The 144,179-nt window shown below is 34.6% G+C and overlaps 9 protein-coding genes and 1 long non-coding RNA gene across 12 annotated transcripts; 5 read left to right on the plus strand and 5 right to left on the minus strand.

Moving 5' to 3' along the window:
- The first annotated feature begins 4,020 nt into the window (after nucleotides 1-4,020).
- On the plus strand, nucleotides 4,021-4,434 carry LOC139431616 (uncharacterized). The gene has a single exon (XM_071199615.1). The coding sequence runs from the start codon at nucleotides 4,021-4,023 to the stop codon at nucleotides 4,432-4,434; it is 414 nt and encodes a 137-aa protein (XP_071055716.1).
- An 11,788-nt stretch (nucleotides 4,435-16,222) lies between these two features.
- LOC111415544 (APOBEC1 complementation factor-like) lies at nucleotides 16,223-52,331 on the plus strand. Its single transcript, XM_071199494.1, has 6 exons — nucleotides 16,223-16,635; nucleotides 43,881-44,175; nucleotides 44,284-44,464; nucleotides 44,541-44,604; nucleotides 44,664-44,745; nucleotides 52,184-52,331. The coding sequence occupies exons 1-6, from the start codon at nucleotides 16,280-16,282 to the stop codon at nucleotides 52,253-52,255; spliced, it is 1,050 nt and encodes a 349-aa protein (XP_071055595.1). The 5' UTR covers nucleotides 16,223-16,279; the 3' UTR covers nucleotides 52,256-52,331.
- A 769-nt stretch (nucleotides 52,332-53,100) lies between these two features.
- LOC111418813 (uncharacterized) lies at nucleotides 53,101-55,051 on the plus strand. 3 transcript variants are annotated; one of them, XR_011641602.1, is made up of 3 exons: nucleotides 53,116-53,924; nucleotides 54,068-54,792; nucleotides 54,899-55,051. It is a non-coding gene; the product is annotated as an uncharacterized lncRNA (long non-coding RNA). The 3 variants fall into 3 exon arrangements; XR_011641601.1 differs by having other exon boundaries at nucleotides 53,197-53,924; nucleotides 54,533-54,792; XR_002706865.2 differs by having other exon boundaries at nucleotides 53,101-54,792.
- Nucleotides 55,052-66,210: 11,159 nt separating this feature from the next.
- Nucleotides 66,211-67,149, minus strand: LOC139431617 (uncharacterized). Its single transcript, XM_071199616.1, has one exon. The coding sequence runs from the start codon at nucleotides 67,147-67,149 to the stop codon at nucleotides 66,211-66,213; it is 939 nt and encodes a 312-aa protein (XP_071055717.1).
- Nucleotides 67,150-70,103: 2,954 nt separating this feature from the next.
- LOC111422230 (uncharacterized) lies at nucleotides 70,104-70,508 on the plus strand. The gene has a single exon (XM_071199617.1). It carries the CDS (start codon nucleotides 70,104-70,106, stop codon nucleotides 70,506-70,508), a length of 405 nt encoding a protein of 134 aa, XP_071055718.1.
- Nucleotides 70,509-86,932: 16,424 nt separating this feature from the next.
- LOC139431618 (uncharacterized) lies at nucleotides 86,933-88,048 on the minus strand. Its single transcript, XM_071199618.1, has one exon. The coding sequence runs from the start codon at nucleotides 88,046-88,048 to the stop codon at nucleotides 86,933-86,935; it is 1,116 nt and encodes a 371-aa protein (XP_071055719.1).
- Nucleotides 88,049-96,784: 8,736 nt separating this feature from the next.
- LOC139431619 (uncharacterized) lies at nucleotides 96,785-98,202 on the minus strand. The gene is made up of 4 exons (XM_071199619.1): nucleotides 97,799-98,202; nucleotides 97,232-97,751; nucleotides 96,857-96,992; nucleotides 96,785-96,801 (listed from the first exon to the last, which is right to left on the minus strand). Exons 1-4 carry the CDS (start codon nucleotides 97,894-97,896, stop codon nucleotides 96,785-96,787), a joined length of 771 nt encoding a protein of 256 aa, XP_071055720.1. The 5' UTR covers nucleotides 97,897-98,202.
- A 2,514-nt stretch (nucleotides 98,203-100,716) lies between these two features.
- On the minus strand, nucleotides 100,717-101,784 carry LOC139431620 (histone-lysine N-methyltransferase SETMAR-like). Its single transcript, XM_071199620.1, has one exon. The coding sequence runs from the start codon at nucleotides 101,782-101,784 to the stop codon at nucleotides 100,717-100,719; it is 1,068 nt and encodes a 355-aa protein (XP_071055721.1).
- A 6,573-nt stretch (nucleotides 101,785-108,357) lies between these two features.
- Nucleotides 108,358-110,870, plus strand: LOC139431622 (uncharacterized). Its single transcript, XM_071199621.1, has 2 exons — nucleotides 108,358-109,799; nucleotides 109,865-110,870. Exons 1-2 carry the CDS (start codon nucleotides 108,358-108,360, stop codon nucleotides 110,868-110,870), a joined length of 2,448 nt encoding a protein of 815 aa, XP_071055722.1.
- A 29,035-nt stretch (nucleotides 110,871-139,905) lies between these two features.
- Nucleotides 139,906-141,108, minus strand: LOC139431623 (uncharacterized). The gene has a single exon (XM_071199622.1). It carries the CDS (start codon nucleotides 141,106-141,108, stop codon nucleotides 139,906-139,908), a length of 1,203 nt encoding a protein of 400 aa, XP_071055723.1.
- Nucleotides 141,109-144,179: the final 3,071 nt, after the last annotated feature.

The raw sequence follows: 144,179 nt of genomic DNA on the forward strand, positions 1-144,179 counted from the left end.
CGGAGTGTGTGATATGTTTTCCCGTCTTTTAATACCATATATAAACCTCAGACATGAGTTCTGCACTCTTTGGATACGCACTTTGGTTACAGAGTCTAAGCATGGATGATATAAAGCATCTCCGTAATTGAATATGGACAGAACAAGAGCTTCACATAATTGGATTTTCAAACGTTGGTTAAATAAGCTCCTGTTACTGTACAATAATTTAAGCGTCACGTAGGCTCTACGAATTAGTGAAGAAACATGTCCACGGAATCAGTATGCGGTATCAAGACGTATACCCAAATTACAGCACTCGTCCGTAAAATCAATTTGACACCACCCACTCCGACACTCAGAGACCCCTTGACCCTGTTCACCACACCACCACTCCCAAATACCATAACTGCTGATTTAGAAGGATTAATAATCAAACAATGATTTGAAGCTTCGTGGGCCAATTTGTCTAAATCAGAATTGATAGCTCTTTCAGCCTTGTCAATGTTATTCTCATTGAATGAGTAATAGACCTGAGTATCGTCAGCATACATGTGAGCAGTGCAATAGTCTAGTACTTTTGGTAAAGCAGCCGTATATATTAGATAGAGCAGAGGGCCAAGAATTGAACCCTGCGACACGCCTGAGGACACCACTGCTGCTGAAGATTCCTTTCCATGAAGCTTAACAGTTTGTGACCGATTCAGGAGGTAACTATTAAAAACCTTTATGGCACCCTCCGAAAGGCCAATATGGTGGAGTATTGCTAAGAGAGTGGGGTGGTGAATGGTATCAAAGGCCTTAGAGAAGTCCAAGAGAATCAGGATCGTGGCGCTTTTTTGGTCAATTGCATGGAAAATATCATCCGTGACATCGAGAAGGGCTGTCGTACAACTGTGTCTTGAACGAAAACCAGACTGACGGACTGGTAGAATATTAAATTTGTTTAGATGCTGGGTAAGTCTAGTAGCAACCACTTTTTCCAGAATCTTGGACAATATAGGCAAAATACTTATGGGGCGGAGATCTTTAAGTTCCCGAGGGTTGGATGTTTTTGGAATTGGCGTGACTTGAGCAATCTTCCAAAGGTCAGGAAACACAAACAATTCAAGGCAATAGTTCACAATATGACATATATACGGTATAATTGTTGGACAACACATATTCAACATTTTAACACTAATACCGTCAACTCCAACTGTAGTTGTCTTAATGTTACAAAGAATATCCAATATTTCCTCTTCCGAAGCGAGAGAAAAGGACAGTGATTCGATGACACCAGGGAAGATATTAGATTGATAATGCCGAATTAAATTGGCGTCACCCAACACACTGATCTGTGCATCGAGGAAAAATTCATTAACTTGATCGGCGTTGCCTATAGATTCAGGAATTGTCCGTTGCCTGACACTAACAATACCCATCGACCGGAAACTCTGCCAAAGTTCACGAGAATTTTTACTATCTAACATATGTGACAGATACGCCCTCTTCTCTTTTTGAATAGAAGAATTAGTAAAATTTCGCAACTCCTTGTAGTATTTGAAATTTTCCGGATTTCTTGTTTTCTTAAATTTAGTGTACGCATCATTCCTAAGTTTCATCAACAGTTTTATATTGTCGGTGATCCAAGGGCGAAAAGTTTTTCTAGTTGTAATAATGCGTGTTGGAGCGTGGACATCAAAGAGAGTCAATATAAAAAAGTTTAAGAAATTTACCTTATCGTTAATATTGTTAAGTTTGACAATATTTTGCCAGGGTATTGCTACTAAATCTCTTGAAAACAATTCTAAACTGAAACTATTAAAATCCCTGTAGTGTAATATTTTAGGCAATGCCTTCACACCTGATAAATTTAAGTTCACGTAAACTAAGGAATGGTCAGCTATGTCATGCACCGGAATAACCCCCGAATCGTTTACGGGTGCATCTGCATCGACAATAACATAATCAATGAGTGTAGCTGACGTATCTGTAACTCGAGTTGCTGATGAGATAATTTGAGTCCCTGTAATATAATATACCTGTAATTCTGATTATGGATATATTTTAGATGTAGATATTGAATACCCTGAAGCTTTACACGATTTACACAACGATCTCCCGTTTTTAGCTGAGAATTTAATTACCCCCAATAATCGATGTGAAAGTCAAAGGAGATTAATTCCGAATTTATTTGATAAGAAAAATTATATGATCCATTATAGAAATTTGTGTATTAATTAATTCTGTTGATATATATAGAGATGTGAAATTAAATATAAATAAATTTGACACATCTAACTACAGTCCCGATAATCGGTTTGACATCCCCCTGCATAACAAAGCAGTTTTAGGCAAAATGAAAGATGAGAATTGTGGAAACATAATGGTCGAATTCGTTGGTTTGAGGTCGAAGGTGTACGCCAATAGGGTTGCTGATGGGCGGATTACCAACAAATCCAAAGGCGTTAAGAAGGCTGTTGTTAAACATCACATCTCTTTTCAAAATTATTTAGATTGTTTAAATTCCAAATCGGTTTTATTTAAAAAACAAACATTATTTAGAAGTTTTAATCACAACATATTTACCGTATTACAAAATAAATTGGTTCTTTCACCAAATGACTCCAAGCGATATATTTGTGATAATGGGATTAATACATTAGCTTGGGGTCATTATAGTATAACGTGTTAAGTAATGTTAATATAATTTTAAGTATATAATTATTACGTTTGATAGTTTTATTGTACAATTTTAATTACTCTATATAATGTAACCATTTTATATAACTTTTTAAAGAAATAAAAAAACCTTTTCTTTAGTTTACCTACATTTTATTCTTTTTTAAATCGCAAAGTTAATTTATATGTGTATTTATATGTTAATAAAATATAATAGTTTTTTGGAACTATTCATTGCACACGCGTACTTAGAAAAAAACTAATAAAAATTATTATCTCGAATTTGATTTGAATACGTCTCTGGTAACCTACTTGACTTTGAGAACGCATCCTCAGCACATTTCTGGTGACTTTGTATTTACCGTGAAACTCCGCCGCGCCGCGCCTCACATTCAAGGTTTTTCTCGATGTTATATAAACGGTTAAAATTTTCATACGGAACTCAGTTCTTCTACTACTACTACTCGTATCGCTCGCTCACGTTATAAAAGCTATAAGTGTGTCACGGTTAAGCCAATTAGGACAGTATCAATTTTCCCCGAAGAAGAACATATCCGAATTAGAGATGGATAAATTGTATGCGATTAAGTCTGCGAAGCGGATTACATCATGTGCATGGCCATCGGTTGTCGTTGATTTGGAGGATGGATTCACCGTATTTTTACCGAAACGTATCGCTGAGGTGATTGCAGATGGTGAAATTACTGAACTAGGAGGAGGAGATATGAGCTTAATATTCAAAGGATCAAAAGATGTCAGAAAAGGGAATCCAGCGCATCTCGTCGACTTCGTCAAAAACGTTAAAAAGTAAATAAATGTAAAAATGTTCTTATCGACTTTGTAAAATGTTAATAAAATGTGCTACTGTCTTTTTGCCTGATGAGCGATAGATGGCGCCCCGATGGGTGTCGTTCATCAGGTAAGGCCCCCCCACCTAACTGCCCCCCGCTAGGTGATGCCACTCTCGGCGACCGCCGGCACCAACCGCTAGGTGGCGCAGGTAAACTACGCCATCTATCGCTCATCAGCTAATCCGCTCCTTTTTTAATTTCACCACACACCACCAGATGGCGCCTTTTTAGTTTCACCACCAGGTGGCACCCTCTTTAGTTTCACTACACACCACCAGATGGCACCTATTCCAGCGTCCCACCACCAGATGCCGCCTTTTTTAGTACCGCCACAAACCACCAGATGGCGCCTTCCACCACCAGATGGCGCCACATGCATTTTGAATTTCAAATTTCCCGCGCGTGACGTCACTTCCTGCGCGCGCATGCGCAGGAGGAGGGGGATTAGGGATTCACTTCCGGTCCAGAACTCTCATTAATACACTACTAACAATGAAAAATGGCGAAATGATTGTTATTAATCTTTATGGGTAAACTAAGAGCGAAAGCCCGAGAAGCCGTTGATGCCAACAAAACGCCCACCTCATGGCCAGAGTTGAAGAACATCTTAATCCACGCATTCGGGGGTAAAAGATCGGAAGATGTCCTAATTTACGATCTTAATAGCCAGACCCCTAGAAAAAAAGATACGACAGCCAGTTACGCAAATAAAATAAAGGTAACACTCTACACCCTTCTGTCGAAAATCAATTTAGAAGAAGCAAATGTCGCGATAAGACAAATTAAGCAAGACCAATATAACCAGATTGCCCTCAGAACCTATTTATTCGGACTAGATTTAATAAATCCGAATATTGGGATGGAAGTAAAATTACGTCGCCCACCAGATTTAGAAACAGCAGAAGCTTATGCACTTGAAGTTGTTAATTACAACACTTAAAAGCAAAGATTTCTTGCCACCCGAACACAACCGATACACCATCAGAATAGGATATTAATGCCACCACCAAATAATAGACCAAAACCGTTGTCTCATTGGAATCCAACACAACCTATTCAACAAAACAGATTTATTCCTCCCGCACAACTACCACAACCTTCAAGACCAAATTTTCCGCAAAATCAGCCACAGCCTTCACAACCCCTAAATCAGTATTTCGCTAGAAGCCCAGGTCAAATGCAACAACGATCATATAGGCCGACGCCTATGGATGTAGATCGAAGCGCAATAAAAAGACAAGTTTCATCGATACAAAAACCACCAGCAAAGAAGCATTGGATTTCTAATAACATGGAAATGACCGGCGAAATATACGAAACAGAAGAATACGATTTATACGAACCCCAACCGAGCGAGGAAATATATGAATACCCAAATCCTGTAGAAATCGAAGAAGAAATAATAAATGAACATCAGGATTTTCATGAGGTCGTGCCAACGGATCCACCTACTTGACAATTTCAAACAAAGCCTATTCCCAGACTCCGATACTACCATACGTGGAGTTTGAGAGATTAAAATTTTTGGTAGATACAGGCGCAGAATGCTCATTAATTAACACCCAGCTCTTCGAGGAAGCACAACGTCATAATTATCCATGTCAAAATCGTCAGTTAAATATAAAAACGCCACACGGTGTTGAAGAAGTAACGAAATCAACAATAATACCGTTACCCGAAATTTTTAATTCAACGGAACATCATTTGTTTGTGTGTTTCGACTTTTCGTCTTCATTTGATGGTTTATTTGGATTTGATTTATTAAACAAATTAGGAGCATCTTTAGATACTAAAAATAAAGTGATAATAACTGAGACAACAGAAATTCCATACGAGGTCGACAACTCAACTCGTACCATCAGTCCGCACACGTGTACAACAATGACTTACCACGTTACGAATATCTGCAACGGATTCGCAGTATTTCCAAGGACATGCGATAAAAGAAATAATATCGTCATACTGGAATCTCTTGTAGAGGTCAAAAACAGTGAGGCATGTGTAATGGTAAACAATGGTAACTTACATCCACTTAAGATAAAGCAAACACCATTAAGATTAGAACCAATTGACGAAGCAGAATGGAATATTAATATCTGTTATAACACGATAAATTCGAAGAAACTAGATGAACTACAACGAAATAATATCAATAAACATTTTAAAGGAGATCATTTAAATCCAGAAGAATACGGAGCAATAAAAATACTTCTAACAAAATACAAACATCTTTTTTACGTAGAAGGTCAAAAATTAACGTTCACACATAAAATTAAACACGAACTAAACATGAAAAACGACACACCCGTCTATGTAAGAAATTATCGACAACCAATGGAAACAAGAAGAGAAATAAAGAAAGCTCTTACTAAAACAAGACATCATAAAAGAAAGCGTTTCTCCTTGGAATGCCCCTGTACAGATAGTTACAACCAACAAAAACGGCACAACCAAACATAGAATGGTTGTAAACTTCCGAAGACTTAATGAAAACATGGTAGAAGATAAATATACCCAATACCAAATATCACCGATATTCTTGATAAACTGGGACGAGCTAATTATTTTACATCTTTAGATTTGGCCTCTGGTTATCATCAAATTGAAATGACAGAGAAGGACATACAGAAAACAGCCTTCAGTACAGAGCAGGGCCACTTTGAATTTAAACGCATACCATTCCGTCTGAAAAACGCCCCTGCCACTTTTCAAAGAATAATGGATGACGTATTGCGAGGATTATTGGCAGATACATGCCTTGTATATCTAGACGATATAATCATTTATTCCTCATCTTTACAAAAACATTTACAAAATTTAATTAAAGTATTTCAACGATTGGAAACAGCAAATTTTAAAATGAAACTTGAAGAATGATAATTTTTGAAGAAAGAAATAAATTATTTAGGACATGTTGTCTTTGAAAGAACCTAATTCTAAACTCATGCGTTGGAAGATCAAATTAGAAGAATATGATTTCGAGGTCGTGTATAAAAAAGGCAAATATAACACCAATGCCGATGCACTTTCACGAATCCGATTAAATGAAATCAACGTAATTACGCAACGAGATTTGGACAGTATCATTCCGAACATCGACGACGACGAATTAATGGAGCTTTCCAGCGAATTAGCGATAGAAATTATTCCTGATATACAAAAGCCATCAACAAGCAAGCAAATACAAGGAAGAGGTATAAGTCGTAAAGAAATTAAGATAACAGATGAACCAATAACAGAACCCATGGAAGACGATGATGAATCAGATAGCAATACCATTCATACAACAGCGACTCAAGAACCAACAAGAAGTATCGAGATTCAGGATACCATCATAAACAATAAAAAGAGACAATTCTTTTTGATAGAATGTTTGGCAAACGAACTCGAAATTAACATAAAAACAAGGGGTAAACACGATTCACGAAGTAAGAATCCCGAAAGATAATTACAAAGAAGCTATCATAAAATTATTTAAAGAATACATGAACGAGAGTACAACTTCATATCTATACACAGACAGTGAAGAACTATACAAAAGAATATGTACAGTTGTAACGAAGTTACATTTTTTTTTTTTCCGAAAAATTTATAACATCCGAATATACTTCCCACATTACCCCGACCTCCTACAGTTTTCGCCCGATTTAGAAAAATCCAAAAAATTGATACCCTATCACCACCCACTTATGTAACTTTATTCGCATTTTCCTTAATTCCTTAATTTCCTTAATTAAACTTCAAATTTTCATGTTAATTCATTTAAAACCGTTAAACCTTTTTCCAAAAACGTTTCCTGACCGAATTTCAAATAAACAAAAGCAATTAGTGGAAATCGACGAACGACGTAATTACCGAAAGCACATGGTTTCTGAAAATTATTATTTAAAATAATTAAATAACACCGCAACGAAGTAAAATACGAAGAAGTATCAGTAATCAGTGTGTTACTGTAAACAAGGCCGACCGTCCCGAGTGAGTTTCAGCAGCCAGCGAGCTACCGTTCAGCTACCGTACAGCGACTATTTTTTATGATGCGGAATTAGAAATCGTAGAACAATCAAACCGATTTCAAACAATTACTAGTATCATGAAATAACCGTTGAATGATTCTAAAGACAATCCGATTATGATTAACATGATTATTAACCAAAATCATCCCGCATCTTAATTAATTAATTTACTTCATTCCTGATGGTCATCCATGGAAAATACTACCCGTATAGGATTGCCCCGGACACCGCCCAACCGCTGAAGTTACTTTGTGTTGAAGTGCGCGTTAATTAATACTGATTAATCGAAGTTAACGTGAAACACGCGGTCGGGAAAATGTTTATGTATGTAAGTGCCGTAAATGCTAACCGATTTTGGTAATTATATTTTTGTAATTTTCCACATAAATAAGGGTATCTTTTGAATTATGTTATAAATTTTTCCGATAATTATTTTTAATTAATTGTTAATTACTCCGCTATTCCTTAATCAATTTAAGCCGCTCAAAAAAGGGATTTAGTTAATTTTGTACCCCGCATCCGATAGCGCCGTTAAAATTTTGCTATTGTCATTAATTAGCCCCCCACATTATAATTTAGTTTTGATAACTTGTTTTAATACGACCCCCCACTCGGAAAAATCCAGTTTTCACCCCGAACAAGTATAAATAGCCGGTCAAAATTTCATTTTAAGTCAGTCTTCAACTGTCTCGAGGAGTCTTCAACTGTCTTGATCAGTCTTCGACCGTTCTGGATTAGTCTTCGACAATCTTCAAGAGTCTTCAGCCGTCATCAACCGTCTTCAAGAAGTTCGCCAGACTTCACCGAAAAATCTCCGAGTTTTGGAAATAACCGAGTTTCATCGTAAGTTTGTTTTTGGTGGTGCAATTGTGGGACTTTGATTTTATTTTGCGAAATAAATTTTTATCCAATCTCCCGACCGGGTGTTGCTGCGAGTTTTCCGCAACACTCTCCCGACCTGGTATTGCTGCGAGTTTTCCGCAATACTTTCCCCAACCGGGTGTTGCTGCGAGTTTTCCGCAACACTCTCCCGACCTGGTATTGCTGCGAGTTTTCCGCAATACTTTTCCCCGACCTGGTGTTGCTGCGAGTTTTCCGCAACACTCTCCCGACCTGGTATTGCTGCGAGTTTTCCGCAATACTTTCCCCGACCTGGTGTTGCTGCGAGTTTTCCGCAACATCTTCCCGACCTGGTGCTATCGCGAGTTTTCAGTAGCACTTCATCCAGACCAATTATTCCCTTATGAATAATCATATCAATTACATCCGAAGTACGAGTCCCACAAGATTGCACTAGGCCAGACATTTACCAATTATATATTTAAATAAAGATTTTTTTTTCTCCGTAAACCCCTATGTTGATTTTTTTTTGTTATTATTAATAAACTTTGATTTTATTTCTTAAATTTACGAATCGCATGTTTTTATTTTTTTTTACCCTCTCTCAAACACCCTGAATCTCCGACTGTAACCCCCAAAAGCTACTTGGAGGCGAAAGAGTTCCTTAACTCTCTAAACATAAGGTGGCGCCCGAGACCGATAACATCCCGAACATAAAAAAAGAGGCACCAAGACCCCTTTCCTAGGACCGAACCAGGAAAGGACGTCGCACAGTATACACCAAAATAAGTACCGACAAAGGAGCGAAAATAATAAGATGTTTCAAAAAGGTTAAAGTAATTGAAGAAAAGGATTTACAAATCGAATTAGTTACTAAATATCATAAAGGAATAACAAACCATAGAGGAATATCCGAAACATTAGAACATCTAAAAAGAAAATATTGGTGGAATAAAATGGACAAATTGGTAACAGAAATTATAAAAGCATGTGACACCTGCAACCGATCAAAGTACAACAGACATCCAGAAGTACCGCCTTTACCAATTACGGAAACACCCGACGCTCCATTCGAAAAGATATTTGTAGACATCTTTTCTTGTAGCAACGAAAAATATCTCACCATAATCGATGCATTGACTCGAGTGGGTCATGCAATTAAAATTCCCAGCAAAAACCCCACGGACATATTTGATGCCTTCTTAACCTATTTTAGTTACTATGGCATACCACAAGAAATACGTTCAGATAGAGGTAGAGAATTCGATAATAAACTTATTAAAGAATTAGCATCTCTTCATAGAATCACTCTACATTTCGGAAGCGCAAAGAACCCCGAAAGTGTAGCAAACATTGAAAGATTTCATTCGACACTCTTAGAACATCTTAGATGTCTAGAAGACGATCCACAAGTATCAAGCGAAAAGAGAGTTCGTATGGCAGTAATAGCGTACAACAATGCCACGCACAGTGCTTTGAGTATGACAGCTTTTGAAGCTCTGTATGGTCATACGAAAACCAGAAACCCAATGGACCTATTTTACGGAACAACAACCTACCAACAATTAGTTTCTTTTACATAAGGAGAAAATGGCCCTCTTATACAAAAACATACAGCAAAAGGACCAAAATCGGAAGGAAAAGACACAAGAAAAACAAAAAGAAAATGTCAAAACCACAACATGGAAAATAGGAGAACGAGTTTACGTCGAAAATATCACGAAAAGTAATAAAATGTTTAAACCTTATTTCGGACCATACAAAATCATTAAAATAAATGACAACTGTACTGTTGATGTTGAAACCTCTAGAGGTATCCAAACTTATCATACAAGACGTCTAAAACACGGCATTGTTCCAGATGCTGTTACGTCAGCGCAAACGTCCGAATAACACCCCTGGATGGACCATTATTCCCACTACATCTAGGAATCGCTAAAAATCAAATAAGTCACTGGACAACAGTAATACGTTGCGATTTACAACCACTCACCGACCAAATTAACTAATTGGAATTACAACTAAACCAACTACAGGATACTATCAACAATATAACAAATAATGACACCAAACACTCATTACAAATATTAGTCGGAGAACTTCAAGGATTATTTAACCAAATTATCGACGAAGAACATCAACTATATCCCAACGGTACGAAGAACTAGAGGAGCACTAAATTTTGCCGGATCAATAATAAAAGCAATAACGGGAAACATGGATGCGGAGGATGCTGCATGATACGATTCTTTAATAGAAGAATTACGATACAATCAAAAAGAAATCATCGCCAATGTTCAATCACAAATACATCTAGCCGAAGGAACACTATGAACGTATGAAGATAACATTAAGACATTAGAAGAAAATCAAAATATAACGGCCCAATACCTAAATTCAGTTATCAAACAATTACATCAACAAGAGCAGAAACAAAATTCTTTTCAAACGATATTGAAGGCCCATGCTTCTTTATCAAATTCGATTACAACTATTTTGACAATTACTAATAGATTGTTAACAGCAAAAACATTTACGAAATTAGAGGCTTTTCACCCAACAATTATCACTGCAGAGGAACTCTTATATAAGCTACAACTCATCCAATCATCTGTAGTAAATCAACATCTGGTTCTACCGTCTGTTGCAGAAAATCTATACGCAATAGAAAAGGTGATAACCGTAAAAGCGTACGTCAAAGAATACGTACTCACGTTCCTTCTAGAAATTCCATTAATTGAACCAATTATCTATCAATACCACCAATTGATCCCTTTACCTATCGTACAAAATTCATCTTATCTTGTTTTGAACATCCCGAAACCTTTGCTAGCGGAAAATAAAGATGTACATTGCCCTGTCAAAAAAATGTAGACAGTTACAGTATCAAGAATACTTGTGTAAAGCTTTTAGTTTAGATGCTTCTACACATACCACATGTGGATATCAACTTCTAAGGCATTTACCAATCACCACCTGTACTTACACCCGATGGCCACAAATTGATGTTGACATGATCCACATCACCAACTTCGATTGGATCCTGATTCAAAAGAATCAAACAGCCGAGGTACAGTGTGATCTCCGACAAGACGTCCGACACCTACAAGGAAATCTTCTCATTCAATTAACATCTGAATGTTACGTTAATTTAAAAACCGATATTCTACGTACAACTGCAACCCATTACCTGGACCGAAAAATCCATATCAACCCAATTGAAATATCACAACTACCAGTTCAACAACCTCACTGGCAATTGGAAGATGTCCAGCTCAAGAAAATCAACGTAGAAACCTTCAACGAAACGAAAACCAGACTTGCAACACTCGATAATAAACTGAATGAACTTTCCAATAATCATAAAATTAATAATTATAGTTCGTCAGTTTTAGTCACAGCAATCCTTATAATTTTGGCGCTCATCGGTGGAGGAGCATGGTATAAGCTGCATCCAAGAATGCCAACAGAATCGGTGACCCAAGAGTTAACAACTAGCCGTCGCCACCCTTGGCTCACTCCAACAGGGGAGGAGCTAACACACGCCACAACAATAAGAAAAATGCTGACACTGCAAAAGATAAACACCTGCGACGACAATGATAAGATGCTGATACCGCAAAATAAATAGTATATAAGTCGCGTTTATAATCAATTGTATCAAGTCTTCGTTTTAATGTGATAAAATGAGCTTCACTCTTGACTTCAAACAATAAATCGCTTTTTAAAAAACGTCAAACATTTTTTCAAAAAACGCACGGCTTAACTCAAAAGATTCTAGTTCTAGGTCTAATGTTAGTTCTTGTGATAGTGCTAGTATTAGTTCTAGTTTTAGTTTAATTAATATCGGCCGTGAAAGCCTTCGTACTTATACCCTCTAAGTGATGTAAACATAAATAAAGAAATAAATAAAATACTAAACATAGATGTTAATAATAACTTCAAAATTACGGAACTTCAAAAAATATTCAATATAGCTCACAAACGACACATTAACAGTCTAATATATCCACATCATAAATCTGCCAATCAATACTTAGCCATCCCCTACAACCCCAATATAGAATTTTTAACATTATCCCGGCCTTCAATTCAGGTAAGAAACTAATCAATCAATTTATAAATAACAAGCATAAATTCGACATGTTAAAGTTAAGTGGCATATACAAAATGTCTTGTAGCAGTTGTGATGACTTCTATATAGGACAAACAGATAGAAACTTAAAAATAAGAGCTCATGAACACCTTAATAGAACATCCTCTACCTTCTATAAACACCTACAAAACAACCAACACACATCTAACATAAGTAATATTAAATTAATTAAAAGTATAAACAAGTCCAAAGAACTCGACCTATACGAAGAACTTTTTATACTTAAATATAGAAACAAATTTAAAAATAACGGTAATGACAACCTGATAAACGATATCACCGACTTTAATAACTTCAGACATTTCCATAGATTTATTAATACACAAATATAGTTTTAAATTTTCCTGAACCCTTAGATTATTGCTGATACTATATATTGCTGATTTTGATTTAGTTTTTTATTGTGATTTTTATTCTGTCTTTTCGCTTTTCGAAACAATTGAAGCATTTTATGAAAGTATTTACACTTGCGCACGTGTTCTTTTATTACATCTAGCCAATTTTATACCTGTTTATCTGAAACCCCACCTTTTCTAACCCTGTTTGAACCACAAAGACCGCAGTTCTACATTTGGTTTCAAAAGTTTAAGATCTTTACCCTACAACAAAGAATATTAATTTTTGGTCGTATTAAAAGTTTTCCTACGCCTCAAATTTATCGAGAATGTTTAACATCTTTTTTAATACCTAAACAAATTGACGGTAAGTATGTTTTCTAAAAATGTTTTAATAGTATTTAGTTGAGTTTAACTTTTAATTTTTAATATGTCCTGTGAAATAAGTTTTGTTCAATGTATTATAATGTTTAATTACGAAAAACGATAAATTCGTATAGCACTACAAGCACCGAAAACATAAATAAATAAACATTTTCATCATCTAAATAGAAGAAAAATATCTTTATTTTCTACCACCCTAATTCAAATACACAACCCGTTTCCAAAAATTTTTTCGGATGTCTCCCATCGTATAGCCTACACAATACCTACGAAGCATGGCTATTCGCTCTGTCACACCTGAAACATAAGGAAGGCAGATAAAACCATCTGGTGTCGTACTTACCGAGTCATCGTTCTATTTGCGTGGTTTGGTGGCTCGTCAGATATCTCCCATCGTATAGCCATTCTTCGTTGGTATTGTGTAGGCTCGTCGGATATCTTCCATCGTATAGCCATGCTTCGTAGGTATTTTGTAGGCTTGTCGGATATCTCCCATCGTGTAGCCATGCTTCATAGGTATTGTATAGGCTCGTCGGATATCTCCCATCGTATAGCCATGCTTCGTAGATATTCTGTACACAATACAGAATGAAGAAGAATGATATCGTGGTACGATACGGTACGGTCAGCAAAATAAAAAACGCTCTACCGATAGCCAAAGACAAATTAACCCCATTAAAGGGAGCAGGAGTATACCGGCTATCGTGCAGTTGCGGAAATATTGCGTTGGAAAAACTGGACGTAACATCCAGTGCCGCATCTGCAGTCGCAGAGCATTGCCACAAAGGAGGACACAGCATAGAGTTCGAGAAAACCAAAGTGCTAGCAAGAAACGGACATTACTTCCAAAGATTAACGAGAGAGGCGATAGAGATTCATCGACATGGAAATAACATGAATAGAGAAGCTGGTTGGGAACTCAGCCGCACATGGGAGATGCTAGTTAACTCAACGAAGCCTTCTCCACCCGGATTTGACAAAAACAACTTAGTTGACAATTAGACACTAATTAGTTATTAATTACCTTATCATGTATCTATTGTCAAATTTTAACCGAATTCGTCACTTCGAACTTGTTTCTGAAGAAGGTTGCAACATTGCATCCGAAACGTCAAACATTTTTCAAAAACCGCGGCTTAACCTGAAAGTTTCTAGGTCTAGTGTTAGTTCTAGTTTTAGATTAATTAATACCGGCCGTGAAAACCTTCGTATTTAGATTCTATTGTTCTTTCTTTTGCGTTCGTAAGTCGTCTCAAGGTCTTAAACCAACTCTTTCCTCTCAATACGAAGGACCATATAAAGTTGTTAAAAAGTTTGAGAAAAATTTTATTTCACGCAACAACAAAGAAGTAACGGTTAACATCGATCGCTTACAACCAGCGTTTTTTCTAAACAATAATTGTTGTAACGCCATCAATGATAGTTGCAATATACCTCATTTTAAAAAGAAAAAAGTTAATTTCAATTTTAGTTTAAACAGTCTTTCTATTATTTGATCTTGCTGTTGGTTCGTTTGTTTTTCTGTGAGAGGGGGACTAATGTCATCTGTTTATCGCCGGATAAGATCTTATGGGCTGCGTTTATATTGTCCATTTTTATGTCTTCCTCTTACGCCACTTCACCGTCTACGCAGACTAGAATGGAGCAACGAAAGAGCGAATTGGGCGCAAGAATGACATCGAATTGTGTTTAGTGACGAGTCCCGATTTTGCTTGTGGGCCCAGGATGGTCATAGGAGGGTCAGACGGATGCGTGGAGAACGTAAAAACTCACACAAGGAGTGATGATATGGGGTACAATATATTACGGTAGCAGTTCATCCTTTGTCTTCATTGATGACAACTTAAACGCCGCTCGTTATATTGCCAATATGCTAGAACCCGTTGCACTTCCATATTTTCAGGAGCTGGAAAATCCCATTTTCCAACAGTATAATGCGCGCCCTCATACGGCAAGAGCTACAACACGTTTTTTTGGAAGAAGCTAATATTGCCGTTCTCCTATGGCGTGCTCGGTCGCATGATTTGTCGTCTATTGAATATGTATGGGATGAGATCGGTAGGCGACTGGGTAATTTACCACACCCTAACAGGTAAATTATACGATCTCCGGCTACGGATTTAAGAGGCTTGGGTTGATATAGCACAGGCAGCTATACATCACTTGATTGATAGCATGCCACACCGACTAAACGAGTGCATTACAAATCGTGACGGAGCAAGTAATTATTGAAAATAAACTTTTTAGTAAATTAATTTTTGATTAAAATTCTATCGCATTAACGCTCGTTCGCTCGACGTTTCAAAATTTTAAATAAAACAATAATAATAGTAAAAGCCACTGACATTTAAACATCAAAATATTTCTGAAAATAATTACAAAGCCTACTAAGGTTTTATCATTAAAAATTCATTCCAAATTTCGATTAATAACCCTACAGCTTAACAGTTAGTGTTTGCGTAATTATTCTTTTTATCAAAAATTATTAAATTTTCGAAGAACATTAGAGAGACAAAAAAGTTTTAGAATAGGTGTGCCCTATTATGAGCTTAACTTAAGCTGAAGTCGCCCATAGTTCATATAAGAAAGTACCCTTAATATTCGTTAAAGAATCGCCTCCTGAAGTTTGGGAACATCATTCAGATACATCCTGTATATTAATATAGTGATTATTAGTTTTTCCCGGTTTCGATTTTAGAATTGAAAAAAAATGTATACGCTTTTTCCTCGTCAATTAAGTATTTTGAAATTTTAAATCCAGCACTACATTGTCGTTTTATTTAATTCTTTTAATCAAGTATTTTATTAAATACTTGATTAAAAGAAATTCATAATAAACCGTTTAAATAGGCTGTGTAGACGTATGACTGCTGTTCAAGCCGCATCTATTAGTAAATATCTATGGTCAAGGACACTTTTATTTTAAAACTGTTGGTAGCCTTGCAAGAATTACGCACAAAGACGCTTGCCGGAGTTGTAGACATATTGTTTTCCGATCTCAGATGTAGTGTTGTGGTGGTGTTTTCACAGTTTGTTATAATAGAGTCTTGATTAACAATGGCTTTACTAGCAGAAACTAATGAGAGAATTAGAAGAATGGAAGCGGTAATGCTCCGCTGGGAACTGCCTTTTCAACAAGTATTCGGTCAGAGAATTTATGGACCTCCGAAATCATTTAAGAATAATCCACCTCCGACAGGGTGTGAAATATTCGTTAGTAACATTCCTAGAGATGTCTTCGAAGATGAAATCATCACCTTGTTCGCTAATATAGGTAATTTGTACCAAGTGAAGTTTATGATGGAATATTCTGGAATGAATCGTGGATTTGCTTACGTCTTGTTCTTGGATCACCAATCCGCTCTATATGCTATTAAAAAATATCATGGGTATTTAATTAAAAATGAACATAGGTAAGAAACCAGCTTATTCTTGGTATTAGTATGAAAATATTTTTAAAACATTGGTCATTATGTTGTAACGTTCGTTTTGAGCATTTAAGGCTGTTCGACCGTTTCGTGGGAATAAATTCGTTGAAAGAGAAACGAAAGTTCAAAAAAGGATAGCATATATCGGTATGACAACTCCTCTGCTTTTCTATTGGTCGAGATCAGTTGTTAAAATTTTTTTTGTCATTAGTTATTAAACAGATGTAAAGAAGAAATGTGTACCATAATTATATTAAATGCTTTTATCGCGTAATCCAATGCATCTGAATTAAAAATTTTTTTTAAACCTTTATATTCTCTTATATTAAAAAATTGAATAATTTGATAATTTTCTTACTTTTGTTTTTAATATATATTATACGAAGAAGATAATCATAAGAAACATTTTTCTAAAACTTATTATCTCTATCAATCATATAATTCCTACAACTAAATACTCATTCAATAATATTACTATAATCAAAAATGATAACCAATACACACATTTTTTTCAAAATCATAAAAATAATTTCAGATAAAATTTTATTGGTGAAAAATGTCATAAATATTCAGATATAGTTAAAGAAATCGAGAAAAATTACAACAATAACATTATAATGGTTGTTTAATAATTTTATTTAACTTAAATTTTTAAAAAATTAACTGATTTTTCATTTTTAAGTTCCAAAAATTGTGGTCTTTACTTATTTGTTCTATATCAGGGGGTCCTGTCGGAGTCCATACAACAAAATAACATTTTCCTTTTTCGTTATGTGAAATTGCCCTTGTATTTGGTAAAAATAATTATATTGTGTTATTAAATATTTTTTTTTTGTGCGGATGCCATCTTCTATGGATATGTTTCTTAAATAATATGGGCATTTCACTTCTATTATGGAATTGTCGCTATGGATTACCCCAACTTGACTTGCTCCTAAAAAATAAAATTCTCCTTAATAAAGATATACCTAATGTATTTATAAACCGCATGGATCTACATGTAGGCCAGAAATAATTTGAAAAGCTTCTTTTAAAAGTTTGTTCGGCGGTGTTGATGGTTTTCTTGTGCACACTACTCCATAATTTGAAGTTGTTGACCTCTAGTGTGTTCTTCTATTCTATCTGCTTCCTCTTTTATTTTTGTCAATAAATTGACTATCACTTCTTGTCTTCTATCAATTTCTTCTTGTGATAGTAATTCCACATCTCCATAGTCGCTGTCCGCTTGTAGCGCAATTAGTCGATCGTTTTCGTGGTCTAACTCGGTAAAGATTTTGCCGGCCTACGTCGGTTTCCCAACCGCTGAGGAGGTCGTAAAATTCAGTTTTCCGGCCCATTTCACACAAAAAACTTAGAAACAAATTTTATGGTTTCATAATGTATTGGTATTTTATATGGGTTGCTTTATTATTTCCTCTAGTAAGTGTTTGGAAAAAAAAGTTACTAGATGACCTTTCATTTTTCTATTCCAAAAATCATCATCTTTGTCAATTTCTTCTATATGCGGCGGTCCTATTGGGCTCCATACTATAAAATAACATTTCTTCTTTTCTGTGACATGCAATTGACCTTGCATTTGGTAGTAATACTTATGTAGTGTTATTAATTTCAATTGACCATTTCTTAATTCTAACATATCTATTTTCTTGGCCTGTACCCCGTCTTCTACTGACCTATCTCGTAAATTATACGGTCATTTTATTTCCAGTATAGCATTCCTACTGTGATTATACCATCTGGACTCGCACCCAAAAAGAAGAACTTCCCTTGACCAACATATAAACTACAAGTGTCTACATGTAAACCAGTAACAGCTTCAAATTCTTTTAGTGCGGTATTTTCGTATTGACAACCGTAGCGAGTCGCTTTGTTCCCACGAAAACAATTTTCTAATAAAATTTTAAGTAAGTTCTTTGGTGATGTAGATACCCTTCGCTTGCAAACTAATCCAAGATTAGAAGCTGTTATTCTAAATAATCTATGTTGTTTCCAATTTGGATTAGTATGCTGGCCTCTGGTTTCTTCCTCAATTGTCCTTGTTCTTCCTCAATCCCTTGTTTTGTTTAACAATCTAAATACCACCTCTCGTCTTCTAATTAATTCTTCTTGTGATATTTCTTCAACATTTCCGTAGTCTGCGTCTGCTTGTTGTGGAACTGGTCTTCTTCTCTTATTTCTTTTTGTATTTTGGTTTTGCCGATTTACCAATATTTTATACCTGTCCTTACAATTTTGTGCAGTATAATAACCGATTTTTTCTCCCATCCCTTCAACTATATCCTTCATATAATGTTCACGACAATTAAAAACAATCGCGGCAAGTTTGCACCTAAGTTGATAGGATCCTTTTATGGTGAAATTTACCTGAAAAGTGGGTACTCAATTAAAAAAGAAACATGCTTATCTTAGTTATACAGGGTGTATCTGAATGACTGCAACAAACTTCAAGGGGTGATTCTTTAGTGAATTTTAAGGGTACTTTCATATATGAACCATGGGCGACTTCGGCTCCCCTAAGGAGCTACACCCCTCCAAAAATAACGGAAAATTTTGGTTTAATTTTTTTTTCTCGAAAACCATAAACGCTAGGAAAATGAAATTTAGGGAATATGTTTAACTTATAATAGGGCACGTTTTGTTGCTATTTGTACTTTCAACTTACTCTTCTAAACTACGTTACGTTTAGTAGTTCCCCCGTTCAATTTATGCCTAGATTTTTTTTATGAAGATGATAAATACATTGGAAAAATTTCAGTTAGACAGGTAAAACTATTCTAAAACTTTTTTATCTCTCTGAAGTTCTTCGAAAATTTAATAATTTCTGAGAAAAAAAATAATTAAGCAAACACTAACTTTTAAGCTGTAGGCTTGTTAATCGAAAGTTGAAATGAATTTTTAATGAAAAAACCTTAGTAGGCTTTGCAATCTTTGTCAGAAATATTTTTGGCGTTTAAATGTCAGTGGTTTTCTTACTATTATTATTATTTTCTTTGATTATATATAATATGGATTGAGCCAACGAGAGAGATAGCTTGCGCAAGGTGATCGAGCCGAGATAGACATAGAAGCGTACTGCCATATAATGGGTGTACTGATAGAAGTGAGATAGATATAGAAGCGTACTGACATATAATATATATACATATCTTTGTTACACTTTCACATTATCGCTTTCCATCTGCGTCTATTCACCTTGAGCAACATTTTTGTTAGTAGATATATTCAGTTAGCTCAATCCATATTATATATAATCAAAGATTATTTTATTTAAAATTTTGAGCCTAAATGCCATAGAACTTTATTCAAAAATTAATTTGAAAAACAATAATAATAGTAAGAAAAACATTGACATTTAAACGTCAAAAATATTTCTGATAAAGATTGGAAAGCCCACTAAGATTTTTTCATTAAAAATTCATTCCAACTTTTGATCGACAACCCCGTTGTTTAACGGGCAGTGTTTGCTTTATTATTTTTTTTCTCAAAAATTAGTCGTTTTTGAGAAAATTTTAGAGAGGCAAAAAAGTTTTAGGATACTTTCATCTAGCTATGTAAAATTTTTCTAATGTATTTATCATCTGCATACAAAAAATTTTAGCAAAAATGTAAACGGGGTGGTTACATTTAGTAGTTTAGAAGGGTAGGATGAAAGTACAAATAGGGTCAAAACGTGCCCTATTATGAGTGAAACATATTCCCCAAATTTCATTTTCCTAGCGTTTATGGTTTTTGAGAAAAGAAATTAAACCAAAATTTTCCGCCATTTTTGGAGGGGCGTAGCTCCCCAGGGGGGCCGAAGTCGCCCATGGTGCATATATGAAAGTACCCTTAAAATTCACTAAAGAATCACCCCTCGAAGTTTGTTGCAGTCATTCAGATACACCCTGTATACTCGTTTTCCACCAATAAATTTATTTACTAAACTATTATATTGTTCGGCGTTATTATTATTTTTCAAAAGTAAGCAAGACGAAGCATTTGTAATAATTCTTTGCAGACAGATATTTATGTCAGTATCCAAACCACATGATTTTACGTCTGTAAATATATTTTGGTTTTCTGTGACATTATTACAAAAATAATTCGCACATTTATCATGGTCTCCAAATATATGAGATGGTATATTTGACATGACTTCTTTAAAAAATATAAGCTTTTGTGCGTATGTAATATCTTGCTTACTTCTGTACTCGGCAGATTTTCTTACAGCTACTCGAAATCTCAAGATGTTGCTGTGGAGCTGCCTCCGAACGTGCAGTGGTACATATTTTCCGGTAGAGCTGCGCACTTTTCTAGACAGCTCAAGTAATTTATTACTAAAATTGCGTAATAAGTGGTTGATGCACTCAACTTTTTCTATTAGAAGCGTGCCGTATGGCTTTGAGGCATTTAATTTTTTGGTAACACTACTGTCACCGTCTCCAATTAATTTGATGTACTTCAAACCATGTACAGACACACTATTTTTGAATCCGTCAACAATTATATCGGATTCCATGCCAGTGGATGGACCAATCCAATTTTTAAAACATTTATGAGGTACAAAAGGTTGTTTGGTAAATTGTTGCCATGCACAAATTCTACAATTTTTATTGCGAATTCGTAAATGAAGAATTTTTTTTGTGGCTTCCCCTATTATTACCCCCACACCTGACGCGGCGTTATAATTGTTTAGACCATGCTCCGTCGGCTACAACAGTAATATGTCCAATGCCATGTTCATCAACATTACTCTCTGCTTTTGCTATAGCAGCTTCTTCTTTCCCAGCTTCCTTTAATTTATTTGAAAGAACATCTTCAACAACCTCCTGTAATTTAGTTTGGATTGTCGTGAATCTACGTTGCGTCATGTGTGGTAAATTTAATGTGGCACTTAGTTCTCTTAGCTGAGAGTATCCAGCACCAATGGAAACTATTCTTCTTAAAGTACATCAAAATATAAACATATTTACAGTAGTATTTAAATGCATATTTATTTGAATTATGTAAGTAGTCTCACCAATCACTGCTGAAGTATTGACATCTAATTCATTTTTATTGCCGTTCGTTTCTATTTTAGATGTCATTCCACACATTTTACATTTAACAGTGAATATAGATTCACAGCCGATTTGCCTTTCTTCTACAATGTCGCATAAATCTATAGTACAAGTGAATGATGCTACATGTTTTATTTCTTTAATTTGATTCCAAAATGATATAATATCTACAATTCTTTTTCCGCTAATGTTATGATTGTTATTAACATTGTCATCGCAATTGGGTTGGTCTATTTCTAAATTTGGTAAAGTGACTATATCTAATTCGCTGCAAAATAATATATCATAATATTATAAATATTATTTATATTATTGTATCTAATAATTATACAGGTGTCCCAGAATATGCAGCATTTAGGAGTAATCTACTTAGGTATGTAAAAATAAACAGAAAATAAATTATTTTTAATACCAGAAGTATTTTTTGATGACATCTCTGTTTTTATTCAAAATAGTTTGATACAATTTTGTAAATTGCAACAGTAAATTAAGAATAGTGAATAATTGAATTTAGTACAACATTTTATCTTATTATCTGTATTAATACATCATTAGATCTCGGTATCAGTCGTGTCAAAAAAGTGTTGTATATTATATATGATGTTATTTTTACATAATGTTTCTGTTATCAAAAGGATGCCCATATGTTATTGGACACCTGTGTTAAAGATTTTCTAAAAAAATAATTACCAATCAAAATTGTTAACATTACTATGATCCTCAGTGCGAGAAGCGCGGTTCATCCACCGCAACTTACCAAGACTACAAGTAAAAAAAAACATGTATCTAATTGATTCAAGGGATATCGGTATACAAAGTTTTCTAATTAATTACTGTTTACGTGACGTAGTAATCGAACAAGAGTACCGTCGTTTTCGGCCCATTTTATCCACAAATAACTCACAACCACAAAACACTAAGAGTTTATAAGAGCAGTAGTCACTCAGTTACTATAACAAAAGTATACTAAATTATTTTTGTTTATAACTAAAAAAATGGTTTATAAATAAATAAGAAAAAGTTTATAGAAATAAATAATTTATAATTACTAACTTTTTTTTAAATACACTGCTAATAAAATTGTTGACAGAAGCAAGGAAAAATACAAGTAAAGCTTTAAAACCGATCTTTACTGTTTTCGCCTCTACCTACATAATATGATCTTCTATTTTAAAGGAATGCAATTCTAATTCTTACCATCTGGTTTCCGATAAAAAACCACAATATAAATACAGACAGTGCTGGCAAAGTTGGCGCTACCTTGATTTTTTAGGGGCGGAGCTACGTTGGAATTAGCGAAGAAATTCGAATATTAATACTAAATCTTCAAAAAATTATTGTGGCGTTATGAAGAAAGATTGGTTTCTGACATTTTGCATGGATACTATATCAAATCTTCTCTAGAGGGCACGCATATTATTTTTTCGCTAATGATACAATTTATGCGTATTTAAATAATTTAATTGTTATATTTTTTTAAAATAAATAAATGGGCATGCGTGCCCACTAGAGTACTGTTTCCTGATTTCAAAGCAGAAAAAATCATGCATTTTGCTCTAATATTAACCGAGATATATTGTTTGAAAGATTACATATAAAAATTCTTAGCGGTTGAACAGCCTTAATTTATTTTGTTATGGTTTAATATTTTTTTTATACAGAGTGTCTCTCGTAATTGGTACGTTAAAGCTATTTTAGGTTCCAATATTCATACAGTTTTTAAATTTTGGCAGTAGGGGTTAATCGTCCGAACTTCGTTACACACAACTTAGTTATATTAAATGGAATGCTATAGTTTTTATTACACCTTTTAATTATATGCGAAATAATGGTTTTCGTTTCCGAGTTATTTTGATTTTAATTTTTTTTTTTGGCAAATTTACCAGCACTTTTCAAAGCCACATTTCTCAGCCAATGTTCATTCAAAAAAGCAATTGCAAAATAGTCGAACATTTTAATTGGCACGCCCCATATTTTATTATCCTACAAGAACGGGAATTTAATTCTTATACCTATGTTTTGTAGTTTCCCTTATATTGGGAAATTTATCAAAAAATTCGAAAAATGTTGGAAACCGCTTATATTTTTATTAGAAGACCATAGACATTTTGATAGTGATTATTTATTTTTATCTGGTGGGCGCTGGTTAACAACAAAATCTTGGTTTTACGTTTCCATAAACTTTATTATTAATTACACTTAAACTTAATTCATATAAATTGCGGGGTTATTGCTTTGAATAACTTGCCATATGGCTCCTTGCTTATTGCCTGACTTTTTAATATGTTCGGAGTTTGCATGTTTCTTCTAGTCAATGATAAGCTTTCGATAGAAAGCTCTAAAATGTCTTACTTGTGCCTTAGATACCGTATCTGGCTGAACAATTACTTTACGTGTCGATGCCCGATAAACGCGAGCGGGCCGAAGTACAATTTACAGTAATCAAGTTTTTATGATTAATATTACGCCTAAACGAATCCAAAATGAGTTTAGAGACGTATTCAAAGACCTTGGATTTACCGGCATACGTAAGATGTAGGCCATGACGAGTTTTGTCGCAGTCAGTAATCAAAGCGGTTGTTTCAATGTATGCACAGTAACTCATACAAATTACAATTTAGTTCAAAGATCATTTTGTTTAAAATAGGATGCTGGTTCCAGAAGCTAGCCGAAAAAATATGATTACAAAAATTACATAAATATTCAATCTTTTCAAACACAGTGGGGCGAACAGTTTTTTTGCGAGTAAATCATTAGAACCGCCAACAATTATTAAAAATCCTGCTTATTTAGATCGCGACACAACCTTTCAGAGTCAATCAGTACATTCTCCAGGGTAACGTTCGGTGTACAATTCGTTAAGACATCAAAATTAGGGAGTAAGTTGCTTAAAATTCCCCCTGAGTGGCGTCCGTGACTATCACTTAAGATTAAGACTTTAGGTTTCGGGTTGGTGATTTGGCTCGGCTCAGAGGTCATAGACGAGACGCAAGAAGGTTCTTGCGTGGTCAGTTCGTTTCTTTGCTTCTTTACGGCGACAGCAGTGTTAGACCTTTTTGTCGAGGGTTCCTTGATAACAACAAGCTCGGGTTCGGCAGCATTAGCATTACAGGTCATTCCAATGTACAATGTAATTCTCGATTTGGTGGTTAAATTTTTTGATTTGGTGGTTACATTTCTTTTTTTTTTTTGATATTATGCATTTAGTAAGACGAATCGATAGCGCTCGTACAGTCTTTTCTAGCTGACCGATCTTGTTAAGCAGACGAAAAACCCGTTTACTATTAAGAACCCGTCTATTATTGTGACAACGCCCCGGACTCGGTGATAATGCGGATCCAGAATTTATTCATTTATTTATTCATCCAAAATAAATAGGGTTTCAACTAATTACAGATTTCGGAAGTACCTATACTAAATTATTACATAATTTAAATAATAAATAATTCGATTTGTAAGCAAACAATAAAAAAGCAAATAAGTAAAAATAAACAAAATGAAACAAAATAAAACAATAACATAAAAACAGAACAGAAGAATGGAGCAGAATGCGCGAAGAATTATGAACTATAATAAGATTTTATAAGATCAGCCACTGCACTGGGCAGTTGCAACGTTCATCGCAAACACCAAATTCTTTTTTACTGTTTTTACATCAACGCTAAATAATGGGATGAAGGAAGCCATAGATAGTTTGTTATATAACAAGAGAATTCTAATAAAAGGAGAATTTCTTCCGAGTTCAGTGGTAAAACGGGGAATGTAAAATAGATTTTTCCATCGTCCACGATATGCCAGCACGTAAAAACCAATCTTTTCCACGATTAAAGGTGCATCTATTTTATTATTTAATATTTTACATAGAAAACAAAGCGATATGATTTTCCTTCTAAGAGATAACTTAGTTATATCAAATAATGTACGCGCAAATTCGTACGATCTGAACCCGATAAATGCATTAAATTGTTGTAATATGATGTAATAAGCATACCGAATAAACTTAATTTGAATAGTTTCGATTAAGTTTGAATAAAGGTCTGATCCAGGATCCCATACAATTACCGCGTATTCTAATTTAGATCGCACCAATGAATTGAATAATAATTTTAACGTTTCCGAAACTGTAAGCATTTCTTATAATAAATCCTAAGAGTCGAAGTGCTGCGGAAGTTATGATTTTCACGTGCTCGGCAAAGAATAAATTGTTGGTAAAAATAATACCTAGGTCCCTCTTTCTGACAACGGATTTCAAATTTATATTATTTATTCTGTACACAAATTCTATCGGCTTCCTCCCCAAAAAATATGCCATTGATTCACATTTGGACACGTTAAAGTGAATTCTCATCAACAACTGTTGTAGTACTGTCAAAACTATCATTTAATGACTCACAGCTATCGTTCAGGTCGGATACTTTTTTTGTGTTTAAAATTTGGTTGAGTTTACACTTTAAATCGTTTTTGTTACCTGTAGTGTCCCTACCAAGTTGGCGTAAAATATTTCGAAGCTCCACAAGTTTTAAATTTGCTACATTTAAGGTTGAATAATCCATTTTCTTTCCTTCTCTTTTCTTGGCGTTCTCCAACGCTCCAGAAGTAAACAAGATTCGTAAACGAAAAGCAAAAAAACCGGTCGCTAGTCGCCCGCAATCAGAACCTTGTTATCGAGAAAAAATTTTATAAAAGTAAAAATTCACTTACAAGCTCATAACACAAACCAAAACATGAGTGTCTTCCGGTGCAGCGGCTATGAGGTATATTATGCGCTTCAATTAAAATTTATAGGTCGCAAACAACCAATGAACATCTTGGGTAAATCACAGAGCACAGTCGCGTCAACCTTTCACGAGTACGTGTTCAAGGAACAAAAAAAACGGTTTATGAAAAAATCCCTGAAACGGGTCTAAAGATTTAAATTTTTTATGTTTTTTAAATATGACGTCATCGATTTTTTTTTCAAATGGCAATACCTCATTTATCTTACGGAATATGACAGAGGTTGCTTTTCTGAATCTAGTACAGTCAATATTAATATTGGTTACAAAAGAAAATTTTTGAGAATGTATGATAACCAATTAGTTTAAACAATTGAAACTGTCAAAAAATTATTTTGTAAGTAGTTGATTTCCTTAATTCAACATTTTCTGATCCAAAATTGCTTAGCTCATTAGTATGGTAAGCCTAGCTGTGACTAAATTTAAAAAGCATGCACATCTTCGAGATTTCTCGGAGTCTGTCAGTCAAAAGGTGGTTTTGACGGGGCAAGGAAATCCTTATGTTGGGGGTATTGGGTCGCATTTGAATATTAGTAAATCAACGGTTCATAAAATTTTAAAAGCAGCAAAATATTATTCCTATAAAGTAAACCTCATTCACGAGCAATGAGTTGTAGTTTTTCCAATAACAATTTTGCTATGATGACTAAGACTTTGTCAAAAGCATATTTTTTTCGACGAAGGAACATTCACATTGAGTGGACAAGTAAATAGACAAAACTATCGGTATTGGGCTACTCAAAATCCACATTAGGCAAGAAAGTCGCACACCTAACATCCGTAAAAGATCAATGTGTGGAGCGAAATAGTACGGGATACTGTCCTGAGTCTTTACTGTTTGAGGAAACCTTAATTGGAGGGAGATGTTTAGATTTTTTCAAAACGATATCATATTGTTGTCTCACCTGAATTTCAATGACAGTTTTTCTAACAAGATGGCGCCTAACCATTTAAGAAATTGTTAAAAATAATTGGTTACCATAGTTAGTCATGTAGCAGTAAAATAGCAGTAGCTATTTTGATCATGTCAAACAAATTTGAAGAAGTTAATCTTTAAAGTAATTCTTCTTCCAAATTTTCTAATGTAACCAATATTAATATTGGGTGTACTAGAGAGAAAATACTCTCACCATAAAAAGATCCTCTTTCAGATTCCGTAATAAGAATGGAGGATTTGAAAAAAATATCGATGACGTCATAACTTGTTTAAAAATGGTGGGAAAAAATTGAGATCTACACCAAAATATTGCAACAAACTTAAATCTTTAGACCCATTTCAGGAATTTTTCCAGAAACTGTTTATAATCTTTTTATCGCCTATATCCGTTACGCACACATAAATAAAAAATTTAAAAAAATTATACTTACCTTATTATATTTACATTATATTTATGACATGCAATTTGAATCCAAACGTTTTTGACAATTCAATAACCTTTTAGGGACCAACCAAATTCGAACTAATTCGCGTGTTCATTTTAATTTCGACTAATTTAAATTTATATACAATTCAATAAATGTTCTTTTTCATACAAAGGGGGAATAGTTGTAACGAGCTATCAGCGAATCAAAATACCTTTTAATGTTACTAAGTTATTCATTACTATGTTTATAAAAAACAATTGTTATTAATTTCTATTTTTAACAACAATACGGTAAAAACCTTTAAACACGTTATCTTTAAAATTCAATTCATAATATTTCAATTCAATTTATTTATTCGTGTGGTATATGCTCCAGACTTGATATGGAAAACAGTATAAATTCGCGACTAAATATATTGGAGAAAAAAGTTGGACCTAATCCATAAGCGTAAACTCTCCTTCGGAAAGAGAATGGATTTACTGCATACAAAACATCAAAATCAATTACAAAATCCGATTTTTCCGCTCTAGAATCTTCTCGTTCCTCCAATGCCATTACTTTCGAACGTTTTCAAACTTCTGAATCGAAGTCGCTTTTAATTCTTGGCCCCATCTTGTCATATCAAAAACTTCTATCTTATGCCTCGGATCAAGAATTAAAACTGCAGCATAAATTCAATTAGCTTTAGGATAATGCTTTAATATTTTGTCTCTCGTAGCCTGAAAACTAACAATAAGCTGCTCTTCGACAGCGTTTCGATCTGCCTTTCGGTCCCATGCGAATGTTTTTCTCTCAATATTATCTGTTAGTATATTGATACATACAACAACCATAGGTAATGTGACGTACTTCCCTCCTCCGAGTTTCTTGGAAAGTATTTGAAAGTTGAGTGGATAAATTGCTAGTACTATCCATTCTTTTTCTTCAAGAGCATCTGGTTTTAAATCAACAACATATTTGACACAATACACCAAGTCTGCCTTCAAGAGTTACTTTCAATATATCATTACTGGAATTCCAGCGTGAAGGTCAATTGGCGAGAATTACCAGTTGCTTCACGTGCACTTCGAAACTTAATTAAAAGTTGCTCTACCCGTTCAATTTTCGAAAAGACTGAACGTATTTTACATAGTGCATTAGAATTATCTTCAATTTCCTCAACTTTAACTTCCTCATCGACACTATCATCACTCAATTCTTCATTTGCTTCAGAATTCAGTTTCAAAGATTTAAACAAATATTGCACGACCAGATTAATTACATGTCCAAAACATCGAAAATGGCAGTTCTCTACATTTGTATCGGGAATAAGTTCAGGAAGTTTTTTAATAAAAGATGTATTTACTGAGGCATTATCCATTGGTATTCCTTCAAGCCTTTAGCGCTAAGACATTTGAAAAACGTGAGAGTGATGTCTTTTCCTGTATGTTTTCCATGGGCAGGAAGAAAATCTAGAGCGATAGATTGCAATTTCCAATTGTCATCTATATAATGTGTTGTAATTGCATAATAAGATCTGCCGCTGATAGAGGTCCAGCCGTCTATAGTAAATGATAATTTCGAAGAATTTTCTATCAACATGTCAGTCATTTTCTTATTTAGACAGTCGAATCGTAACATTGCTAATCTTCTCAATTTATCTTTTTTTGGAAAATCCTCTCCAGATATTTCCTTAAAAAAATTTTGAGTGTCTTCGTCATTGAAGAAATTAAAATTTAAATATTTTTTTGCCATCCAATCAACGAATCAAAATTGTCCTTTTTTGTTTTCACTGATATGCTCTGAAAGTAATAAGGATGTGATAAGACGTTATAAAACGGACTAAAGGCAAAAAATAGCTATTTATGTAACCACTTGGGAAATGACAAATGACACAATTTGTGTAATGCAATAGATAATTGATGCATGAATAGTTTTATTCCCTACACTCTATTTTCTGCTTTTTAGTGTAGTGGTACTCGTTTGGAAACCTGTTGAAAACTTATTGATTTCAATATTTAAAACAAAAATATGCGATAAATAAAAATATGGTTATCGATGGTATGCAGTGTGTCCGCTTAAGTTATGCTTATAATAAAAATTTACTTTTCATAAATACAATTTATATTGGAAAAATTCCATTTTTTTGTACAAGATGCACAAACATGTGGATATGCAAAATTGAAATTTTTGTTAATCAAACTGCCAAAAATTTTATTCGGCTTTTCGTATTATTTTTCTAATTTTTCATTTTGGTATTTTAAAAAGTCGCCCACAAGATTTGTACTGAACCTGACAATCAGACAAGAAATCCAAGAATTATGTACCATGAAAATAATTAAATTATAAAATTACCTAATAGCTTACCTTCATTTGAGGTTTCACAGCAAACATTTCGGAAATAGTAAGTCTGGATATATTTCAAAATATGCTTTTGGATGTTTACTCCGTCGGTGTTTTCTTAGACCGTGCCATTTTAATTTCCTTCAAATTTATACATATTCTGCACCTGGCTATTTTATCTCGATTTGTCCCTTTCAATTCAATGTTAAAATAAGTATCGAATATGCTTTTGTGAGAGTCGTTTTGTGTTTGTATGCGAGACGAAAAGCGACTGCTACTTAACGAAGATGACAATTCACTTTCAGTTACATTATCCCTTAAACTAACATTGTCTGGTATGTAAATATCCTCACTTCCACTAGAAAAATCACGGGAATTTGATTCATCTTCTAAAGCCAAAAGTTCGCTTCTCTTTCTCTTGTATCTGTTCATTTTGAATTAACTTGCCACAATTCCGCACACTCAAAAATTCGAATAATTACTATCCACACACCGTACAACGAATAACCAAACTTGGAAGAAATTTGACCCTTAACTGGCGTGGTGAATATCTGGTACTAAAGTAAACATTACTTGGGCGCCGTGGGCGGTCCCAGGCGCCACATCACCAGTTAAATGTAAAGCTTTTATTTTTATTTAGTAATATCTTTATTTACTTGGGACACAATACAACACATGCATATCGCAAAATTTGTGGTAGTCGGAATAGGGTTCAAAGACGGTGGCGGCAGCGTGCTTCGGATAGACGATAGACAAAGCAAGGCAAAGTAAACAAAGTTATGACGATGACCGTCAACCGATAACGCCAATAGTGGTTTTCAAAAGCAATTCTTGGTATTATATTATAATGAATAATTAATAATGAATACAATATTATCAATAAAAAAAATTGCTTTATACTTTTTAGTTCATTTTGAAAATATTATAAAAACGTGTTCTTTTAAAAAGTTTTTTTTATTTATATTTTTATTAGGTTTTCAAGTCCGCATGTAGAAATATTTATCTCCGAGACTCTCGTACGAGACGCAAGACCTCATGCACGAGACTTGAAACGAGACCAATGAAAGTGTCGTTTTGTCTTGTCCGAGTATCGTCTCGAGTGTGACCATGCGAGACGATCGAAAACGAGACCCTCGTACGCACCACTAGGTACAAAACAATATTTTTTTAATTTGTATCATTTCCATTATAGCCAACTTAAATGTTAATAAACCCTATTATTTAATATTAATTATCGTTTTAAATTTCTATTTATCTGTTTGATTTCATTTGCATCAATAATTCTATTGTTCACCGTTATTGTAGCCGCACGCCCATTGCCACAGTGTAACTTAACACCTCCGCTGGCGAGGTTCCATGAACTTTACGTAACCTCAGTGATTTAATAAAAACTGTTTAATTTACAATTTATGTACTAATAATAATGTATGTAATTTGAATATTAAAGTATATCCATCACATACTGAAACCCAAATAACATTGGTTCGCGGTTGTGATAACACCATAGTTTTACCTGTAGAAACTTTTTTTATTCGAAGTGTTTTTACATAACTAAAATTCGAAATACTTTAGTTTGAGTTTTTATATACGGTATTTCCAAAAGTTATATGTATAATCCAAAATGTTTATTTGCGACCGTTGTCAAATATCTTTTACGATAAAACGAAATCTCGACCGACATATACGAACTAAACATAACCAAACCGAATTTGGTTGTTCGATATTTGGAAAATATTTATCGAGCCGAGATAAATTGGATCAAAGATTACGTCATGGATTTGCTATTAAACCTAGACCTCAAGCACCACCACCATCATCAACTATCGAACCTTAACCGAATTTTGAGATGCGAGTTTCTACATTATCGTCATCATCTACTACTAAACGCCATCGAGATTCAACGCCACTACTTTCAGTTACTAAGAACAAAGGTAAGGTATGTGAGCTTGAAAATGGTTGATTCCAACATCGTTATATTGAATAATAGGCAAATGAAAAAATGATGAAATAAATTTTCTTGCTTTATTTATTTTCGGTGCGACATGTTTCAAAATCTACAGATTTCTTCTTCAGGCATGACTGAAAAATACATCGAAAAATTGAGTTGAAGATCCAAGTTTACAAAAAGAATTAAGAACCGTCAAATATAATACAAAATTAATAAGTGACATGTTAAAAATAACCGTCAAGTGTGAAAAGCACATTTTCCAAAGGTTTTAAAATATAATTAGTAGACTTTTGTCTTATTACAAAGTATTATCAAAATTAGAGACTAGAGGACGCTAGAGGGATTATAAAAATTCCTCATTCATAAAAATTCTGTTATTCATAAAAAAACTGTTATTATTAAGCTCGGTAACATCGTTGAGCAGAAGGGATTTATTTTGAGTGCGAATATAGTATTCTTCATACAGATCTAGCTCTTTTGATTTTTTGACATTTTTCAGTAAAGAAACGCAACTAAAATTTATATTGTGTTTCGAGGTGCTTATGTGTTTGTATACAGCTGAAGAATCTTTACTTAAGTGTTCCTTGAAACGTGTATGTAAATTTCGCCCAGTCTATTCAATGTATATTTTATCACAATCTCCTCATTTAATTATGTAAACACCACTTTGGCCTTTGATATCGAATCTATGTTTGTTAGTATGCGATGGTGAAGTTATATTTCTTGGGGCTTTTATTAAGTTATTACCTCTATAGATGATAAATATGTCATCGACATACCGCTTATAAAACACGACATCTTTAGTAAATAGGGAATATCTATCGGAGAAAAGCTCAGTTTTAAACCACTCGACAAAAATGTCGGCTATATATTTTTCGTAATTTAGTGTGGTAATTTACGACTTTTAATTACGAATTTTAATTATACGGTAATAAATCTGTATCATAAAAACGTGTTATAATTTTATTTTTAAATATTAAATTAATAAAAAATTAATATATATATATTATATTTTTATTTTAATAGTAAATATGAACATAAATATACAAAATTTTATCGAAACTGTTCTTATTTGAATTTTCTGCGGGTTGGTCCATTATTTCCGATTCTTCGGATTCATAGTCGATATCTGTTTCTATTTCGGACTCTGACAATGAGTGAAATGGAGCAAATGGAGGTGATGTTCTTTCGCCTATATTCAAATCTTGGTGGATAGCTTTCTTTATCGCTGGAGCAGCGTATACATTTTGTACCAAGTGTTGAATGTGACAAGAATGTCTTGTCACATTCAAGACGTAAGATTGTTCACAAAATTTTCACTTGTATGTTTTTCCATTAGTTTTTATAAAAGCATCGACTATAATGCTTTTAATTTTATCTTTTCTGCCCATGATCACTTCTTAACAAAGTCACGACACTAGACACGACTAACTACGTGCGTTGTGAGTCGGCGATACACATGTTATAACTTGTTCGCTTTCCCACCATTCCACTTGGTTGATATGCCAAGTGTTGTAAAATACGATATTTACCATAAAAAACTGTAGTTTACTCAAACTCATATCGTTATTTACCTAGTAAATTACGGTAATTTATTGTGTAAATTACGGCAATTAATTTTTGGTATTTAAATTACGATAAATTACTATGGTTATTTTTTGGTAATTTACAAGCTCACATCACTGGCTATGATAGATGAGATGGGTGAGCCCATGGGAAGACCATCTCCCATGTTGTAAATTTTTTTATCAAATATGAAAAAGTTTTGTTCACAGATAATTTCCAATAGCCTCATGAAGGTTACAATTTCTTCGGCACATAAAGATAAGTCATTGTGTTGGTCAGTTAAAGATGTTCTAATAATGTTAACAGCATCATGTATGGGAATATTAGTGTAAAGGTTGCATATGTCGAATGAAATGAGCCTACATTCATTATCCAGTGACACATGTTTTAGTTGATCTAGAAGTTCTGTAGAATTCGTGTTAATATTTCGTAATATTTGTGGTGGTAAAATAAGTTAATATTAAGTATTGATAGTGTAAGCATTGCAATTATTGCAAACTCAGGTGTTTTCGACGCTTCGTATTGCGTATTGAACGTCGTTGCACCGAAGGTTAATAAACGTTTAAATTGCAGAATTAAATATATAATTGTCGTCCGAACGTTGAACGAACACCATGTGATTAACCTCAATAAATTCATTGTTCACACTGTCAAAAAGTAACTTTTATTTTAAATCCAAGAGCAGAAGAAGTAGTTCAACAATTATTATTACTCGTTTTAATTATTATAATTATACTGGGGCTACTCTCCTGCTTACGTTACTATTCATTTGGTTTTTCTGTAAAAAATATACGTAAAGTCAAGAAAAAATGGGCTCAACGCAAACTTAAGAAGAAGTAATAATTGCTCAAGCGGGTAACAGCGGAGGATCCACAGCAGACCCATTTGATAGGAAGTACCAGTGAGGAGAAATATGTGTTGTTGTGCTGGTGTGTTTTTTGTGTGTTTACCATTGGCCGTTGTTTATATCGTCGTGCGTGTTATGGTGTTAGAACAATAGTTTAAGAAGAAGTTAGAATAAGGCAAGATGAACTGCGTGTAGCTGAGTCGTAGGTGTGAAGAAAGACAATATTATGATTGAAGAATTAGATGAAATTTTTGGTGTATTAAATTTTTGGTGTATTAAAACGAATTTAGATTTAACAATTAGGAAAATTAGAAAGTTAGATATTTTAGAAGAAAAATTTAAAGAATTAATAGAGGATAAGGAAATAAGTAAATCTGTTAACTTTGAACATTTTAAATTAAAAATTGATAATTTATTACACATTGTTACGGATATATTGATAGATAGAAGAAAGAAAATTGAGTTAGGTGTAGGCGAAGGGTTAGTTATAGGTAGTGATAATAGTAATTCAGTAACCATGTCCGAAAATTTTGATCTAAGAACAGTAACTTCCATGCTTCCGTTAATGGACGATACAGAAGCTGTTACAACTCAATTAATTAGCGCAATAGAAATGTATGCGTGTTTGTTGGATGAGGCTGGTAAAACAACCTTAATTCAATGCATTTTAAAAACTAGGTTATGTCCAAACGCAAAATTAAGGGTCAACAGTACGTATCATAATGTAGAATCATTTATTAGAGATATAGAAACACATCTCTTAAGTAAAAAATCAACGAGTGCTTTGTCGATCCAGTTACATAAACAAATTCAAGAAATTCTACGAAATTATGTAATAGAGGTGGCAAGAAGTCAATGGTCTTCTCCAGTCTTGATTGTACCGAAAAAAGCTGATATTTCGGGTAATAAAAAATAGCGTGTAGTCATTGATTACAGATTTGTTGGATAAGCAAATTTAGGTGATAAATTTCCGCTACCAAAAAAATGTTACCGATATTTTGGATTCACTTTCAGGAGCTCAATATTTTTCTCACCTTGATTTAGTACGAGGATATCATCAGGTAGAAATAGACGAAAAATCCTACCAATAACAGCATTCACAACAGACAGGACAATATCAAATGAAACGCTTGCCGATGGGACTTAAAACTAGTCCTGGTGCATTTTCAAGAAAAATGACATTAACTATGTCTGGACTAAACTATATTTCATGCTTTATCTATTTAGATGATTTATAGAAAATCATAATAGAAATTTAGTGAAAATTCTAGAAAGAAGAAAAGATTTGTTCACGTTATATCTTCATTTACAATTCAAACGGTAGACCAATTGCTTTTGGGAGTAGGTGTTTAAATAGAGCTGAAAAGAACTATTGCACTATAGAGAAAGAATTAGTCGCTATAGTGTGGCAGTCAAACACTTCAGGCCCTACTTATTTGGCAAACAAAATTTAAAATTGTAATAGACCATAAATCGTTAATTTATTTATTTAGTTTAGCAAACCTTTCCAGTCGTTTAACAAAATTTAGACTTGTACTAGAAGAACACGATTTCGAGATAGATACATACATGGATATATACTTTTGCCATCCTCAATTAAAGTAACAATATGCGTAACATCAGTTACTGACAACGGGATTGCTATTATGTTAAAAGACTGTAAAAATCTTTAACAACTATTAATTTACTATTCGAAACAAATGACATACGCTACCTAGCGCGCCACCTTAGATTTTTTATGCTTGTTTGTCTTGTTTTTACAGGCGTTCGCTTTAAAACACTGCATCTTCGTTAGTAATAGAGATAATAGAGTGAATAAAAAAACAAGATGTTCAGAAAAGATTGGGCTACCGTTTGATTCCAGTTAACACCTGCTGTAGTAGTTGCACCCCACAGGGTATTACAAATTTCGAGAAAAAAAAGTTTTTCTCATTCTTGCAGCCTTGAAGTTTTGGCTAATTTATAGTGGCCGGTTTTTTTTGTCGGTCAGTTTATAAAAGGAAACGAAAATGTAGTCGCAGATGCTTTGGCAAGTATTACTTTAGACGACTTGAAAGATATCAATCAAAAGGTTCTAGTAATGAAACGTGCAAAATCTAAATTACCATCTGACAAGGACCAAAATACAAATTCTTCTGAAAACAGGCTTGATCGCCCTGGATTCGTAGAATTACTTAAAAAAACCAACAAAGTCAATCGAGTTGCAACTTATATCGGAAAGAGAATTTAAAACTCTTTTAAATAAAAACAATTTAAAAATAACGCGTGTAAATGAGTATTTAAGTTTCGATGAGCGAGCATGCATAATATTTACGAATCAGAACTTTCAATCGACGGTGGCCTCAGATGCAACGTTAAGGAATCTGATTTCAATTTGTGATAAAAATAAAATGTCAGAATTATGTATAATTAAAAATAAAATGACTAGTCAAATTATTAAAGAACTCTTAAACGTAAGGATTAAACTGGAACATATACAAATTTCAGTTATAAGAGGAATTCAACAAATAAATGATAAAGAAAAACAACAACGGTATAAATATTCCATACCATACAAAGCAACACTAACATTAACGACAACTCCGTCGACAGCTATTGGAAGGATCTTTCTAGACGTAATAGATCCTTTAAATTCCGACAACGACAATAATAAGTATATTTTGTCTATTCAATGCGATCTGACAAAGTTCGTTGGAAGTTATCCAATACAAAATAAAGTTAAATTGCGTTATGGAATACCAAAAGTCGTTATTACAGATCAATGTAAAGAATTTATGTCAACTGTGTTTCAGAATGTTTCGAAATTATTAGGGACCAAACAACTCAATTCTACTGCATATCATCATTAAACGTTGGGTACACAGGAAAAAATCGTGTCGTGTAAAAATTTTAGAGTAGTTGGTAAAAAGAATTAGAGTAAAAATTGTAATATCACATGGTAAAAATAACTCTACTGTACACTATATTTAATATTAATATAGAGTTCATATATTATTCACTTAATAGAGTAGTTTTTACAGTTCTCTAAAGGAGAGGTCTTTTTTACTTATGTTAGTGAAGTTATGTAATATATAAAACATTAAATTTTACACTAGACGTGTACTTTTCCTTCGGGTACTTCGTCGGCACCGCACTATTTTGCTCGGGATTACTCGTCGGTACCACGTGATCAACATGTGGTGTGATACAAGCTAAAATTTAACGGTCATCTACTAAACGAGTCGGAACTCGATAGCGTCTCGAGACCTGATTTACGCGATATAGAAAGAAAGAACGATTATTTTTATTTTAATTATGTTTGCCAAAATAAAACATTCATGATGTGAAATTAGTGGAACTTCCGAAAGATTTTACATACAAGTTCCTTGTGAAGATTGGTAAGTATGTGCGACTTGGTGCAACATATAGGAAACTTATAGAAGACTCATTAGATGCAGTTTTGATGGTGACTCGGTGGAAACTTTAAAATGAATTAAGTATTATATATGTTATATGTATATAAACAAAATTTAATTTTTTTAAAATTTAAGTTATAACAATATATTACAAGTAAAAATAAAAACAAATATTTTATAATTATGATTTTTATTACAAACGTAAAATTCCCCTAAAAATACTCCACTTCCTATTAAAAATTAACACTAATAAGTGGAAGATACACACTATTTAGTGATATTTTGTTAATTAATAGAGTAAAATTAGATCGAACTTTTAATAATTTACACTGATTAGATTAGAAATGTATCTAATTAGAGTCACGACAACATCTAGTTAGATTACATATAATACACTGTTATAGAGTAACGATTTTACACTATTTAATAAACACCATCTTCTCACTATTTAGTGTAAATTTTTAATCTAATCACCTACACTATATAGTGCAAAAAAATAACTCTAAATAAATTGGACCGATCTGAACCATGTTTTAGAGTTGATTTTTACTCTATATTTTTTCCTGTGTACTATTGAAAATACGCATAAGTTCACAGTGAAACAAAATAATCACCGCTTGAATTAGTGTTCGGTAAAAGTCCAATAATTCCGTCTAATTTAATAAACAATATATTTATAATTTTGATGATTATGCATTGGAATTGAGATATCGTCTTCAAACTGCGTGTTCGAATGCAAGAGACAATTTAATTAACACAAAAAGTAAACGTAAACGTAATTATGATAAGAAATCTAGAGTAGTTAATTAAATTATTGGTGATTGGGTAATGTTAAAAAATGGAGTAGGTAATAAGCTAGAAACAATTCCGTATTCGATAGTAGATGTTAATTTACCAAATATTGTAATTAAATTAGATAATAAGTTAGTAACAGTACACATTAATAGAGTTAAATTGTATAATAAATAAAATATAAATGAATAATTGATAGGTTAAATAATAGGTCAAAAAAAAAAATTTTTTTTTGGTAAATAATTTTTTATTTACGTAGGTAGGTGTAGTAGTAAAATAAATTAATATTAAGTATTGATAGTGTAAGCATTGCAATTAATGTAAACTCAGGTGTTTTCGACGCTTCGTATTGCGAATTGAACGTTTGAACTGCAGAATAAATATATAATTGTCGTCCGAACGTTGAACGAACACCAGGTGATTAACCTCAATAAATTCATTGTTCACACTGTCAAACAGTAACTTTTATTTTAAATCCCGACACTATGATTGGTCTGATACACCGGTCAGATTTAAGCAATTTAATAAGAGATTTAAGTTGGGAATTAGTGAACTCATTTCTATTGCGTTTATAAAAGATATTGAAGTTAAAAGATAAAGTTAAAGATATTGACGTTATTGAAGGCGTTTATATCAAAGGTTGACAGATATTCTAGGTTTTATTTAATAATTTTTTTAAATTTTTATTGTAAGAATGGATTGGTTTATTTTTAATTTGAGTTATGTTGTTGTCTTTGAAAAATTGTGGTGTTTTGTCAATATATGAGCTTCTCTGCATTACAACAAAACCTGAATTTTTATCGCCAAGGGTTATAGTTAAGTCACTTTTAGTTATGTTTTGTTTGAAGGCTTTAATGTCATTAGGGGAAATGTTTATATGAGACCCATGATTTGATGTATGTTTGTTGCCGATATTTTTAAGACGTTTTCAGTTACCGTTAAGAATCTCGGATGATTGTTGTTTGTAGAAGAGTTAAGCTTCCAATTTTAAAGCGACTTCATAATTTTGTATTGGGTTTGGAAATGAGAATTTATGTCCCAGATTGAGGATGTTGGTTTCTTTTTCGTTTAGGCAATAATCAGATAAGTTGGTAAATCTAGGGGCGAATTGAATGTGATTTAGATGATTCATCGGAATGCTAAATGAGGTATCTTTTCCGGTTATTTGTTTGACAAAAAATTGACAATTGCGTGTTCCTTTACAGTGGCAGTGTGTTTATGTGATTCGGTTTATTATTGTGTTTGTGATCAAAGCGACTATTTTTTGTTAGGTGAATATGAGTAGAATGGACAGGATTTTTATTATTACAAAAATTATCATTGTTATGTTTGTCCTTTACCAGTCGTTCCAATTTTTTGCGTTTAGTCTCTTTACCTTTAAGAGTTTTGAATTAAACGTGCTCTTCAAATTTCTTGAAAAGTTCTTCGTGTTCAATGTAGTTGTGGCGAGTTTTCTATGGATTAGTTTAAATATGGTGTCGTGTTTAGTTAAGCTGCCATAAAGTTCTTTAATGCATTTCTTCATCAGTCCTTTTTCGGTTTCAATTTATTAAAGGATACTGGTGTTACTTCAAGTTTAATAGCTTCTTTTAAGAAGTGGATGCTGTCTCTTGTTTTTCTCTCTTGAACATTACTTCTCATGATGCTAATCACGTCGGATATCTCCGAGTTAATAATCTTGAAAATGGTTGATTCCAACATCGTTATATTGAATAATAGGTAAATGAAAAAACGATGAAATGAATTTTCCTGCTTTATTTATTTTCGGTGCGACATGTTTCGAATTCTACAGATTTTTTCTTCAGGCACACAGAAAAATACATCGAAAAATTAAGTTGGTATGTGAGGTTTGTGGCGAGTTTTTATTGTCACTTACACTGCTTGAAACCCGTCTTAGAACGCAGCGTGTTGAATTAATCGAGAAGAATGTTGAAAAAATGTTTTGCTATAAATATACGGTAGTTTACTATAAAATTAGTGGAGCTCAATCTGATGATGATATACTGTCATAACTATTATAATGTTGTGAAACAATCAATAGACGGATTGAACAGCATCTTACAAGGGAAGTGTCACGACTGTGTCTCACCGATTTCGATTAAATTTGGTACAGTCATAGAATGGGCCAAAATAAGGTTCGCGCATTTTGTTATACGTGCGGTAAAAGCTCCCGGGGCAAGTTATAGGGGTTGAAAGTTTGGAGAAAAAGTACGTTTTCACTTATATTTTGAAAACGAAAAGTGCTATCAAAATTTCGTAAATTGTAGCTGATATTTATTTTAAAAGAGCTTTCTTTTGATGTATCACACATATACCAGAGGGTTAAAAGGGGGCGAACTACCCCTATTTTTTCGCGGCTTTATTTAAAAACCACCCTATCGATTTTGATGACGTTAAATATACTTGTAGTGCATTCAAAAATATTAGTTAAGTGTTTTTTCTCATTCTTCATAGATCCAAATCCAAATATATGGACCTGAAAACACCTACAATTCGGATCAAAAAATTATTACTATGTAGAATAAATTTATGAAAATTTTCTTAAAAAATAAGAAAATCTAACCACTTGACAACATAGAATTTCATTTACAGTTTTGTCAGTCAGAAGTCATTTAAAATTAAGGAATTAAATGATTCACAATGAATTTAATTAATAAAATTCTAATTTTGATTAGTATTTTACGATGAAGACGAGAAAATGTATTCTTAGATGGCATTTTAGATAATATTACGGTACCTGACAGTTGTACACAAACACAGTTTTGTCCACATATTTATGTTTCTTTTAAGTGCCTCCTGAAACCACAGAAAGCACGATATAACATTTTTGTATAAAATTTTTCATTTCAGAATCAAACGAAGAATGGCGGCACGTATTGCTTTTCCGCCAATTGATACACACTCTATATTAATACATTGGGTGGAACAAGGAGCATTCCCAGACTTGATACAAACCACGTTTTTTTATATTTTTATTTTATTATTTTGTATTGATAGAAAATAATGTCATTAAGTATTAAATTGTTCATTCCATCCTAAAAACTGTATTCAGGAACATATTTTTATATAGGGTGTATCTGAATGACTGCAACAAATTTCAAGGGGTGATTCTTTAGTGAATTTTAAGGGTACTTTGATATATGAACCATGGGCGACTTCGGCTCCCTTAAGGAGCTACACCGCTCCAAAAATGGCGGAAAATTTGGTTTATTTTTTTTTCTCAAAAACCATAAACGCTAGGAAAATGAAATTTGGGGAATATGTTTAACTCATAATAGGGCACGTATTGATCCTATTTGTACTTTCAACCTACCCTTCTAAACTACTAAACGTAACCACCCCCGTTCAATTTGTGCCTAGATTTTTTTTATGAAGATGATAAATACATTAGAAAATTATCAGTTAGATAAATAAAACTATTCTAAAACTTTTTTGTCTCTGATGTTCTTCTAAAATTTTATAATTTCTGAGAGAAAAAATAATTAAGCAAACACTAACTGTTAAGCTGTAGGGTTGTTAATCGGAAGTTGGAATGAATTTTTAATGAAAAAATCTTAGTAGGCTTTGCAATCTTTATCATTAACATTTTGACGTTGAAATGTGGTTTTCCTACTATTATTATTATTTTATTTAAAATTTTGAAACGTCGAGTGAAAGAGCGTAAATGCGATAGAACTTTATTTAAAAATTAATTTGAAAATCAGTAATAATAGTAAGAAAAACACTGACATTTAAACATCAAAAATATTTCTGACAAAGATTGCAAAGAATACTAAGATTTTTTCATTAAAATTCATTCCAACTTTTGATCGACAACTGCGTTGTTTAACGGGCAGTGCTTGCTTTATTATTTCTTTTTCTCAAAAATTAATCGTTTTTGGAAAAATTTTAGAGACAAAAATGTTTTAGGATACTACCTATATAAAATTTTTCTAATGTATTTATCATCTGTATAAAAAAAATTTTAGCAAAAATGTAAAGGGAGTGGTTACGTTTAGTAGTTTAGAAAGGTAGGTTAAAAGTACAAATAGGGTCAAAACGTGCCGTATTATGACATATGTATTAAGCATATTCCCCAAATTTCATTTTCTTAGCGTTTATGGTTCTTGAGAAAGAAAAATTAAACCAAAATTTTCCGCCATTTTTAGAGGGGTGTAGCTCCTTAGGGGAGCCGAAGTCGCCCATGGTTCATATATCAAAATACCTTTAAAATTCACTAAAGAATCACCCCTTGAAGTTTGTTGCAGTTTTCAAGTTTATTGTTTCAGATACACCCTGTATAACGGACATACCCTCCCTCGTATTAGTCCATTAAATCCATTGTTATATTACTGTTATGAGTAAAGAATGAACAAAATGTTTCAAATTAATTACATCTTAATGAAAAGAAAACTTGAAAACGCGCTGTTTCTCTGAAACGGAGAAACATTGTTTCTTTAATATCGAATATTTCCCAAACTTATAACGATTTTGAAATAGTTACTATTTTTATCTAAATTGATCTATACTGAAGTTTTCGAAGTACTGTGCATGTACGCAATATCTAATTGGAGACTGAAAAGAAATTGAAAGCTAAGTGCCGATGCGTCGGAAATTAATTTAATTAGGTCTTAAGTGCTTTTAAAGGAAAATTTGTTAATAATAAAGTATTACCATTTACCGTTTACACCTATTTTATTTTAATTTTAAAAAATATTATTTTTATACAGTTAATTCAACAAGCACAAATCTGACATTTTATAAACATAAATAAAGATTTCAAAAAATTGTATTGAATATTTCATGCTTTTAGTGTTATACTACGGAATATGGATAGTTCTACGTTAATCTGTAACTTGGAACAAATTACTAAAATTGTGAAGACAATTCTTTATAACTTTAACTAATCTTAACTAATTAAAAAAGCTTGTGTTTCTGCAGAGAAGCTTACTTTGCATTTGTGATGCTCAGTCGCGAATAGCTACTATATTTTTGTTTTGCTTTTCGTACTAACTCCATTTAATTTATTGGTTTCAATGTTCGCGAATATATTCGTTTATTCTCGTTGGATGTTTGAATCTAATACCAAAATTATTACTCAAAATGTTTTCGTTACATTTATATGATAATGATTTCTATGAAATTTATAATTTAAGTGTAATCAATATGAAATAAATCATGATTACTGTGTTTCTGAATTAGGTTGGCTTGCTATATGTCGCTGGACAACTCAAGGTTGTATTTTGAAGGTTTACCGACAACACTACCTGCGAAAAAAGCTAAGGAGATAGTAACAACACTTTTTAATGGTGATGCAGAGGTGCTAATCTTTCCAAACCCATGTGATGACGAAAAAAATCTCGGTGTAGGCTTCGTTAAATTTGCCACCCATCGAAAGGCTGCGGATGTTCGCAAATTACTTTGGCCGTCAAGGATTTCGATTATGGGATCTAATTTGTTCTTTGAATGGGCGTGCCCATTACCCGACTTCAACCAGGTAAATTTTTTTTAAATATTACTGCTATAGTGGCCGTTTAATATAAATAATTTTAATTACTAATATTAGCATACAACTTCTTGTTATAAACAATAATTATATTTTTAGGATTTTGTGGTTCTTGTTCTGCATTTAACAAATAAAATTGGGAATAATGACTTCATAAAATTTGTAACGAATGAACTGGGAGTAGAGAAATGCATTTGTAACATCACAAAACATGAAACGTTTGCGACAATTCAATTCATGTCAAGAATAGATGCTATAAAATGTGAAAAAAGTTTATATGGTAATGTTTTTTATTTTTCGTATACTTCCGTATACGATGATGGTTACTGTTGTAATATTTGTCCGAACCGTTCTAGGTAAGCTTTTGGATGGTGTGGAAATCAAACCAATTTTCCTTGATAACACCAAATATAAAGGACGGTAAGAAATTTATTCGTCGAATATGCTTAATAACTTTATTCGTATCTTAAACATTTTAGATTCATTGCAAATATCATATTGTTTCTACAATGGGGTGCTTTTGATCCAAAAACTTTAGATATTTCCAGCCGTGATGATTTTGTAAGTATATCCCAGATTTTGCAAAACCTTCTACTACATACACCGTTTATCTTCAAAGTTCACCATGAAATCATTTATCTATTTTCAATTAGTGGTGTTTTTAAATCTCATAACTATAGTTTATTATATATTATAGTTTATATATATATTATAGTTTAACAGTCACGTGCACCATTAATTTTTGCTTGCACTTTGATCGCTTATAATTTTTGAAAAAAAAATTATTTTCGTTATTCTTTAACGTTTTAATACCTTTGGAAAATATACTGCAATTTTTGACGCATAGTAGCTAGGTTAATAGTATAAACTACGCTATGTTCTTCTTGATTTGCTGTCAGTGGATGTTTTTTAATAATGGTGTAACTGTTGTATTAAATTAGTATTGTTATTGTTTAGCTTTGGTTCAGTTCCATTATGCAATCCATTTTTGTAAGTTGTTGAGATGCATTTTTGATTATTATTGTAACTTTTGTTGTCTCAATATTGTAGTTACCTCTGAAGAAGGAAAAAAAAAAAGAAAAAATAAAATTTCCGAAAGCTCGGTAAAAATAAAAGGAAGCCTCTTTTCAATTATCTAGCCTTTGTCGTGTTGGTCGTGTATCCCAATAAATTACTTTAGTTCCTTTTGGGTATACTTAATAGAGGTTTTTCAAAAATCGTGATTAAAGGTCGATGCTCGGTTTTAATAGTCGTAGTTGATTTACCTAGTATCAATTGATTAAAACTTCTCAATCTGAGCGTAGTTTTGTTCCGTCTTGGTTATAGTTCTGGATGCAAAACCAATGATAAAATGTTACTGGTACACTGCAGCTCCGAATCCATAATTTGGAGCACTCAATAGTTACAACTTTATTTTTGTCAAAGTAATTCAAAGAAATTGTTTTAGCAATCATGTTCTTTATAATTTCAAATTCCTGCATTGCCGGTTCATTCCAAGTCCATTCCTCTTTATCTTTTAATCGTTTTCTTAAGGTATGTGTATCACTACTCAAATTATTAATATAACGACTTAAATAGGTCATCATTCAAATAAATCATTCCCAAAAACGATAAAGATCCTTCTTATTACTAGGAATAGGAAATTTTACGATTTATTCAATTTTCTTTTCCTCTGGCACTAAACCTTTGTCTGTTAACATATGACCATAAAACTTGACTGATTTTTTGCAGAGATTTAATTTACTTCTATTTAAATTACAATTTGCTTTTCTCAAACGAAAACCCAATTCCCAACCCAACCCAATTTCCGCTAGTATCTCAATTCCATCACAATCAACCAAAATTTCTTGCATCTTATTCTGAAAAATTTCAGGTGCTGAACCGATACAGAAAGGCATTCTCATCCACTTGTAACGTCCATAAGGTGTCCAAAAAGTTGTTAAATCCGAACTTTCGTTATCCAATTTAACCTGCCAAAATCCTTTCTTCATATCCATCGTACTAAAGATGTTTGTTTTACCTAATTCAGGTAAAATTTTGTCAAGAGTTGTGAATTGAGAATTAGGTCTTTGAAGAGCTTTATAAAGTGGAATTGGGTCTCAACAAATTCTTAAACTATCATTCCGTTCTACTAAAAGAATGTTGCTTACCCAATCAGTGTGTTTTTCCACTTTTTGTATGATGTTATGTTTTTCCAGTCTGTCTAAATGGTTTTTTAGTTTTTCTCTTAAGTTTATTGGTATCCTTCTCGCTTGTTGAATACTGGGTTTTATTTCTTTATTTATTTCTAAATTAACAGGTTCCTTAAAACATCCGTATCCTTGAAATACTTCTTTATAATTATCAATTAAATTATTAGCTTCCTGTATTAAATCATATGATGATTCATCTGCTTGTGATTTATCATTTATGACAGAATTACAAAATTTTATTAATCCCAGTTTCTTACAATCATGAGCTGATAATAAAGGCCCATGGTTTACATCCACCACTTGAAATTTGATTTCATGTACCACAACCTTATGCTTACATGTTAATGGGTTTTCTCCGATTACGTTTATTTTATATCCACCAAAACCATAGAGGTTATGATTTGACTTACCAAGTTCAACTTCTTTCATTTTCATAAGTGCTTTAAGTTGATTCTTTCCAATGAGACTAACATTAGCTCCAGTATCTAAGTCACATAATAATTTAGTAAATTCGTTGCTAACTTTGAAATATAATTCAGCTCTAACTGATTCCCCCTTAGAAGAATAGTGTAATATTTTCTTGATTTCACCTTCCGCATCATTTCTACCTTGCAGTTCTTCTTCATCGCTTGATTCATTTTCTCTATCATTTTCTTTCTTCTTCTTGCAATTGTCTTCTTGCACATGTTTTTCCATACGGTGGACACATTCCTTTCACAAACTTATGTTTGTTACCACAGAACAAGCAGATTTTATCTTTATCTTTATTTATTATCTTATTTATGGATCCTGTTTCGTTATGCTTTAAGTTTTTGAGTGTTAGAAACGTAATTTCATCAACTTTTCATATATCGATCCCAGCCTGTGCAAGAGTTAAATCACTTTTTAACATTAATTTCTTTCTTATATCTCGGTTTCTATATTTAATGCTGATGGTAAAGGTACTCTCGATGAACCTGTAACGTTTGCCTGACCGATTTTATCTGCCATTAAGCGCAGCATTTCTGTTCTAGCATTTTTTTCATCCATGCTTGCTACCCGAAATAGAAAATCTAAAGTAAACACTTATTCGCAGACTGTAGAAGTCTTTCAAGTTCTAGTTCATTGCCTTTTTTTGGTTATGTCCAGCACGTGTTCAATATCACGATGAACTGTCGCCGTAACTACGAAATTATTGTTTCACACCTGACAAAATGTTAACGTATCATAAAACACGGTAATAGAAATTTTTTATCCCAGGCCCGGCGAGATTTTAGTAACTCATAATTTTCTTAAAATAATTTCAATCGGCTTGAGCATATAGATATGCTCTAAACACGTTTTTATTCAATACACACTTTCAAAAACATTCAAGTGTAATTAGCAATCGAAAAAAAAGAATCGTTTCCATTAGCACCCCGTATTTGCATAAACCTCCGAAGTCCGCGTTAAGTCCGTTACTATAGAACAAGTTCCAACTTGTTCATTACAGGTTGGGGGTTATTATAATTTATCAAACACTGCTGCGCGGAATTGTGCGTGTCTGTGCAAGTTAAAACGTGCATTACTGTTGGATGTATAAAAGTAGGTGCAGTTGTTTTTCATTCAGTTGGAATAGAAGTTGGATTGAGTGAACTTGTGAGATACATATGATAATGGCGTCAAAAAGGAATGTGAAAAGCATGAGATTTGGTGACGCCGGTTATGAAGAAATATTGATACAGTGAGCAGCTGAATGTGATGATGCCTTCTGAAGAAAGTGATGTGTCAGAAGCAGAAAATGATGACACAGAAGGTAGAATTGATAATTCAGATGATGATTTTGATGATATTGGTAAGCCTTCAACGAGCGGTTACATTGCTTCAAGTGGTCTGGTATGGAGTTTGGAACCTCCAGCAAAAAATAAAATTCAACCACACAACATTATTCGGCGTGCGCCAGGACTAGCAAGGAAACATATGGCTGCAACACCAAAAGAAGCGTTTCAGTTATTTGTAACGTCAGTTATTATACAAGAAATTGTGAACTGTACTAATTTAGAGGGCAAACGTGTTTATGGCGCAAAAGGAAAACCGTGGAAAGATGTAACTGTTGATGAATTTCTTACATTCTGTGATTTACTTATTCATGCGGGAGTTGACAGATGCTGGGATGTTCCTGCGAGAGAATTATTTTGTGATGAATTTGCCAATCCTGTATACCCAGCCACAATGTCCATATTTCGCTTTGAAGAAATATGAAGATTCGTCAGATTTGACGACAAGAGAACCCGGACTGCGCGTTTGGAAACCGATAAGTTAGCAATGGTGTCCTACATTTGGGATTTATTCATTCAGCAATGCAAAACCTGCATCATACCTGATACAAATGTAACTATTGATGAACAACTCGTTGGGTTTAGAGGTAGATGAACATTCGTTCAATATATGCCAAGTAAACCGGCAAAATATGGACTTAAAATATTTTGGATGTGTGAATCTACGTTTGCTTATGCTTTGGATGGTTTAGTTTATGTTGGTCGCCAGCCCGGAGAACCTCCACATAAAAACACTACGTCAGAATAAGCGTGACATTCCGAAAGAAATGAAAGCCTCAAAAGATCGTGTAGTCTACTCTTCATTGTTTTGCTTTCAAAATAACGTATCCATAGGTAAGTTACGCACGTAAAAAGAACAAATGCTTAATTTTACTAAGCACCATACACCACGACGCATCTATCAATGACAACGCTAAGAGGAAGCCTGAAATCATCTCTCATTATAATAAAACAAAGGGCGATGTTGACATCATGGATCAAATAGTGACGACATACACTTGCAAGAGGCAAAGTAAACGAAGGCCCATGACATTTTTCTTCAACATCATTGATGTTGCAGCACTCAATGCATATATAGTCTTTACGAAGGATCATCCAAACTACAACATAGAAGTGACTCACAAACGCAGAATCTTTTTGAAAGAGTTAACGAAGGAACTAGTGATACCACATATCCTGAGAAGATCTACTAACCCTAACCTACGGCGTACTGTCCGGGAGTGTATGAGCAGATTTATTGATATATGTGGTCCCCCAGCCGCTCACACAAGTGCAACAATTAAGAGAAAAAGATGCTCAGTATGTCCCGCAAGTATTGATCGTAAAAGCACAATGATATGTATTACTTGTAAAAATAATATCTGTAATGAGCATAGTATTAAAATGTGCACTAAATGCTTCTCTAATCCCTAAAAACAATAAACAATAATGTGTTTTTAGCGATAATGTTCACTTTCATATTTAACCTAAATAAATAAATAAATTCCTAATAAAAAATAATAAATTCCAAATAATGATAAATTCGTTCCAAAAGTTCAAAAACGGATGAGAGGTTGTCCAATGTGGTTTTCACCTGGCACTAGGCAGGTGATTAAAGAGAAAAAGAAGGCGCATAGGAGGTGGAAGCGCTATGGCGACCGCATTGATTATCTAATCTTTTACCATCTGAGAGGTCGGGCAAAATTTCTTATTGATCGAGATTACAAGAATTACACTTTGAACGCTGAGACGAAGATTGCTTCAAATCCAAAGTTTTTTTGGTCATTCATTAAGCATCGAAAAGGGGGGAATGATATTCCTGCCACTGTCATTCACAACGGTGTTGTTGCCACCGATGCTCGGTCTGTTTGTTCGCTATTTGCCTCTTACTTTCACTCTGCCTTTATGCCTACTCAGACGGGTGTTGTATCTAACAACCACCTTAATCTTGATCGAGATTGCGCGATATGCTTTGAACGTTCGGAGGTTGAGGAGGCTTTGAGAGGAATTGATCCATCGAAGGGACCAGGAGCGGACGGTATTCCTGCCATCATAATTAAAACTTGCTGTGAGTCACTTTCTTTTCCTTTAACTGTTATATATAACCGGTCGATTCGATCTGGAGTTTTTCCACTTGTTTGGAAGGAGGCTCATGTAATCCCTACCTTTAAATCCGGAAATCGTGGTGAGGTATCTAATTATAGACCTATTTCGTTATTGCCATTATTTAGTAAAATACTTGAAAAGCTTATTTATAGAAGACTTTTTTTCATTGTGAAAAGTAAAATCGACTATAGACAGCATGGCTTTGTTGCAGGTCGCTCGGTCGAGAGCAACTTGTTGGAATACACCCATTATATTTTAAACTCTATGGATGATTCCTTTCAGGTTGACTCCATTTACACTGATTTTAGTAAGGCTTTCGATCGAGACGATCATGCTCTGCTTCTTTCAAAACTTCGTATGTTTGATATTGACGAACATCTTGTGCGTTGGTTTGCCTCCCATACACGTGGAAGGACTCTAAAGGTGAATATCAATGGTCATTTTTCGGACAGCATGTTTGTTACCTCCGGTGTACCGCAAGGGAGTCACTTAGGACCTCTTCTATTTAATATTTATATCAATGATATTTTTTCAATAATTAAACACTTGATCAATTGCTTGATGTATGCTGACGATTTAAAAAATTTTAGACGAGTTTCTTCACCTTTGGATTGTTCGAGGCTACAGCGCATCATTGATGCGCTACATATTTATTGCAGCTCAAATTTCTTCACACTGAACCCTGAAAAATGTAATGTTATTTCTTTTACAAGGAAGGCAGGCACGATCAGATACGATTATAGCCCAGGTGATGATACCATACCTAGAGTGACTCAGATCAGGGATTTGGGCGTCACATTTGATATCAAACTAACGTTTGAGGGCCACGTTGATGGAGCTGTTGCTAAGGCTTGACGCATGCTTGGCTTCGTTATGAGAGTCACGCAAAATTTTACAAATATTTATGCTATAAGAACATTGTATTTTGCGTATGTACACACCGTTTTAAGCTTTTGCAGCTCCGTTTGGAATCCCCAATATCAAACATATATATCCAGAATTGAAAGGATTCAAAAGAAATTCCTAAAGTATTTATGTTTTAAAAGCAACATCGTTTACATTGATTACGTATCTGCCTGTGCCTCCTTCAACTTCTTATCGCTCCGTCAGCGTCGTTCATGTGGTGATGCTTTAACATTCCATAAAATCATTAATGGTAGTATTGATTCTCCTAGCCTTCTTGAAGTCGTTAATTTTCGTGTTCCTCCCCGGTGTCTTCGGCTCGGTTATTTATTTTACATGCCTACTCCACGTACGAATATCTTTCAGAACTCTCCCATGTTGAGAATGGCGCGCACATGCGACCATTTACATCGTGGCGCGGGGGTTGATGTCTTTTGCGACTCGCTACGCGCGTTTAAACGTTTGATAATTGCGGCGTGTAAAGCTGATCACAATAATTAGTTTTATATAAGTAAATTCTATATGTTTTGATCGTTTATATTGTTATCTTTGAGACACGGTGCCTTGGGGTCGTCCCGTTTCCGTGTCCAACTGTATACGTAAATAAATAAATAAACCTCACGTTTGTAACGTACATATGTATAAATAAATAAAGTTTTACTTCAATAACTTTGTTTTTGTTCTGACTACACGTGATTTTATATAAGGGGTCTCAGAAGCCCGGATTATGTAAATGACGATATTTTATTGGTTAAGTATCCTAGGGTTAAATAAAAGAATCCTTTATTTCTAGTTTACTGTTGTAATACAACTTTTACATCAACAACGTACAAGATGCTTTTCTTAACCGCCTTTTTTGTCTGGCCTTCCTTTTGCTGTTGCCAACCTCGATATCATGAAAGTTATTAAAAATGCATACATTCTATAACAGTAGGTATGCTTTTATTATCACTTTTATTACTTATACAGCGTCATTAGCATGTCTTGTGTTGAAAGTATTTTTAATCGCTGTTTCTTTTTTAGTGTAATAGTACTCTTCTAAAATTATCATCGAATATGGGCCATCACCTTCGTAAAACAAACAAACCGAAGTAATATAATCATCGATGAAGATATACAAATCAATTCATTTATATACAAATATTGTTGATTCATTATCTGACACTTGTTTTGTATTACTTAGTTATAATAAATACTAGACAAGAGCTGTTCAAATTAATTGTTTGTAATTAAAATGTAGTATAAGAAGGAGAGTTCTGGAGCAGGTTTATCCCATATTTTGCGCTCTGTGATTAGCTGAAATGCCAATATGGCGGTCAAAAGTCTAGTAAGTTTTAGGGATTTTCATATTAAATATTGACAATGAATCTCAATGGGGTCATATACGATTCTTTTTATTATATTTTCCGAAAGTTTGTATAAAAATATAAATACCGTTATTTTTTTTGAATATTTTCGAACAAACTCATTGTTAAAAAAATTGTTGGAAATTTATATACACATTTGCGCTTTTAAAATTCCCCCGTTGATGATAGGAGTATCACCTTTGCATCCCCTGCTCCTCGCTCATATGCGAGAAAGAGATAAACATCATTTAGGCACAGAACAATACAGAAATCACAGTAACGGCGGTTCCTTTAATATTCGTGTCTCGAATTTTCGTAACCTTTAGCGTGTCTCCGCCATCTTTGTCGTTGGTATACCGCTTCTTGCTTGACTTGTTTGCTTCGCTTCGTGGCTTCGTATACAAGATTTAGTTCAAGTTTTAGTTAAACTACGTTTATATATATAACATTATTGTGTTATAATAGTAGTGAAAGTTAATCTCTGTGTAATTATGCCTGCAATCGCAGTAAGTATAAGATTATCCTAGCAAATATATAATTATAATCCCGTCAGATGTTCATAATATAATAAAAATTAACTTAGAAAGATTAGTAGATATTATAATAATTTAAATTTTTTGTGCCCCACGTTCGGGTGACAATTTTATGTGTTGATTTTGGTGGGCCTTACGTTTTGGTGCCAATTTGGAGCGTTAATAAAGAAAAATTATTTGATTTTTTGATAACAAACTATATAATTTTTTTATTTTTTGAGAACAAAATAAATATTTAAAAAAATTTAATTAACAATAACAAACAAAATGTATTTTAAATTCTAACCTAGCACGAGACTCAAATTATTTTACGCTCAGGGATTTTAGTCGGTTCTCTTAGCGAAACACACAAACTCCAATTATCTTTGTTTGTAAATGAATGTTTGAAATTTAAAATATTATCCAGAAATAATTAAAATGATTCAGTAATTTAGAGGTTTCTATTATTAGATCAAATATAGTTATCGAACTGTCAAAATACTAAATTGGATTCATAACCTCGCTTTCTGTTATGAGATGAATGAATACAAACAAAAATAGTTTCCGCAGAATTCAATCAGAAAAATTTGTTAATTGTGGAAAATGAGTGAAATTATCATTAAATTTAAGGTAAGTGATTTGTTTAAATAATCAAATGAGAAAGAAAAAATCGAAAATTCTTAGCTTTAATCCTGTTTTCAGATGTCGATTTATCGGATTGAACTCGAAACAACCAATTCCTCTCTGGCTGGTCTTTTTTTTTTGGATGGTTCCTTTTATTTCTTCACCTCGTCAATATGGACCTTTCCTTCAGCTCGTCGAAGATGGATCTTCTCCTCTCGGGAATATTTCTTTATTTTTTTTCTCTTCTTCAAACTCCTCCGGGATTAAATTTTCTTCTTCCAGGTACGTAGATTTTGACTCGACGTTTTATTTATATTTTTTTTTCTCTTCTTAGTTAAATTCTTTTAATTTTCTTCTCTTGATGATAATTATCTTTTCTTCTCTTTCAATTTCTTAATTTCTTTTTTTTTTTAAATACTTCGTAGTTTTAGGTTAAATGTCAAAAATTTTGATACACGAACTGACCACTTCGACTGACTTACGTAGACTCTTCTGTAGACTGACTTTTTTTCGCTCTTATATAGACTCGGTGTTCCCCCTCTGAAAATTTCCTCATTCCCATGGCAACTGGTCCTTCGCCGATCAAACTTTCCAAATTTGGTCAAAAATTTCGATTTTAGCGCCATCTCTTGATTAAATTCGGAACTAACCAAATTTTCCAAACTTTCACAAAAATTTCCATAAAATGACCATTTTACTCACATTTCTTTCTACTTTCTTGATTCGCGCACTTTATTTTACCCCAGCAAATGGAGTTTCTTTAATTCTCCTTCATTTCGGACATTTGGCAAATTCACTCCGAACTACCCAATTTCCCCTTCAATCTAAGCTTTCACCATTGAATTTTCTTTTGATTTATGATATTTGTATTCTAATCTTTCTCTTTTTAGTTACTAAAAGGTTTTCTTTTGGAAAATAAATACATTGAAAAATTGACATTTGAGGTTATGTCTTTCGCTTTTGAGGTTTCTCTAGCTAAGTTAAATTACAAAGGAAATACGCAACTTTAAACGAATCAACAACGGCAAATACCCTGGTTTACGAATAAATTTACTAACAATACAACGGAACTTAAAATTACAATAACTTAATCTAAACAGTGAACAAAGTACATGGCTACTCGTAGGAATCTCTATTAAAACGTTAAACCGTAAGTTATTTCTTTTTAATTCGTTCAATACTGATCTGTTCATTTAATTTAACTAATTTGGACTCATGGTTTTTTATTTGATATTAATTTAATTTATCTCTTTTAGGTAGAAGAACCACGTTTTGGTCTCCGATACTAATGATTCTACAGTTGTACTTCTGATCTCCCTAACTTCGTATTCTGGACTTTATTTTTTAATGTATTCTAATTATTTAAGTTAGATCTTAATACTGGTAGGTAGATATTACTACAATATTTAATTATGTGACTTTAGCGATTATGATTTATTGATTTATGTGATTATGCTTTTAGCTAATTCGTGTAATTAATTGCTATATAAATAAAATATTTTGAAGTGGTTAGGCCACTCATTTACTCCACAGAATATAGGGTTACAATAAATATTTGATTGTAAATAAATGAGGGGTTAAAATCTTATTAATTTTTTCAACACCAATCAGTTCCAAACTTCAGCCCGGAAGAAGTTATCTGCCAATCAATTTGAAACTCTTAAGTCGAGGAGGTGTATAGGTAAATATTTAATTAAGTACAACATAGTAATTAAAATAATAGTAAAATACAATTTCCAGTCAAACAACACTTGCCAGTAGAAGCAATAGACATCCTAAATGGAGCAACATCCTAAAAGGAGCAACATGGCATCCTAAATGTTAGACGTTTGTTATTAATGCGCTGTTATTATTATGCTCTGTTACTACTTTCAACTTTTTGTTGATGATAGTTGTATCATGACATCCTAAATGTCAAGCGTTTTTTTTATTAATGCTATATATACGCTTTTTATTTACGCTCTGTTATAATTAAGCCTTCTTATTACTTTAAACTTGATCTGAAAAAGGGGCAACATGACATCCTAATTGTTAAATGCTTGTTATTAATGCTCTGTTATTATTATGTCCTGTTGCTACTTCCAACTTCTTGTTGATGCTAGTTGTATCATGATATCCTAAATGTCAAGCACTTTTTTATTAGTGCTATATATACGCTTTTTATTTACGCCCTGTTATAATTAAGCCTTCTTATAGCTTTAAACTTGTTTCTGAAAAAGGAACAACCATAACATCTTAAATGTTAAACGCTTGTTATTAATGGTCTGTTATTATTATGTTCTGTTGTTACGTTCAACTTCTTCTTGATAATAGTTGTATCATGACATGATACAACATCAGCTTTTTTATTAATGCTATATATACCCTTTTTATTTACGCTCTGTTAATAAATTTTACAGATAAAATGTTATATTTTATTGCAGATTTGTATTATTAATTTTATTATTATTGTTATTTTGATATATTTTAATAATTATTGCAATAGTGTTAAGTATGTCTTAATTATACCACTTATTTTATCTTAAAGAGGTATTTTTAAATATTTTACGCACTTGTATTATTTTCATATATTTATTTCATCATAAAGCTATTACAGCAGTAGGATTTTAAATTTATTTAAACTCGCCCATTTGTCGCGCTCCTTATTAATTCACATGTCACACCTACAGAGACGCTGAAAGCATTATAAACTTTTTACCATTGCGTGTATACAGGCCATTGAGGTCCTATATACCGATTGGTAACTTTAATTTTAGGAGATACACCCAACACGGACGTATGTATAAGTATACTTGTGTGTGTGCATATGCGCGCGGAGTATGTTTGTGGGAGGGGAATCGCAAGAGTAGTGGATCGGAGAGCAGTCAGTCGTTTGACATCGTTCAATGATAAGAAATATTATAAAAATAATAACTAATATAATAAATGAAATTCAAATAAGACAAAGCAAATTCTTAATTCTAAAAATAAAAACAATTCGTAAGTAACTGAAATAAACTTTGTAAAACAACAAATAAAACAAAAAACTATAAAAATAAAATATTTTTTATGTTAGGTGTTCAAATAAACCACTATTCTGTGCTAAACAATAGCCCAATCTATCGTAAAAAGTTCGCCTTACATTCACTAGTACGGCTAGTATATCGGGACTAATATCCTGTATACAATTGCGAATTTTTGTTTGTAAGTCATCCAGATTGGTTGTCCTTTCTTCATCAAAACCATAAATTTTCGATTTTAAATATCCCCATAGAAAAAAATCATTGGGGGCTAAATCTGGTGATCTAGGCGGCCAAGTTAACGTTCCGCAAATAGATATTACACGATTTGGAAATTGTGCGTTAAGATACTCTTTAACTTGCCGGCTGTTATGAGCCGGGCAACTATCTTGTTGGAACCAGATACTTCCAAATTGAACATTGTCTAATTGTTGAAGCGATGGGATTACGTCATTTTGCAAAATGTTTAAATACTTATGACCATTTAAATTTCCTTCTATGAAAAAAGGACCGATAATATGATCCAGCCCAAACATTTAATTTTTGGGGATATTGTGTACGAGCCGCATAAACTTTGTGTTCATTGTCACGACTCCAATATCGAGCAACGCTGGGATTACAAAGGAAATGTAGATGTAAATGTAATAATAAATGTAAATGTAGATTCATCGGTAAATAAAATGTTTTTTATAAAATCAACATTTCCCTTGGCCATTTCCATCATAGTAAAGCAAAATTCCGCCCTTGTAATATTATCGTTCTCGCAGAGTTCCTGACTTTTTTGTACCTTGTACGACCTGTACCCGTGTTTCTTTAATGTTTTTAGGACGGCAACATGGCTGATAGCAAACGTCTCCGCAACTTGTCTGTTTGACTGATTTTTATTGCGTTCAACATCAGCACATATCATCGTATCACGTAACTCATCTCTTTTACCCCTTCGTAATTTGTGTTTGTGTGGAGACACACATCCATGTCGCTCAAAGTTTTTAATAATATTTGAAATTGTTCCGCGACTAGGAATTGATCTGTTTTCATAGGCCACAGGAAACAAATTAATTATTTGGGCTACAGAATTGCCACCATAAAACCATTTTATAATCTGTACCTTTTCCGCTACAGTAAACAACATCTTAATTTTTTTTTGCTAGGGTTAACTGCAAAGCGATGCGACCAACTTCGCCTCTCAACAATCTATGAACGATTCAATTTGTGCATTACCCCTACGCTTGTTTATCCCTCACTTAACGACACCGAATATGCACACACACGTATACTTATACGTACGTCCGTGTTGGGTGTATCTCCTAAAATTATAGTTACCAATCGGTATAATCTAGAGTGTGTATGCTGTTGTCTCCACCACGCCTAAAATGAGCCAGAAAGGTCACCATGTTAGATGTACCAACTTAGCGGGAAATTCGAAATTCTTATAATATAAGCTACAGGTATATATATTATGCAGGTATATATATTATATATACTTATGCAAGATGCGACGTCCTTTCCTGGTTCGGTTCTAGGAAAGGGGTCTTGGTGCCCTTCCTTTTATATGTTCGGGATGTTAACGGTCTCGGGCGCCACCTTATGTTTAGAGAGTTAAGGAACTCTTTCGCCTCCAGGTAACTTTTGGGGGTTACAGTCGGAGATTCAGGGATTCGGTGAGGGAAAGAAGAAAACAAGAAAAATTCGGAAAACAAATAACTATAAACTTTATTAATAATAAAATAAACAAATAGGAGAGCAGTTTATTAATTTTTGACCACGGTCGGAGAATGGGTACGGTGGGAATAAATTGACAAGACTTTGACTTTATAATAAATGAGTTTAAATTAAACAAACAATAAAATGAGGCGGAGGTATAGAATACACCTGGAAACCTTCCTAAGGTGTAAAGGAACGGAATACTCGAAGAACCTTCCAAGAGTATTAAGGTTGGGACAAAATGTACAAAAATTAATGAAAGTTAACAAAAATAAAATCAAAGTCTTTCAAAATAAATCGGACTTACGGTAAAATTGAAATACGGGTATTTCTAAGAAAAATTAGCGGGTGTCTTCGGAACTAATCAGGGCTGTTGCGGACTGTTGAAACTGTCGTAGAACTGATGAAGAACTGTTAAAAATCAAAATTTTGGCCGGCTATTTATACCATTTTGGGGAGAAAACTGGATTTTTCCGCGTGGGAGATCGTATCACTACAAGTTATCAACGACTAATTTACAATGCGCGGCGCTAATTAACAAAAATAGCAAAATTCTGACGGCGCTATCGGATGCGGGACACAAAATTACATAATTACAGTCTTTGAACGGGTAAAATCGGCTAAAGAACGGCGGAGTAATTTACAATTAATCAACAATAATTAACGAAAAAATTTATAACACAAATCAAAAGATACCCTTACTTATACGGAAAATCACAAAAATATTTTTAACAAAACCGGCCACTGTTTACGGCACTTATATTCACAAACGGTTTCCCGACCACGTGTTTCACGTTAAAACCAATTAATCGGTATTAATTTACGCGCACCTTAACACAAAACAATTCCAGCAGTTGGGCGATGTTCGGGGCAATCCTACATGGGTAATATTTTCAACAGATGACCATCAGGAACGGAGTAATTTAATTACTTAGGTACTCAACCCTATCGCTTTCAAGATCTCCTTGAGGTGCTGTTTTCAAAACGAGTTCATATAGACCGGGGGTTCCCTTAAATTTCCGTTGTTGAATTACCATGTCGTTGTTGACATCAAACTCAATTACACTGCTACCTATTTTAAATTGACTCGCTCCAGGATCGTAGGTTAGGCCATAGGTAGTATCGTATTGATTAGATGTATCTTTTAAAAACCCATCAATGTATTCCCTGACAAGCGGTTGTAATGCATCTAGATACTGATCAACTATGTCAGGACTTTTTTCATTCATATCTCGATAATATCGACGATATTCCTCTAACGATAGTTTTGAATGCTCATCTTCTGGAGGTGCAGGTGGACTTGAAGGGAATAGCTCTTCCTCAGTTAAGAAACCAACTTGTGTTGGCGATTCTTGTCGTTGGGGCGAGCGAAGAGGGGATTTCATTGTACCGCGATCCGTTTGTGTTTCTTCTTGTTCTTGTTTTGTTTTTTTGTCCTGTTCTTCTTTCTTTATTGATCTTTTTATTGCCGCTCTTGATTCTTCCTTAAGAGCAATGTTTATATTTTCTAGAGGCGTTGTGATTAGTTTATACGTCTTCTCTAAGGATTTTGCAAGTTCAGTACGTCCCATTTTTAATGCCATATGTTTCCTTCGAATCGCATTACTAGCTTTTATAATCTCCTGTCTCACTTTATCTTTCCGTTTGGTGGTTCTTGTTGGAGGCATGATTACTCAGACAGGGAGACAGACGGACAGGTAGACAGGCGGACAGGTAGACAGACGGACAGGTAGACAGACGGACAGGTAGACAGACAGACGGACGGATGGATGGACGTACAGATAGGCCAGTTCGGCCTGACATCCGGCTGTTGAATGGAGGATATTTTGATAAAGTAATGTTTAAATAAGCATGATCAAGGTTGAATGTGATATTCAAATGTTTTCCTATAACGTCCATTGTTTAGGTCTCTATCCTTATCGATAACCAGAAATCCATATTTATCCTTCCAGCATTCGGTACACATTAATTTGAATTTGGCAAATGATAGATCCGTACCGACATGTTCATCGTACACGTGTTGTAAATTTAAATTATCCTGTTTGAATAGAATAATAAAATTGGCGTTATCTCGTATTAGATGTTTTGGAATTCGTGCATAAGATTGACATATGTAGAAATTATCGACGCCTTTATGTCGTTCCATGCTAAAATACGATCTGATTTTATCCTGCTCGTGACACGATACGTCATCGAAAATGAATACCGAATTGGTTCGCGCTTCTTCGGGATCCACGATCTCTTCGCTGTCTTTAAATGCGAAATAATTGACGGTTGGTACGGTGCGCATAACATTTTCCAAAAGTTCATATTTCGGTTGGTATAAGGATTTCGAGTAGACATACACGTTTTCGAATCTGAGACCCTTTTCACCGAAAAGCAGTGTAAGGATTAGGTTGGTTTTACCACAATTCGATGGTCCGCATATTAAACAACGAATGCTATCGGGAAAATTATTGCCGGGTCTTCTCATTAATTTGCAACCTTTTCCCTTGAAATCGTCCAAATTTATAATCTGGACGGTATGTTTCTGTTTCACGAGACGCATGTCAACTAGTTTACTTTACGCGTTTACGTAAATATTGATATAAGTACAAACTATAGTATATATCATTTCAATGCCACCACTCAAACGAGGTGGAGGTATTCTTAATTCTCTGATCAACAAATTACCAGTAGAACTACACATTCCATCGTATTCGTATTGCGGACCGGGTACGAAGTTGGCAAAACGATTGGCACGAGGCGATCCTGGCATTAATCCTCTCGATTCAGCTTGCAAGTCTCACGACATATTTTACGCACAGAACAAAGATCTATCGAGTAGACACGAAGCGGACCGAGCGCTAGAGGAGCGAGCTTGGGATCGAGTTAAATCGAACGACGCGAGTTTCGGTGAAAAAGCGGCCGCCATTGTCGTCACCAATGCTATGAAAATCAAACGTAAATTGGGCATGGGTCTCAAGAAGAAATGCAATGATAGAAAAAATAAGAAACATGGTGGAAATGGATTGGAACTATTTCGGGAAACCTCTATAAAAAATGTAAAAGGAAGTATTGATAAGAAGAAAAATAAGAAGAAGAAGAAGAGTAAGGAGAGTAAGAAGAAGAAGATGAAATTAGCATTAGATGTGGTCAAGGCAGCTACCAGAACACTTCCAATTCCTAAAACTACCGGCGGTTTTTTACACTTAATTCCACTATTCGCCGGCTTGAGCGCTGTTGGCAGTTTAGCAGGTGGTGCGGCCGGTATAGCAACCACTGTCAACAAGGTAAAAGCCTCTCGGCATCAATTGAACGAATCAAAACGTCACAATAAAATTGTCGAGGAAGCAATAACCCGTTTGGGAACCAAAAACAACAAAGAAGGTAACGGCCTCTACCTTAAACCGTACAAACAAGGAACGGGATTGAAAAGACAATCGAGAAAAAACTAATTGAGCGACTGCCTCTCCGACCACTTTCTAATTATGACATTTCCGAGATAGCTAAAAATATACATGGTTTTAGGGGTGTATTCTTAAGAGACACTTTACCGGATTCTCCCAGAAAGAACGAGTGCGCAGTCGTTAATTTAGATTCCAAGTTAGGACCGGGTACGCACTGGGTAGCCTACGTAAAACGTGGAAATCGAGTGGACTACTTTGATTCATTTGGAAATTTGAAACCACCTATTGAATTGATAAATTATTTAAATGTTAATGAGAATGTATGCATTTTTTATAATCACGAAGCGTTACAAACTTACGATCAAATCATTTGTGGTCATTTATGTTTAGAATTTTTAATAAATAATACTTAAGAACACCTTAAACGATTAGTTTCATTCAACCTGCTGTTAGAGAAACATGTCACACACGTTTACGTTAACTGGTACAGGTCCTACATTGTCTGCCGATTTTTTCCACCCATAGAATTAAATTCCAAAGATAATTACGCTTTGGGGTTAATTGGGTTACACACGTACAATTCAATACCGAACGTTGTTGAGGGTGCGAATAACTTTTACTACGATGATGATGATAAAGTTATTGAGATCCCCGTAGGATCGTATGAGATAAGCGACATTGAGGACTATTTGACGAGTTTCTTAGATAAAGGATCTATTTCTATTAAACCCAATAATAATACATTGAGATGTATTACAAACAGTAAATACCGAATCAATTTCAAAAAGTTGAATTCTATAGGAAAAATGTTGAGATTCAGTAGTAAAATTTTGGAAGCCGGTCAAGAACACGCTTCAGATTTACCGGTGCAGATTATAAAAGTTGTAACTATACGTATAGAGTGTAATATTACAACAGCAGCTTACTACAACACACGTCTGGTGCATACGCTCTACGAATTTGCTCCACAAGTCGAACCGGATTATAGTATTAACATTGAACCTCACCACGTCATTTACCTACCTATCAATACAAATAAAATCGATAATATAACTCTTACTATAGTAGACATAATTTGCCGGTTCTGGACCGGAAGTGCTCCCCCTGCTACCCCTGATCCTGCGCATGCGCGCCGGAAGTGACGTCACGAGCATCCTTAAGGATCCTTAAGGATCGAAGGATCGGTCGGCGGTGGCGCCACCTAGCGGTGCATCCTTAAGGATCGAAGGATCGGTAGACGGTGGCGCCACCTAGCGGTGCATCCTTAAGGATCGAAGGATCGGTCGACGGTGGCGCCACCTAGCGATGCATCCTTAAGGATCGAAGGATCGGTCGACGGTGACATCACCTAGCGGCGGACGGCGGAACTAAAAAAGCGGCGGATAGCGGAACTAAGCAGAAAGAATAATTTCACACGCAGCCATTTTTTTAAAATGTACCTGATGATCGATAGATGGCGCTGTCATAATGAGAGTTCTGGACCGGAAACGATCCTTAAGGAGCAGGGGGAGCAATTTAAGTTATTTACATCTTTATTATAAGCATACTGAAGTCATATTTTTAAGTTGGACCGGAAATTGCTCCCCCCCTCTGTCACGTCGCGGGAAATTTAGGAATATTGCGGAAATAATAATAATAACACAATTTAATTCCTCCTCCTCCCAACCCCTTCAACCCCATCTTAGTGCCCTATTGACCCATTTCAACCCCTTCAACCCCATCTTAGTGCATTATTGACCCCCTTCAACCCCAAGCATCCCTCCTACGATAGGGGGTAACGCTCTAGTGCCCTTACGGTCAAGTAGAGATGACGATGTGGAGCGATGACAAATACGCCGTATGCTTATCAGCGGAAGTTGCTCCCCCGTGAAATAATATTAATAATAATAATAATACTTACCTTAAAATAGGTTCTCTATTACTGATTGAGGGTAGGAGGAGGAAGAGAAAATCACAAAAAATTAAAGTTAATACATCTTAATACTGTTAATATTATTTAATTTTTAAGTATCCATAACTTTTATAATACAATTACATTTATATTCATACAGATGAACATCAGGGTCATCGGTCGGAAGTTTTTTACGTTTCAGGCTTCCTGATGAAATCCAATAAATATACAGGGTGTGTTTTACCAATGACTTTTGCACCGTTATAAATTATGGACATTTTGCTAAGTTCGATAATTTCTTCGTCGGTAATATCTTCAGCGATGCGTCTTGGTAAATAACTTACGAATCCAGCCTCCAGTTCAAGTACCACGGACGGCCAAGAACACTTTTTAAGCCGTTTCGCACACATAATTGGGTATGGAGTGTCTGGTTGAAGCTCAGAAATTGATTTTTTCGGTGGGAAATTACACTGACCCAATTGACTTAGACGAGACATGGTTCGTTTCGTAGATTAATAATAATAAAACGTAACCTGTTAGCTTGGAAAATAGCTGCCAAACTAAATAAATTATTTAGAACATGTATGTATATGTATGAAAAAATGGGGGGGTGGGAGAAATGTGTAATAGAAGTTTCTAGAAGGATGATGTAATTCGGACGTCAGCTGTTATTGTTATCTTAAATGCGAATTAAGCAGTTTTTTGTGTAAAAGAAGTTTCTAAAAGGATGATGCAATTCGCAAGTCAGGCGTTATTGTTATCTGAAATGCGAATTAAGCGGTTTTTATTATTAAACCACCGAGGTCAAGTAAAGTTCATCGCATCTCACCAACACTTGTTTCAACTAGTGCGAGTATTCGTCAACATTCTTAATAGTAAGTTTAACCTCATGAAATCATATCAATATATTCCATTAAGTAATAATTTATTTCAGATAAATTTTGCAAGCAAAATTCTCGAATTAATTTTAACTTATCCTTTGAAAATTTAGTGGTCATACTAAAATCAATGTAATCATTAAAATGTAAATTGTCCAATACTTTTAATTTGTATGAAATTAAAAATTCCTTAGATAAAATATCTTGAACTTCCATCAAGGTCAATATAATCGGAATAAAAAAATTATTCTCAGACTCCGTATCTTCATATGTGATGCACACACAATTCTCAACGTCTGTAGTAACTCTAAGAATTCCATCCGCTAACGGTATAATTTGGTCAGAAAAGTTCATTTTAAAACGAATGATTTTAAATACATTAATCAATTGCTCCCAATCTTCACGTAGAAAAGAGAGTATGTGCGATTTAGATTCTACATCATTACAAGATTTAAAAATCAATTTCACACATGTTATAAAACCTCTCGCCACACTAATACCAACTTTTATATTAAATCTATCGATGGAATATAAGGTTTCACCAATAAATTTATTTTCTTTCTCTATATCATCACGAAACTTCTTCCATTGTTTATTAATTGATACCCAGTAAGGGTTTTCAGAAATCTCACACCCAGTGTTAACATCCATGTTTCATCAAATTCAGTTGTACACTGAATAGATTTATTTTTTAATGATATGATATATTTCACACCCCCCCTCCTCACAATAAATTTTACAACTATTATAATAATAATAAAACTACAATCAATTTTTTATTTAAAAATTATTATATTTACAACTTAAATACAAGTAACATTATGTTGATTACATAAAAATTTTTGTAAAATTAATACATTGTTTTGTGAATATACTGCTGGAGAGCCGGTGTGGAACCAACATTGATTGGTGGTTGAATTTAATTTAGCCCCATCCTCTTTCGCAAATTCTAACGCAATATCAGTTATTAGTATTGAATTGCTGTTACGTGTTTCCAAAAACTGCTTCTTTTGATTTCCCTTAACAAATATTTGATCGTAGGAGGAAATTAAGGTATCAATTACATTTAGACCTTCTGATTGATTTATCCACCCATCGCTATATAACAACCTGTGATGGTTGCGTTCCAAATATCTCACTGATCTTTGATCTCGAACGTTTAATTGTTGGAATGGTATACTAGCTTTTAAGTGTAAATGTATTATGTAGTCGGTGGTGATATCCAGAAGAGTAAATTCTTTAACTTCGAATTTAGAATTGATGTAAAACCCCTGAACGTCTACAACCCCGATTTTGAACTTCATATTGTAAACTAACATATGACCTCATGTGTAATTTAATTTATAATTACAGATACCTCCCCACTCAAAGGTTTGTACGTATACATGGATTCTTGAAGTAGTATACAGTATGCTTTTGTATCAGGCGGAAAATCTTTACTGCTTTGAATTTCAATACGCACCTCACATGATGCGGATGGAGCGGCTTCTTCATCGTTATTCTTAGTGGTATCCACCACGAATAAAGGTCTCGTTTTAAAGCTTGCGAAATCCATAATCGGTTGTTTTCGAGATGTTTCCCAAATGTACGGTTGAAATTCAGTATATATTTTATATAGTTCAACATAATTTTCTTTTGCAAACTCCAAATTCATCGACTCGAATGGATAGCAGTATGAGTTTAGATATACTTTAAGATCTATAATATTCAAGTGTTTCGATTGGTTTGGAAAGCAACTATAACGTATTGAGGTCTACCTCTGTTAGTTGTTGACGTGACCGACCAAATTTCTTTATTCCCCTTTCTCATTGAAGGTAGCTCATAAAAAGACCACTTCCGAAACGGTACGGGAATGTTTGCGTTTTTATTTAAGCCATCTAACAGCTTTATCTTTATAGATGGACTTGGGTACACATGTTTTGCCAACAATGTAACCGTTTTTACAGTAAACTCTGCGGTGCTAGAATCGGCTTTCGATGTAGATTTATAACAATTGGAGTCAGTACGACTTCTAACAAATCTAAATTTGAAGCGACCTCTCATAACGTGATTATAGTCTCTAAATAATCCGAAAATATGACTTAACGGGTTTTGAAACATGAAATCGTTGTTCGCACTAACTGTAGGTAAATTTCCTCCGGGTGGCCATTTTAAACCAGCTATTTCTAAAGATTTGCATTCCACTTCGTTTTGCTGAAGTAGGGTTCGAATCAATGATGTTAAACCGGGTTCACGTACCCGTTCGATTTCAGTACCATTATGCTCAAATGCGATATACTCAAATAGAAATGTCGGTAAGTTGTGTGTCAGTTGGATGGTGTCAGTTGGATCGCTTAATTTTTTTTTGTAATCACTCTCAATACGTATATAACTTTCGAAGAATGAAAATAAAACATCTTCTTGGTCCAGCTCAATGGTGAATATATCGTTGTTTTGAAAAGAATTTGTGGATGGATGATAACTATGCACTTCTTCTCTAGCGATCGAATTATCCACGATGGGTTCGCGGTATATATTTAACTTTTGTGTGGACATGATAACCCAACTGCTCGAGAAAACGTCTGTTGTCCGCTCGCAATGAAGTCTTTCTTTTAACTGATCTAGATGTTCTCTTTCGGCGGCTTTTAATTGGAACAACAGTCCCATTATGAAGTTCGTTTTAATTCCAACCTAATAACAATTTCTTCTCCACGAAAGTTTACCAATTTACCACGCTGATCGAGTAATCTTAGTGTAATGTTCGATATCGGACGATCGGTGCCCACTGGTAAATAAATGGGGTTCCTTGGCTCTATATTTATACTGAAACCAGGATCCACAGTTGGAGCGAATTCATATAGCGTGTGAGATAATTTGTTATTGTAATACGAGCCGGAAATTATATTACATTCCACTCGAACGGATGTCACACGTATTATATTTACCGGAAGATCTGATTTATGCTTTATCGATACATCTAGTTTACGATTGGAAAAACCCAATATAGAAGCTATCGTGTTTGGTTGAGAGAAATCTATCTCAAAATAATCGCTTTTTATTTCACACTGTAAGGTGTTATTGTTAGCCATCAACCGTGTTCAATCACGCCAGTACGAATTTTGATTTCCTGTTTTAATGCCCCCGCGTCTATAATCGATTGTCGGCTTTTATTAATGGGGAATTTTTCGGTAAAGTAAAATTTATCGTTTACTCCTTGTTCAATGTTTGGTATACTGTTATACGTATAGAATCCAATAAGACCTAGCGAGTAACTTGAGTTAGGGTTTAATTCTATAGGCGGATAATAGTCTTCGGAGATTTCGCTTTTTGTACTGACCAGTGTGAACGTCTGCGACATTTTCACTCAAATGAGTTATTTCTTATGTTAAGTAGGAAATTTATACATAATTGACCGTAGTTATACGGGTTATCCTTTTGAAAATTTTCATGGTTATACTCAATTTGACAATTATTTAAGTATTTTAAAAGTTCTTTAGGTGGTTTTAGATCTCCATAACTGTCGAAATATAACACTCTATTGCCAAATTTTTTATTGGCTACCCAATGGGTTCCGCTACCTCGTTGATCATCTAAATTTACGACAGGTGATTCATAATATTTAGGACCGTCTGTAGGTATCCCATTTCGCATATACACTCCGCGAAAATTTGGAATTTTGAGTGTTTTAGCGTATTTTATTATATCGAGATTGTTAGAGGTCTATTAGGTAGCCTAGTTAAAAGTTTTTGGCTGCTTTTTACTTAAATATAAACCCAATCCTTTTTTGTACTTTTTAATGTAAAGTCCACTTCCGGTTTTACCAATCGCAATAGCTTCCATCGCCTTATTGTGTCGTTCAGCTTCTTTCAACTTCTCTTTAGCTTCTTGACCGCTCTTCACCGCACGATACACACCAGCCGCGCTGCCTGATAACGCTGCGAGAGCTGAAAGTCCGGCAAATATGGCTGGCAATATGGGTAGTATACCACCACTTATAATAGGTAACGGGATTGTACGCGGAATTTTAACTTTTTTCTTTCCACCCACGGATTTAACAGCTATACGAGTACTTTTCAAAGCTAATCTAGCCGCTTCCCGTAAATTATCTGTTGTTTTGGGTAAATCTTTAGCGATTTGCTTTACCAACACGCTTTTAAATGCTATCGGTTTAGTTCTTTTATCTTTTAATCTTTTAATTATTTTTTGTCCCTTATGACCCATCCCCAATTTTCGTTTAACTTTCATGGCGTTTGTAACTAACCAAGCTGATGCTTTTTCCCCCAATGTCGAATCTTTCGCTTTCACTCTCTCCCAAGCGTTTTCCTCCAAACGTCTATCGGCCATGTGACGTTGTTCTAAAGAATTATTTTCCGAGTACGCTATATCGTGTTCTCTACAAGCCCGATCTAATGGATTTATTCCTTTATCACCTCTAGCCAAACGTTTCTTCAATTTTGTTCCTGGCCCACAAAATTGATGCCTGGAACGTGTAACTCAACAGGTAGTTTATTGATAAGCGTATTAAGTATTCCGCTTCCTCCCACCGTCGCAGAAGTACTATCTCGAGTAAACAGCATACTCAACTGATACGGTTTACGTTTTCACATCCCTTATATATACTCGCACATGAAGATTAAAACTCATTTTAGTTTCATAATGCGCGTAGTGCAACATCCATCTCTCACAATGTCATTAACCGATCTCGATCGGTTAACGATGATGATGAAACCGATAACCAGTCGTAGACATGGCAACCTCATACCGAACAGTATACGAGCAATAGTATGCGGTCCGAGCGGATGTGGGAAAACCAATTTGATGTTAAATCTCATTTTCGATGAAAATGGCTTAAATTTTGAAAATATTTATATATACTCAAAATCCTTACATCAACCGAAATATGAATTTTTAGAGATGATTATGAAACAACTACCCGAAATAGGACCTTATAGATTTATCGATAATGATGCGGTTATAGATCCGTCTGAAACTAAACAAAACTCTATTTTCATATTTGACGATGTAGCATGCGATAAACAGGATAAGATTCGATCATTTTTCTGTATGGGGCGACATAAAAATATTGATTCGTTCTACCTTACGCTTAATTCGTCTTAATTCTATTCAAACAAGATGAGGTTAATTTAAAACATGTGTATGATGAACACGTTAACACCGATATGAAGTTTGATGTTTTCAAGGAAGCTTGTAAACGGTGTTGGAATGATGATACATATAACCCTATGATTATTATGAAAGATTTTGAAGTAAAGGATGGAAGGTATCGTATAGGAATGGATAAATTTATTTACCCAGACTAAATTATTGCATTGTTATCTGGTATTTGTGAGAGTAAGCATGTCACATAAAGATGAAATGACTAAGCGTTCCATACGTGAGAGAGATAAAGCTATAATTAACATAACAAATGCTATTAAGAAAAAATATTTAGCGCTTAAACTCGGTCGAGAAAACGATGATCGTCGATGGCTGAACGTGTAATTCGAACCGTTAAACAGAGGATATACAAGTTCTTCAGTCTATATGGAAATCATAAATGGGTGCACCTATTAAAAGATATAACATCTCGATATAACAGTACGAAACATTCGACTACGAAAATGAAGCCATCGGAAATAAATTCGAAATCCGTAGAGAAAACACTTCTCGATACGGTGTACAATCATATTAAAATTGCTGGCAGCGGAAAGTTTAGAGTTGGAGATACCGTTCGTATCAGTAAATATAAACATGTGTTTGATAAAGGATATCTACCCAACTGGACCGCTGAATTGTTTAAAATCGTTAAAGTGAAAATAACAGATCCAATTTCATATTTATTGGAGGACGTGCGTGGCCAGCCGATTAAAGGCGCTTTTTACGACTTCGAACTTCAAAGGACCGCTCAACCCAACGTTTACCTCGTTGAAAAGGTGTTGAAAAGGAAGAAGGATAAGTTGTACGTAAAACGGTTGGGATTCGATTCATCGCATAATTCTTGGATATCAAATAAAGATATATCATAAAATTTCTCTATATCGTTGTGAATTATTTTTTAAATAAAATTTATTTCCCTGAATATTTATTGGATTTCATCAGGAAGCCTGAAACGTAAAAAACTTCCGACCGATGACCCTGATGTTCATCTGTATGAATATAATTGTAATTGTATTATAAAAGTTATGGATACTTAAAAATTAAATAATAATAATAAATGTATTTCTTAAACACATCTTTTTGTTGTTTGTATTAATAATTTCACAATATATGTATCGTCAACATTTATTTACCGTATTAATTCTGTGTGTGTGTGATTTCCTCCAGCTACCCTCAATCAGTAATAAATAACCAGTAATAAATAACAAATTTTTTAAGGTAAGTATTATTATTTCAATTAAGTCATCGCTCCGCGGGGGAGCAACTTCCGCTGATAAGCATACGAGCGTCGACGTTGTCGTCGTCGTCGTCGTCGTCGTATTTGTCATCGCTCCACATCGTCATCTCTACTTGACCGTTGGGACACTAGAGCGATACCCCCTATCGTAGGAGGGATGCTTGGGGTTGAAGGGGGTCATTAGGGCGCTAAGATGGGGTTGAAGGGGTTGAAGGGGTTGAAGGGGGTCAATAGGGCACTAAGATGGGGTTGAAGGGGTTGAAGGGGGTCAATAGGGCACTAAGAGGGGGTTAAAGGGGTTGAAGGGGGTCACAATAGGGCACTAAGAGGGGGTTAAAGGGGTTGAAGGGGGTCACAATAGGGCACTAAGATGGGGTTGAAGGGGTTGAAGGGGTCAATAGGGCACTAAGATGGGGTTGAAAGGGGTCAATAGGGCACTAAGATGGGGTTGAAGGGGGTCAATAGGGCACTAAGATGGGGTTGAAGGGGGTCAATAGGGCACTAAGATGGGTTTGAAGGGATTGAAGGTGGTCAATAGGGCACTAAGATGGGGTTGAAGGGGGTCAATAGGGCACTAAGATGGGGTTGAAGGGGTTGAAGGTGGTCAATAGGGCACTAAGATGGGGTTGAAGGGGTTGAAGGGGGTCAATAGGGCACTAAGATGGGGTTGAAGGGGTTGAAGGGGGTCAATAGGGCACTAAGATTGGGTTGAAGGGGTTGAAGGGGGTCAATAGGGCACTAAGATGGGGTTGAAGGGGTTGAAGGGTCAATAGGGCACTAAGACGGGGTTGAAGGGGTTGAAGGGGGTCAATAGGGCACTACGATTATCTTGGGATGCTATGCTAAAAGTCACTAAAATTAAGTGGAATTGTTGACGGATATTGAGTTCAACCCCTGTTCAACCGACCGGTTCAACCCCTGTTCAACAGATGGGGTTGAAGGGGTTGAAGGGGGTCAATAGGGCACTAGGATGGGGTTGGGTTGGGTTGAAGGGGGTCAATAGGGCACTAAGATGGGGTTGAAGGGGTTGAAAGGGGTCAATAGGGCACTAAGATGGGGTTGACGAGGTTGTTAGGAGGAGGAATTAAATTGTGTTATTATTATTATTTCCGCAATATTCCTAAATTTCCCGCGACGTGACAGAGGGGGGGGAGCAATTTCCGGTCCAACTTAAAAATATGACTTCAGTATGCTTATACCGAGAGATCAAAAAAGCCGGTCCGCTAAAAACTACTTTCCCAAGCGCTTGATACCAATACTTACTTTCCTCGTCACAGCCTCCTCCCATTTCTACTTGTTTTTAATTTTCAACGTTCTTATTGGTCGACGAGGTGATATCGATTTTTAGTTTCAATGGTTTCGATTAGCTGAGCTCAGAGTCGTGTTCTTGGTTTTGGCGTTTGGTGTTTTCAATATTTCATTATGAATTTATTGCGGTTTTATTTAATATTATCTGGCTTTATTAAGACAAAAATTCGATTGTGATTTTTCTCTAAGGTAAATAATTATTTTATTTTAAATCGGTTTGGTATAGATTTCGTTGATTTATTTTTAGGTTAAATCATACCGTTCACCTTAGAAGAAGACAAGTTTCAAAGTTTCTTCTCCAATCTTATCTTCGAAATAGAGTAAAAGATCAAAATGTGGTATGAAAATATTCATCAAGTCTTTGTGTAGAAGAATTTAGGGAGACATGCCTGGAAAATGTAGTGAATTACCTTATGTCATGACATGTTACATTCCGAAAATTTGTATGTTATGTGTGGGTGACTTGTTTATGTGTAATGGGTTATGAGTTACATACATTCGGAAACTTATTATTATTTTTATTTATTTTGTTTACATTTTGTTTTGTTTATAACATTTTATTGTTTTCTCTTTCAGCAACATATTCTGAGTATTCCTTTTTTTTTCCTTTTAACTCCTATCACTTTAAAATTCTCCTTTTAGCTTTTGAGAGGGTGTCGTAAATTCATGATGTTATCTTGCGCAGACGTAATTTTTTTTTGATATTTTCGATCTTTGGGTATAAAAGACCGTTCAAGTTTCTTCTTGAGCCTCTCTTTCTTACTATATTACCAGAGCAATACGTGTTCTCGAGTGTTAAAGAAATTTTGGTTGGTTCGCCATTTTTGGTTTTGGGTGTAAAATTTTGTTTCTAATCCATATTTGTGGGATTCATCACTCGAAATAAAGTTTTGGAAAAGTGTTTTTCTTTTACCAAATTGTACGGAGATTCCGGATTTCAACGTATTTCATTACATTCTCTTCTGTCTTCTGGTTAAACCTCGAACATCAGAGGTAAGCATTTTTGTAAGGTCTTTATTAATTAGTTTTTGGCATATTCGTTCACCCTTTCACATTTTTCTTTTGATTCTTAAACTAACAATCTACTAAATCTATTTTTCAAAAAAATCTAACTACTTTAAAAAAAAATTCTAACTAATTTAAAAAAAAAATTAACAAATTACTTAAAAAGAAAAACTATCCTACAAACAAAAATTCTTAAATCTAATATTTCCACGTTTCATTTTTTTTTAATTTCTATATCCAGGTTTTTGTTGAGGGGAGCAACTTTTGGCCTCTCTTATTGGAACAACCTTTTTTTTAATTTCCATTACATCCTAAGGATTCTAATTATTCTTTTGGAACAAAACAAAGAATATTACCTTACCTTTCCTGAGTCACCAGAATTTGTTGCTGAGGAATTATTTCGAATCGGACCGGTGATCAAGACATAGAGTAAAGGTCAGATAGAACAACATATTATTATTTTGGTCATTGAAGAATTTGTATCTTATATATTTTTTTTTATTATTTTGATTTTCCTTAAGAAAATCTTTAAATTAATTAATCATTGGAACATCAAACTTTTCAATTTTTTTTGTAAATTCTTGTTTGGCGAGATTTTTTTTTAAATTCTGTTCTGGCGTTGATTTTTTTATAATTTTTGATTTCACGTTGAGCTCAACCATACGGAGTCAGACGCGGCTTAATTTTTCATTTTCATTTTTTGGTATTTTGATTTAAATTTCCTTTCAGTTTTGACTTTCATTTTTTTTAAAGCTCGCAAACATCAATATAGTTTTTTTTTGTTCTTTGAACCTAAAAGTTTATGGTTTTATAATTTTGTTATTAGTTTTTTTTTTACTTACCTGTTATTTACGGGAGTTTTAATAAATTTTGTCTGCAACTCAAAACCCATTTTGTTGAGCGTTTGTGTTTTGTTGTGTTATTTGTTTATATCACCATACTCCATCATCTCACGTCACAGTTTGTGTTGTACGCGGGGTTAACTGTGTGGCGCCATATAAATACCCCTCCCTTCTTCACTGAGCCGGTCGAGGACTCGCGTACATCTCAGGGTGATAAAACTAGTTTTGTCCTTGTTGAAAATTACGTTTTTTTTTTGTTTTGATTTAAAATCTTTTAACGCATTTGGCGTCATAAATTGTTGGCGCCCAACGTGGGGCCCTTAAAAAAAAAAAAAAGATCGGTTAAAAGTAAAGTTGGTATTGTTGATAGAACCCGTCATAGGTTCGTTATTTTGATAAACTATGGAGGGAAAATTGGATGTGGGGAGATTGAGCGCGGACGCGTTGCGATACGAACTCAAAGTCAGAGGTGTTACAGAGCAATTAGCGCACGATGAGACATATGAGGCATACGTTGAGAAAGTTAATAAAATTGGAGAAAAATGCTAGTTTTGTTTTACCGGATTATCCGTTTAATTTCGTGGACGATTTGAAAGCCATACGGGAGGATTTGGCGCAAATACAGATCAAAATCGATGAGTACGCGGGAATCGCGAATACGTCAGAATTTAAGAGATTAAATAACCATCTGATATATTTGTTGGGGCGCGCGAATTGTTCACAACCGAAAGAGAAAGCCGATAAAGACTTAAGAACGGGGTTGGTTACACAAATCGTAACGTTGATATCGCGACTCGAATTGAAAACGAGGACTACTTCTACTCCGAATAAGACGAACGCGAATTTAAGTGTGGTAAACGTAGATCCTTGGTCGAATCTGAGTAATACGTCATCGGATGATAGCGATGTTCCAGATGGTATGGCGGGATCCTCTAAATTAGTTTCGGTAACGAAGTGGGGAATTTCTTTCGCCGGAGACGGTAAAAGTTCTTTGAGTGCGTTTTTAGAACGCGTAAATGAATTAAGAGTCGCGAGGGGTGTCTCGAAGTCTGTTCTGTATACATCTGCGGTGGATTTGTTTAGGGATCGAGCGTTGATATGGTATCGTGCGAACCGGGGTAATTTCGCGAATTGGGAGGAATTAGTGGAAGGTTTAAAGTTAGAATTTCAGCCCGTTGATTACGATGATAGACTCTTTGAAGAGATACGTCATCGCACACAGGGACCTGGCGAATCGATGGAAATTTATGTGTCGGTTATGAGGAATTTGTTCTCACGGTTAAATACGCGAATACCGGAAGATACTCAAGTTAAGCTAATGCTTAAAAATTTAACTCCAGCTTTCCAGCGACAATTAACTTTGGTTGAGGTCGATTCGGTTGAGCACTTATTGCGGTTGGGGAGAAAATTAGAAGCAACTAAGTTATCCGTGGATAGTTACGCACCACCGAATCGTGTTGCAAGGGTATTAGAAGCAGACTTAACGTACATTCAAACAGACGAGACGGTATTAGTTGCGGTGGCGGTCGAGCAAAGCGCGACAACGAGCGAACCAATATGTTGGAACTGTCAAAAACGTGGACATATTGCTAGAGAGTGTAGAGCTCCTAAGAGGTTGCATTGTTTTCGATGTGGTGAACAGGGTGTGATTACTCGAAATTGTTCTCGGTGTTCGGGAAATGGGTCCAGGGTGCGACGTTAGGTCGGTGTCTGCACTAAGCGAACGTAAAGCCGATCGGAGTTTTGCTTGATTTTGTCTTTAGTCATGTACGTGATGACGAGAGACCGTATTTAACTGTTAGCGTGCTGGGGAGAAAAATAGTCGGATTGCTTGATTCGGGGGCTAATCAGACGATTGCGGGTTTTCGGGGCATTTCCTTTATTAAAGAAATGGGATTACCGATACATCCCACCAATAAGAGAATCACGGTCGCGAATGATGAGAGTTGCTCGGTTGAGGGCGTAGTGAGCTTGCCGATGGAATTGCAGGGTCGGGGAAAAATCGTGGAAGTTTTGTTAGTACCGGGTTTGAGACACGAACACATATTGGGAACAGACTTTTGGCGAACGATGGGTATAGTACCTAATCTTAGGCGCGGTGATTGGTCGTTTTCAAAAGAGCCACCGTTGGTGAGAGTTAATGCGATACAGGCGCGATCCGAACTTAATCGGAAAGACGAAATTAAGTTGCGGGAAATTATCGAGAATCTATTTCGTAGAGATATGGAAGGCGAATTAAGTCATACGACGTTGGTGGAGCATCATATTCGTACGGATGCGTTACCGATAAAACAGAGGTACTATCCGATTTCTCCGGCAATGCAGAAAGTAGTAGATAGGGAACTCGATGAAATGTTACGGTTGGGGGTCGTGGAGAGATCGCGAAGCGCGTGGTCATCACCGGTATTGTTGGTTCCGAAAAGGGATGGCGGTTATAGATTCTGCGTGGATTATAGACAACTTAATAAGGTTACACAGGCGAATGCGTATCCTTTGCCGCAGGTATCATGGACGTTAGACCGTTTAAGAGACGCAAAATATCTGTCATCAATTGACATCAAATCGGCGTACTGGCAGATACCGATGGCTAAAACGAGTATGCAGTATACGGCATTTACGGTACCGAATCGCGGGTTGTTCCAATTTAGGCGTATGCCTTTTGGACTGTCGAATGCTCCGGCGACGTGGCAAAGATTTATTGATGGAGTAATAGGAAATGATTTAGATCCACATGTTTTCGTTTATCTCGATGACATAATAATAGTGACCGCGACGGTGGAGAAGCATTTCGAGATTTTGCAGACGGTTTGCAATCGTTTGATAGAAGCGGGACTTACTTTGAATAAAGAAAAATGTCAGTTTTTCCGGGATAGCCTTAAATACTTGGGTTACGTAGTAGACGGTAACGGGTTGTATGTCGATCCGGATAAGGTCAAGTCGATTCTGGAAATCGTTTCGTGCCGGGTTTCGCGACTATAATTTCACCATTGACGGCTTTGCTTAAGAAAAATTGTAAAATACTTACGTGGTCGAACGAATGTGACGAGGCGTGGAAAACCATAAAGGAGAAACTTGTGACTGCTATTATTCTGACGCGTCCCGATTTTGATAGCGAGTTCGTTATACAGACGGATGCTTCCGATTTTGGGTTGGGGACGGTATTAACTCAGGTAATTGACGGTGAAGAAAGAGTTATTTGTTATCTCAGTCGTTCATTAACAGCACAGGAACGAAAATATAGCACTACGGAAAAAGAGTGTTTGGCTGTGTTGTGGGCTGTAGAAAAATTGAGGCCATACGTTGAGGGTACTCATTTTCGCGTCATTACGGATCATTACTCGTTAGTTTGGTTAAATAAGCTAAAGTCTCCTTCCGGACAGTTGGCCAGATGGTCAATTCGACTTCAGCAGTACAACTTCACCATTGAGCATCGTAAGGGTAAAGACCATGTTGTACCGGACATGCTGTCTCGTGCGGTACCGGTGGTAGTCGATGAGGTCGTGAAATCGGTGATAAAGGATCCGTGGTTGAATAAACTCAAAGAGAATATATTAGATAAAGAATATAAATATCCGAATTACAGAATCGAGAACGGGATAGTTTATAAGAGAATTAAAGTTGCTTATCCGAAATTGTCAATGGACGGGGGTTGGCGTGAGGTTGTTGCTAAGAAAGAACGGACGGGAATAATTCATAAATATCACGACGTAGCGGAAACGGGAGGTCATTTGGGAGTGTTTAAAACCATCGCGAAGATCACTCAAAATTATTATTGGCCCAAATTAAAGAGCGACGTTATGAATTATATAAAGAATTGTAGAATCTGTCAACAGATTAAAGTCGAACAAAGGGCTCCCGCGGGGAAAATGCATAGTCACTTGAGTGCGGATAAACCATGGCAATACTTAAGTATTGACCTTATCGGACCGTTACCGCGAAGCGCGAAAGGGTTTTCGTTCATACTAGTGGTACTCGATGTGTTTAGCAAATATCCGGTGTGTTTCTCGTTGAGAAAGGCAACAGCATCAGCTGTGGTTCGTTGTCTGGAGGACGATGTCTTTTTAACATACGGGGTACCTTATACGATCGTGTCGGACAATGGCGTGCAATTTAGATCTAAGGAATATAGTAAACTTTTAGAAAATTACAATGTTAAAAGTAAATTCACACCATTTTACCATGCACAAGCTAATCCTACTGAAAGGATTAATAGAACCATAAAAACTATCATTACGGCGTATGTGTGGGATAATCATAGGAAATGGGATACCTTTTTGAGTAAAATTGTCTGTGCGATACGAACAGCTAAAAGCGAAACCACGAAATTTACACCGTACTTCGTCAACTATGGTAGAGAGATGATTTTGGATGGAAATTTACATAAGAATTTGGACAATAAGCCTCCTAAAAGTCTAATTAAAGATAGAGCTAACGAGTTCGGTCGGTTGTATAGAGAACTTTATACGCGTATTGGAGTAGCATCAGATCGCGCGAGAGAGAGATATAATTTGAGACGTCGGTCAGTCAGTTTCGAACCGGGTAATGTGGTTTGGCGACGTAATTTTATCCTTTCGGATGCGATTAAGGGTATAGCAGCGAAAATGTCAACCAAATATGTAGGACCTTATCGGGTTCGGAAAAAATTATCACCGGATATATATGTGTTAGAGGACATGGAGGGTAATGCCATGCCGGGTTACTGGCATGTTGCTCACCTTAAAGTATTTAACGCTGAATAAGTGTGTGTTTGCCCTATGGTTGGGGGTATGAGAATTCCGCCATGGTGTACCAGTGCCTGGGGTAAGAGCCCCCTAAATGTGTGGGGTTTTTGTTGTAGTCATGGGTTGGGAACAAAACTACCTGTCTTTATTTTCACAATCCTTTTCCACTTTGTATCCCATAATTGTAGTAATAAACCTATTTTTTTTTTGTTCTTCCTAGTAGAGTCGTTTTTCTTTTTTGTTTTAGAGAGTTTTCGCTTCACGAATTCCTTTATGTTACTGATATTAGTCTGAAGTGATGCTGGATTGTATCGTGCGGTGGTTTGTTTGATCCCTGTAAGTTGTAGTGTTATTTCCTTTTCTACCGTCTATGGTATCTTCTTGCTTCACCGGTTGCGTATACCCGGGAGTTGCGACGTAAATCCGGGTAGCGCTTTCAAACTCCTTTAACCTCATTCCTTTCTACTCCCAATTTTATAATTTTATTATTTTTTGTTTACGAATCTCAGGGATTGAATTGATCATCGTATGGTTATTGATGGTATTCGTGGATTTCTATATCTATGTTTTTTATTTTATTTTATTTTTTTTTTATTATTTACTTCCGGCCGATTTGCCGAAGACTTGGTGGCTTAGGGCACGTGGTGGACCAAGTAAAGTTTTGTTGGGTTTCTTTTGATACGATTGGGGTGGGTTTTTTGTTTTGGGTTGTGTTTTTTTTTGTAATGATTCTTTTGGTATTTGGTTTATACGTTTCATGGCAAGAAATTTTGGGAAAATTTCTTTAGGAGGAAAGAGGGGAGTTACATTCCGAAAATTTGTATGTTATGTGTGAGTGACTTGTTTATGTGTAATGGGTTATGAGTTACATACATTCGGAAACTTATTATTATTTTTTATTTATTTTGTTTACATTTTGTTTGTTTATAACATTTTATTGTATTCGTGTTGTGTCGTAAATTCATGATGTTATCTTGCGCAGACGTAATTTTTTTGATATTTTCGATCTTTGGGTATAAAAGACCGTTCAAGTTTCCTCTTGAGCCTCTCTTTCTTACTATATTACCAGATCAATACGTGTCCTCGAGTGTTAAAGAAATTTTGGTTGGTTCGCCATTTTTGGTTTTGGTGTAAAATTTTGTTGCTAATCCATATTTGTGGGATTGATCACTTAAAATAAAGTTTTGGAAAAGTGTTTTTCTTTTACCAAATTGTACGGAGATTCCGGATTTCAACGTATTTCATTACATTTTCTTCTGTCTTCTGGTTAAACCTCGAACATCAGAGGTAAGCATTTTTGTAAGGTCTTTATTAATTAGTTTTTGGCATATTCGTTCACCCTTTCACATTTTTCTTTTGATTCTTAAACTAACAATCTACTAAATCTATTTTTCAAAAAAATCTAACAACTTAAAAAAAAAAATTCTAACTACTTTAAAAAAAAAAATTACTAATTACTTAAAAAGAAAAACTATCCTACAAACAAAAATTCTTAAATCTAATATTTCCACGTTTCATTTTTTTTTAATTTCTACAGGGTGATTCATAAGTAATGGGCCAAATTGTAAATGTACGTTCAGGAGGCCAAAATAATAATATTTTCATTAACAATAATGGGTCTTAGTCTGCTCCTTACTGAGATACAGGATGTTAAAGCGAAAAAAATAAAATAGATTTTTGTTAATAGATCAGCTACTTTTCTACATAATGACTCATAGTTGACTTATAGTTTTTGTAAGGGTAAACAATAATGTGTGAGAGGATTTGAGTTAACTCGTAGATGTCGCCACATGCGCCATATGAATTAGATGAAATCAGCTACAAATTTTTTATCGCTCATTATTTTACAACATACTTGTTTAATTTGGATAGCCCCATCATTTCTGTAGAAAAAAGCTATACTTCTTTGATCTTGAAAATATTAACGATTTTCGAGATATTTGAATTTTACTAATTCACTACACTACATTTCACGGTGGTCGACGTAGCATTAATCTGTTAAGACACAAGCATGGCATGGAATGTTGACATTTACCTAACCGTAATTGATAATTGATAACAATATTAAACTGAAACCATAAAAAAATTACGTAATAAAACAATTTATTGTACGCCAGTTAATAAAACGAAATACAACATTAGAACAGACTTGAACTAAGACCACTTACGACAACTGTTATCAAAACCTACATGTTAATGTTGTGCGAAGTTAAATTAAATTTAAGCTTAATTATGAGCTACTGCAAAAGGTTTTCAACATGACCACCACCAGCATTTATACACGCATTTAACCGTTTGGTTAAGGATTGTCTGACTTTAAAAAATGTAGCAGGATTATTTCGTATTGAATTGGCTGCATCTTGAATTCTATTCCATAACTCGTCTCGTGTATTTATAGTAGGTTCAGCATAGACCATTGATTTCATGTAACCCCACACATAAAAATCAAGTGGATCACTACCACGTCCAATCCAACGGTGAGGGAATGTTTCATTCAGATGTTCGCGCACAGCACGTGAAAAATGTGGAGGAGCACCGTCTTGCATGAACCACATATTTCTTCTTAGTTGTAATGGAAGATCTCCCAAGAGCTCCATTTAAATTAGGAGGTAATTCAACTGGGCCCAGTAATGTATTGCCTATTACACCGCACCACACATTTATTTTAAACTCGTGCTGGAAATGTCTATCTTTTTTTAAACGAGGGTTTTCGGTTTCCCAGGCATGACTATTTCGCCAATTAAAAACTCCGCGTCTGGTAAAGGTTGCTTCATCCGTGAAAAGAATGTTATTTAGGAATGTTGGATTATTATTCAATTTTCCTTTTAGCCACTGACAAAATTGAACTCTGATTCGATAATCTGTTGGAAGTAAATTTTGCACAGGTATAAAATGATAGGGATATAAATTTTCCTTGTGTAAAATTCTAGTCACGGATGGTTGGCTTATTCCAGTTGCTGCAGACAATCGACGAGTGCTTATTTCAGAATTTTGCGCAATTCTTACCAAAATTTCATCTTCTTGCTGCGGAGTGATAATCTTAGGACGTCCTGTATGATATTTTGGACGAAATGAACCTGTTTCACCCAATCGATTATAAATATTTTGAAATATCTTCCGGTTTGGCTGCCTTCTGTAAGGGTACATTTCACGATATTTTCTGGATGCTGCTTGCCCAGAAAAACGTTCTTGTGCGTAAACGCATAACATGTCTCTCATTTCTTCGTTTGAAAAGAGATTATGTCTCGGCATTTTGATTTATGTTAGGACAAGAATGAATCAGTTTACTTAACAATAAAATGTCTTAAACTATTCATTAAACGTAAAAGCTCATTGACGTTTCATAATTCATATGGTGCATGTGGCGACATCCACGAGTTAACTCAAATCCTCTCACACATTATTGTTTACCCTTACAAAAACTATAAGTCAACTATGAGTCATTATGTAGAAAAGTAGCTGATCTATTAACAAAAATCTATTTTATTTTTTTCGCTTTAACATCCTGTATCTCAGTAAGGAGCAGACTAAGACCCATCATTGTTAATGAAAATATTATTATTTTGGCCTCCTGAACGTACATTTACAATTTGGCCCATTACTTATGAATCACCCTGTATATCCAGGTTTTTGTTGAGGGGAGCAACTTTTGGCCTCTCTTATTGGAACAACCTTTTTTTTAATTTCCATTACACCTAAGGATTCTAATTATTCTTTTGGAACAAAACAAAGAATATTACCTTACCTTTCCTGAGTCACCAGAATTTGTTGCTGAGGAATTATTTCGAATCGGACCGGTGATCAAGACTTGGAGTAAAGGTCAGATAGAACAACATATTATTATTTTGGTCATTGAAGAATTTGTATCTTATATATTTTTTTTTATTATTTTGATTTTCCTTAAGAAAATCTTTAAATTAATTAATCATTGGAACATCAAACTTTTCGATTTTTTTTTGTAAATTCTTGTTTGGCGAGATTTTTTTTAAATTCTGTTCTGGCGTTGATTTTTTTTATAATTTTTGATTTCACGTTTAGCTCAACCATACGGAGTCAGACGCGGCTTAATTTTTCATTTTCATTTTTTGGTATTTTGATTTAAATTTCCTTTTAGTTTTGACTTTCATTTTTTTTAAAGCTCGCAAACATCAATATAGTTTTTTTTGTTGTTTGAACCTAAAAGTTTACGGTTTTATAATTTTGTTATTAGTTTTTTTTTTACTTACCTGTTATTTACGGGAGTTTTAATGAATTTTGTCTGCAACTCAAAACCCATTTTGTTGAGAGTTTGTGTTTTGTTGTGTTATTTGTTTATATCACCATACTCCATCATCTCACGTCACAGTTCCTGTTGTACGCGGGGTTAACTGTGTGGCGCCATATAAATACCCCTCCCTTCTTCACTGAACCGGTCGAGGACTAGCGTACATCTCAGGGTGATAAAACTAGTTTTGTCCTTGTTGAAAATTACGTTATTTTTTTTTGTTTTGATTTAAAATCTTTTAACGCATTTGGCGTCATAGACATTAGGAAAGTTGTCAAAGTGCTTTGTTACAAGAATTCATTGAATAATTACATGATGATGAATTGAAAGAAGGGTTTTTTCAACATGACAATGCAACTGCACGAACAAACAAAAGATTCCTTCATGAATTTCATGATGATTGAGTAATCAGTGGAGGATGTTGGCCACCTCGCTCTCCCGATCTAACCCCACTAGATTTCTTTTTATTCGGTCATTTCAAAAATTCTGTCTACAAAAACCATTTACAGACCATAGAAGAATTGGAAGATGCAATACGACACAATGTTCAACAAATAACTGCAGAGCAACTTGTACAGGTCTTCGATAACATGAAAAGAAGAATCACTTTATGTTTAGAAAAGAATGGTCAAGATTTTGAATTCGTTTTATAATAAATAAAACTTCTAAACCTTTATTTTTATAATAAAATAAAAGATCTTTTTTTGATTTATGAAATAAATTAATTACAAAAGAATAGTTTAAAGGGTTTTCTTTTTATTAATTAATCCTTTTTAATTATTTTCATCATAATTTAAATTTACATCCACCAATCTAACTCCAGAGAGAATTTATTTCGATTTTTCTTTAACGAGAGTAACATTTTTAATTTTGTGCGTATCAGTTTTTAAGGTTATGTTTACTAAACTAAAAGTTTCCTCCCATTTCCCCACCACTATTAAATCAAGTGGAAGGAGGGTGTGACCGCTGTGACGAGGGCAGTAAGTATTGGTATCAAGCGCTTGGGAAAGTAGTTTTTAGCGGACCGGCTTTCTTGATCGCATTGTAATAAAGATGTAAATAACTTAAATTGCTCCCCCTGCTCCTTAAGGATCGTTTCCGGTCCAGAACTCTCATTATGACAGCGCCATCTATCGATCATCAGGTACATTTTAAAAAAATGGCTGCGTGTGAAATTATTCTTTCTGCTTAGTTCCGCTACCCGCCGCTATGTGATGTCACCGTCGACCGATCCTTCGATCCTTAAGAATGCACCGCTAGGTGGCGCCACCGTCGACCGATCCTTCGATCCGTAAGGATGCACCGCTAGGTGGCGCCACCGTCGACCGATACTTCGATCCTTAAGGATGCTGGTGGCGCCAGCGTCGACCGATCCTTCGATCCTTAAGGATGCTGGTGGCGCCACCGTCGACCGATCCTTCGATCCTTAAGGATCCTTCGATCCTTAAGGATGCTCGTGACGTCACTTCCGGCGCGCATGCGCAGGATCAGGGGGAGCACTTCCGGTCCAGAACCAGCATATTATGTCTACTATTGTCAACTCGAGTAAAACTTTTTCCACAATCCTCACACACGACCATTTTACAATTTAATGTTGTATACTTCTACTTGTTATTAAAGAACTACGTCAATACCACATTTCGCAGGCGTTTATAAACCCTCACCGCTCCTGAAACTTATTCGGAGGAGGAGGATGCATCGAGTGCGTTTGTATACATATATATTTTTAAACTCCGTATACCTTTCCATAATAAATTAAAAAAATCTCGCAGGTAGATCATGACTCACTTACTAGTATCAAGTTAATTGACCTCCTCCTCGAACGTATAAAAATTTGCCGATTTAAGAACCTCCTCGCATATTTTAAAGTCCCGTATACCTTTACATAATAAAATAAAAAAATATCCCGCATGTAGGTCATGACTCACTTATTTGTGTATAATAAGTTAAAAGATATATCGAAGACATGTTCTAACAGTTCATTGTTTTCATCTAGTTAAACAGGTTACATATGAAGATACATTTTTAATAACTTTCTCAAAATAACATGACTTAAATAAATAAATAAATAAAGATAAATTTTTAATAATTTCGTCAAAATAACATGACCTTCTCAAGTTAATGACCTCCTCCTTTCCTCATCGAATCTCCTCCGACCCCTAAAAGAATCGCCGATTCAAGAACCTCCTCTTCTCATCGAACCTCCTTTGACCCCCAAAAAATTTGCCGATTCAAGAACCTCCTCCTAGAACGCAGGTTCGATGTTACTTGTGGCCGAGACGCTGCAATGTGATGATCAGTTGTGATCAATCTGTGCAGGAAATGATGACAGCAATGTGATTATCAGTATCCGGTTGACATAATATTCCGTTTGTAAGTGACCTCGCCTTAATTGGATAAAATGAAACATATTTAATTTTAATTAAACTCGAGGTTGCTTGAGGCCGAGGCTCAGTAATCTGATGATCAGTTTCATCAGAAAATATGTACTGGAAACGATTATAGCAATGCGTAGTAATTAAAAATAAAATTAAATCAAAATTGTTGAATTTGTAAAACAAACATAATAGGAAATTTTATAAAAAATATATCGGCTGTATAACTAAGAATAATGATATGATATTGTAATAATATTGAAGATGAATATTATAAAATGAATGATTTAATAGCAGCTTGTAATTTTTTGGTTGATTCCTTTTTATTATTTCAAACCGCCAATATGGCCATGTCTAACGACATAGTAATTGTCATCGCAATTGTGGCATTGAATTATTTTCTAATTGGGAAATATCACAAGTGTACAACATTCAGAATGTATCTGAATGACTGCAACAAACTTCAAGGATGTTGTAATCTGAGTGGGTAACATCCATTATACGCATGTCGCCCCCATAAAACCGTCAACTAGGTCCGTAAATCTTTCGTCTTTATGGCAGCTACTGGCTCTTATATGTTTCACAGAACACATTCAAATAGTATTAATATCTCTGTTTAAACAAATTATTAACAATTTTTTTTAATAATTAGTAAAGTTTACTTACTTACACAGAGCTTCTTCTTCAATTACCACTTGACCATTTTCAACTTTATGTCTATCTACTCTTTCCATACATCCTTCAAAGTGAATTTTAAGGGTATTTTAATATGTGAACTGTTACTTAATTTTTCTGGAATGCGCTGATTCAACACACTTCTTTTATTGTATTTAAATTATTTTTTATTTTATTTATTTTACACTTGTTTATAAGGAGTTGATTAAGATGTTTAACAATTTGTGAAATTTGCGGAATTTTGCTATATTACTGGTATGACGTGAAAAATGTCGAAAAACCGCCTACAAAATTAGTCCCATTATCGGAAAGCATTTGATTTGGTTTTCCACGTCTGGCCGCGAACCGCCTAAGTGCCGAAATAAAACACTCCTTTGTTAACTCGGTCACCAATTCGAGGTGAATAGCGCGTGTTACGAAGCAGACAAACAGGCAAACATACGCTTTGTATGATTTTGAACCACGCCCCTTTCTATCTTTAAGAAAAAATGTAGTATAGAACGGAGGAGCCGGCGTTACCATTTCTATCGGTAAATTATCCATTATTGGTTGAATTGTACGCGGATTTACCTTTGAACATCGCAAGCATTCCCGAACTACCCTTTTAGACAGATTTCGTCCCCCGATTGGCCAAAACCTATCTCGAATTGACGCTAATAAATGTTGTGGGCCAGCATGAAACAATTCCAAGTGTTCGAATAATAATCTTGCGAAAATGTATTTGCTTGATATTACCATCGGGAATTTTTTATCAAAGTCGTAAGCGGAATTTCCTAACCTACCACCGACACGTATTATGTTATCTTTGTCTAAAAACGCGTTTAACTTGATGAGACGATTGCCTTTCGGAACGCATTTGTTACGCCTTAAATATTCGAATTCCTCGAATTCCCGAAAATGTATGCAGTTGTTCGCTGTAAACGATTTAATGATGAGAACTTCGAAAACTGAACAAAATGATCTCCCAACGCCACAGCTATCGAAAAAACTTTTTTCTTAATTTCAGGTAAATACTCGTTTCGAAAGTCTCTAACCGGCCACATGTTTTCATTCTCTTTCAGCCATCTGGGTCCGACCCAATATAGTTCCAAACCTGCCAATTCACAGCCACGGACCCCTCTTGATACTGGATCTGCAGGATTATCGCTACTACGTACGTATTTAACATCACTAATTTTTGATTGTTCGGTTATTCCCGCCACCCGATTACCGACAAATATTTGTAACTGCGAAGGGCTCGTCGACAACCAACCCAAAACCACGCTAGAATCGGTCCAATAAATTTCCCGACTAACGTTTATCTTTAATAAAGATTTTACCTTTATTACCAGTTCCGTGAGTAATAACGCGCCCATTAGTTCCAGTCGTGGAACTGTACCCTTTTTTAACGGTGCAACTTTAGATTTCGCACATATTAAACGAATCAAAACATTTTCGTCACTATCAACAGCACGGAGATATACGCACGCCCCATATGCGTTTGTCGACGCGTCGGAAAACCCATGTATCTGAAACGACTCTGGATTTTTCAGTGAGATGTGACGCGGAATTTTGATGTCGTTCAAATAAGTTAATCCATCAGCAAATTTACACCAACTGGTATGAATATGATTTGGGAGAACTTCGTCCCAACCCAATCCAGCTTCCCAGATTTCTTGCAATATAGTTTTTGCACGAATAATTACAGGTCTCAACAAACCAAGAGGGTCGAAAATTTGAGCGATTTGAGAAAGAATATTTCTTTTAGTTTTTCTCAACCGACCAGGTGAGTTTTTTCGAATTTTATATTTAAAATAAACTTTAATAGGATCCCATAATAAACCTAGGGTGCGTGTGTTTTCGTTCTTTCCTAGATCAAGAACCTCCGCAGGAGTCGCATTTACATCGCGAATACTATACAAAATTTTTGGATCTTTCGAAATCCACTTATGCAGCTTAAATCCTCCGCAAGTCGTCAACGTAAAAATGGGAACTAATGACATTCGCAACGATTGGGTCTGAACATTCTAAACCCAATTGCTTGAGACAACGAGTTGCCAAATAACTCGCTGAAGCCGTTCCGTAAGTTACGGTTAGAAGTTCGTACGCGTCAATGGGTAATTCATCCGATCTATGCACCCCTGAATGGTAAGTTTATTGAAGTTTGGACACTCTTGAATGTAATGATCACCTTTACAGACGACGCAACGCCTTTCCGCTACCGAATTTTCGACCAAAAACGATTTCGCACGCGTATTATTTTTATCCTTGTCCACGACACGCTTAGACGAACCGATTTCTAAAGTCTCCAATAAGTCCGGCCGCTCTTTCAAAATTTCTAATAAATTTTCTAAATTAGGTTTCGTCAAAGTTGCTTTTGTTTTTTCCCACTCGCAATTCGAATTTGTATCGAGCCTTGTGCCGGCTAAGTAAATGAGAAGTGTATCCCAATTGTCCGTCGGCTCGTTTAATGCCGCCAAAGCGCGCAAATGCTTACGGATGCCATCAATAAATTTCCGAATAGCCTGTGGATTATCTCCGGTAACCCTTTCAATATCGAATAAAGCCTTAACGTGGTTGTGTAGGTTCGTGTTAGTTATTTCGAGACTTTCGATGACTTGACGAGCTCTACCAGCAGTATAGAAACGCCGATTCTAGACCGGAAATTGCACCTCCGCACCTCCGTGACGTCATCAATCCAATGTAAAAGGATAGGGAAGGGTACCAACCTAAGGCGGAGGTGAAAAAAAAATAGGTTGGTATTGGAAAAGTAACTAGACTGTTACCTTTTTTAAAAATCACCAGGTCTGGTTACCAACCTATTTTTTCCCCCTAGCCTTTATTGACACCCCTCCCCATCCTTTTACATTGGGCGGATGACGTCACGGAGGTGCGGAGGTGCGACAACTTCCTGTCTAGAATCGGCGTTTCTGAAAGATGGCGCGTTGAACGCATAAAGGCGCGCCTCACAACTCTTGAATGCGCGTGCGCAGGAGCTTGGGAATATTCCGGAAAATAATAATAACACAATTTAAGACAATTTAATTTTTCCCCCCAATCAACCCAATAAAAGTATTAATAAACATTTTAATTACATAATAAATAGTTACAAAAAAAATAATAAAAACCTTAATGTTATGGTACTTTTTTTACAAATTCAATTATATGAGCGGGCTTCGGTTTACCAACATCCTTTATTATTATTATGCACGATACATTGATCTTGTAACCTTCTTGGTCGATAATACCTTTAGCGATCCTGAAGGTGACAACGGAAGGTGACGACCATGCGCAGCTCATAAGAATGTTTTCCATGAACAATAAATAGGGTAAAAGGGGTAAATCCAACTTAACTTCGAATAAACCTTTTCTTTGGTTTAAACTCACAGAGACCGAAAAAAAAAAAGAAAAACACAGAGACGACTGCGAGACATTGCGCGCGGTTTACGTTTGACACGTTCGGTTTCTAAAGTAAAACTGATTCCTCGCCGGCGGAAGTGTAATAGCGGCTGCAATAGTGCTGACCAATCGAATAATTGACCTAAATGAAATGCTATTGTATAATTAATATTAAGGAAGTAAAAAAATAATACAAATTAATAAAATTGTTTTAATGCATTTTCATTAACAAATATGATGTACGTGAAAAAATACATTTAAATAAAAGAAGGAAAAGGTTTCGGTGGCTCAGTGGCGATGTGAATTAACGAACTATATAATACAGACTTATTTAATTGAATTTAGAAATAGATAAAACTTATTTATTTAATTGAATTTAAGCGGATTGAATTGATGGCTGTAAGGTGAAATAGAAACAACGAAATGATTTGTTTAAGAAATACATTTATAACGCACTTAATTGGGTATGGAGTGTTATTTGCATTACGATACACATGCGTATTACATTGAAATTCAAGACGTTTAATTTAACCTCCTCCCTCACTACATATCCTGGAGTTTCCATAGCCAACCCTAGCACCCATAGCCAACCCTAGCACGCATCTACAATACCTTGTTTGTACATCCTCAAGCACAAAAAAGAAAAAAATTAATAATAATATTGTAAAGCAAAAGAAAAAACAAGGACTTACAATCAACCTCCTCCATCGGATTAAATAACACCCCTCATCGTAGAGGTGGAGGTGATGACGGGGATCGGGGAGCTATCATAAACCCCCTCTAATACCTTGTTTGTACATCCTCAAGCACAAAAAAGAAAAAATTAATAATAATATTGTAAAGCAAAAGAAAAAACAAGGACTTACAATCAACCTCCTCCATCGAATTAAATAATACCCCTGGTGGAGACGGGGATCGGGGGCTATCATAAACAACACCCACTATGAAAAAATAGTGAGAAAATAAAATAATACTAGAAAGCAAAAGAAAAAATAACGACTACTTACAATCACCCATCTCCATCTCATCGATAATCGAGGATGAAGAGGAGGAGGAGGAAGACGACTCATTATCATCTTCCGCTAAGAAAAAAGAAAATAGTGAGAAAATAAATATATAGATGATATATTTTGCAAAACTTACCTACAACCACTTCCACTTCGAATTTATATTTTCGGATGGTCACTGTACCATCCGAATTTTCTCTAACATGTAGTAAATACTCACGATCCATTATTTCTCTTTAATTTACTTTAACTCTTTAATTTGGGTAAATCTATAACTGGTAATTTAACGTGTTGCTCCGGAACCGGTCCTACCACAAACGATGAGTCGAATATTGTCCTGTTTGTCAAGATTCGTTTTGCTTTGGCGGTGTTAGCATAAAAAACCCCCTCAAATGATTCCCTTTCCGCGTTTTGCGCCTCGCCATCAACGCTCAAAATATCAATTTCCCCCTGAACTTCTTCAAATTCATCGATAAGATTAACCGCGCGGTCGTAGCGCTGCTCTAACTCCACCGAAAGTTCCGAATCGGTACCGCCGTCTTTTATGATCGCTTCAAATTTCGCGACAAATTTAGAAAAATTTGTTAATTTGCCCTTGACAGCGCCTCGTTTTTTAATTAAGTTCTCTAATTGGCTCATATTGCCTTTGAAAACCCGATACAGATCGAGACCGAAAAGGAAGGAAGGAAAAGGACTTACAGCACGTCACAATGGCGTTGTTTCCGGCTACCAAGCCTCCAACATGGACTTCTAAGTCGCGTGGTTTGGAATTCCTGGGTCGTCTTGGATGGGTCAGCAAAGTTCTTACCAGGATGGACGACGTCGTGGAAAAGAATTTGACACGCCGCATCAGTGACTGGATACCATTTTTATTTCGATTTTCTTTTTACGATCCGGCTCGAAGGACCATTTTATGTTACTTATTTTTTCTGGAATGCGCTGATTCAAACACACTTCTTTTATTTGTATTTAAATTATTCTTTATTTTATTATATGTACACTTGTTTTATAAATTTGCGAAGTTTGTTTGTTATACCGATTGGTAACTTTAATTTTAGGAGATACACCCAACACGGACGTACGTATAAGTATACGTATGTGTGTATATTCGGTGTCGTTAAGTGGGGGATAAACAAGCGTAGGGGTAATGCACAAATTGAATCGTTCATAGATGGTTGGGAGGCGAAGTTGGTCGCATCGCTTTGCAGTTAACCCTAGCAAAAAAAAACTAAGATGTTGTTTACTGTAGCGGAAAAGGTACAGATTATAAAATGGTTTTATGGTGGCAATTCTGTAGCCCAAATAATTAATTTGTTGCCTGTGGCCTATGAAAACAGATCAATTCCTAGTCGCGGAACAATTTCAAATATTATTAAAAACTTTGAGCGACATGGATGTGTGTCTCCACAGAAACACAAATTACGAAGGGGTAAAAGAGATGAGTTACGTGATACGATGATATGTGCTGATGTTGAACGCAATAAAAATCAGTCAAGCAGACAAGTTGCGGAGACGTTTGCTATCAGCCATGTTGCCGTCCTAAAAACATTAAAGAAACACGGGTACAGGTCGTACAAGGTACAAAAAAGTCAGAAACTCTGCGAGAACGATAATATTACAAGGGCGGAATTTTGCTTTACTATGATGAAAATGGCCAACGGAAATGTTGATTTTATAAAAAACATTTTATTTACCGATGAATCTACATTTCCTTTGCATGGTCGGCATAATCCCAGCGTTGCTCGATATTGGAGTCGTGACAATGAACACAAAATTTATGCGGTTCGTACACAATATCCCCAAAAATTAAATGTTTGGGCTGGCTTAGTAGGTGACCATATTATCGGTCCTTTTTTCATAGAAGGAAATTTAAATGGTCATAAGTATTTAAACATTTTGCAAAATGACGTAATCTCATCGCTTCAACAATTAGACAATGTTCAATTTGGAAGTATCTGGTTCCAACAAGATGGTTGCCCGGCTCACAACAGCCGACAAGTTAAAGAGTATCTTAACGCACAATTTCCAAATCGTGTAATATCTATTTGCGGAACGTTAACTTGGCCGCCTAGATCACCAGATTTAGCCCCCAATGATTTTTTTCTATGGGGATATTTAAAATCGAAAATTTATGGTTTTGATGAAGAAAGGACAACCAATCTGGATGACTTACAAACAAAAATTCGCAATTGTATACAGGATATTAGTCCCGATATACTAGCGAATGTAAGGCGAACTTTTTACGATAGATTGGGCTATTGTTTAGCACAGAATGGTGGTTTATTTGAACACCTAATATAAAAAATATTTTATTTTTATAGTTTTTTGTTTTATTTGTTATTTTACAAAGTTTATTTCAGTTACTTACGAATTGTTTTTATTTTTAGAATTAAGAATTTGCTTTGTCTTATTTGAATTTCATTTATTATATTAGTTATTATTTTTATAATATTTCTTATCATTGAACGATGTCAAACGACTGATTGCTCTCCGATCCCCTACTCTTGCGATTCCCCTCCCACAAACATACTCCGCCCGCATATGCACACACAGAAGTATACTTATACGTACGTCCGTGTTGGGTGTATCTCCTAAAATTAAAGTTACCAATCGGTATAGATGATATATTTTGCAAAACTTACCTACAACCACTTCCACTTCGAATTTATATTTTCGGATGGTCACTGTACCATCCGAATTTTCTCTAACATGTAGTAAATACTCACGATCCATTATTTCTCTTTAATTTACTTTAACAATGATAGATGAAAATGACCACATCGTATTTATACTTAATTTTTAGGTAAGAGAGAGGAAAAATATTTCTCCTCTTTTTATATTAGACTAGCAACATAAAGATCGGATTCGGTTTATTACATGAAAAAGGATCCTAGAAACAATATGTATTGTTACCGTATAAATTGTAAATTAAACAGTTTTTGTTATTAGAATAGTGAGAAAGCATCAGGTTTAGTTTATTACGAGAAATTGTAAACCAACGACTTTTGAATTTCAATAAAATATTATTCCATCCACTATCGATATAATTTGATCAGAAACCGATCTGTTTTATTCGACATATTCGTAAGTTCCCGCGCGTGCGTATTCAAGCATCACAACTTAAATTTCATGTGGTTATAATTTAAATTTATTTTTTTTTATTGCAGCCAACTTAAATGTTAATACACTCAATTATTTTAAATTTAAACTTTTAATTGATTGCGAATTTGTATTATTTACATTGCAGCCAACTTAAATGTTAATACACTCAATTATTTTAAATTTAAACTTTTAATTGATTGCGTCCTAAAATTGTAACTTAACAATTCCACAGCCGACTAATGCCGAAACACACCGATCGGAGTAATCGGATCGTTAGCGGAAGTGTTAAATTGCACTAAACAATCGACGCAATTCCAATGAAAGAAACAACAAGTTTTGATAATTATTATAATTAGGAAATAACTTTTGATAATCATTAAATCGAATATAAATTACACAACATTATGTAATCATCAGCTTCAACACCATGTTCCAATTAACAAAATGAGAGAATATCTGTTAACCACCCACACCCTATTATATCTGTTTCAATATAGTATTTGTCACAAAGAATACTATATCAGATAAAGATGTTACGAAAGCAATGGGAAGTATTTTAAAGGATGCAAACGTATCGGTGTTACAACCGATCAAAGCGGTTGGTCGGATAAAATAGATTAATCAAAACAGACCTGTTTGATTGTAGATACCTGTTTCGGTTTGAATGATCGAAAAACTGATCGGTTTCCGATTGAATTATATCGTTAGCAAACGAAATTCTTTAGAATTACTGTGTGCGTTGAGGAGCTGAATTAATTCCTTAACGGTTGTTATCATTGTTTGGATAAACAATTTGATTCCGTAGAATTAACAATTAATTTAGAGATAAAAACTTGAGGTGCATGCGGACCCGTATACGTTTAAAATTTATTGAAGTTGGAATCAACGGTGGAAACGAAACTTTTTTAAAAGTAGCAAATGTTAAGAAAAAAACAAAATTATATAACAATTTTTCCATTTTCATGTTGGTTTGCAATTTATGCGAGATATTTTATCTAAGGAACTAATGGAATGGTGGGCTAAATCCTTTAATGAAAAGATATTAAAACAATTTTATAATTTGTATTATTTTCATTGTAGCTTTTATTTTAAAATGTTTAAATATATTATTTAAATTGAGTTGATTGGTAAATTGTATTATTTTCGAAACATTCATAATTAGCGTTTTACGTCAACCGATAAATACAGATAAATAGAAATTTAAAAGTAAAAAAATTAAAAGTTTAATAACATAATTATTTATTTCATCAGCTTCGATAAGCCGAAAGTTGTGTTCGCTATCCAGATCACGATGCCAATTCAATCCATGACAATCACATCTTAACCATTCGAAATGTCTTTGAATTTTATTATTAAGCCATAATACTTGATACGGTAATCGTACAAAGGCATGATAATCAGCATTTTTTAACATAATAAATTGGCAATTCTCTAATATATACATTTATGCTTAATTAGCAAATCATTCAACGTATAAATGTCTCTCAATCGGTTCGATTTAGCATACCTGCACTTAGCTCAATCTACAACAAAAGAAAAAAATGTCTACAGCACTATGCACTTTACTGGTTAGCAGTACTGACATGATGAATGTGCCAATAAAGACATTACATGTAGTGTGCAAACACCTGTTCTCCCGGTAAGTTTCTTTTTCTTTTTTTCTCTTTATTAATAATTCTGAATTAGGTATGGTTTAAAAAGCGTTACAACGAGGGGGAATTGCGTGATCATTGCACTATTGTATACCCCAAAAAATGAGACGCTGAAGAGGAAGTTCGGAAACCTCCCAGTGCAATATATGAGGCTGGGAGTTGAAAATGAAACGGAAGTACAGATGTTGGCATCGGTGATGCATAAATATGTTTTTGATTTAAGTGTTGATGGGAATGAGTAATTCCCCCAAATTGAAAGTCATCGAAAAAATCTCAAGAGACAACCACCACCACCATCATCATCATCATCATCAACAACATCACAAAAAGGAATGGTTGCATTCAATTTGAATGATGTTGATGATGATGATGATGATGATCGAGAAGAAGAAGAAGAAGAAGAGCAAGACAGTACTAAAAAGAGAAAAGTCACGTTTCCAGATGATGATGATGACTTTCAAGCTTGTTGTAACAAAATAGTGGAAGATGAGGACGAACAATGTAAAATGAAAAATTTTTTAAAAAATAGAAATAGTTAATAAAAATCATAATAAAACAAAAAAATTTTTTATTGTATAAACCGATTACTTATATAATTCTTTCATTAGAATTGCGTCGATTGTCCAGTAACTCTTCCTCTAACGATCCGATTACCCATCGAACATAAACAGCAATATCTCATACATTGATCTTGTAACTCAAAAAAAAAATTTCTTGATCGGTAATATGCTTAGCGAGCCGGGTAGGTATTCCAATTCAATCCATGACAATTACATCTTAACCATTCGAAATCAGTGTAAGCGTCGCTTTTATCGGTTGCAACACCGATACTTTTTCGGATTCTTCAAACCGAAACCAATGGGGTTAAGTAAATTTCAAAAGCAATACTATATCAGTTAAAGATGTTATGAAAGCAATGGAAAGTATTTTTAAAGAATGCAAACGTACTAAAAAATCTTTAAACGGATCAAAATTGTTAAAAATGAATGAATAAATAAAACACAATAAAAAAGGAGGTTTATTTATTCCTTTTATAGCTTTAAATTCGTCACCCAAAGCTGTTTCCCAAAAATCTTCCGCTTTGAACCAGTCCAAATTTCGTACACCAATTCCTTTTCAACTTTTATCGATATAACACAAGAGTTTTGTAAAGTTTTTTAAAATAGTTTTAATTGTTAATTAAGTAGTAAAGTGCAATGCACCTCGCCGGCGGAAGTGTCAAGTGACATAGCGGCTGCAATAATGCTGACCAATCGAATAATTGACCTAAATGAAATGCTATTGTATAATTAATATTAAGGAAGTAAAAAAATAATACAAATTATAAAATTTTTTTGTAACGCTTGAATACCCGGGCGCAGGAACTTAGGAATATTTCGGAAATAATACAATTTAACAATCAACCCCAATTTAAAAAATATATTATAAAATAAAAAAATTACAATCTAAATAATATATCTCGTGCACTGAGGACGGCGTCATCTGCATAGCACGCGATCAACGAAACAGAGCAAGGCCGCTTGATGTCATTCTTCATGTCGTTACTAAATTTCATCATGCATCATTTGTGTAGGCGTTTTTATTGTGATGGAACAACTAAAAATTAAATTGAATTAATTATGTTTGATATTCATATGTGTAAATTACTTACATGTCGCATAATAAAATTCGCCCCAGGTGGCTATAATTATAGATCCACCTGGGGCATCTGTGATAGTTATGATGTGACCGGCATCCGTGTTCAGGATGTCGTCCATCGCGTCTTTCTCCACTAATACTATAACCCTCTGTAAATTTAAAAGAATGATGTATTATTAGTGGCTGCAATTCGAAAAGAATAAAAATCGTTAAAATATTACTTACATCATCTAACTGCATTAACATGCATACCGAAAATATAAAGTCGACACTGATTTCTTACACTGATTTCGAATGGTTAAGATGTAATTGTCATGGATTGAATTGGAATACCTACCCGGCTCGCTAAACATATTACCGATCAAGAAATTTTTTTTTTATGAGTTACAAGATCAATGTATGAGATATTGCTATTGCTATTTTTTAAAAAAATTTTCATTTTACATTGTTCGTCCTCATCTACCACTATTTTGTTACAACAAGCTTGAAAGTCATCATCATCATCTGGAAACGTGACTTTTCTCTTTTTAGTACTGTCTTGCTCTTCTTCTTCTTCTTTTTCTCGATCATCATCATCATCATCATCAACATCATTCAAATTGATTGCAACCATTCCTTTTTGTGATGTTGTTGACGATGATGATAATGATGGTGGTGGTTGTCTCTTGAGATTTTTTCGATGACTTTCAATTTGGGGGAATTGCTCATCCCCATCAACACTTAAATCAAAAACATATTTATGCATCACCGATGCCAACATCTGTACTTCCGTTTCATTTTCAACTCCCAGCCTCATATATTGCACTGGGAGGTTTCCGAACTTCCTCTTCAGCGTCTCATTTTTTGGGGTATACAATAGTGCAATGATCACGCAATTCCCCCTCGTTGTAACGCTTTTTAAACCATACCTAATTCAGAATTATTAATAAAGAGAAAAAAAGAAAAAGAAACTTACCGGGAGAACAGGTGTTTGCACACTACATGTAATGTCTTTATTGGCACATTCATCATGTCAGTACTGCTAACCAGTAAAGTGCATAGTGGTGTAGACATTTTTTTCTTTTGTTGTAGATTGAGCTAAGTGCAGGTATGCTAAATCGAACCGATTGAGAGACATTTATACGTTGAATGATTTGCTAATTAAGCATAAATGTATATATTAGAGAATTGCCAATTTATTATGTTAAAAAATGCTGATTATCATGCCTTTGTACGATTACCGTATCAAGTATTATGGCTTAATAATAAAATTCAAAGACATTTCGAATGGTTAAGATGTGATTGTCATGGATTGAATTGGAATCGTGATCTGGATAGCGAACACAACTTTCGGCTTATCGAAGCTGATGAAATAAATAATTATGTTATTAAACTTTTAATTTTTCCGATCAAATCCGATCTTTATGTTGCTAGTCTAATATAAAAAGAGGAGAAATATTTTTCCTCTCTCTTACGTAAAAATTAAGTATAAATACGATGTGGTCATTTTCATCTATCATTGTTAAAGTAAATTAAAGAGAAATAATGGATCGTGAGTATTTACTACATGTTAGAGAAAATTCGGATGGTACAGTGACCATCCGAAAATATAAATTCGAAGTGGAAGTGGTTGTAGGTAAGTTTTGCAAAATATATCATCTATACCGATTGGTAACTTTAATTTTAGGAGATACACCCAACACGGACGTACGTATAAGTATACTTCTGTGTGTGCATATGCGCGCGGAGTATGTTTGTGGGAGGGGAATCGCAAGAGTAGGGGATCGGAGAGCAATCAGTCGTTTGACATCGTTCAATGATAAGAAATGTTATAAAAATAATAACTAATATAATAAATGAAATTCAAATAAGACAAAGCAAATTCTTAATTCTAAAAATAAAAACAATTCGTAAGTAACTGAAATAAACTTTGTAAAATAACAAATAAAACAAAAAACTATAAAAATAAAATATTTTTTATATTAGGTGTTCAAATAAACCACCATTCTGTGCTAAACAATAGCCCAATCTATCGTAAAAAGTTCGCCTTACATTCGCTAGTATATCGGGACTAATATCCTGTATACAATTGCGAATTTTTGTTTGTAAGTCATCCAGATTGGTTGTCCTTTCTTCATCAAAACCATAAATTTTCGATTTTAAATATCCCCATAGAAAAAAATCATTGGGGGCTAAATCTGGTGATCTAGGCGGCCAAGTTAACGTTCCGCAAATAGATATTACACGATTTGGAAATTGTGCGTTAAGATACTCTTTAACTTGTCGGCTGTTGTGAGCCGGGCAACCATCTTGTTGGAACCAGATACTTCCAAATTGAACATTGTCTAATTGTTGAAGCGATGAGATTACGTCATTTTGCAAAATGTTTAAATACTTATGACCATTTAAATTTCCTTCTATGAAAAAAGGACCGATAATATGGTCACCTACTAAGCCAGCCCAAACATTTAATTTTTGGGGATATTGTGTACGAACCGCATAAATTTTGTGTTCATTGTCACGACTCCAATATCGAGCAACGCTGGGATTATGCCGACCATGCAAAGGAAATGTAGATTCATCGGTAAATAAAATGTTTTTTATAAAATCAACATTTCAGACTTTCAATTTGGGGGAATTGCTCATCCCCATCAACACTTAAATCAAAAACATATTTATGCATCACCGATGCCAACATCTGTACTTCCGTTTCATTTTCAACTCCCAGCCTCATATATTGCACTGGGAGGTTTCCGAACTTCCTCTTCAGCGTCTCATTTTTTGGGGTATACAATAGTGCAATGATCACGCAATTCCCCCTCGTTGTAACGCTTTTTAAACCATACCTAATTCAGAATTATTAATAAAGAGAAAAAAAGAAAAAGAAACTTACCGGGAGAACAGGTGTTTGCACACTACATGTAATGTCTTTATTGGCACATTCATCATGTCAGTACTGCTAACCAGTAAAGTGCATAGTGGTGTAGACATTTTTTTCTTTTGTTGTAGATTGAGCTAAGTGCAGGTATGTTAAATCGAACCGATTGAGAGACATTTATACGTTGAATGATTTGCCAATTAAGCATAAATGTATATATTAGAGAATTGCCAATTTATTATGTTAAAAAATGCTGATTATCATGCCTTTGTACGATTACCGTATCAAGTATTATGGCTTAATAATAAAATTCAAAGACATTTCGAATGGTTAAGATGTGATTGTCATGGATTGAATTGGAATCGTGATCTGGATAGCGAACACAACTTTCGGCTTATCGAAGCTGATGAAATAAATAATTATGTTATTAAACTTTTAATTTTTCCGATCAAATCCGATCTTTATGTTGCTAGTCTAATATAAAAAGAGGAGAAATATTTTTCCTCTCTCTTACGTAAAAATTAAGTATAAATACGATGTGGTCATTTTCATCTATCATTGTTAAAGTAAATTAAAGAGAAATAATGGATCGTGAGTATTTACTACATGTTAGAGAAAATTCGGATGGTACAGTGACCATCCGAAAATATAAATTCGAAGTGGAAGTGGTTGTAGGTAAGTTTTGCAAAATATATCATCTATACCGATTGGTAACTTTAATTTTAGGAGATACACCCAACACGGACGTACGTATAAGTATACTTCTGTGTGTGCATATGCGGGCGGAGTATGTTTGTGGGAGGGGAATCGCAAGAGTAGGGGATCGGAGAGCAATCAGTCGTTTGACATCGTTCAATGATAAGAAATATTATAAAAATAATAACTAATATAATAAATGAAATTCAAATAAGACAAAGCAAATTCTTAATTCTAAAAATAAAAACAATTCGTAAGTAACTGAAATAAACTTTGTAAAATAACAAATAAAACAAAAAACTATAAAAATAAAATATTTTTTATATTAGGTGTTCAAATAAACCACCATTCTGTGCTAAACAATAGCCCAATCTATCGTAAAAAGTTCGCCTTACATTCGCTAGTATATCGGGACTAATATCCTGTATACAATTGCGAATTTTTGTTTGTAAGTCATCCAGATTGGTTGTCCTTTCTTCATCAAAACCATAAATTTTCGATTTTAAATATCCCCATAGAAAAAAATCATTGGGGGCTAAATCTGGTGATCTAGGCGGCCAAGTTAACGTTCCGCAAATAGATATTACACGATTTGGAAATTGTGCGTTAAGATACTCTTTAACTTGTCGGCTGTTGTGAGCCGGGCAACCATCTTGTTGGAACCAGATACTTCCAAATTGAACATTGTCTAATTGTTGAAGCGATGAGATTACGTCATTTTGCAAAATGTTTAAATACTTATGACCATTTAAATTTCCTTCTATGAAAAAAGGACCGATAATATGGTCACCTACTAAGCCAGCCCAAACATTTAATTTTTGGGGATATTGTGTACGAGCCGCATAAATTTTGTGTTCATTGTCACGACTCCAATATCGAGCAACGCTGGGATTATGCCGACCATGCAAAGGAAATGTAGATTCATCGGTAAATAAAATGTTTTTTATAAAATCAACATTTCCGTTGGCCATTTCCATCATAGTAAAGCAAAATTCCGCCCTTGTAATATTATCGTTCTCGCATAGTTCCTGACTTTTTTGTACCTTGTACGACCTGTATCCGTGTTTCTTTAATGTTTTTAGGACGGCAACATGGCTGATAGCAAATGTCTCCGCAACTTGTCTGCTTGACTGATTTTTATTGCGTTCAACATCAGCACATATCATCGTATCACGTAACTCATCTCTTTTACCCCTTCGTAATTTGTGTTTCTGTGGAGACACACATCCATGTCGCTCAAAGTTTTTAATAATATTTGAAATTGTTCCGCGACTAGGAATTGATCTGTTTTCATAGGCCACAGGAAACAAATTAATTATTTGGGCTACAGAATTGCCACCATAAAACCATTTTATAATCTGTACCTTTTCCGCTACAGTAAACAACATCTTAGTTTTTTTTTGCTAGGGTTAACTGCAAAGCGATGCGACCAACTTCGCCTCTCAACAATCTATGAACGATTCAATTTGTGCATTACCCCTACGCTTGTTTATCCCCCACTTAACGACACCGAATATACACACACACGTATACTTATACGTACGTCCGTGTTGGGTGTATCTCCTAAAATTAAAGTTACCAATCGGTATAACAAACAAACTTCTAATATAATATAAGGTAATATGAGCAACTAACAAGTGAAATGGGGAGAACTGTGTGAAGAACTACTGCAATAATACAAAAATTTGGTGATAATTCAATATAATAAACCAGTTAAGAAAAAATAAAATAATACATTCAAAGTTATAATAAATTTATGTGACTACTTTTGAGATACAATATCTCGTAGAAAGAGAGAAATTAAATCAAACGTTGATTAATATTTAATTTACAATCACATGAAGGTTATGAACATGTTTAAAAAATGCCTTACCTCTATTCTCGCAAAAAAGAAAATGATATTAATAAAATTGATATTGAGAATGAATGATAATTAACACTGAACGTAAGACATAGATATCTTTGACTTCAATCAGGGACTCTATTGGTCCACAAAACCAACCAAAATCTTGCGAGTCAAGATCACAAATAAAATGAAATAAGCTCAAAAATTACTTGATTTAGTTTAGCAAGTACAGAGACTTGCGTGTTTGTATGTTACAGGTGCGCTGCGGACTACCCCCACTGCAGCCATGGAAAACATGCTGAACCTAACGCCACTTCATTTGTTCATCCAAGAGGTGGCATTGGTGACCATGATTCGACTGCGAGCAGCAGGAATTCTAATGGGCGAGAGAAATAGTAAAAATACCAATCTCTGGAATGAAATGGTGGACTACTCATCAATTCTGGATTGTGTAGCGGACTCCACACCCCTACAACACAGTTTTACGAAGAAATATCTCACACACCCAAGTTCCACAGAAATAGAGTTAAAAAACAGCCTTAAAATCTGCACTGATGGTTCACAGAGACGGGAAGGAGCTGGAGCCGGAGTCTTACGTCGTACGATCTCCGATTCCACGTATCTGAACCTCTAGGTAAAAGTACCACCGTCATACAGGCGGAGTTAATCGCCATACAACTTGCCACTGACGTAATTGTCAGATCCAACTTTGTAGGTAAGAATTTATACTGACAGTAGACAAGGTATTTTGGCCCTGAGTAGAATAACAATAACCTCAGGACTTGTTATGGGTTGTCATCTGACATTGGAGAAGGCCGCAGTGCATAACTGCGTTATACTTCAATGGATAAAAGGACACTCGACTTGTTCAGGTAACAAGCACGCTGATAGACTTGCCAAAAGGGCTGCCAAGCGAGCGTCATGTTCGCCTGAACCGATAATCGCTCTGTCCTTATCAACTCAGATTGAGATAATTAAAGATTTTACTCACAAAAAGTGTATGAACTGGTAGGATAGAGTTAAGGGCTGCCATCTGTCTAAGGAAGTATTACATTGTTATGGATCAAACAATTGTGGAAAGTGTTTCTCTTGTTTTCTAGTTTAAATATTTTCTCGGATTTTGGTGTATTAGTGCACTTCATAAGTTTGTCTCACATTTCAAATTTCAAATTTTCTATTTTATTCCCCCTCTTAGCGCCACCTAGTGGTTGTTTTTTGGTATATTTGGTGTCTTGTCGGGACGACGGTTGGTCACCCTTGTTCTTTCCAGTTTTTTGTGGTATTAAAAACTTGCGTGACTTATTGTGTCTTAACGTTTAACGTAGAATTTTTAATATTATTAAAATTAATATTATTATTATTTTATATCTTAATAGTATCATAATTAACCTTTTAAAAAGTTTTTAGTATTACTTGATCTCTAATTTGTCACTTTGCGTGAATTTGGAGAGGTTTAGTTGTTAAAAAAGATGTCTAGCGTTCAATTTTTGCGACCTCATGTCTAACTTTGGTTCAGTTCCATGTGCAATCCACTTTTGTAAGTAGTTAAGATGCATTTTGTACGCTCTATTAACTGTAAAGGGACTCGTCGCGGGTCACTGTAAGGTAAACAAGCATCTTTATAACCTTAAGCTTGCTGTTAGTCCTCTCTGTCGCCTCTGTAAAGAGAGCGAGGAGACGGTCCGACACATCTTGTGTGAATGCCCCGCTCTATAAGACCTCAGAGTGAGAGACTTCGGAGAGGAATGGCCGACCACAGATGGCATCAGGAACACACCTCTGAGCTGTATCCGGTTGATGTAGCCAGAGAGAGTGCAGGAGGATGTACAGCTCTGTTCAGATTTAATGCGAATCGTCCGCTGTTAGCTCCGACATGACGCTGGTACTGGAAGAAGACGGAGACATCTTTTGTTTCTATTCAATTTGATTTCTGAGACTAAAGGAAGTTACCCTCTTCCTTAACCCAGGTAAAACCGTCCCAGTTTGAAGTGGGCCGAAGAATGGATCACCCTTTTTTTAAATGTGTTAATTTTATTTTATTTTAAATCTTTTTTGATATTTTTAAGAACGACAAATACACGATTTTTTATATGTTCATCTAATAAATAATTTTAGAGTATTTCTATAAATAAAACGTCAGATAAAAATCTCAGTAATATAATTAATATAATATAAAACTTATAAATAAAGCTTTATGAAACTCTCCTTCAAATTTTAACTAGAATTCTTCAATATCAAAATTAAGTGCATTCAAATTTGTCCGTTTTCTTAAATACAACATGCCTCGTGTTGCTGGTCAACGAGAGTCAGGTTTGACTACGAGGCGAGCAACCTTGTATCCAGAAGGGATCATCACGATTGTCCAAGACAATTCACCCGTGCATTCTTCAAGAATTGTTCATGATTGGTTTGACGATCATAATGAGGTTAGGCGAATACCCTGAGCAGCGCGGTCACCTGATCTTAACCCAATCGAAAATCTATGGGCGCCAGATTGCAATGTTGCATAGAGAATAATGGGTATTAGACAAAATAAAAATATAACTTTATACTCAATCACAAGATGAACTTGTAACACGCCCCCTCTACCTGAAAGAAGTTTACCCGTAAACTTAAAAACTGAAAACCCAAACGTATCCAACCCAACAGTTGAAAAAAAAACAACACAAATTCAGACACCAACTATTTGATCCACCTCAGCCCTTAGCCATCAAGTCTTCGGCAAATCGGCCGGAAGGGAAAAGAAATAATAATAAAACAAAATAACAAACAATAGATAATAGTCATCAACACAGGTACCATCAACGTGCAAGCAATGATTACCTCAACCTCTGAGATCAGTAATCCAAAAATAAAAAAAAAATAAAACTGGGGTAATAGAAAGGAATAGGGTTACCGGAAGTGCTATCCGGATTTATGCCATAGCTTACGTATACGCGACCGGGATAGCGAAGAGTTACCGTAGACAGTAGAAAAGGAAAACAACACTACGGCTTACACAGATATAGGCAAGCAACACCCGACGCAGTCAGATACGTATTTCAAACTAAAATCTTTAACACACAGATATTCTCGTGAGGCAAGGATAACGCAGGATAACAAAACAAGGTGTAATACTAAAGATTAGGGAAAACAAGCAGAAAGGATTAGAAATACAAAGATAGGTACGTTAGTGCTGAACCCACGACAAAACGATACCCTAAAGATAAATTCGACTCGACGCATGACTGGCGTCTATCGCTCTTACAATTCCACTATAAAAACCAACCCACAAACAAAAAAAATATATCAATTCGAACGCAAAACAAAAATCCCTTCAGTATATCGCTAACGGCCTCGAAAATATGACAGCTGTTACTATCATAAAACAGAACAACAATGGCTAAACGCCCACGGTAATTTTTTTTTGTGGTACTGGCTCAGAAAAATAAGATTAAGCAATGAAGTTAAACTAAGGGATGTACCACACCAACAGGGAAATAGTCAGACCAATACTATCCATAACATCTATGGAATAGCACGAAAGAAAAGAAAAACAACCAAAGATGTAAGATGGTAAGGTATTAAACCGAAAATCATTAATGCAGAGGAAGGCAGCGATATTATGAAGCCCTCAGTCGCAGGGCTAGATAAGGAAAAATGAAAAAAACATGGGAACTCAATATTAACACCGCCAACACTGACACGAGCAAAGGAATAAAAAAGAAAAAATCAATGTTTACGACGCTTGCTATGTTTGTGGTAACCGAACGAAATACGGCGATTAGAAAGATGAACATCAGAGTCAACATCGGATACATCACTACTTCCAGATGAGTGTAGATCATTCAGGGAATTATTATCGGGCTTCAGATCTTTAGCATGATACGTTCCTAGAGATTTACCACTGGGGTCATACTCACTTATTAAATTTAAAGAAAATTTTTACATAAAACGATATATGCAAGTATATGTATGAACACTGTTAAGATTTATTTCAAAGTTGGCAGTTTGAGTTGCATATAGCATACAATTTTATTTTTAATTTTGGTTAAGTCGAAAACAACTTTTTGTCTTCCCAAAAAGGTATATAAGACCCCCCGTCTTTCGATATTAAGACATGTCGTACCAGTCATATATATTGTATAACACACACGTCGTACCAGTCATATATATACCGATTGGTAACTTTAATTTTAGGAGATACACCCAACACGGACGTACGTATAAGTATACTTCTGTGTGTGCATATGCGCGCGGAGTATGTTTGTGGGAGGGGAATCGCAAGAGCAGTCAGTCGTTTGACATCGTTCAATGATAAGAAATATTATAAAAATAATAACTAATATGATAAATGAAATTCAAATAAGACAAAGCAAATTCTTAATTCTAGAAATAAAAACAATTCGTAAGTAACTGAAATAAACTTTGTAAAACAACAAATAAAACAAAAAACTATAAAAATAAAATATTTTTTATATTAGGTGTTCAAAAAAACCACCATTCTGTGCTAAACAATAGCCCAATCTATCGTAAAAAGTTCGCCTTACATTTGCTAGTATATCGGGACTAATATCCTGTATACAATTGCGAATTTTTGTTTGTAAGTCATCCAGATTGGTTGTCCTTTCTTCATCAAAACCATAAATTTTCGATTTTAAATATCCCCATAGAAAAAAATCATTGGAGGCTAAATCTGGTGATCTAGGCGGCCAAGTTAACGTTCCGCAAATAGATATTACACGATTTGGAAATTGTGCGTTAAGATACTCTTTAACTTGCCGGCTGTTGTGAGCCGAGCAACCATCTTGTTGGAACCAGATACTTCCAAATTGAACATTGTCTAATTGTTGAAGCGATGGGATTACATCATTTTGCAAAATGTTTAAATACTTATGACCATTTAAATTTCCTTCTATGAAAAAAGGACCGATAATATGGTCACCTACTAAGCCAGCCCAAACATTTAATTTTTGGGATATTGTGTACGAGCCACATAAATTTTGTGTTCATTGTCACGACTCCAATATCGAGCAACGCTGGGATTATGCCGACCATGCAAAGGAAATGTAGATTCATCGGTAAATAAAATGTTTTTTATAAAATCAACATTTCCGTTGGCCATTTTCATCATAGTAAAGCAAAATTCCGCCCTTGTAATATTATCGTTCTCGCAGAGTTTCTGACTTTTTTGTACCTTGTACGACCTGTACCCGTGTTTCTTTAATGTTTTTAGGACGGCAACATGGCTGATAGCAAACGTCTCCGCAACTTGTCTGCTTGACTGATTTTTATTGCGTTCAACATCAGCACATATCATCGTATCACGTAACTCATCTCTTTTACCCCTTCGTAATTTGTGTTTCTGTGGAGACACACATCCATGTCGCTCAAAGTTTTTAATAATATTTGAAATTGTTCCGCGACTAGGAATTGATCTGTTTTCATAGGCCACAGGAAACAAATTAATTATTTGGGCTACAGAATTGCCACCATAAAACCATTTTATAATCTGTACCTTTTCCGCTACAGTAAACAACATCTTAGTTTTTTTTTGCTAGGGTTAACTGCAAAGCGATGCGACCAACTTCGCCTCTCAACCATCTATGAACGATTCAATTTGTGCATTACCCCTACGCTTGTTTATCCCCCACTTAACGACACCGAATATACACACATACGTATACTTATACGTACGTCCGTGTTGGGTGTATCTCCTAAAATTAAAGTTACCAATCGGTATAACAAACAAACTTCGCAAATTTATAAAACAAGTGTACATATAATAAAATAAAGAATAATTTAAATACAAATAAAAGAAGTGTGTTTGAATCAGCGCATTCCAGAAAAAATAAGTAACATAAAATGGTCCTTCGAGCCGGATCGTAAAAAGAAAATCGAAATAAAAATGGTATCCAGTCACTGATGCGGCGTGTCAAATTCTTTTCCACGACGTCGTCCATCCTGGTAAGAACTTTGCTGACCCATCCAAGACGACCCAGGAATTCCAAACCACGCGACTTAGAAGTCCATGTTGGAGGCTTGGTAGCCGGAAACAACGCCATTGTGACGTGCTGTAAGTCCTTTTCCTTCCTTCCTTTTCGGTCTCGATCTGTATCGGGTTTTCAAAGGCAATATGAGCCAATTAGAGAACTTAATTAAAAAACGAGGCGCTGTCAAGGGCAAATTAACAAATTTTTCTAAATTTGTCGCGAAATTTGAAGCGATCATAAAAGACGGCGGTACCGATTCGGAACTTTCGGTGGAGTTAGAGCAGCGCTACGACCGCGCGGTTAATCTTATCGATGAATTTGAAGAAATTCAGGGGGAAATTGATATTTTGAGCGTTGATGGCGAGGCGCAAAACGCGGAAAGGGAATCATTTGAGGGGGTTTTTTACGCTAACACCGCCAAAGCAAAACGAATCTTGACAAACAGGACAATATTCGACTCATCGTTTGTGGTAGGACCGGTTCCGGAGCAACACGTTAAATTACCAGTTATAGATTTACCCAAATTTAGCGGCAGTTACGATACATGGCTTGGTTTCAGGGATATTTTCGAATCTTTGATTCACGCGAACGCTTCAATAAATGATATGCAAAAATTCCATTATTTGTTGTCGGCACTCACTGGTAGAGCTCGTCAAGTCATCGAAAGTCTCGAAATAACTAACACGAACTATCAAGTAGCGTGGGAATTGATTCGGGAACGATACGACAACCCGCGAATATTGATACACAACCGCGTTAAGGCTTTATTCGATATTGAAAGGGTTACCGGAGAGAATCCGCAAGCTATTCGGAAATTTATTGATGACATCTGTAAGCATTTGCGCGCTTTGGCGGCATTAAACGAGCCGACGGACAATTGGGATACACTTCTCATTTACTTAGCCGGCACAAGGCTCGATACAAATTCGAATCGCGAGTGGGAAAAAACCAAAGCAACTTTGACGAAACCTAATTTAGAAAATTTATTAGAATTTTTGAAAGAGCGGGCGGACTTTTTGGAGACTTTAGAAATCGGTTCGTCTAAGCGCGTCGTGAACAAGGATAAAAATAATATGCGTGCGAAATCGTTTTTGGTCGCAAATTCGGTAGCGGAAAGGCGTTGCGTCGTCTGTAAAGGCGATCATTACATTCAAGAGTGTCCAAATTTCAATAAACTTACCATTCAGGGGCGCATAGATCGTGTTAAGCAATTAAAATTATGCATAAATTGCCTTCGGTCAGGGCATTTTCTTAATCAATGTCGCTCGAGTTCATGTAAACGATGCAAGGCTCGACAACACTCGTTGCTTCACTTGGAGCACGATCACCCGGATCCACAGCCGCAGACATCCACATGCACCCAAACACACAACATCAATTTCGCTCCGCATGCAACACATTCGCACGTCTTACTCTCAACCGTTCTCGTTCACGCATACGATCGTCACAACAAAAAACATTCATTACGTGCTCTTTTGGATCCGGGCAGCCAAAGTAGTTTTCTTTCGGTAGAAGCGTGTAAGCGCTTGCGATTGCCTGAAATCGAAACAAATGTTAATGTAGCAACAATAATAAAACACAATCGGTAATTACTAGTTCATGTTCGTTACGTATACACTCACATTGTTCGGATTATTCGGTCAAAATTAGTTGTTTAGTTATCACGGCGATCACGAGTAATTTGCCAAGTTTTGAAATAAACGCGAACGCGTTAAATATTCCTGCGCAGTTACGATTAGCGGATCCGTCATTTAATAAGCCGGTTAAGATCGACTTGTTGATTGGGGCAGATCATTTTTGGAATTTACTTTGCGTAGGACAAATCAAACTCAATGACGGCCCGATTATGCTCAACACGCGATTGGGATGGAGAATATCGGGACCGATACAGTCAAGCGCGGCACATTTGGTGCATTGCAACTTAATACGAAAAAATGATCAAGTAGAAGTAAACAAACAATTAACGCGATTTTGGGAAGTCGAGGCAGTTGATGGTCCGGTTCCTCCATCAGAAAATGAAGTGCTTTGCGAGGAACATTTTAATAGAACTACCATGCGCGCGTCAGACGGTCGGTTCATAGTTACTATCCCACTTAAAGATAGCGTAGATCAATTGGGTGATTCCTATAGAAGTGCAAAAAACCGGTTAATTAGTATTGAGCGGAAATGTAAAAATAATTCGGATTTCGGGCATCGGTACCATGAGTTCATGCGAGAATATTTAAAGTTGGGACACATGCGCAAAGTTGATGATGAAATTACAAACGTGTTAAATTATTACATACCACATCATGGCGTTTTGAATGAAAACAGTAGCACCACAAAGTTAAAGGTTGTATTCGACGCTTCCTGTCCTACGACCACGGGCCGCTCGTTTAACGACTTACAAGTAGTAGGATCCACTTTGCAACCCGATCTATTCAGTGCTTTGATTCATTATCGCAAATACAGTTACGTGGTAGCTGCTGACATTCAAAAAATGTATCGTGCGTGCTTGATCCATCCTGAACAAACGAAATTTCAACGCATCTTGTGGCGCGACTCGGATGAATTACCTATTGACGCATACGAACTTCTAACCGTAACTTACGGAACGGCTTCAGCGAGTTACTTGGCAACTTGTTGCGGATGTCATTGGTTCCCATTTTTACGTTGACGACTTGCTCACGGGAGCAGATTCGTTGGCTGAGGTAATTCGCATTGCAGAAAGCGTCAAAACGATTTTAAACAGCGGAGGATTTAAGCTGCACAAGTGGATTTCGAACGATCCAAAAATTTTGTATAGTGTTCGCGATGTAAATGCGACTCCTGCGGAGTTTCTTGATCTGGGAAAGAACGAAAACACACGCACCCTAAGTTTATTATGGGACCCTATTAAAGATCATTTCAAATATAAAATTCAAAAAATCTCACCTGTCGGTTAACTAAAAGAAATATTCTTTCTCAAATCGCTCAAATTTTCAACCCCCTTGGTTTGCCGAGTCCTGTAATTATTCGTGCAAAAATTATATTGCAAGAAATCTGGGAAGCTGGATTGGGTTGGGACGAGGTTCTCCCAAATGATATTCATACCAGTTGGTGTAAATTTGCTGATGGATTAACTTATTTGAACGACATCAAAATTCCGCGTCACATCTCACTGAAAAATCCAGAATCGTTTCAGATACATGGGTTTTCCGACGCGTCGACAAAGGCATATGGCGCGTGCGTATATCTTCGTACGGTTGATAGTGACGAAAATGTTTTAATATGCGCGAAATCTAAGGTTGCACCGTTAAAAAAGGGTACAGTTCCACGGCTGGAACTAATGGGCGCGTTATTACTCACGGAACTGGTAATAAAGGTAAAATCTGTATTAAAGATAAACGTTAGTCGGGAAATTTATTGGACCGATTCTAGCGTGGTTTTGGGTTGGTTGTCGACGAGCCCTTCGCAGTTGCAAGTATTTGTCGGTAATCGGGTGGCGCGAATAACCGAACAATCAAAAATTAGTTATTGGAAATAAGTACGTAGTAGCGATAATCCTGCGTGATAATCCAGTATCAAGAGGGGTTCGTGGCTGTGAATTGGCAGGTTTGGAACTATATTGGGTTGGACCCAGATGGCTGAAGGAGAATGAAAACATGTGGCCGGTTAGAGACTTTCGAAACGAGTATTTACCTGAAATTAAGAAAAAGGTTTTTTCGATAGCTGTGGCGTCGGGAGATCATTTTGTTCAGTTCTCGAAGTTCTCATCATTAAATCGTTTACAGCGAACAACTGCATACATTTTTCGGTTTTGTAACAATTGTTCTAAAGCCAAACTTAAGCGAACGGGGTCGCTAAGGGGTGCTGAATTGGAATTATCGCTCAAATTTATAGTAAAATGCAGCCAAAAAGAGTCTTTCGCGGAGGAATTCGAATATTTAAGGCGTAACAAATGCGTTCCGAAAGGCAATCGTCTCGCCAAGTTAAACGCGTTTTTAGACAAAGATAATAGAATACGTGTCGGTGGTAGGTTAGGAAATTCCCCTTACGACTTTGATAAAAAATTCCCGATGGTAATATCGAGCAAACACATTTTCGCAAGATTATTGTTCGAACGAGAACACTCGGAATTGTTTCATGCTGGCCCACAACATTTATTAGCGTCAATTCGAGATAGGTTTTGGCCAATCGGGGGACGAAATCTGTCTTAAAGGGTATTTCGGGAATGCTTGCGATGTTCAAAGGTAAATCCGCGTGCAATTCAACCAATAATGGGTAATTTACCGATAGAAAGGGTAACGCCGGCTCCTCCGTTCTATACTACAGGGGTGGATTATGCGGGTCCGTTTTTTCTTAAAGATAGAAGGGGGCGTGGTTCAAAATCATACAAAACGTATGTTTGCCTGTTTGTCTGCTTCGTAACACGCGCTATTCACCTCGAATTGGTGACCGAGTTAACTAAGGAGTGTTTTATTTCGGCACTTAGGCGGTTCGCGGCCAGACGTGGAAAACCAAATCAAATGCTCTCCGATAATGGGACTAATTTTGTGGCGGTAATCGCGAACTGCACGAATTAAGCAGATTTCTTACTGATAACTCCACCGATCTTACAAGTTCTATCGAAAACCCGTCTATTAATTGGAAATTTATCCCCCCTAATTCACCACATTATGGTGGATTATGGGAGGCCGGTGTTAAATCGGTGAAGTTTCACTTTAGGCGTGTTGCTGGCAATGCCTCGTTCACTTATGAAAACTTTTATACGTTACTCGTACAGATCGAGGCCATCCTAAACTCCCGTCCATTAACTCCACTGTCTATGGATCCAAACGATACTACCCCATTAACCCCAGCTCACTTTTTAATTGGGAAAAAACTTACGTCACCTCCGGATCCAGGTTTAGGCCACATAAATGAAAATCGGCTATCACAATTTCAACATGTACAGCGAATACAACAGCATTTTTGGGCTAGGTGGTCGAAGTAATACTTGGTCGAACTACAGCGTCGCCACAAATGGGCAAGCGGCGATTCTAACCTAAAAAAGGGTCAATTAGTTGTGATAAAGGAAGAAAATCTACCTACCTTAAAATGGGTCACTGGTAGAATCATCGAGGTATACCATGGTGAAGATGGTGTGGCACGAGTAGCAACTGTACGTACTCCAACTGGCATTTTTAAAAGAGCCATAAATAAACTTTGTCCTTTACCAGTGGAGTAGCGTGTTTTGTAATAAAATATAAAAAAAAAACATTGTTTGTGCGTGGTACGCTATCGAAATTTAAACTTTGTCGTTTACCAGTGGAGTAGCGTGTTTTTTAATAAAATATAAAAAAAACATTGTTTGTGCGTGGTACGCTATCGCATGCACAATGTCGTCGAGTCGTCGAGATCTTAGGTTAGGTTCACTTATTAATTTTGATAAATTTAGATTTCTTTTCTCATTGATTAATTGTTTGAATTAAGTAGATTCAATTATGAACTTTGTCAATTTTTGTATTTGTTAATTCAATTAGTTATTACCTGTTTGTATTATTATGTCATAGTTTTGCACTTGTTTTAGTTTTTTTTGTTGAAAGGGAATCCTTTCAAGGCGGGGGCTATGTTAACATTTATTTCAATGTATTATCAAATTATCAGTTTTAGGGTTTTAAAACTAATAGCAATTTGGGTTGCATAAAGTACTCAATTTTATTTTTAAATTTGGTTAAGTCGGGAACCACTTTTTGTGTTCCCAAAAAGGTATAAAAGAGCCTCAAAATTCGGTCAGCCCGTTTTTCGACATTTTTCACGTCATACCAGTAATATAGCAAAATTCCGCAAATTTCACAAATTGTTAAACATCTTAATCAACTCCTTATAAACAAGTTAACATAAATAAAATAAAAAATAATTTAAATACAATAAAAGAAGTGTGTTTGAATCAGCGCATTCCAGAAAAATTAAGTAACAGTTCACATATTAAAGTACCATTAAAATTCACTAAAGAATCATCCCTTGAAGTTTATTGCAGTCATTCAGATACATCCTGTATGTTGTACACTTGTGATATTTCCCAATTAGAAAATAATTCAATGCCACAATTGCGATGACAATAATTACCATGTCGTTTGACATGGCCATATTGGCGGTTTGAAACAATAATAAGGAATCAACCAAAAAATTACAAGCTGCTATTAAATCATTCATTTTATAATATTCATCTTCAATATTATTACAATATCATATCATTATTCTTAGTTATACAGCCGATATATTTTTTAAAAATTTCGTATTATGTTTGTTTTACAAATTCAACAATTTTGATTTTATTTTATTTTTTAATTACTACACATTGCCATAATTGTTTCCAGTACATATTTTCTGATGAAACTGATCATCAGATTACTGCGCCTCGGCTTCAAGCAGCCTCGAGTTTAATTAAAATTAGATATGTTTCATTTTATCCAATTAAGGCGAGATCACTTGCAAACGGAGTATTATGTCAACCGGATACTCATAATGACATTGCTGTCATCATTTCCTGCACAGATTGATCACAACTGATCATCACATTGCAACGTCTAGGCCACAAGTAGCATCGGCCGAGGTCACCCGACATTAACCCCTTGCCTACTATTTATGAAATAATTAAACTATGTTTAACGATGAGGCAATTTTATTAGTTTTTCAGTGCTACATATGTTTCGGAATTTCTTTCCTTCTTCAGGCACGACTGAAAATACCATGATATTATCAGATTAACTTAACAAATCAACTAAAGAGTAAAAACAATTAAGGAGCAAAAACTAACATTTAGGGAAACAAAAGGATTAAAAGATATTAAAAGAAATAGCTCACCGTCAGGTCTCAGAGGAACTCCTTTTTATGATTAAAATTCATTTCTACTTTCGTCAACATTTAGCAGTTTAGTTTAATTCCTGAACAAATTTGAAAATTTTGTAAATGAAAATGTGATAAAAATTATTTATAGCTTGAAGAGCATGTCATAATTTAAAATATTTTGTTATTTCTTAATAAATAAAATTCTGAAAAACAAACGAAATGGAGTCAGAGCACGTCTCTTATAGGCAATGTAAAAGTTGACTTACTGGTTTTAACGTAAAAAATTTTGAATTAAACTGAAAAAAGAGAAGATGAAAGACTGTATATGTGATTTAGTCAATGCAACTTACTGAATCTATAGAATTTTTATATTTGAAAGCTGATAGATCTATTATGTAGTATCAACTTTGGGAGACTGAAGTAAGAGATTATTATTTTGTTAAACTGAAATCGCGCATGCGTTGAATGTGTAATTTGAAAATTAAATGTATTCAATGAATTGTCTATATGGGTTAATATCTGTTATATCATTCATTAAAAGGTTATTATAATTATTGCCATTTACGTGAAATTCTTCAATTAAGTCCATTTCCCTTGATTTCCTTATATTCTTGATAAGTTTAACATTTTCAAACTTTATGTTGTGTTTAAGACTATCAATATGTTTAAAAACTGCAGAATTATGTTTTGTTAAGTGTTCTCTAAATCTAATGTGTATATTTCTACCAGTTTGGCCTATATAGACCATATTACATTCTGGGCATGTTATTTTATAAACCCCACTCAGTTCAAACGAGTTTAAACGAAACATATGTAGCACTGAAAAACTAATAAAATTGCCTCATCGTTAAACATAGTTTAATTATTTAATAAAATTTACGATGAACACCGAATCTACTATATCTAAATCACTATTTATGAGGCGTTATGAAAACCATGGTATACACTAACGAAATAATTGACTATTATAGTCTTGATGAGTATTAAGTAACTAGTGTAATGTCGCTTTATAACTAAAAAGCTTGTTAAAATATAAAATACGTTAAAATTGGTTGTTTAATTTATTATTTCTATAATAAAAACGTGTACCATAATTTTGTGATGAAAATGTTTAAAAGTTTCTTTTCTTCAAAACTGTTAATATCCAATTAAAGAAAACGTACACTTTCTTGCATTCCTTAAAAATATCAATATTTATTATAACCAAATATATCAAAACAAAAATGTTTACATTTGCAGCCGCTGCGTGCGAGAATTCGCGAACCACAGGAAACTCCACTTTAATCTCCTTCTGAGACATACATAGTAAAATTAAAACATCTTTTCGTGTTGATACATCCGCTTCGTACCAATTTAAGTTATACACAGCATCCGCCACACTACCAGCCTATTCAAAACGAGAAAATCTTTTTATAAAATTATACAGGGTTTGCAGAAATTCAACGTCAAGCTTGACGTTGAGTTTCGAAACACCTGTATACAAGATGAGTTATACATACAACTGTAGTAAGTTGCTGTCCGATTGTATGATTACGAAAGAAGCCCTCAAAGTTTATTGCAATTACGAAAAAACTAGCTAAATCTTTTCTCTAAAAACAATTGTGTTAATTAAATGGGACAAATTAAATAAAGATTCAAACCAGAACAAATTCAGTGATCCCCACAGATAAACAAATTGCAACCAAAATTTTTGCAGGAATTAGAAAAGAGGTGTAAAAAGTATTTGCGAATTGGTACATTCTGAAATCATTAACATTTCTTCGTCGATACATCAAAACAAATTTTAAGTTTAGAATACCTAAATATTTCATGGTGATACATAACAACACGTTTTAATTTTTTTAAATTTCTTTTCTCATTTTTTGTTAATTTTATACCATCAATTATTTCAATAAGATGTTGTAAACGTGCAACCAATAATTCCCCTGAATAGCTACACAATATTCGTATGCCGAGGATAACATGAATAATAGTACTGATTGTATACATTTGAAATAACATTATTAATGTTATTTGCCAGTGTTTTAATTGAAATGGGAAGTAATATTCAAACATTAAACAATTTTTAGTATTTTTAAATTTAACGCAATTCTCCTCAAAGCAAATAGAGTACGTAATTAGGTACGCCATTACAAGTCCTTTGTAATGCAACGTTTTAAACATCTTCTTAACGTTTTTATCAATGATTTTGATTCTTTGCGGAACACCAAATTGGCTGAAATCGCTCAATAAATCGATTGTTTGGATTAAATGACGTCGACCCCGCAATAATTGAATATTGAAACATAGGAATAATATTACCATCGAAGTTAACTCCACGTGAAATAACAATTTTTCAAAATTCGTCTTATAATCTAAAATCATAAAGAGAACTATGATAAGAAATATCTCGAGTAATTTTATGCAACACGCACTTGCAATTTCTATTATAAACGGGTAAATTACCCAAATTACGTTTATAACAACCAAAATTGTTGGTGCAAGACCGCGAAGTCCTTGCGCGGAAGGCCAAAACTGATATTTTCGGAAATACGTTTCTACAACGTGAAAACCGAGCGCTTTCGACATCTTAACCACAATTACTGAAGTAATCAAATCCAACAGGACGCAAAGTATTGAACGGAATCGTTGGTTGAGTATTAAAAATTTAATTATGAGAATTGATTTGCAATCAACGATGTTTTTAAATGGAAGAAGAAGTCGGAAGTGGATTAAATAAATAAAATCATAATTGAAAAGTATTTTTCATAAAATCGCATTAAAACAGGATGTCAATAAATCATTAAAAACCTAACAACGACGACAGCTACGTAAAACGCGAGTTATGGAGCATCATCTATTCTAAATTCCTGGAAATAAAGAAAGAATGTCGCACCCCCAGACATCTCATTAGAGAAGGGGTTAGCGATAAGCATTTATTAGAAAAACACCTCGACGCCGTTTTATGTTAAGTTACTTTTTATTCGTCACATTGTCACTGTCGTTTGAATAAAAAATTAATAAATTAGTTTAAATAAAAAGTTTTTCTTTTTAAAAACTTTGGTTTTATTGAAAGAACCTTAACTGGCGCAGTCAGTAGTATTATTTCGTCTCAACAGTGCTCGAAACTAATCGAAGAAAATTGGGACTGGTGAATTTTAATTCTAAGTGACGCGAATCTACACAAGTGAAAGTGATCTGTAAGGCAAGCTAACCCAAGGCTCCAGACCTTAAATTGGCACGACTCAACCACAAGGGAGAAGCCGTTCTGTTTGTACCCGTACATCCTGAAGTGTACCCAAAGAAGCAGGAAAGAAGTATCTACGACCGATACAAGTGAGCAACAAGTAAATGCGACTATTCGGGGTGTACAGTCCAGGTTTTAATTAAAGAAACAACTTTTTAAAAAGCTAATATTTCGGTTATTTATTGTAACCTTCCTCAGAGCATTTTTTATTGCTACAAGAGATTAACAAAGTTAGAGTTATAAATTGTATATTTAATAAACACTTACTTGTTTTTTGAAACTAACAATTGTAGTACAACCGAAAAACGTCATCATAATTAACGGATCATAAAGCATCAAGCGAACTATTAACACAACTGCATGAATCAACGTGCGTACAAGATGTCTGATAGGTAAAACCTCTTTTATATAAAAATAACAAGTGCGTTTTAGAATTGAAGAAAAAACTCTTTAAGCATTGATACCAACCAAAAATTTTGCGATCAGGAATGCACTGCGCAAGCGTCAAAATTTTTGCGGTGAAGCCGCCTAAATTTAAACTTGAGAATATAAAATTATAAAAAATTTTTAAAAATTGAATCGATTAATAAAAAATTAAGACAAGAACAGATTGACAAACAGTTTAAAATCCTAAATCAGTGGATAAAACATATGTGATCGGGTGACAATAGGATTAAATTTAATTAATTTTTTCTTTTTTACGAACCTTGTCGTTAGCGAACAATAAAGCGTATATATTACTAAGGTTCTGAGTATCAGTTTTAAAGTTAATAGAATCCTCCGTATAATTAATATGTACCATTTCTAAAAAGAGTCTAATGAAATAGTTAGGTTCAGTATCTAGTATTTTAACATTATCAAAATCAAACCGGTGACCCGTGTCTGTAGCATGTTGGGATAAAGCACAAGTAGACTTTCTAAGATTGCAATCACTTTTATGTTTGGAGACCCTACGTTTCAGCCACTGATCCGTTTGACCAACGTATTTGCCATTACATGCACCACAAGGAATGCAGTAAATAACACCAGATTTTAATTGGTCCTGTCCTTAACATTCGTGAAAAACTTTTGTAACTTGTTATCGTAACAGTCAACAATCTGCATATCGTCCAGGGAATTTAGTACCCGTTTTATTTTTTCACTTAAATTAGTGACAAAAGGAACTTTTTTATATTTAACTATGGTGTTTTGTTCATTCATCCTGTTGTTGTTAAGGTGATTATGTATATTTGATGAAAACAGAAGTTTGTTAAGCAGATTGGACGGATAACCATTGTTAATAAATGTGTCTCTCAAGAAAGTTAGGTTATCTTTAAGGAATATAGGATCACAAATCTGTGTCACTCTGTGCTTCATCGCCAAAACAGTTGAAACCTTATGTCCAAAATTATGATCTGATTGAAAATGCAAATATCTTCCCGAATAAGTTGGTTTAACATACCAATTGAAAAGAATGACATTATCTTCATTACGTATTAATTTCGTATCAAGAAAAGGAATACTATTGTCTTTCTCAACCTCTATGGTAAATTGAATGTTCGGATGAAAGTTGTTAAATGATTCTAAAACTATATCGATATCATCCCTGTGTACACCCAAAATTAAGTCGTCAACATATTTCTTAATGAATCAATTCTAAAATTTGTGTTGTTTAATTTTAAAACTTCATCAATTACAAAATCCATAACTAGTAAGGCTAAGACCGGAGAAATTTTTGAGCCCATCGGGGTACCTTCAACCTGGTGGTATACTACGTTATTATAGGTGAAAATGGAGGTATCAAAAATCAACTTTAAACCCGACAAAAAAGTGTTCTCATTCCAACTGCAATGTTGCGCAATCAACTCCCATTTATCCACGACAATCTTATTGACTAAATACAACGGAATAACCGTAAAAAGGCTCACGACATCAAGTGAAATCAAAATGTGATCCTGCAGAAGTTTGTAACCTTTAAAGTCATTAACAAATTCAAAAGTATTACTGATATTGTAGTTAGTCCTCTTGCTGAAAGCTGAGCTTAGCAAATCCGCCATGTATCCCGACAAACCGCACGACGCCGTGCCGATAACGAAATGATAGGTCTTAATGGTATTCCGTCCTTATGGATCTTAGGTAAGAAGTAAGCCTTAGCCAGAATAGAGTTATGTTTAGTCAACCTCTTAAGTTCACCATCATTGATGAATTTCTGTTCATACAGATGTTTAATTAAAATTTTGTATTAAGAGGGTTTTTGTTGAGGACCTTATAGACTTTTGTGTCTCCCAACATTTCTGTGGCACCTCTTAGATAAGAATCTCTATCCATAAGAACTGTAGTAGCCCCCTTATCAGCTTTTGTTATAATAACTGAAGGGTTTTCTTTAATGAATTTTTTTGTGTTAATTAACATTTCATTTAGTCCACAGTGCAACACATCACACGCTTCGCGGGAACATTGATAATTTGTGATAATATTCGTTAATTTAGCCCTCACTATATTCCGCTGTGACGGATTTACATTGTAAATAATATTTTCTAAGAACATTAGCAAACGTTTTAAGTTAAAGTTAAAGCTATTTGTTGGTAGATGATGTTTGTTGGTGAAACTTTGTTAATCTTTTGTAGCAATAAAAAATGCTCTGAGGACGGTTACAATAAATAACCGAAATATTAGCTTTTTAAAAAGTTGTTTCTTTAATTAAAACCTGGACCGTACACCCCGAATAGTCACATTTACTAGTTGCTCACTTGTATCGGTCGTAGATACTTCTTTTCTGCATCGTCATTAACAAAAGCCAGTAACAGCAATGGACCGAGGTTGGATCCCTGACGATGTTCAGAGGCGTCGCCGTAAGGCGACTAGCGTGTATCACAGAACGAGATTTCTAGTACTCTTTCAGTATTGTACATAGGTGTATGGTTAGGTTTTGATTTATTTCTCACGCAAGTGTATGCCAGTTTCTTTTATTTCCGCTCTTTATTTTATTTCGCTATATTCCTCTTTAGTTTAAATTGAGTTTAGTTCATTGGTATCTTTAGTTTAAATTACATTTTTAGTTTTAAAGTAATTTTTACTTCTTATTGCTGCTTATTGCGTTTCTTTTTATTTTTTACACTTTTATCATGGGCTCACCGATACAAAATTTAGAGGGATGGATACAAGGTTGTCATGGGCTGTCTGTTTTACGCGAAAATGCAGTATTTTGTAAGGTTTGTTCCACTACCATAGTGTGCCGGCAAAAGAGATACGTGGTTCAGCACATGGAATCTGCAAAACATGCGAAAAATAGCGACCCATTAAAAGCGGCGTTTGCAGAGGAATTGCGAGGCATTCTTGTCGTCCGACATTCCACTAACTAAATTAAAAAATCCTAGGTTAAGATCTTTCTTAGAGAAATATACTCAACAAAAAGTACCTGATGAATCGACTTTACATAGGTTTTATCTACCTAAAGTATATACTAAGGTGATGGAACCTATTAAAAATAAATTGTTAAACAACTACATATGGATAAGTGCCGAAGAAACTACGGATATTGTTGGTAAATGCGTTGTTAACGTGCTAGCAGGGATTATGCATCCTACTCAGGTGTCTCAACCTTACTTAATAGCTACAAAAATGTTCACTAAAGTTAACGCAGACACAATAGTAGCAGTTATCTGCGATAGCATAAGGCCTATCGTAAAAGAAAATCCCGAAAAGGTTCTCTTGTTTGTCTCAGATGCAGCAGCATATATGTTAAAAGCGGGTAAATTGCTGAAGACAATGTATCCAAATATGTTGCATATAACCTGTATCGTACATGGTCTCCATCGAATATGTGAGTTTGTCAGAGATCATTTCTCAGATCTTGACAAATTTATTAGTTTGTGCAAGAAAATATTTTTGAAAGCTCCTCTACGAGTTTCAGTATATAGAGAAATGTGCGAGAATTTACCACTTCCTCCTTCACCCGTAATCACTCGTTGGGGAACATGGATTGAAGCTTGCATTTTTTATGCAGATAATTTTGAAACCGTCACAAACTGCATTTTACAGCTCGAAAATGATGCTAATGTAAAAAAATGATTGAAATGCCAGATTTGCATGAGCAATTCAAATATGTTAAAGAAAATTTTTTTAAATTAACAGACAAAATAAAATACTTTCAAAAACAAGGCCTTCCGATTGAAGAATCGGTGAAGGTTTCCTTTTGGACGAACTGAAACAAATTCCAGGTGAATTCTGTACATCGTTTAATCATAAAATTCGGGACGTACTTAATCGGAACCCAGATTTAAATATTATAGAACAATTTGCAAAACAAAATATAAGTGAAGAATTGAAATGTAAGTATGAAACGTTACGTCCATATTTTAATTATGCTGTATTAACCAGTTGCGATGTGGAACGGTCATTTTCAAAATTTAACAGCATTTTTACATCTCGAAGGACGTCAATTAGGGAAAGAAATTTAGAAATGGTTGTTTCAGTTGCCGTAAATACTCCCTATAAATTCGAAAATGACTAGCGTGTCCTATTTTTATCGTCGTAAGTCGCTAATATTACAGATCTTGTGATCTTTAAAATACAAATACGGGGCGCGTTCACAGTTATAACCAGTGGGAACACCACGCCACTGTCTGCCATTGCCGAACAAGTTGTTTCGTGTGGTGGGGGACGCGTAAGCTAAACTCGCCGCGCTCTGGTTATATAATATTTGTTTACAAAATAATTTAAAGTCGATTATTTTAATAGAAGTTTTTGATAACTCTACCAGGTGGCGCTAAATACTGGTATATAAATCAATATTTTTGAGGTTATCCTAATAACTATTGATCGCATTCAATTCTTTTATAAACAATATTTGCTAAGAATTAAAATACAAACAGCTTTTATTAACGACATTTTGTGATTAAACGAAATTTTAATTTCCCAATGAACAGTACGTTAACTTTTTTCCTCTTTTAGTTCGTTCGACTCGGATGTTCCACTTCTAGTAAATGCATTAATAGATCAGCCCATTAATAATTGATTTTACGACCATCATAATTGATTTTATAATAATGTTCTTTTCCCTACATTGTCCTCTAGGAAGTCGCATCAATACAGCGATAGATTCCTGAATCAACGTTGCTTTATTTCGCCCCCAATCAAAATGTTAAAAACATTGGGTTATTATCTGTTCGAAGAAAAGTTTCGCGAATATCTGTGTTGGCCTACCTCGCGAGGACTTCGAGGATTCGGCCCAACAATTTTGATTTTAGTCAATATTGTTTGGGGAATTTATCCATTCATAATTGAAGTTAAAAGTAAGTGATTACTAAATATATTATTTCTCGTTATTTTTTTTTTGTAATTTTTAGATTACCAAGTTAATTTTGGACCATGTTTGATTCACACTGAGTATATGTTCGCGGGTCTACTACTTATGTGCAATAACCTTCAATTATTACGGAATCGTGATGGATTATTCAAAATGATTTATTTATTCAGTGATTTTAGTCACTTTGGTAAACCGAAATTGAATGCATTTTTCGAAAAAATTGTCAAAATTTTATTTAAATTAATTCGTTATGTAGCATTTCTTGGTGCGCATTTCATTGTACTAACATTAATTGTACTAGATGATGACTGTATCGCTTTTAAAAGTACTAAATATTGTTCAATAGTCCCATATTACGTCCCATTTGATGCAAAACCCTGGCAAATAACATTGATAATGTTATTTCAAGTATACACTATTAGTGTGGGGTTAAATGTTTTGTTGTCTATATTGTTGTTATATTATTATTCGCTGGAATTAATAGTTGCGCGTATTAAACATCTTAACAAACTTATTGGTGAAGTGAATTTAAGTGAGAACAAGAAAAACAACTTTAATGCTTTACGAGATATAGTGTTATATCAGCAACACATATTCAAGTAATGTAATAATACACATATTCAATATAATCGATAGAGCTCCCCACCGTGGAAGCCTACCACGCTCTGGTGAAAATGTTGATGGCTGGTAAACACCAGTACCATACATTTGCCCTCCCCTATGATAAGCCGTTAAAGGTTGTCTTTAGAGGCGTCCCTACCAGTATCGGGGAGGACAGCATTGCTGCCGACCTGAGAAAACATGTATTCTGGCCTGAAATCGGGAAGCGGTTGCGCCAGGGCTCTGAACGGAGGCCAATTCCCCTGGTTCTGTGCGTCTTGAAAAAGACCGCGGACGCCAAGAGGATTTTCGACCTCAAGACGGTAAAGGGATTAACCATTACGGTCGAGAGCGCTAAAAAGAAGACGGAAGTTGGTCAGTGTCATCGCTGTCAGCGTTACGGCCACTCCCAACGAATGTGCAATAGTAGATAATAAACGCCGGTTCTGGAGCGGAAGTCAATCCCCATCCCCCTAATCACCCATGACGTCACTTCCGGTGTCATCCCACTTCCGGTATCTTGTCACTTCCGGTATCTTGTCACTTCCGGTATCTTGTCACTTCCGGTATCTTGTCACTTCCGGTGTCATCTTCAACCCCATGTGACTGCCCTTTTGGCCCTTCAACCCCCATCCAAGCCTAATCGAATCGAGTTGCTCTTGTCCGTGGATGATATCTTTCCAAATGTTCTCAGCGTAAAGGGGTGGTATATATACCCTAACGTGCTCCAATTCTGCCAGAAGGTCTTGATATGATTCCGGATCTTGCGTGAAACGTATCACCCGATACACCCTATTCTTCTCTAACGACGAAATGGGAACTTTAGGTTTGTCCGCGTTTATACCTAAGGCATTTAAACCTTGTATCGCAACAATCAAATCGCGTTGGGACATATCGTAACGCTAAACGTCGACTGAAATTTAAAACGGTGGCGATATATAATATATATTTGGGAGGAGAGAAAAATTACATAAGCGCCATCTATACTACAATAGGTCGCACATAAATTTCAGATAACGCTCAATGGGAGACGGCGTCAACGATCGTATGCTTATCAGCGGAAGTTAATCCCCCGCGGAGCGATGACTTAAAATATGTTCTTTATTAGTATTATTGATTGATTGATTGATGGTAGGAGGAAGAGAAAATCACAAAAAATTACAGTTAATACATATATTGAAAATTTAAATTTCAATTAAACATAATTAACGGATAAGATTAGTCAGTACCGTTCACGACATCGGTCGCTAAATTGTAATAGAAACCGTCTTGGTTACGTTCGCGAAGAGGGGCCCGTGCTGCCCCATGATATCGTCTGCTGACGGGTGTGGACACTTCCGGAACAGTATGGGCCACCACCAAATTTTCAGCGACGTCCGCTACCGGAGAAGGAATCGTATAAATTTTCTGATCGAATCGGATTAAATTCACAGGATTCTGTTTCCCAAAATCCCTCTTTCCGAGATATACTAAAGACATCCTATCGAGGGACCGTAACTCTTCATCGGTTATAGCTTCGGCAATTCTCAACGGTAAATATACCGCAAAACCATCTTCCAACTCAACAATAACGGAGGGCCATTTGTTCGATGCGATTCTTTTAGCTCTCACAATCGGGTAAGGATGATCGATTTGTAGCGAAGAAAGCGAACGTTTCAATGGGAAAACGTATGAACCCAAAAGATTTAGACGAGACATCTTATCAGTATGAACGGCTACCTCGGACTACATTGAAATTACGGTAGGAGTAGTAATTACCCTAAGCCAAAAAGATGCGCGCGCATTAGTGAATCCACCAATTAGAAAATCTAAAAACCGCAAAATACCCTTGAAGTAAGGGAGTACCTCCCTCATTATTGCATCATCCCTATCGCTGTCGTTAATCAAATTAGATTGATGTAAATTAAAAAGATTTAATTTAAAATAAATAAAATAATTTAACGTAATTATCACTAGAATAAAAATCGCGCAACCGTTAAATGGGGTTAATGTGGTTAGATAAAGATTACGAATTCTCGACTTTTCGCTTAAATACAATAGTTTTAAATTAAGGAGTTTAGTATCATTTAACTTGTTTTACGTTAACATATACTACAATGGCTTTGATCAACGCACCTTCACTGAAAGATTTGGCTCAAGCGAAAATCAATTTAAACATATCGAATCGTCTACATGTACTATCACTCAAAGAATACTTGCCGTGGAAAGTAGTGTTAGACTTATGGAACACGTGGTTCCAGGATAATTGGTTCGAGCTTGGAACGCATAAAAAATGTTCCGATGATGTGGACGTGAGGTGCATTACAATGGATGTATTTAATTATAAACTGAATCATAAGTTACAATGCGCCATCTTTAGAAATGTTGAAATTTTCAGGTAAATTAGAAATTAAAATATAGTCTTTAAAGATAATTAAGATGTTAATAATAATACTTTAGTGGTGAAATTTTCAATCAAATAAATGGGGATGGAGTAGTATACAAGAGCATATCATACGATCACACTAAACACGGGCGTGTATGCGGTCATTGTTGGGATATGTTCGATTCGGAGCTTAGATTTGGTTCTTTAGGAAATAAAGAAGGATTTCAACTCAAACCACAAAACAGCAGAATTCGGGGGTTTCAAATTATAAATAAGAGTGAATCCATTCTTGGGGGGTTTAAAATTATAAATAAGAGTGAATTCATTGAGCTAGTGGAAAGCGAGAAAATGTGGTGGGCGTTCTGCTTGAAGAAACCAAATTTTCGAGTAAGTTTAAGAGTAGAATGTTCCGAAGTTGTATACCAATTTTTAATGATAGAAGTAGCTCGCTATTAAATCAATAGAAAAGGATATTGTAATAGTGTATAAAAATATCATTAAGAGCACGTTTTACTGGAAATAGACTAATTTCAAATTAAATTTAAAGTTTTAAATAATGTAGGTATATTATTTTTAAAATAAGCTTGTAAGTTAAATATAAAAGATAAGTTAGTTTATTATAAATAAGGTATACTTTTTTAAATAAATAATTTTTTGTAATATAAGCAATTGTTTGATATTTTTAAATAATCCAAACGCATTGAGGAATTAATATTAAATAACACTTTAAAGATATATGTAAGGGGGGATGGAGATTTGATAAAGAAAACAAATTAAATTCAGGTCAGCTCATTTTAATCTAAATAAATTAAAAAATTAAAGTTAATATAAATATAATAACAATGTAAAAAGATTAAACTCACTCTCTAATTTATATAATATGGAGACATAAGTCCCCATATCGCAATAGAATAATCCTGACCCGAGGGGCGTATAACCCCTCGGACACTTGTATCGAGGCAACAGCCTCGACATGAAAATCGATTTCTGCACCTTCTAAATTTAAAGATAGAAATCAATTAAAAAAATGAAATTAAACTCCGAAGGGAGACTTACTTTTAAATGGGGGGGGCAGGAGCCTCCCCGCTATCTCCTCCACTATTAGTTTAACTGAAAAAATATGAATTTTAAACTCAAAACTTAAACTAAACTTTAACAATTTAGAGCTCACCTCTTTGATTATACATAGTTAACAAAAAAATGCGGTAAAACGGTATTGCATAAGGCTTTATACCCTTTACAGAGTATACCCTTATCAAGTGTGTGGTTTCCTAAGGAAACAACTTGGGTGCAACGTTCTTATGCTGCAAACCCTTATCAAATGTGGTTTCTTAAGGAAAAAGAAACTCGAGTAAAATTCCATAAAATAGACGTTTAAAAAATTAAATTTTATTTAAAAAAATAATTCACATCGATATAAAAAAATGTTATGATATATCTTTATTTGATATCCAAGAATTATGGGATAAATCGAATCCTAACCATTTTACGTACAACTTTCACGAGGTAAACGTTGGGTTGAGCGGTCCTTTGAAGTTCGAATTCGTAAAAAGCGCCTTTAATCGGCTGGCCACGCACATCCTCCAATAAATATGAAATTGGATTTGTGATATTCACTTTAACGATTTTAAACAATTCGGCGGTCCAGTTGGGCAGATATCCTTTATCAAACACATGTTTATATTTACTGATACGAACAGCGTCTCCAACTCTAAACTTTCCTCTACCGGCAATTTTAATATGATTGTACACTGTATCGAGAAGTTTATTCTCTACCGATTTCGAATTTATTTCAGACGGTTTCATTTTCGTAGTCGAATGTTTCGTACTGTTATATCGAGATGTTATATCCTCCAATAGGTGCACCCATTTATGATTTCCATATAGACTGAAGAACTTGTAGATTCTTTGTTTAACGGTTCGAATTACACGTTCAGCCATCGACTCTTTCATAACGCTATACGATGAAAAATGATTAATTTTAAAATCCGACATCAACCGTTTAAATTGACTGTTGTAGAACTCTTTGCCCTGATCGGTTTGTAGATTTCGAGGCGCGCGACCGTCGTCTGTGAGAATTGAGCGTAGCGCTGCGGTGACGTCCGTAGAATTTTTACTTTTTAACGGACGCGTCCAAAGAAACTTGGAGAAACAGTCTATAACCACTAATATATATTTATATCCGGAATTCAATCTGGCAAACTCAATCATTTCAATTAGATCCGCCTGCCATAGATCATCGATCCCCTTCAGGATGGTTCTTCGTCTAGCGAAAATACGTCTAGCGGGGCGATGGAGCTCCTCCACAATGACACGTTTCGCATCTGACACCTTCTCCATTGTGACAATTAAGGTTTGAGACCAACCTTTTTCTCTAATATATCAAGTCGGGAAAATATAGCGGAATGCATGAGGTCAACTCGCGACTTTTGCGCACCGATCGACTGTCGTATATTCGATATGAGCGTATAATCACCGATAGACGATTTGTAATGCGATTTAGATTCAAAGGTATATCGGTGTTTACCGTTTTAATTAGCGATGCGATCTGTCCGGTCTTAGATGGGTCTAATAAATTCGATACATCTTCGATATTCGATTTGTTAAGCTTTACTTGATTTAATAAATTAGTGAATTCCGTTTTAATTGCGTCCCCCAACTTTGTTAATCGATCGGAAAGTTGAGTTAAATCACCAGAGACGTCCGAGTAATTTCGATTAATAACATCTGTGAACTTTGTCGCCGTATCAGTTAATTCGTTGGAAATTTCGGTAATTTTTACGCCGCTAACATCAATTTTAGCATGCAGATTTTTAATATCGGATACCCAATGCGATTTTAAATTTAATATCTGATCCTCGATCGCTTCGATTGAAGGCTTTAAATTTCCAGAAACTTGAAGATCGATATATTTCTTGCTGGCATCGAATTCATCACGTAGGGTTTGAATCTCCGAAGTAGTATAAGAAGGAGAGTTCTGGAGCAGGATTATCCCATATCTTGCGCTCTGTGATTGGTTGAAATGCCAATATGGCGGTCAAAAATTTAGTAACTTTTAGGGATTTTCATTTTACATGTTGGCAATGAATCTCAATTATGTTGGTACTACTGAGGGTGGAGGGAATGCAAATTTTTTTAATATAAATAAAAGTAGGGTGACCGTCAATATATAAAAATTACGATTAATGATTCGTGCTACAATTAGGACTAAGTGTGTGAAAGTGAAAGGAGAATTAAAAAAAAAAACAACAAACGTTACAGTGAACTTGTATTTTAAAGGTGAGTAATATACATTGAAATGAAGCGTGTTAAATTTAAAGAAGATTTAGATGTGTATTATATTGATGAAGACGAATATAGCAAAAATGCTAGAAACGGATCGGAATGGTTGCAAGCAGCTGCAGATAGGTATCGTTTTAAGAGACGTATTGAAGAAACTGAAAAATTATTGTATGAAATATTACGTAAAAAAAATGAGAAATTAAATAAATAAAACACTTTAAATGGTATTTAATATATTATTTATTTAAATATGTAATCTTATGTATGGTTCTATTAGGTTTAAAACATCTACATAATCTTGTGTGTTTGTAGAGGGCCAATGTGCCGAATCAGGACCGGATTGCCATCCAACTGGTTTCCCTTTAGCTCCATTTCTCATGTTGTTTATTAACCATGCCATTATATTCTGGTGTGATATTCGCGACAGTGGCTCAAAGTTAAATTCATAGTTGAGTGCTTTGAAAACTTGTATACATCTTTTTACAAATTCATTGTCTGCACAATAGAATGCATTGCAAATCAATTTATCACAATAATAACGTAAATTACGGTATTTACATATAAGATTATTAATAGAAACAATTCCTTCGTTATCAGCGAATAAATTAGTTAATAAATATTTTTTATACATTTCATCAGTAAATTTAATACTTACGTTACTAGTCAGTGATTCTAGATCTTTAACCTTCAATTCATTGTTGTTGTTTCGCTCGTAACAATTAAGCGATTCTAATGATTGCTTAACAACATGATCAAAATTCAGATTTTCATTAAGAATTACTTCTAAAATTTCAACAGAAGCTAGGTGTAGATTTCGATATGTTAAAATCTGGTTTGGGATAATTATTTTTTCCAATATTTTATTAACACCATCAAGATTATTTTCTTTGATAAAGTTTCTTAAATGATAGAAGTAGGTATGCTCCAACTTTCTATAGAAATCACTTTGAATTATAAACAAACTACACTCCATGACGACTGTTTCAATACTAAAAAAAGCTAACGTTTAAGGTTTAAGAGTTGGTAATGTACCCTCACTACTACTACTACTAACAATACGGTTATGACCCCAAGCTAACGTATCTATACCATCATCTTTAATAAATCTCTTGGCATCGTACGGTGAAAGGACCAATTTATTTTGTAATACCGTGTATACGGTGTGATTACAACTTCTAAATAAAATTTGTTTTGCAAACATAGTGTTTTTCAAAGTTAAACAATCGAAATAATTTTCAAATTTAATTTTATGTTTCACAACAGCTTTTTTTACACCTTTAGCTTTTTTTGTAACACGACCATCAATAACACGATTTGCATACATTTTCGATCGTAACCCTATAAAGTCCGTCATAATTCTACCGCAATTCTCATCTTTCATAAGACCTAATACGGCTTTATTTTTAAGCGGGATCTTAAATTGATTATCCAGATGGTAATTCGAGGTGTCAAATTTATCTAAATTTAATTTAATATCTTCATATAGGTCATCGGTGTTAATATGTACAGTGAAGCTGTCCGTATCCATATAACACAATCGAATTGCTTCATTATATTTAGGTTTTAAAAAATTATAATAGAATTCATACATTAACAATTTTGAAATTTCTAAAACTGTAAAACCAACGTATATAGGTTTGTTGTAAACAACACGAAGTCGCTCCATTTGAATTGCCGAAAATGTTTCAGTAAAAATCTTAATATTTTTAAAATTTAATTTAGCGATTAGACTGCGAGCTCCGGGTTTTGACCTACCTTTTCCGCAAATGTCATCCCAACTTGTAATTAACCGAACATCAACTCTTTTATCCACGTTTTCCATCGTCTTTCCAAATACCGAATTATTCATTAGTTTAAAAAAGTCTCTTTCAAAATCATTTTTAGCGGATTGACGTAATTTTGTGTTCATATCAATATAAGGTTTCAACCACGCAGATTGTTTAAAGGATAAAACTCTATTTACTTTCAAAACTTTGAGACCGTGAGCTATAGCGTGCTTTAAATTTCTATAATGAACAATATAATTTTTCTTGTTAAATAAATTTGGAATTAATCTTTTCTCGCTCTCACTGTTACTGCTGTTGGGAGGACATATGTTTTCTGCGAGAAAAGGTAGATCATTGTGTATATCGTGTAAATAATGAGGATATTCAATATCAACATCCAAAATGTAACCATAATCAGCTTCATCGGATACATGATTAAAATTTAAATTTTGAATTTCAGTATCATCTAACCATTTAAAGTCTCCATAGGGCATCGGTTGTGACATTGCCCAACCATACAAATTGTTAGCGTCCCAATACATTAGAAATTTCGAAGGAGAATTGGAGTCATAATTATCCATATATTTATTATTAGCTTTAGCATGACGTAATGAGCACTGCGAAATACCCCCACGAATGCCTTTTTTAATGAAATGGACTTGATCTACATCAGTCAATAATTCAAGTTTAATTTTTGTAAATTTTAACATTGCATCCCAAGTGAGTCCTGGTGTGGTGTAATAATGTGCTGGGTCCAATCCATAAGTTTCAAAACAAACGCGTCTAAATTTTTCAAAAACATCTGCTAACAAAAGAACATCGGTCTTGAGGTATAGGTCAGAGTAATCTTTTAAATTTTGACACTGAAATGTTTGCCAAACTGTTTGAGCGTGTAAATAATCTTTATCAGTTATATTTTCAAAACTTAATTTGTTAAAAAACCCGGATTTTTGTGGTAATGAGGTTTCACTTAATTTTTCAAGTGAATCTATATAGCCATAGGGAAATATACCCTTTCTCTTTAATAATTGAAATTGCTTATTACATGGGAAAAATTTTCGTACATGAACGAAATCCTCCTCTACAAGATTACTCGACAATGAATCGAGTGAGGATGCCATAAATCGAAATGAATCCAAAAAACGTAATTTCATGAACCGATTTTCAAAACGGGATTGATTTTGTATCTGATCAACTAGCACGCTTTTACTGAAACTTATATATTTTTCTTTATTATTAGGTAAAACATCAATACCATTGACATCCTCAATGTCAGCCATCTCTTTAACAAATAAATGTGCATCATAACAGCTGAAATTATGTAGGAATACAGGGATAAATTTGGGAATTTTAAAGTTAAGATTACATACAACATGGGCTGGGCCCCTATATTTACCAGTTATATGACAATGATCATGCACCTTAACTACATCTTCTCCAAAAGGTGTTTTACAGATGTGACAAATGTTTGTTGCTTCAAATGCAACTTGTTCTTCAACAGTTAAGGGGGTCATGGGTTTTACATATTTTATATATTTGTGATAAATATATCTAACATCTTCCATTAATTTTAAAATGAAAACTTTGGGACAGTCGAGGCCGGTATAGGTTTCAAATTTACAACAAGTACCATCTACAGTAGAAACGATATAGTATGCAAAACTGTATGGTTGATGTATGTCAACTTTTTCTGTAAAAGACTTGGAGAAATCGGGTTCACAATGCTCGATTGGTTTTAAAATTGATTCAAAATCAGCGTAAATAACAAATGGAACCATTTGAGTATTTTTATAATTATTAAATTCCAAAATATTTTCCGGCGTTAAATTTCCCATAAAATTGGGTATTGATTTTAAATTCTTCGATGGTAAAATGGTCGTTATATGGTTGCAATCGTATTGTTGATGTCTAGATAATTTCTCGGCAGATGAAAACCGAGTTAAACACCCGTCGCAAAGACGTATTGAGCCGTTATGATTTGCTGTATGCTTAGAAATAAGTCGTGATAAATTTTTGATTAAAACAAAATGCCCTATTCCATTATTAAATAAATATAATAAATTCACATGTGTATCTCGTCTATTTTTAGTAAAATGAATGGGTCCTTCCACATTGTAGGTATAATTAATGGAATCAAAAACTAATTCGTAAACGTTAATACTTAAATTATTTAAAGTTTCTATTTTGGATATATCTTTTAAATGAACGGGAAACGTTATACCTTCTAAATTTAGCACTTGAAAGTAATAATAATAATAATAATAATAATAATAATAATAATAATAATAATAATAATAATAATAATAATAATAATATTTATTGATCACAATGTACTACACTTCAGAATAAACAACTAAAAATGGTTTCCAATAAACAACTGATCAATCTTATGGTGAGATTCAATATATATTGTTCTTCCACCTCACCATAAAGTATGTAAAGAGAAAAAAACAGTATAGCGTGTTAAATATAAAAAAAAGAATCGCGACAACGGTATAAAGCTATAAACAAAACAAGAGTTTTAACTACTAAGTTTTAACATATAATACTTAGGTGAATACTACCAAAGGCCACAACAAGTCGTTATCGATACCATGTCAGTACTCAAAAGGGTTCCCCAGAAATTAAGAACAAATTTAGGTAGAACAAAAAGATTACAAAAACATTCAAACGCAAAAGCAAGATCTGTGACTATTAAGAGATTTACAGGTATTGCGAACACTGCTTCCCAAACAGAAAATCAGCATAGCGCCTCCTGGCGGTGGCGGCAGACCCACACTCTGTCAATGCGCAACCAGAAGGGAGCTCATTAATTACTTTGCATATCTGGTATGAGAAGCATTTTTTAAAACTCATAGTGTGGAATATTGGTGGAGATAGCCTTCCCTTAAACCTCACATTAACCGAGTGCACGTCACCCCGAAAAGACAACTTTTTTACAAGATACGCTGGTTTATGTAGAGTGAGTAATTTATGGTAAAAACCTACAGCATGCAACATTCTTCTCCCCTGCATGTTCAACCACTTCAAAACCGGCAGCTTACAGCTGACGTGATCTCTGCGTTTCAACCCAAAAATTAGTCTGATACAGGTGTTTTGTACCTTTTGAATTTTCCTCTTCAATGCATAGGACAGAAAGGGTGCATACAATGCATCGCCATAATTAAACATTGATAGTACTAAACTTTCGCATAGGCGCACTTTTGCACTATGATTAACAAAGGCTCTGTTAGTATAAATAATTCTAAGGCTACTGTAAGCTCTTTGAACGCATTTATTGACGTGTTCATTAAAAGTAAGGCCCTCATCAATTAAAATGCCTAAGTTTTTTAGTGTTTTTTGAATAGGTAGTAATTCGTTATTTACACAAATTTGTAAGTCATTAATGACTTTTTGTTTTTGTTTCTGAGGACCAAACATAATAACGTTTGATTTTTTCTGATTAATTTTAAGTCCATGTCGGTTTGAGGTGATACGCAAATATTCTAGATCATTATTAATTCGCACACAAGCCTGTTTTATATCATGAGCCGGAAAAGAATAGTATATTTGCGTGTCGTCGGCGTAAAAATGGGTCTTGCAATGCATAACCCCTTGGTTAAAGTTTGATGTATATAAAGCATAAAGCAAAGGCGAGAGTATAGAACCCTGAGGAACGCCCGAACTAGTGTATTGATATTCAGATTGTTCATCACCCATAAATACGGCTTGTTGTCTATGTGTTAGAAAATCATATAATAAGCGGGTAGACTTTTCATCAAAACCGGAATACCTCAAAATTGATGCCATTGTCTCATGATTGACCGTATCGAATGCCTTTGAATAATCTAGTAGGCAAAGAACTGTTAAATTACCTCTATCGGTTTCGCGAATTATATCATCAATGATATGTATCAATGCTGTCGTGCAACTGTAACCCCGTCTGAAACCCGATTGGTTCTGTGGTAGTATGTCATTCTCCTCCACAAAGGAGACCATTTGTTCATAAAGAATTTTTTCTGCAACCTTTGCTAATACTGGCAGAATACTAATGGGTCTCAGGTCGCTAAGTACCGTAGGTTTAGAGATTTTGGAAAGCGGTTTTATTACGGCTTTCTTCCATGTCATTGGAAAAACACATGTTTCGATGCACGCATTTATAGTATCGCGAATATAAGGTAATATATGTGGACAGCACAATTTTAAGCATTTCATATTGAGACGATCATGACCAAGCGCATTGCTCTTAATTGAATTAATTGCACGCTCCACATCCACATCCTCCACCACGCGAAAGCCAAAAGACAAGTTATTCCGTTTGTTGGAATTATAAAAGTTGACCAGTTCTAAGTCAGGAACACCTCCCCCCGATACCGCTGCAATAAAGTAATTATTGATATCATTGGGTGACCCAAGGTGAGGTAGAACTGACATGTTTTTTCTTTTAAATATTCCCGTATTTCGCAGTGCTTTCCAACAATCATTTGTGATGTTCAATTGCGACTCAAAATATGCCCTGCGCTCATGAATAATCGAGGTATTAACTAAATTACGTGCCGATTTGTAATATTCCCATTTCGCTTCTGATCTGTTATTACGGTAGTTATTGTACGCCTTGTCGCGCAGTTTTTGCATATGCTTTATTGTATCTGTGATCCACGGGCACGGGGTACGTGACTTCTTGATTAATTTAAGGGGAACATGTACGTCAAGAACGGCCAAAACGAGCTGAGTTAAAAAGTCGGCTTTGATGTTTGCGTTGTCTAAATCGAAAATATGGAAGAATGGCATTCGATACAAGTCCATCAAAAATGAATCACAATCCAGATCTCGATATGACCTAGTTACAAAATGGGGATCAGGTTCGGTGTTGGTAGTAATTCTCAGTTTACAAAAAACCATATCATGATCTGACATACCATGCACCTCATACACACCGCTGTCCTCCACTAAATTAGTATTAGAAATAAATATTAAATCCAATAAAGTAGCAGACCGCGCTGCACTTCGTGTAGGGTGAACAATTAGCTGCTTCAAATCAAAGGGTCCCACCATGTCCATTAATGCGGTGGTTGAAACATGATTACATTTCAAAATATCAATATTTAAGTCACCAGTTAAGATGACTGTATCCGCCATTGGAAATAAATTTGAGAGTGTGGATTCTAATTCATTCAGAAAAACCCTATAGTTCAAATTCGGTGGTCTATAAACTGTACCGACGGCAAAACTAATACCCCGTGCTCGGAAGGAAACCCACAGCTGCTCAATTTCATCTGACGTATCAAGGACTCTCGATTTTATATTTTGTTTAATGTATGCCGCCACCCCTCCTCCTCTACCATTTCTATCCCTTCGGATTAAAGTGTAGCCATCAATAGTAATATCAATCGACGGAATCGCGTCTGACAACCACGTTTCACTTAACATAAATATATCGTAACGTAAATTATATATAAGGGATTTGAAGTCATTAAAACAGGGAAGCAGTACTCTTACATTTAAATGGCCAACCGAAAACATGATATCAAGGAAGCCCCTCGAACAACCGGCAATCGACAACAAGAGAGTGAGAACCCAATCGGTAGTACCCACAATAAAAAACTAAAAATAATATTCTATTATTCGCCAACGTAAAAGGCAAAAATAAATTTGAGATGCAAATGCAAACCCCTGAGTGTGCATACAAAATAAAGAGAAAAAAAATACAAACAATAAACAGAACTATTCACGGGTAAGCGCACCAAAAAATAAAAACAACAAAAAACGAAGAAAAAAAAAAAAAGAAAAAACAGTTCAATACATACGAAAAATGAGGATAGCTTGAAGTACGAACCTTACTTATTTGAGCGGGATGAAGAGCCGCCGTCAAACACCATGCAAAACAAGCGTTATCATTATTCTTTATATTGATACAGGCTTTTTTATTAATAATTTCCGAAGGTAAACGAATATATGATGATCCAGGTATTGGTTGGAATTTGTTAACGTTAAACAAAAGGTGTGATACGGAGAAGAAAGCCCATCCAGACCCTTGCTCCTGGAAATCCTCACTCTGTTTTATAATATCTCTAATCATCTTATCGTAAATTTCCTCGAAGGTTATAGACGTAATTACTTTAAATTTTGTATTGAAATTCTTCATGGAGGCTATCACTCCCTCTTCACCGTTTTCATTAAAGCTGGATTTTATAAAAACAGCCAATAGTTCAATTTGAGCTTTAACTGATCCTCTAATATCACTAATATAATTGTTTATAAGTCTACGAACCGTTTCTCGGGATCTTGTGAGGTATGATGGAATATCATCGTCGGCTTCAACTCCCCCAATTTTATAGCTGGCAACACGATTTTTGTAACACGTTGATACTTGCTCAACATCCTTTTCGATAGATGTTATGTGTTCTGATCGAAGATGTGCCGGAAGGGTTGCGTGAGATGAGAAAAACTTTCCACATACGTCACATAGTTTATTTGTTAATTTAATCTTACTTTTCGAAGCTGACGTACTTGCTGCTGATTCATCGAAATCTCGATGTGTTGAATTTTGTATTAAATTTGGTAGTGGATCTTTTCGTTGAGGTTCAATACCATGGATACTTCTCCGATGTTGAACAAAGGCATCTTGTCGCCTGAATTTTTTTTGACATATTGAGCATATGAGTTGCAGTCCGACACAATGCTTATTACGCATATGTCGATTCAAATTGCATTTTAATGAAAACACTTGTTGACATTTTTCACAAGAAAACATTTTCTTAAAAATATAAACGCTATGATAAATTTTTATCAAAGGATCTACTTAACTTGCGTACTGTAACTAACTTTCACCAACGACTTGATTCTAATATATATGAATCGTTTTTTTATCGCTATAGTAGGTGTATAGTAGGGGATTATGCTTACGTAATAAGTATTAGTAAATAGAATAAAAAAAATGTATTGATTTATACAGTTTATATTTTAATTGTTGTGAAACTGTTTAATTGGAACAATTATCACTTTCGAATTGACATACATAATACTAACAAATAAAACAAATATATTGATTTATACACTATTTATTGATCTTTATTTTCTTAAACATTTCCAACATTTCTGAACTAAATATATGTCTTTTGTTAGCAGATTTTCGTTTAACTCATCCAAATTGTCCTTTAAATTGTTAAACCGTTTTGGTAAAATAACATCTCCTTCATCCAATAAATTCACCAGAACCGCGTCTCCAAATCTTGTTGTTATTATTTTAAAGTTAATAATTTTATACCTTTTTTCCTTCTGCAATTGATTCAATTTTCCAAATCCCTTAGATGTGTTGTTCAATAATCTTAGACTATCCATGGTCTTCTTTATGTGGTTGACTGTTGCTATTGGTGTTATTTCTTGAACTGACTTATATCTTTTAAGGTGATGTATTTATATTATGATTTCTTATAAAAATAATTCATGTAAAAATTATCATTTTTTCATCTGTTTGCTTTCAGAGTATTAAAAAAATATGTTGATATGTGTTGATAGTTTTTGCCTTTCACTTGTGTTTATTAGGTCATAACTACTTTTGTATAAAAATCGTTTCCCTCAAATCAACGGTTATATATATATATTCCATTCAATTTCAGTAGTAAGTAAATAAGTCCTCAATCATCTTCGAGTACTAAATAGAGACTAACTAAATAGAGATGAGTAGTAAGTTTCTTTAGCGTTATAAATAAAAAAATAATATAAATCTAATACATATATGTTTATTTCTATAAAATAATAAAAACCAAAGTCAGATCCTAATTTTACAAATAATTTTGTTAATATATAGTTTGAGAAATTATGTTAGAACACCAAAGATCAGGCTTGATGATAATCAAACCATTCAGAAGTAACACTATTCAAGTTAATCCACTTTTGTAGCAAGTGTACATTCTGAAGAGCACAGTTTAAATTATTATTGTAATGGTTATGACAGTGATTGGCATCACAACAACTTCCTTTAATCGATGATGTGTATCCTATTTCTTCTATATTTTTAATATTTTCAAAATTTGGCAGTAGCTGCTGTAACCACTGTTGCTTTTGTAATTCTTTCACTAGTATATAAGATTTTTCATGAAGTCCGCTTTCGTGTAAAATTTTGTTTAAATCAGTATATGGAATTTCACCATCATTCCAATTATGACCATGAATAAAATTGGTAGTATAACGAAGATGTTTCTGTTGTTCATCTTTGAATTCACTTAAATTTATACCAAATTTAAAAATAGCGTGGATTTTGCAACAACAATCACGAACGTTCATTAGCGCAAGTTCTTTACAGATAAATTCACTGCTATATTTTAATTGAAAACCTTGCACATCATATTTTAGCACGCGATCATGTTTGAATGTTACAGTAAAAGTGTAAATCTATATTTGATTAATCATACCAGTTAGAGGAACATATTTGAAAACACGATCATGCAAGATTAAACAGTAAAGGGTAGTATTATTAGGTATATCTTCGCTCGTTTCAAATTCAATGCGAATATCAACGGTTCCAACATTTAAAATGTCATTTTGCCGTGAACAATCAATAACAATAATCGGTGTATTTGCTAAAAATGTGTCTCTGTTAAACATTGGTTCTGCAAGCTCTCGATCGTAATAGGACTTTGCAAAGTTACAATACATTTCATATAAAACTGCAATTTGACCAGTTTTAAAATTTAAATGTAATGGTTCATAAGGATATTTTTCACTATTTAAGAACACTTTCATATCTGTTAAATTACAATGATCAAATAGAGATGCTGAAACTTTTGCATCATCTTTTCTATTGGTTTGAAATCCTAATATTAAGTAACGAGGTTTTTCCAATTGTGTAGATGTTTTAATTGTCCATGAGTGCTGTTTACTTTTTGGTAATGATGGATACTCATGTAAATCAAATGAACGAAATCCCATATATAATTCAATTCCTTGTTCTATATGCTCTAAAAGTTTCAATCGTTCTACATCAGCCACCGACACGTGTGGTACCTTCCACACAATTTTATTAATAATAATCTTCATATTAGGTGTAGGACATTCAATGACATTATTATCTGAATTACTGCGTACTAACACCAATTCTTGACGTAGATTTATCAGGATTTTATTATAGTCTTCAGCAAAACCAAGAAAGTATTTCAAGGGAACACAAAAATCAAAATCACCTGTAGTTTCATTTATCTTAATGTTTAAATATTCAAAACCAGCGTTAGAAGAATGATAGTATTCAGACCTTGTTAACGAACAAAGATTTTTTAATGTGCTAGCTATTCCTGGATTTCTAACTCTATCAATTACATTACCTCCACATTCAAATCGTATTTCACTAAACATATGAGCGACTGGATTTACTGTTAATTTTGCATCTTTATCAACGGTTCCATCACCTTTCAATAGTTTCCCTTGTACGTAAATAAACGATTGGCTTGGTAATGTGTAAATGTCCTGTTGTTGGATTGCAATACGTATTTCATCACTATTGTTAAACGAATTTGATAAGTAAGGTAAATGATTATGATACTGAAGCCTCACAAGTGAATTATCAAATTCAAGCTTGTCCGAAACGCTTAAGATGCTCATATTATTATTATTATTATTATTTTATTAATTTTAATCCTAATGACAGAAGAAATTGTTTGTTTTGAGGTGTTAGATGTTTCACAGTTTGAAGATGATTAAAAATATTAGATGTAGTTGTAACATTTATATTACGCTTAACCTTAACAACAATTGTAATAACTAGAGGGTTTTAAATGTAGTCTTACCTTAATGACTTCTCCTCTGAAATTGACCAACAATCCATTCTGGTCAACTATTTTAAGAGTAATATTATCAATTATTTGTGTATTCAGAGGCATATATATTAAATTGTGAGGGGTTTCCGATATTTTATAACCTTTAGGTACTGTAGGGAAAAATGAGTAGATGGTGTGTGCAGGTACGTCATTATGATAAGCTCCATGTGTTATGTTACATTGTATTTGTATAGAATTTATTTTAAATATATCTACAATATTTTGACTATTATGTGGAGATTTGTTCGGATCTAACACATCTGATTTATTAAAACCTAGTATTGTTGACATAGAATTGTCTACATTAAAATCAACTATTTTAGCACATGTAACCACTGCTTGTAATGTATCTTCATTTGCCTCTATACTAAAATTTGTATCTTCAATATTATTCTTCTTTAGTTGTTCATTAATGGCATTCGAAATGTGTTTTAATTCATAAGATCCTGTTGGTATTGATATCAACACATTATCTATTTTTAAGCAATTATTTGTTTCATCTATATTTGGAATTGAGTTGTACCCATCAAAGCTTACAAGTGCCAGTTCATATTGATAATTAGGATTCAGTTCTATTGTGGGGTGGTAATTTGCTGTTAGAACAGATGTTTTTCCTACTAAATCGAACGTCCACATGCTTTAAGTGTTGGAGCTATAATGTGTTTGATGATAAGAAATTTAAACATAAATAACCACAATTACTTGTGTTATAGGTTTGATATTGATTGTGATTGTATTTAATAATTACATTATTTCCAGCACTCTTAAAATAGTTTACAATTTTTTTACTTGGTTTTAAATTACCAAAACTATCAAAATAATTAATTATATTTCCTTTCTTAATATAGGCTGTCCAATGAGTGCCAGGTCCTTTCACACTATCCAAGTTAATAATACCTCTTTCATTATTATTAATACGCAGAGGTAATTTATCTTGCATGAATATCCCTCTAAACTCTGGTATCCCCAATATTTTTACATAACGTATCAAGTCAACGTTTGTTAGCGCTTTCTGTTGTTGTTGTTGTATGGTTTTTTTTGGCGTTTCTTTAAAAAAACACCTAATCCTTTTTTATATGGTTTTAAATACAGACTTTTACCTAAAGCTATTGATTCCATTGTCTGATTATGTCTTTGGCTTTCCTTGAGTGCCGCTTGTGCTTGCTTCGCTTTATTGACAGCACTTACAACGGAAGCAGTGCCACCTGCTAGAGCTCCTAATGCACTTAATCCAGCAAAAATTGGAATAAGCGGAAGTATACCACCGCTTTTTGGAACTGTAATAACTCTAGAACGAAGTTTCTTTTTGGCAATACCTTTTACGGCACGTAAAGCTAACTTTGTAGCAGATTTCAAATCATTAGTGCTTGACTCTTTTAATTTTATTTTAGCATTTTTAACGGCTCTATTAAAAGAAATTGCGTTTCCACTTATTCTTTTCTTCATGATCATCCGACCACTTCAATGGTAAACATACAAATGAGCATTATATATTCAATTTCAAAATTATATAAAAGTCAGTTATACTATAAACATGAAAGTGATAAAACAACCTTACACATTAGATGTTGATGATGTAACAATACAATTTAACAATCAATCACCTCAAAACAGAAAGGATAGTTATTTATTTCCAAATAATCTACGTTGCATAATATCCGGACCTTCTAACTCTGGTAAAACAAATCTGATAATTAGTTTATTACAGGATCCTAATGGAATATCATTTAAAAATGTGTATGTGTATTCAAAGTCATTGTATCAAAACAAATATGAATATTTGAGAAAATTGCTGCAGCCTATAAAAGGTTTAGGATATTATGAGTATAGCAGTAGTGATGACATAATGCATCCCTCTAAAGCAAATGAAGATTCAGTTTTTATATTTGATGATGTAGCATGTGATAAACAGTCAATTATTCGTGATTATTTCTGTATGGAACGACATAAGGCAATAGATAGTTTTTATTTATGTCAGAGTTACACACATATTCCAAAACATTTAATACGTGATAATGCAAACTTTTTAATACTTTTCAACCAAGATGACCTAAATTTAAGACATATTTATAATGATCACGTAACAACCGATATGAAATTCAATGTTTTTAAGAAAATGTGTGCAATGTGTTGGAAAGATAGATTCGGATTTTTTGTAATCAATAAGGAGGACGATATGAATGATGGTAGATATCGTAATGGATTTCATTACTATATAAAATTGTGATTGTGTATGTTTCTATATCAGTCATGTTAGTGATACGAACAGGTGGAGAGCTGCATTTGCCCGGCTATCAGTTTTGTAGACCTGGGACAAATCTCATGAAACGATTAGCACGTGGAGATCCTGGTATTAATAAGCTTGATAGAGCATGTAAACGTCATGATTTAGCATATACACAATACACAGATTTACACAATCGACATAAAGCAGATAAAGTATTAGCCGAAGAAGCATGGAAAAGAGTATTAGCGAAAGATTCATCTTTTGGTGAAAAAGCTAACGCATGGTTTGTTACTAACGCAATGAAAGTAAAACGAAAATTGGGTTTCGGTTTGAACAATCCGAAAAAAAAGTATCGGTGTTACAACCGATAAGAACGGCTGGCTGATCTGATAAAACAGATCATTTAAAAACCGATCTTTTAAAATTTATATGTTAAAAAACAGTTCCAATAAACTCTAAAGTAAATACAAATTTTAGTCATTAAGCATTCATTCATTGTAAAGAAAAGATGGACTCAAAACAATTAACACGAAAGCTTATTAAAACTAGAGAAAATGTGAAAAAGAAATTAGATAAATTAAAAGCAATGAAACATAGATCTGAACATTTACTTCAAGAACAATATAAAG

This window comes from Onthophagus taurus, chromosome 10 (genome assembly GCF_036711975.1).
Source record: "Onthophagus taurus isolate NC chromosome 10, IU_Otau_3.0, whole genome shotgun sequence".
In the NCBI taxonomy this organism is placed as follows: Eukaryota; Metazoa; Arthropoda; class Insecta; order Coleoptera; family Scarabaeidae; genus Onthophagus; species Onthophagus taurus.

Bases quoted from the DNA above. Each gene is read 5' to 3' on its own strand.
- LOC139431622 (XM_071199621.1), top strand. From the start codon at position 108,358: ATGAGCCAATTAGAGAACTTAATTAAAAAACGAGGCGCTGTCAAGGGC. The intron at 109,800-109,864 runs GTAATTACTAGT...GGTCAAAATTAG, and splicing joins ACAATAATAAAACACAATCG to TTGTTTAGTTATCACGGCGA.
- LOC139431620 (XM_071199620.1), bottom strand. From the start codon at position 101,784: ATGTTGTTTACTGTAGCGGAAAAGGTACAGATTATAAAATGGTTTTAT.
- LOC139431623 (XM_071199622.1), bottom strand. From the start codon at position 141,108: ATGAGCATCTTAAGCGTTTCGGACAAGCTTGAATTTGATAATTCACTT.
- LOC139431618 (XM_071199618.1), bottom strand. From the start codon at position 88,048: ATGTCATTAGTTCCCATTTTTACGTTGACGACTTGCGGAGGATTTAAG.
- LOC139431616 (XM_071199615.1), top strand. From the start codon at position 4,021: ATGGGTAAACTAAGAGCGAAAGCCCGAGAAGCCGTTGATGCCAACAAA.
- LOC111422230 (XM_071199617.1), top strand. From the start codon at position 70,104: ATGAAGCCATCGGAAATAAATTCGAAATCCGTAGAGAAAACACTTCTC.
- LOC111415544 (XM_071199494.1), top strand. From the start codon at position 16,280: ATGGCTTTACTAGCAGAAACTAATGAGAGAATTAGAAGAATGGAAGCG. The intron at 44,176-44,283 runs GTAAATTTTTTT...TTATATTTTTAG, and splicing joins CATTACCCGACTTCAACCAG to GATTTTGTGGTTCTTGTTCT. The intron at 44,605-44,663 runs GTAAGAAATTTA...TAAACATTTTAG, and splicing joins AACACCAAATATAAAGGACG to ATTCATTGCAAATATCATAT.
- LOC139431617 (XM_071199616.1), bottom strand. From the start codon at position 67,149: ATGGGACTGTTGTTCCAATTAAAAGCCGCCGAAAGAGAACATCTAGAT.
- LOC139431619 (XM_071199619.1), bottom strand. From the start codon at position 97,896: ATGTCTACACCACTATGCACTTTACTGGTTAGCAGTACTGACATGATG. The intron at 97,752-97,798 runs GTAAGTTTCTTT...ATTCTGAATTAG, and splicing joins TGCAAACACCTGTTCTCCCG to GTATGGTTTAAAAAGCGTTA. The intron at 96,993-97,231 runs GTAACTCATAAA...TTAAATTTACAG, and splicing joins ATATCTCATACATTGATCTT to AGGGTTATAGTATTAGTGGA.